Genomic DNA, 129162 nt, shown 5'->3' with positions numbered 1-129162 from the left:
TTTTTGACAGGGCAAATTATATATTAAGTACAAATTCCTTGATTCTACAGGAAGTATTATTTTCATAAAACAACACCAGAGGCTCTGTTCTCATTTTAAATGTATGGGGTGGAGGTGCTGGTTGTTCGTTGGGGAGGGGAGGGCATTCGGTGCCTTCGTGTGGAGGGGCGAATGTCATTCTCTTAAATGTTACGTTGGGTACATACTGTCTCTCAGAAATTGCTCTTGTGCATAATATTTGTTCATGGGAACCTTTTGTTATTTCCCCTGTGTAACACCATCCTTTATTTACAGTGAAACACGAAACAGAAAGGGGACAGCGGTTATGTGGGGCCTGGTAGAGTGTCTCTCTTAGCGAATCTAAATTTATCATCCTACAAAGTCAATTACGCTATCAACCTGAATGTTTACACTTGAAAAGAGAACCAACAGAGTCAAAGCTTAGGACGACCATAGGAGACCCCAAACCCCAAGTAGCCCATCCCCAACTGGAAGGAAAATTCTGATTGGAGGATCATGTTTATCTACTCATCAAAGCTTCTTATTACTGGCTGACATTTTCAGAACCTCCTCTCTCACATGCTGGGCGATCACGTGAGAGAACGAACTCCACACTGGGTGACTCCCTGCTATTCCTGCATTTTATATAGTATATTCAGCAATCCCCCTAGACTGAGGAGAAGCTAAGTACTGACTGCAAGGACTGTGAAAACAGCTCCATCTAGTGGTTAGAACAGAGGAGATGAAAACAATTGCTGTGTTCAAACAGCTAACTATTGTATATTCCATAGGCTCAACTGTCAGACTGGCATAAAGCAATATATGCCAATATAGTGATTGAATATTATTGGCACATGAACAAGGGGCTGCACTGAATGATACTCTGGGACTTTTTTGACTAAGGTGAAAAATTGTACCAAATGTTGTGCAGACAGCAAAACAATACTTGTACATAGTGTGCACTAAGCACTCTAGAGAAGTACAGAGGAAACTATACACGACTGGCTTAAATCAAATGATCAAGTTAAACACAAGTCTGTCTTTTTTAGCCTTTCATTTTCTATAAGCCCACACTGCTGAAAACTATTTCTTCATTATAATTACTTTATTATTTAACAATTTGTATGCAAGACATGTCATTGCATTTTGATGTCTACTTACCATTTCCTAAAAAAAACTGAACATTCACTATAAAGAATATATGCGGTTTTATGTGCTGAAAACAGCACACAACAGTGTGGGAGCTATTTCTGTCAATCAGTGTCTATGTGTGAGGGAGTGGGAGTTTTGGGAGACCAACCGCGACTGAACAGGGGGTTCTTTAAGCTATTAACCAGAGGTAAAATAGCCACAAAGTCTCAAGAGACAAGGGAAAGGAAAACAATACTCCTTAGGGAGAGTATCCCAAAGAATAGCTCTACACAACCCACGTACTGGGTAAAAAAAACTAAAGCTTAAGGAGTATGAAAATAAAACAAAACCGCCGGAGCAGAAAACGGGGCAACTCAAAGAAAACAGACCTCGAACCGAGGCTGAAAAAGTAAAACCCTAAAGAAAGAATACTGAGATTAGATTGTGGCACTAACTTGTTGCCAACAATCTAAAAAAGCTAAAGACTGTTGTGCTAATTTTATAGCCACAACAATCCAATATCGCAACTCAATCCTTTACCTTTACCTTTACCTTTACCTTTACCTTTACCTTTACCTTTACCTTTACCTTTACCTTTACCTTTACCTTTACCTTTACCTTTACCTTTACCTTTACCTTTACCTTTACCTCGCTTGACAGAATACCGGCTCCCGTGCAACATAAGTGACACTGAAGCAAAGCTTATCGGCTTGCTCAGGGTTTAAATAGAACGCCAACAGGTGCAAATTGTAAAAAGAAATTTGCACGTGTATAATTTAATCAACTCAATGGCCGTAATAACTGAAGAAAAGGCGCATGAAAAAACCAATGGCCGTAATAACTGAAGAAAAGGCGTAGAGGAAAAGAAATGGTGGTATCAGCCAAAACCATGACACTATGCTTAATTAGTGGCAATTGATGTAGATTACTGGGCAGTGCTATTGGTCTGACAAGAAAGTTCTACCAACCTCTTGATTGAGGCATGACTGAATTGTAGGTGAGAAAACTACCCTATATGAACTGGTGTTAAACTGCATGTCACCATTGGTTTATTAGCCAGCTAATCTGTTAGTGATACATAACATTTTTTAGAAGCATTAGCAACACTGTAAGTCTAAGGGTGAACCTGGCTAACACTATTTAATTTGAATCTATTCTATCCATTCAAAACGTTGATTGGCAGAGATTGGTAGGAATAGAGAGTCAAAGAAATATCTAACCTAGAATGATAAAAAGCCAGCCATCACCACAAACGTGCAAATGGTGCTACACACTTCCGCCAGAACCTCTCGGAATATCTGTCTTCTCTTGGGAAAGGTGCTCCTACCATCCTGCCAAAATGAGGGTTTTCCCCATTGTAAATTCAAAGCTGTTTTAAAGAGGAAAAGACAGAGGATTTTGTTTGCCGCAATCCAGTCACACCTTCTCCACGCCTGCGTACACAGGTGAAAAAGTAATGTAATCAGTCATAAATGTTTACAATTATATGTAAATATGGGTGCCCCCCCTCCAACCCCCCCCACCCCACAATATGCTCATGCTGCTCTGTATCCCTGTGATTAACCACAACATTGGCTTTGTCATAACAGAGCACTCAGTGATCTGGGTAGAATATTAAAAAATGTGTTTCCACGCATCTATTTTTATTCCCTCTTTTGCTAAAGGCTGATACTCAAATCAAAGAAAGAAGCAGTGTGCATTTTATAAATGAGTCATATTATTTTGCTTCTGGCGGCTGTTTCTTCAGAAATTGATTTTAATTATGTGGCAGTCACGCTGAAATAAGCAGATTATTCTGCAGATAATGTACTGGATGGCAGCACTTGTGCTGGAGAAAGAATACTAAAAGTCTTCCCACTTTCTCCATAGATCAGAAAACAGCAATGGATTTTTACAAAACAAATGTGTAATTGAATTGTTTTTTTGTTTTTTTTCGACTCATGATAATGCCAAAATTCTCTCTTCAACACATACATACTTTATAAAGTAATCTGGATTATCAACATTGATGGCCATTTTTAAAATAAGACAGGACTTGAATAGTTATTCTGTGCCAGAACTGAGCAGTTCTACTTGATGAAGAGTCCATGAAAATACTAAGCTGAATTTGAACTGAATCTGATCGCAAGGCAAATGGAAATTTGTAACTTCTTGTAATTCACACAATATAATCAGTGCAGTTTTGCTGATATATCTTCTGTGATGTGCACAGAAGTAATACACTGCCATGTTAGAGGTGGAGCTCTCAAGTCTTCGGACAGTAAGCAGTAGGTGCATTTGCACAGAAGCATACCCTAATAGCACACAGGTTTCACTGAAAAGATAGATGTACACCCAGTGAATATGCCACTCAGAAAACCGACATGTATACAATGTAAAATGCAACATTTATTGGACAATATGATGCTAATTTAACTGTTATACATATTAAGATCCATGAGGCCTACAGGCCACAGGTAGAGAAATACTGTGATAGACACAAGGAAATATGAAAGGAAGAACAGCAGGCGATGGGTGATTCTGAAAAGCTGGCAGGCTTATTAATCACAAATCAGATTTGAGGCCATGGTCAGTTTTTAAAGGTGAGTTCTCTGCCTCCTTGTTTCATTTGCTGCTGCCACTGTCCGCAGAATACGCTCATTAATACGGACAGCTCCATTTTCTCAATGTTCTCTCAGGTTCGGGCAAACAGTATGGAGGTGACATTGCTGTTAACTGGCTGATGCTTTGGTCTTCCCCATTTCTTTACCACAAATAGCTTTGGACTTTCCCATTCACTGGGTCCTGACATCTCCTGGCCAAGGTTTCAGCTCTGCATATTTTCACCTCATAAAACATTGTATCATTTCACTTTTTTCTTCCAAAAATCGGGAAATAAATCCACACCTCTCAAATTCCCATTTATGCCCACGCCTGCATGTCAGTAGCACTGTAGTTTAATCGTGAGCCCGTGGCTGTTTTACCCACTTAACCACCGCAAAGTGCTACAGGAGAGCTAGCAGTGATTGGTAAGGAGCTGTGTCTCTCACATGCATAAAATTGTAGCTCATAGGTATACTCCATGTAGTTGGGAGATTCTCCTTCAGCAGTAATCCTGGCTGAATTAAATCCACGATAAATTGCAATGATTGCGATTCACCTGATTTAAATGTGATTTCTATGCTGGAGGGCCCAGCCTGCCAAGTAAGTTACATACAATTTAAAAAAACATTAAATTAAAGATATTGCTGATGATGGATTTAAACCAGTCAAATATTGTCAGTCAAATATTATACTATATATATTATATTATATTATATTATACAGTCAAATATTATACTAACCCACACGTTGAGACAAGTGCAGAAAAACAACATTTTTTGTGTAGTACTGTAGGTGGCGTAGAAGGGCTGGATACTTCAGACGTTGTCCTGAAAGAATCTGTATGTCTGACTCACTGCGGCCAAATGGGAGGCGAAGGGGAGTTGATTATCTTGGGCTACTCCTCTGCTTCTTACAGCTGAGGTGCAACACCAAGACTGAGGGGGGAGTCTTGCTGTGGCGATGACTTTGGAAGGCCTGAAAATGTTATCAGTGGACTGACGATACTTGACTGGTTTAAATCCATCATCAGCGATATCTTTAATTTAATGTTTTTTTAAATTGTATGTAACTTACTTGGCTTATAATGAATCAGATATGTCCACAATTGTTTACAGATTCATATTTTTATATCCTGTTCATGTCCTTGGCCTCTGCAATTACTCCTTGCAACAATTTATGAAGTTCTTGCAGTTGCCATAAACTACCACCTGGGGGCAGATTCAGACTAGACAATATTTTTCAAAAATCATCAATGAATGTTCATTTTGGCCAGTAAGATAACATGTATCTGCATAAATGCCAAGAATGCTATACATCATTTAATGTTTATATGCAAATTTCTATCACACAGTCAATTATATAAGCCATTGGTGCAAATATGACTTAGCTTCATTTAAAATTATGAGTTTAATGTGCAGAATTTAACACAACCACTAGGGGGCAATGCTTGCACGCTGCATGTGAAAATCAACAGCCGTCCTGTCAATGAGAGGCATTTCATGCAATTTTATCTCAGTTTTCAAAGTGATTGTGTGAATCACTCCATTTGACAATATGTCTTTGGGAATCTTAAAACCATAATAAAATCTTCTTGAATGATGTCATTTTTGTGAAGCAAAAATCTGGCCATTATAGTGTCCTTTTCTGCTGTAGGTGAATGTTAGATTAAACTAAACAAAGATCATGGACCTGCTTGCTTGCCAGTTGCTGTAGGCTACGCATTATTGCAAATCCAATATGCGTTATGCCTGACTTCAATCTGAGCATACATACCATGTCAGATTAATTCAGAGTTGCCACTGCTCTAAATCTAAATAGATTTGCTCTCTTTTCTATTTGCCTCTCCGTGATGTGATCTATGATAAACGATTTCCCTGTAGTCAGTGGCTGTGCTTCTGTGGGGGTGACCAGTGCATTAATAAAGGGGGCTGCTCTGAGCTGTAATTAGAGAGGTGCCGGTCAGGACCAGGGCTTTTGTTTGGGGCATTTATTGGGCAGGTGTGGGGGCGGATGTGGCTGATCCCCCCGTTTGTCTGCGGAACACACCCCTGACGTCTGGGAGTGACCCCCTCTGTCCCTGCGGGGGCTTCCCTGATCAATGGATCACTCCTCTGCCTGGCCACGACTAATAACTCACTGGCACGAATCTGCTGTGTCACTTTCACGCCCTATATGTGTGTACAATGGTGAGTGTGTGTATGTGTGTGTGTGTGTATGTGTTAGTGTGAGTGTGTGTGTCTGTGAGTGTATGTGTGGGGGTGTGTGTGTGTGTGTGTGTTAGTGTGAGTGTGTGTGCGTCTGTGAGTGTATGTGTGGGGGTGTGTGTGTATGTGTGGGTGTGTGTGTGTTAGTGTGAGTGTGTGTGCGTCTGTGAGTGTATGTGTGGGGGTGTGTGTGTATGTGTGTGTGTGTGTATGAGTGTATATGTGTGTGTGTATGAGTGTGTGTATGGATGTGTATGAGCATGTGTGTGTGTGTATGAGTGTACGTGAGTGTGTGTATGAGTGTGGGTGTGTATGTATGAGTGCATATGAGTGTGTGTGTGTGTATGAGTGTCTATAAGTGTGTGTGCTTGTGTCTGGGATGGGCCATTTTCAGCAGTTCCATAAAGCACCCTGCCCTTGGGTGACCCGCTGTCAGGGGGTGCAGACTCACCCCTCCATATCCCTGACGGGACGGGTCTCAGCTGCGGAGACAAGCGGGGCAGCCATATGGCCCCCTGAAGTAAAATACGGGGCCTCTGACACCCCTCTTAACAGGGGGCGGTCACGGGCGCACAGGGGGCTGAAAGCTACGTCCATGAAAGTGCAGCCCCACAGATGCGCAGCCCGGCACTGGAGCACTGTGAGACAATAACAGAGACAGTGCCGCCAAAATCGCCATGGTGCGCCAAAGCGCTAGATGTCCCAGTGTATTCTTCTTCTGTGTTTTTTTCCTGAGAATGTTAATTTTCTTGAGTGGGTGTGCTTTTGCACCACTCTATGTCGCTGGAAAAGGCATTCAAAAGCTGTGAGAACAACGCCCTCGGATTGATTCTATTTCATCGTGATATTTTCCAATATCAAACAACCCAAGCTTCAGATGCAGGGCGTCTAATCAGCCTTGGATTAATTACATTATGCGCAAAACAACTGAAATGGACCAGAGTGCTGCATTTACAGTGTATGTTTACTTCATAGTACTTGCCTGGTGAAAGCATTTCTGTGGCCACAGAGGGACCCTGAAGTGGTGGCAGAAAACATGATGGCTCCCCTACTGATATTTCTGGAATGGCAAACTGGCTTGTATTCTCACTTAACCATTAAATCCCTTAGATCCCTAATTACATTATTTTGCGGTTGTGCCAAACCCCGGAAAATGTGCAAGCGCTCCTATTTATTTCCCATAATCCGGCACTTTCTCTCTTTCCCCGTTGGGTCATGAAGCACCGTGCTTTTTGCTCATGGCCTAACTTTCATTCCGCGCACGTGCCCGCGCTCCAAACGAAACGGCTTCATTAAAACGGCATCACACATGGAGTAGCGCTAATTCCGTCTCAGCCGCCCGTGCCGGTAATCAGCGAGCGGCCCGCCCGCGCCGCGGCGAACTCGCCGGATGTTTTTCTGTACCGTTTACCGACGAAGCGGAGCGCGGAACAGACAGCCCTCCTCTCTGCCAGCAGCAAGAGGTGGAGCGAGCACGCAAAACTAATTTTTCCCTCAGTAGTAAATTTTGAACAGCTAATTTATTTCGGTGTATTCACAAATAACCCCGAATGGGTGAGACTTACGAAGCACTGGCAGGTAAAAGCGGAGAGGAAGAGTGCAAATTGCAGTGCAAATGTAATTCCATGGCAGTCATAAAATGAGTTCGGTGCAGGTTCAGGGGGACGCGTGATGATCGTGGATTTGCGTGTGAAGTGAGAGCTAACCTCATTAAAGCCTCATTGCCCAGATTCAAAATGCAGGAACAGATGTGCTAGCAGTTCTCATGTAGAACGAGGCTCGTGTACGGTAGGCCTCCTAAAACATCAGGGAGAATCAGCTGGTGTGTGGGGAGCAGGGAGGGCAGCAAGCACGAAGGGAAGGATTTACTAGATGCATTTGATTATCCCAAAATATATCAAAATCATCCAACTGGCTTTCTCACTTATTTCAAAGACTTACTTCATGCTGCCATTTTAAATTTCCATCGTAATTGACTTCAAAATCCACCATTTTTGGTGGAAACCATACACAGTGGCAACCCTGTGCTAGGAAGCTAACCATGGCTAGTCCAAGAATCCTGGGATTCTGGGGCTAGGGTCAAAGGGAAGCTTCCCAGGTGGCAGGTGAGGTCCTGGCCTGGGAGGACCTCCGTGCATACAAGATTTGTCTCCGTGCAGCTGGTGATTGGATGCTTTAAACAGGACCGCTTTTTTGAGTGGCCAGAGTCACTGGATGACTGACCAACCAGAAACGTGAGACCACGCTGCTTTGTCAGACCTGTTTTTGCAATAGTCACACAGAGGCCATGAGAAATTGATTTTTCATGTATTAAAAAAAACAAAAAAAAAAAACAGAATAGCATTCCTGTGGGGTATTGCTTCTGTTATTTTAAGAATGAAGACTGCAGATAAAGCCAGAATGGCTTAGCTCAGCAGATTGAATTTGACTCTTGGAAGCAGTTATTGTTACTCTGCTGCTCCCTCGAAGAAAGCCAGAGAAACACATCTCCATTAGATAACTTCTGAGTCCAAAGAATTAGGGTCTGTCAGCATTTTTTTGTGCTTTTCTGTTGGTAGTCAGTACTTTCTCTGAATTAATGTAAGGCTTGCAGTGCAAAAAATGTATTTGGTTGTTCATAAGTGCAGACTATTGCTTCTTCAAAATGAAATTTCTGATACCGTCTTGGAAACTGCTATAACTTTTGGTTTATCGAATTACCTTTATAGGTCTGTGTTGGGTGACCTGCAGTGGTTGTACCAGTTGTAGATTGAGTAATTAAAGTTTTGGCCATTTTGTCTATACTGACTTTCCCTTATAGAGCCTTGGCTGAAGCAAATGAGTGATGTGGAATCATACTATTCATGATTCCAACAAAATACTAGAAAAAACTTGCTAATACTATAAAAAAATAATGATATAAATATGTTTTGCCCACCCGTCATATCAACATTAGACTTACAAGGTTTTATAAAATTCTAGTGGCACATCTACAGAATTATAAATGTTGTGGCAATTCAATAAATAGCACAGACACATGCAGTAGTACTCATCTGAACGTTCCCATGACTGAAAGAATGTTCACATGCAAGTAAAGGATCCAGAATGTGCAGGATCTAAGAAGATGATAAAAAAGAGAAAGATTACAATAAAGTGCATTCATAGAAATCCGGTGTAACCTAAAGAGAATTTGGAAACGAATGTAAACTAAGGTCTTAAAAGAGTTCAGAGTTTGAAGATGAATCCAGAGTGTCCCTTGCTTTGTAAAACTATTGGTCTCTCTTAAGACAAAAGAAGGATGGAAAATAGGTCTAGAAGGCTAGTTTCGTCCTGTCTTGATATTACGCTTTGGTTTGTGGAGATTCTGAAGCACAGAATGTAACAGTTTTGTCACTATGAGCAGTTTTATACAGCATGAAAATAGGACCATTTCCATTCTTCCATTTTTTCCCTTCTGACAAGCAAAGAGATGTCAACTACGATTGCAATGAATGCCTGGGACAGCTAACCTCTCCCATGGCCGAGATGGCATTTTCTAGGCTCAGTAATCGGTTTATAACGTGTGAAAAGCAAACGGAAATATTCGCCAAAAGTTTTCCTCCACAGCACGAATCTGATACGTTGAAAAAAGGCTACGAAAGGACTTCGGAAGCAAAGCGTTAAATCCCACCCAGCAGCGAAAGATAAACAGAAAAACATTTCTGTGGACAAAATTTACCGTGGAGTGCGCGAGAAAGCTCCGGTAAATCCCTGCTCTACAATTATGAGAATGAAACGTTAAACCGGGCCAATCCAGAGCGACGAGTTGATGCTGTCACCCCTGGGCCACAGAACGAGACGGCAATCTCCGACCCTGTTCCCCCCACCCATCCGCCACTTATCTGAACTAGCCACCTGTTGGGATTAATAGAGGAAGAAACCCAATCTTTGTGAAATGACAGAACGGCTCCGTGCACTTATCACCCTATTCAAATCTATATGCCTTTAATGCTACACTGCAGAGAGGTAATCTCACGCGCGCAAATCGTCTCCCTCCCTCTCTCTTTAAGTGTGTGTGGCTGTTGGAGAATGCGCTCCATCACTGTCTGCAGATATGTATTCCCAGAACATAATGCTGTCTGAAACACCGTTCTTAGACACGGTAATGAGCCCATTTTCAGACAATTGATTGGCTTGCTTGCATAAGGGCTACTGTTTTTTAAATTAAAATTTAGCTTATTAAATGAATTTCTGTGCAGGTCATAATAACAGCGAAATATAATTACACTCCCCGGCAACATGTTAGGTTTTTATTTCTCAGATCAATACTTAATATACAAAGCCTGCTCAATAGTTATTTAAAAATATTACCGTTTTAGGTCAAATTGAACATGTATTTACATAAATAATAGTTTTAAAAACGGCTTAAGGGGATTATAAGGGTTTCCAATGTGAATGTATATTCACTTTTGATATGTTAGCCTTATTCCTGTCTTAACAGAGCAAATAATATAATCTCAATACATAATTAATTTTAAGTACTCATTTATTAATGTTAACTAATCATAAACTATGGTTTTAATCATTAATAGTGCTGTTACAAACAATTTATAGAGCTTTTATAACTGTACATGTTAGATTTCTTCTCACAGAAGTCAGATCGCACAAGTCATGGATGTAATAATTATATTCATTTCCCAATCCTATTTGCTAAAATAGGATCTACTTTGCCGGTCATCAAGAACCTGTAGGTTTCTGTAGATTTTGCCATCAGATTTTGCAACCTGTAAGTCCGATCAAATCAGGTGTGTGTTTCTGTGTAGCTACTCTTGGTGAATACAAAGTACCTGTGGTTACACAATGATTAATTAGCCAGGGAAAACAGTGGTCGCAATGAGTTGCTGCATTCTAACAAATTATCACATTAGCGTAGCCAATTAGACAATATAGATTTTTAGGGGAACGAGTAGAAACAAAACAATAGCCAAAGCAAACACAAGTCCTCTGGGGGATTGATGATTATGCAATTTGTGGGCAAAAAACGGTAGTGCAGGCCCATCGTAGCACTGCCTTATTCTCCATGAATTCAGGAGGGTGAGCACCAGCACATGTATCTCCCAAACATTTCAGTAAAATTGTAATGCGTTCACCAATCTCACTTCTGTATGCGGTAATTGCTATTAATGATTCTAGATATGTACCTTCTACTCCATATTATGACAAAACATAGCAAATTCTACTTTTGTTTCTAGAAAGATGTTATTGTTTTCAAGGAATAATTCTGAAACCTGGCTTGTACATAAACAATATGAATAATGAATAATTCACAAGTATTCATAACAAGAAAAACATTCTTCGCTTTGAAAGTATTGTACTAGACTGCTTGATTCTGTAATAGTGAATAATGTGTTTTATTGCCTAGCCATTTAGAAAAAATATGAAGTTTACTGTAACATGGGAACGAATATGATTTTGATTACACACAAATGATTACCATAAATACCGAACATATGTCATTTGAGCACTTGCAAAAAAAAGCAGGCAATTGCAGAAAATGTTTTGCTTAGCAAATCCTTATCATGCAGTTAGTGTATGAACATGGTTGCACATGCCAAATTATATCCTTTCCTACTAATATCCAAAGCAGCCAAATGGTCAAAGGCGTCACAAAACTGATACTATTTATTTTCTTTTTAAGCAAGAAAGCATAATCCCTCATCAACATCGTCCGCATTCAGCTGGTCAGTATGTTTTCTGCATTCGCTTTCGGTTTGCGGAAAGTACTATTGATTATTCAGCCTTGGGTAATGAAGGTGCTTTCAGGATGTCGCCCTTTCAGCTCTGAATCAGCTCTCTGTCTGCTCCTCTCTTTCTTTCCCTCCCCTCTTCACCTCATCAGTCACCACCCCTGCCCCCCCCCCCCCCCCCCCCCCCCCCCCCCTTAGCAGGCTCCTCGCTTTCTTTACCCTGTGCTTCGGTTGTGTGCATTCATTATTAAGAGCTCGCAAATGACACCAGAAAGGCGCTTGCAAGGTCACCCCTCGCGTCGTTTTGCATAGCGACGCTCCAGCCCGGCTCGCGAGCTCGCGGGCGCTTCCGTTCCTCAAGGATACCAGGAGTGATTACTCAGAATAATCTCACCTGCGTCTGATGTATGGTGACAATTTAGACCCAGCCGCTCTCGTAATGAAGGCTGAACATCGGCCCTCCCCCCCCTGCACCTGTGACATCAGACTCGGCAGGCAGGAGGAATAACCAGTTTGAAAAAAGAGGCTGAATTTGTTTTTAAGTGGTTTTTGCTAAGGTTTATCGCCACACGTTTTCTTGTTTACACCGTGATTTCGACTACGCCGCAAAACCTGTCGCGGCCTCCGGTGAAAAGACTGTCGCCTGGGGTTTAAAAGACACAATATCACACCACGGTAATTAACGGCAGAGCGTCGCCGGTGAGCGCCGCGGATGCGATTATGGAAGTGGAAACATAATGGATGCGCTGTTGGGGCGGCTGCGTGTGGGGTCCATGTAAAGAAATGACGCTTTGTCATAATGCATTGCTTCAGCGGGAGAGGAAACGCCATGGAAGAGGGAGCAGCGCTATCATCTGTTGCTGATCTGGCCGCCGCGTGGTATTGAATTCAAATGACCTGCGGTTGGCTGGCCGTGCGAGCTGGTGAGCGCCGGGTCAATAAATAAGAGAGTCCTTGAGGGGGATTGAAGGTGCTTTGCTGTTGGGGTGGGGGGGGGGGGGTGGGTTTGGGAGGCGAAATGTTAAAGCCTATTGTACCTGCAACTCACGGATGTGGGGGTGGGGGGGAGGGGGGGGGGGGCAGGCCATTTCTCTTCCGTGACAGCTAATCAGTGCCCTCCAAATGAAGCCATCTCCTTGTCAGCGTTGCTGGGACATTATTAAATTATCATCATTTTAAAGGAGGAACAAAGGGGCACAGGTACCCCTGGTACATGGGCCTCCTGGCAACCACGGAGACAAAACAGGCCCTCCCCCGGTCCGACGCTCCTGTGTTCGGAGAACGCCTCTTCCTTTTGTCGCGTTGCCGCTGATAAGGAGGAATGCCACAAAGCCTCGGGAAAAAAGGAAGGGTCTCAGCTTAGCGGTGCCGCCATTGTGTTTCTACAAAAGAACAAGAGTTTACCACAGAAGGGGTGTACAGGACCTCACCACAGATTCTGTCACATGGATCTGTTTTTTTTTTTTGAAAAACATCACGGAAAACAATAGCAAGCATCACAATAGCAATGGCATTGCAAAAAAAAAGGGAGAAAGAAAAAGAAAGAGAACAAGCTTAATACGATCATATTTTGAACATAACTGAACACACATCTTTTGAGAGATTTAAGACTTCACGTTGTATAGCCTCATTGTGTGCAGATGTAGCAGTGAGAGAAAGGACTCGGAGAGAACAGAGAGAATAAAAGAACAAGCACACGCTTTGCTACTGAGTTCAGAGTGCTCGTCTCAATAACCTAATACATCTGAAAATGCCCTAGCTGGTCTATGAATAAGCAGCATATCATTTCGCTTCTAGTAACCTAATTGTATTAAAATTATAAACGTTTGAGTAACTATGGTGAGCAGTAAACAATGGTCTTAATGAGAACTAATTGATAATGAGAGAAGCAAAATAATAATAATACTAATGTGTGTATTTGCTGTTCATTACAAGAAATGACTTCCTGACTTTTTAAGTTGAATTATTTAATTTTATGTTGAAAGGTTGTGTTGCTTTTGAGAAGGTAAGAAACGCCTTTTTGAGACTGCACTCATAACATCAGTGTTGTAAAGGTCTGTATTCATGGTTTCCCATTCCTGGCAATTTCGCATATCCTACACAAATGCCCATGGTCTCTAGTGAACTAAAAAAAAAATCATTTTTTTAACTACAACAGGAGAGAGTAAACTGTGGTGTCACTTCTGACGGCAACCAAAAAAAAATGTGATGTTGTCAAAGTGGTTCCATTAGAGAGGGGAAAGAAAAGAAAATTGCCTGTGTCTGCGAGCTGGTACCTGAGACCTCCTCTGAGGTGAAATGAAGTGGCGGCCATTTTGCGAGCAGCTGGAGACGGGCAACGACGGCGGCCTGGGCAATCTCTGCCGACGGCGTCTGAGTTCCCTGCTCCTGGCTAACCTTTCATTACCGGAGATGAAGCTGTTCCCTCTCACGGCTCAAATTGGGCCGCAGTCCGGGTGGTGAAATCGCCCAGAACTGAAGCCGCCTCTCAGCCGGACCCCGACTAAAACCTTCTTTTTTGTTGTTAATTTAACAGGAAATGTACTTTTCCCCGCCACTAATATCCCCAAAGAGGAGTGTTTTATTGACATTTGTATTTTTGAAAGAGAAGAAATAGGCTTCCATAAAAGAAAACAATTCTCGCTCATACAAAATCAGTAAAATGTAAAAACTGATTCTGATTCTAAAATTGTCTAAGATTGAACTAATATGCCAGTGCAATACAAAGCTTGGCAGCTACTGTGATAGTCTACATAAGTTTTATTTTTTTATTTTTTGGAGAAAATGGAATTCAGCAAGCCTTATGGTCATGTTTAAAAATACCATCTCAAACAAACAGTCACAAATTTCAGATGGCACAACCAACGAAAATCTAATAGTCGGCTGACTCACTGTTCTATTTCAAATGCAGAGAAACTGAAAAAAAAGAAAAGAACGTAACAGAGGTGACTGCATGGAAGTGGCACATATGGTTATGGAAATGCATAATCAGGTTAGGGGAGAGAGGGTAGACTCCCAGAAGTCCACAGTCATCTTGCCCGCAGGTTGGCACCGTGCTGTTGCCTCATTAGGTCTGCAGCCGGGCCTGTGTGACAGTGACCGGGGGGGGGGGGGGGGGGGGGGGCAGGGGGGGGGGAGCACTGGACCAGAGCACAGCCAGCTTTGAGGAGAGCCACACACTCCAGACACAGAGCGAGAGCAAAAAAATCTATGAATCACGGAGTGAGATGCAGGAGAATGAAAACACAAGCACTGCTTTGACTTCAGATAATTTTCCACTTCTTGTGGAAAAACGTCAGGAAGCTTCAGTTGCACATGCCCAGTGAAGCATTAACAGCTGCATTATTAGTCCAAAATTAATAGGTTTTTGTAAATCTAGCATTTCGGTCTGGGTTGCCTGGTTTAGAAAATTCCGTGCACAGTGTGGAACGTAGCAACAGTTCAAATTCCGACCTGTGTGAATCTCTCATTTACATTTGAGCATTTTACTATGATTAATGTTTCATATCAGATATTCATTCACACATACACGCCTAGTGACAGGAATCATGCGCATATACAGGAATGTATACGTTTACTGACATTTACAGAATTCTGCTGAATTCAGCCGCTGAATTCAGCCGCTGAATTTTCTCAGTCTATTTGGAGCAAAATCAGATCGACTGGTTGATTGATAATGAATCCAGTGATGGAGGTCAGAATGTGCCGCTGGAGTGTCCAATCTTGGGGTGTGGGTGCCATTTTTTGTTATAGCCCAGCACTAAGACACCTGATTCTACTCATCAAGGTCTAGATTGAAGACCGTGATTAGTTATTTAGTTAAATCAGGTGTTGTAGTGATGGGCTAAAAACACAAAAACCTGAACCCACACTGGCCCTTTTCAGATAAGATTGGACACCCCTGTACCAGAGTACATTTGATTAGAAGGTTTGATGAGGGATTACATACATAGCTTGGGAATATATTCTTCCACACAGTTCAGTACACGAGCAGCACGTGCGATACGTCCCATGTCTAAATAAACTGTCAACAGCACTTTCCTTTATGAGGCTCGGAGGTAGAAGCAGAGCCGTCGTATCAGCCAATATTATTTCAGTGCCTCTCAGCATAAATAAATAAATAAATAAATAATAACATGAAACAAGGGGGGAAAAAAGGCGGTCTCTCTCCGAGCGAAACATCAATTCTCCTTTGTGTCTCTGACCTTGCGAGGCTGGCAGGATGGCTTTTATCATTGGAAATGGACAGACCGCAATAAAGGAAATGGTTTGAGATTAAAGAGTTTCTCCCCACACCACCCCACCCCCACCCCCCACCCCCACCTCCACCTCGCAACAACAATTTCATTTACTACTGAGTAGCGCTTTGTCACAGGGGTCTCAGTTATGATTTGGCGGTTGGCTCGGTGCAGGGAAAGCATTGTTCGAAAGGGCTAGGGCGTTAGCCTTAGCCTGTTCCGCTGAAATATTGCGACGTTGCGGTACGGGGGAAGGGTGCGAGGCGCGGGCGGGCGGGGGTGGGACGAGAGGGGCGTGGGCGTGTAGGCGTGTCACATCCTGTGCGAAGGGCGCATGCCACCCAAAGAGCTGATTGATGTTGCGTTGCTGTGCTAGTGGGAGTGCGCCATGCACTGGGAAGCAAACGTTTAGGGGTTTGCACTTGTTTGCATCAGAAAAGCACAAGTTATCCTGTCTCGTATTTCATCTTGATCTCATGGCCTCGGTGTCACTATGATTAGATGTCAGTCACCCTGAAAGCCTTGCAATTAGGTTTACAATATGCGTGATTATTAAACTGAAAACGTTATATTTTTGTCAGCACTCATATTCACATTATTATTACATTATTATCTACTTAATTATTTTGAAGTAGATTTTGATTTAGATGTTTTTTGGGAGATGGTCATCTTGTGGATATTGTCACTGTGAAACTGATAAAAAAACAGCCAGACACTTGCCCCTCCATTACTAGGTTGATGTCTACCCACAGTGATACCAGGAGCACAAGGCCTGGCTGTGTAGTCTCAAGTCAGAACAGTGCACCTCAGTTACCGTACTTCTTACACTTCCTGGTGCATTCCACAGCTCTGCTACATGATGGTGTACCTATATAAGGACACAGGATGGATGACCTCACAAACTGTTTGCTGTTAGCATGGGGATCATTCATAAACCTCCATCACTTAAGAGCTATAAGCACAAATCCCAGCCAAATACAGAGCGAGGCCAGCTGGAAAGCAGGGGAAGCAGGCTCAAATGACCCACATTTGACTGATGGGTCTCATTTAGTCTGTTATCCACTATCCGTTTTGGCCCAACAGCTGACTTACTAAGCTGTAAGGATAATGGCCAACGGTCGGTTGTTTGCCAGCATATCTGCGATCTCAAAAAGGGGCTCATAGCATAATTTCAGTGAGAAGCGATTATGATCCTTCAACAAAGGACCACTGAGACCATTTTGGGTGAATATCAAATAATATTATTCTGTGATAGGTTTTTTTTCTGGACATTAAATTGCATTATTATATGATCAAACTGCAGGCACAATGATAAAGAATTTTTGGTTTGTAAAAGCCAGTTCAGCTTTCCCTTATTAGTGCAGTGGGCTAGTAAACAAGATGATGAGATACTCAATTGCTGGTTCTGACTGTAAATCAGTATGGTGTGGTACACAATAGTACACACAAAGAAAAATAAGTAATTTTGTAGAGAATGTTGATCGATCTTTGGAGTGCCTCCCTGTATAATGATTGTTGAGACCAGTGTGCGTAATGAGTGTAATTAGCTAGAGAAGAGAACAATGCATCATCCCCCAAACATTTTTATGCTGCAAAAATAAATAAAAATACATTTCTGTGACAACATACTAACCATAATCTTATCCTCTAACCCTAACGCTATGTAGCCGAACCTTCCAACAGGGGCCATATGTACTCTGTAGGAGTTGATTTAACACTGAACATTTTACTCTTTCTCTCTCTCTGTATGTGTGTGTGTGTGTGTGCTGCCTAAAACTAGGCTAAGGTCCTTATTCATAAGCTTAGGGGTTACATTATTAGTATGTGCAATGCTTTACAGGGGTCAATATCTGAAAGTTTTAGAAGTGCAGAGCATTGGTGTTGTTTGTTTATATTTCTTACTGCCACTGTTTACTAATTACGGAAGATATGAACTGAACTGAATTCAAAATGAATTAAATGAATTTATATGAAAATATATATTTGGCATTCAGAGGATAGCACAGCATTTAAAATGGAACGCCGAGCATGATGGGAAGAACGAATTCAGCTAACGATCAGAAGCCATTAGCGTGACGGGGACAGTCACTGACACGCAGTCTTATGTCTCAGGGTGCTATTTTACTTTCCCATAATGCCTTTGGTCTCCCGCAGTCCAAACTGATAAAACATAAAAATACTCACACATCACTGGGCTGTCACTCTCCCTGTATTTATGCTCAAACAGTGATATTGAGGGAGATGCATGAACTGCATGTGTCCTGATGATATCTGAGAATAATTCCAACGGCTGGAAGAAAAATCAAATAGCCAACACCAACTAACATAAGTGCTTGTTTGAATTTCTGTGTCATTTGGCACATTTGCAGACAACATGAACTACAGTGAACGGACATTAACTCCGGGCTCAACGAAACAATAATTTGAAAGGGGGGATGGTACTAAACAATTGAAAGAAATTCATCATAATATTTTGACCCGTTTTTCAAAAATAAAATTCAATAAAACCAGCTGAAGCAAGGACAACAAGTTGGCAGGCAGCATCATTGTTCACGTACTGGCATTCAAAATGGTATTTAATAATAAATGAATGCATTATGCATAAGCATGCACAAAAACACTCTGAGCGAGCATTACCGTCTGAATTATTGTTCTTTCTTATTGAAAAGACAAGCTATAACAGATGATTTAGCCTTCTTTCTGTAAGTGAAAGGAACACGAAAATCAGTACACTGAGTTGTAATCAATATTTGATTGATATTTGAAGTGTTTGGATGTCAATTCCAAAGTATCGGAATTCACACTGATCACAAACGCGAGTTGTTACCCCTCAGGAAGACCGACCGGTAGAGATTGTGAAATTGTTGTTTGTTGTTGCTTCTCTGAAGAGATCAGATCCCTTCAAGTGTCCTTGGAGCTCCTCCATTAAAACCCGCTCGCCGTTAGTCTCCCCGGTACCGCAGAAAGAAACAGCTCGATAAAGCGAAGGGCCGCTTTAAAATGCGGTCCATTCATTCTCCTGCCACGCTGACACCGCTCTCTCCGCACCGCAGGGGCCTGCGAGGGGAAATTCTGTGCGAAATTCACTTTGCCTTTTTTTTGGAAGGGGAGGAGAGCTGAGAAAGTGTGAATGGGATGATTGGATGTTTTAATTGAATCCCAGGGGTAGAAGTAGTGTGTGTGTGTGTGTGTGTGTGTGCATGTGTGTGAGTATTTTAGATGTTTTTAGAGTGGGTTTTTGAGAACCCTTTGACTGGATCACACATGGCATTAAGGTAAATCCCACTGAAGTTTAACTGGGGATTTCTATGCAGGCATTATTCCAGATAGTTTTTTCTCAACATTGTAAATCTCCCCCACCCCACCCCACACACATACACAGCCTGTAATTTGTCATTCTTGTCCAAAATATTAATTAGGTAGATGCTAGATGATTGCATAATCAATATGACTCTTGAGAGACCATACTGTTCAGGTGTGTGTGTGCGCATGTGCAGACACACACACACACACGCCCACACACAAATGCTTGTGACTTTATCTGTAGTTTGAGGCGGCTGTTGGAACACGGCGTAGCAGCCACACCTGACCTTTGGTGGAGACAACAAGCTCTCGGCTGTTTTTATGACCTCTCCTGGGTTTATCGCTTCAGACCTGGTCTGAGTCCTGCTGTTGTAGCTTTTAGCACAATCTTTACATGGGCTCAGCTGCATCGTTGCTCTATATGGAATGGGAGAGTTGTGGTACTAGTAGTAAATCATGGAAAAGGACATTGTCAATGTGTCTGGTATATGTGAATGTCTAAAACCCCAGATAACATATTATTATTATTATTATTATTATTATTATATGACCACCATGTCCATTAGTATTCTGAGATTAATCTCTTTAGACTATACCTTGACTAACTAACTATCACCACTCTGCAGGGCACTCCCAATCAGGGACCAGTTTTATCACTTAAATCCGTCAACTTTGTTCCTATAGCACTTAAATGTTACACATCTACCTCCTGTGCATCTTTCTTGTTACATGTACCTCCATCCAGCACTTATATTGTACTTTGTATAGCATAAGCTAGGTCAGAGAGTAATGTTTACAGTTTGAACTGGACTTAATGTGTTAATGGCTATGGATAACTGTTACATAATGAGTATTGTACCTTATCTGACCTGTGTTTTGTAGCTGTTCCAGTGATCTTCGGCTTGCACTTATTGTATGTCACTTTGGATAAAAGCGTCTGCCAAATAAATGTAATGTAATGTGTTTTTCTAATAAACATTCACGGGCTGTAATGCTGTGAATTCGCACAAATAACCAAATTCATAAATCAACACAGCAACCCTAAAAAACTATTTCCTGAAAATGGCATGGTTGTTTACTGTAGTTAAATGTGACAAAAAAAAATTCATTAACACATTTTAATTGAATTTTACTGAATCATGTTCCAGCTCACATGGTATATTTGCTTTCATCTAATGTGAAGAGATAAAGTTTTAGAGTGGTTTATTGAGCAGGACTGAGAGTGTCAGTATATACGGTGTTTGTAATGAACACATTTAGGTCATTAGGCCACGATGTGATGATGAGTCAATAGAGCAGGAAGTGACAGGACCCCCCCACCCTCCCCCCCCCCCCCCCCCCACCCCCCCGTGGTGAACAGTGTGTACTCCCCTGCAATGTGGGGAATGATTATTACCCCTACTGACCTAGAGACAGTAGGGGCAATGTGGGGTAATGTCATTACCCTGCTGACCCAGACACAGAGATTACTGTGCATAATATTAATTATGGATGTTTAATTGGGCGAGATTCACCTGGTGACCTGAAACTGCATTCTCTGCTGCGTGCTCTGCAGGGTATTATTCATATTTTATGGCTGTACCTTACTAAATATAGTACATGTTGGCATAACATCCGTGATTGTGCAAAATATTATGCTTGACTTCTTTTCAAGGACCGATCAGCATTATTCAATCTACTGCTGGTCTTCGTTCAGGCACAGTCCAGGGGCAAAACAGGTGAGGGAAGCTTTTAACCGAGCAGAACAATCTGTGACTCATCACAAATCATTCTCAAACCTCTGCTCAGTCATCAGGAAGACATGAGCGGGTTTGCTGCTGTACCAGGACTGGTTCTGGTCCAAACTCCTCCATCCACGGAACTGTTAAAGGTCCTCAGTTCCTCATCCACTGACTGGCTGCACGTCTTCAAACACATCACATTACCTTACAGGCATTTAGCAGACGCTCTCATCCAGAGTGACTTACACAACATTTTACATAACGTTTACATTGCATCCATTTATACAGTTGGATATATACGGAAGCACTGCAGGTTAAGTACCTTGCTCAAGGGCACAACAGCAGTGTCCTACATGGGAATCAAACCTGTGACTCGGTTTCTTACCCATTGTACTACATTGCCGCCCACCAAAAACACCACCCATGGTTTTGAGTGAGAAGCTTTCTGAGGCACGCTCTTTCCCGACCGCTGTGATAATGTCCTTGTCCAGTGGGTATGGTCGCTAGCTTTCCCTTACTTCTCTTCTGCCGTCCTGTAATTCCATCCACAAACACCGAGAGGTGGGTACAAACCATGTGTTGAGCAATTAACACACTGTGCCACCTTAATCATTTCAATCAATCACCCGCTTTCCATATGGGCATCCAATCTCGTTCGAGAAGGGCGTGCGTGAGGGTCAGCACAAATTAAGTAATCATGGTTTTCAATTAAGACCTTGATGAGTCGATGTTCTAGTACTGGGCTGGAACAGAGACATGCTCCTCCATTGGTCATTTTCGGTTGGACGTCGCTAGATTAGAGAGGAAAAACCTCTGCAGTTGGTCCTTAATTGTGTAATTATTGTTGTATTTTTGAGTGCCTACCACTGTTTACTGCAGTTAAAGTCCCTGCAGTGGTGCCTTGCGCATAAAGACTAGAATGTTTCCCAGGCTATAAGTGCAGAACAAACTCATTGACTTTCCAAAGGCTGTCCATGCTGGTTTCATGCAAACCCATTTATCATTCCTTTTTTATGTAGGTTAGCCCATTAAGTATACATAAACCCATGCATTTAATATACAGGAATTTATATGCATTTGGATATTCCCTTCTTCATAAGGAACCCATAAACATAAAATCAGAAATAGGCAATCTCTGTGGACTGAAGAGGGGCTCGTTCATTTCATATGCTTGTGGCATTCTTTCTTTGGCATAATATTAACTTCATAATTGTTCATGGATTATTTACCAATAAGTGGCTATTACCGTTTTTTTTATTATTCTTGAACAAACATACAATTTAATATGCTGTACAGGGTACCTCACCCTTATTTAAGCAGACATAATATCCACTAATTAGCTTAAAAGAAAAGAGTAAACATCCAAATTAACCCTACCTGACATGCATTAACACGACCAGCACACAGCAGCTAAAAAGCTGCCATCCAGCAGTGAGGATGGAATTAATAACAGGTATCAAGAAAGCAGACTCCACGAGTCGGAGTGTCGTAGAGGTTGTGGTGAGGATTAAGTGAAATAGCTCAATATCACAACTTGCATGCAGTGGACAGATAATGAGCGGTTTTAGCAGTTCACAGCACAGGCCACCAACTCTTCAACGTTGTGTGGGGTTGCGGGTCAGTGTTTTTCCTTCAGTTTCATTGGTCCTGTGTAAAAGGCCAGGGGTCCCCAAACAAGGTCATCTCCAGGCCATACAAAATGGCCGCCCTGTAGCAGTGGACTCCTGGTACAATAGCATTGTTAACATTTCACTTTATCCAATGCCGACCGTACGAGTACACGATGGCATGCCTAAACCATGATGTCTTTAAATGTCAGCTCTCTGTAAGGCATGCATCAATACACATGTTTAATAATGATGTCAGTATTAACAAGGATGTATAAACCAGACCAGGTTTATTCCATCTCAAAGTGTAAAACATACCATTAAATAAATATGTAAATGCAAGTAAATTACTCCTACAAGGGAAAATATTTTCCTTTTTGATTAGGTCCCTAAACCCCTAAAGTTTAAGAAAGTTTACTCAGTTCTAGCACTGGTGTCACACAAGCATCCTTTGGAATGGCAGAGTTAAAAAATGTGAAAAATGGAAGGACTTATCCTACTGTGTTGTACTGAGGCAGAGGGAAACTGAGGTCTATATCCAAGGAGACCTTCCCGTTTGACTGGAATGCCAGACAGAAGTTTGACTCAGACATTCTTGCTGCTTGGTGTCTGTCTTTAATCGCAGGTGAAAAGAACTTCTCTGAGTGGGACGGGCTATTCAGCCCATGAGAGGCTCATCATTTTGAAGTTTGAGGGGAGCGCTGCCGACGGTTTTTATTTTACTTAACCTGAGCCTCTGAGTCGCAGGCACACAAATGAGCTCATCTATTCAATCTCGCTGTGCTTTGTCCTCAAGCTGAATATCAGACTTCAAAGTTACGGATAAAGCACAAGACATTTTCTCTATTTAAGGCACAGTGCAGCCGCACATTGTTTCTGTGCAACATACTATCCCATCATGCTTTGCTGGTGAGCCCTCTCAAAGTAAGGCTCAGAGATTTATGAATTGGTAGTGCAGTGGGTGCTTAAATTTATTGAAGGAGTCTTCAGGAGCATTAATGTATGTGGATCAAGAACTCTTAAAAACCTGATATGGCCCTTTAGTTTATGGGGAACACCTACAAAGAGGTTACAAGGCCTCGAAAAGCACCCCCCCCCCTACCCCCCCCCGCCCCGGCTATCGGTGTAGGAAGCAAACCAGTTGGGAGCTGTGCCCCAGATCCCCACAGATGTCAGGGAAGAAGACAGCAGGAGGTAGCGGTCAGCTGTGTGAAAAGCTACTGAGAGTTCATGGGGGATTAAAATGGAGGAGATAGCGGCTCCCTCTGCAGAGGAGGGCTGACCCTGAGGAGCAGCCGACTCTGAAGCCAGACTGGAGGACTGCTCTGAGCGAGAAAAGGTGCAAATTGGTTAAACGCAGCCAGGCTGGTAACTGTGGGTGACTGAGGGGACGACAGTGCATTCGATAAGTGAGGGGTGAAGGGAGCCTGTCTTCAGACTGCAGGGACACATCTGGTAAACTGAGTCACATTCACGTGGGAAGAGGTTGGTGGGAGGATACAAGGAGAGATGGGCTGGAGGAGGGTGCGAGGATGGGATCCGGGGAGGTGGGAGTCAGGCAGGGGGATTAGAGGAGTCGAGAGAGGTCAGCATGTGTAAGAGGTGAGAGTGCTGAGAGAGAGGGTAGGGCTAGTGAGTAATGAGGGCTGCCTGGGGAGAGGATTAACTGAGGTGTTGGAGGACATCTCAGAGGACTTAAAAAGCGCTATACAAATAAAATTGAATTGAACTGAATTGAATTGAACTGAGTAGGGGATTTCGGTAACCTTTCCATCAAAGAAGGTGGCAAAGTCATCTACAGTGAGGGTTGAATGAGGGTGGGGAAGATCATGCTCTAGCAGTGATGAGAAAGTGGAAGACGGTTTGTGTGGGCTTGAGGACGACTTCTCACTTCCAGGCTGATTAAATGTAACCTCGGCTGGACTGAGAGAGGACGGAGGTGCAGACAGGAGGGAGTGGTGGCTGGACAGATCAGCAGGGTCACTCGATTTATGCCATTTCCTCCCTGCTGCTCGCAATGAGGTCCCGTTAGCTGAGAGGGTGTCAGATAGCCTTGGGCTAGGAGAGGTTAGCCTTGCATTACCGGTGACCAGAAGGACAGAGGGAATCGAGTGTTGAAGAGAGAAAGAAGAGAGGGCTGTGGAAGCAGCAGTATCAGCAGCTCACCGGGAGAAAGATTCAAGAGACGGGAGGGGTGTGGTGATACTGGAGGAGAAGGTGCAGGCAGATAGGCGACCGGGAACTCCAGGTGGATGTTGCAATCAAACGGGCAGAACCAATGAAATCCCATCCTCTGGTAATGAGGTCAGCAACGCGTCCAGCTTGGTAGGAAAGTTAGCCAGGGGGCCTGGTGGATGGTAGAGAACTACAACAAACAGTTTACTGGGATTAGTAACAGTCTCAGTGTGGAATTCAAAAGAAGAGATTGGGTTGTGGGTTGAAGGGGGAGAACAGAAAATGTCCAGGAGGAAGAAACGAGCAGACCCGTTCCACCGCCCCTCCCAGACAGCTGGGGAGTATGGAGGAAGGCTGGCTGAGGGGAGGGCCGCTGCGGTTCCAGGGTTGTCTGGGGCGATACATCACAGCATCATAACAATAAAAGCTGTTTTTCACCATCAAACAGTGCACTAAAAATAACAGGGAAATCATAAAAAAAGCGGGAGCAACTGTCCATAATGAGACCAAAACCTATAACAATGCATCATCAAACGTGAACAGATCAGATCCGATAATGAACAAATCAAGTGTGTAACTTCTCCCATTTATCATTCACAGTGGTAAAACGACTGCAATTGGGCCAAAAAAACGACAATTGGCAGATAATGCTCAGGAGGGAAATGGAGAACAACTGCATGCACACTAAAACACAATTAATGGCTGACTAGCCCAACCCATTTGCCATTTTGACTTATGTTTAAACATTTAAATTACAGCGCAATGAAATTACCAAACAACAATCAACAGGCTATTCTGTCCGCCGTTAAAACACAAACGAATTATATACTTTTAGCAAAGTACCAAACGAATAGCTGAGTATTAGGGTGGAAATGTTTGTATTGTTTAAAGAGCATTAGAATGGGCATAATCAACAGCCTTTTTGTGTTCCATTGTCTGAACGCTACAGTCCTGATGACGTTGTAATTATCTGTAATTACCGGGGTATTTTTAGAAAAATAGCTGTCGGTAGCTGTAGCATACCTATACCTTTCAGACTAGGGTTATATTACCTCAAGGGCTACGTGATTGGCAACACTCCTCTCACTTTCAAACTCTTTCCTTTGTTTCTTTTTTTTTGTTTCTATACGCATTATTAAACATAACAAGCCCACTATGTCAGTTTGAAAACTAATATCGTTTTGTAGACTTGGCACAGACTTTTATTTGAAACTTTTAGATGAAATACTGTTTCATAGAGGGTGGACTACAGGTCTGTGCCAAACAAACTGTAAAAAAAAATGTAAAAGCGTTCCAGTGCATCTAAATTATATTTAATGCATTCGGTGTATTGTGCTCAGATGCATTAACTATACTCCTTTATCATTCCTATATATCAGAAATCACCAAAAATGTGGTCTTCATTAAGGAAAATACAGTCGTTTTTTTTGGCAAACAACCCGTAAATTATATGAAATACCATAGTGGAACGCATAATGAAATATAACGCAACATTTTGCTTTGTGGACCATTCATGGAAAGCAAACTCGGCCACCCGGCATGGTTATGGAAATATGTTTTCTAGTCGTTGTTCAGGGTAAAGGTGAGTGTACAGCAGCTGCTATAGCTGAGCTTGTGTCTCACCGTCAGCACAGTGCGAGTGGGAGTTGTACTGTACTGAGTGTGTCTCACAGTACAGCCACACACTGCACACCGAGACAGCACCGCCCACACGTCTCTCTTAGCTGCCATCTGAAGTAATGTGTGTTTTTCTCTGCCTTAGAGCCTGGTTATAATGGGAATCCTGCTTGGGAGGGGTGTTTGCTTAGCTTAGCTTAGCTTAGAAGATGGGGGAGAGAAGGGGTGGAGTTAGAGGATTACTGGGCATGTGCATTGCAGTAGTGATGGAGAGATGAAGGATTTTAGACAAGCGGAGGCAGTAGCAGAGTCAGGCCAGGGGTTGGTGTACAGGGGCTGCTGATTTGGGCCAGAGGACGGTGAGTTTAGGAGAGGGGGCACTCTCGGGGGCGGGGGAGTCAGCTATGCAGGAGTGGACAGCAGAGCTGTGGCTGGTGGGGCTGCTTCATTTTCTTCCTGGTTTGAAAGCCCTGATTAGTACGAGAATCCAACATCCTGATCTCTCATGCAGATTTACAACTAATGACTCTGAAATTGTTCTAGCAGGGCTGGGGGTATTGGGAGGGTGGGGTGGGATCGGGGGGGGGGGGGCGTATTGGAAGGGTTGCCTTAATCTGGCTTTCCCCTTCAGAACACAAAGAAACAGCTTTAAGAACCAAAGCATCAGTACGAGATATTGGGTCTCAGGGGTTCAAGGCAAGCAAGGAATTTAGCGCTGAGTCTCAGTGGTGTCCCGTGTTTCAGAGAAAGATTACATCTCTATGCAACGGCGAAAGAGTAGAAAATGGAAATCTGCCACAAACCGACCTGCACGCACGCCTTGCGATGAACATATGCAGTCTGTGTGACCTCCAATTTCCCCCTGTCTGTATAAAACTAGATTGAGGTGCTTCGGTGAATGCAAGAAAACCTCAGGGAAAAGGTTTGGTTGGACACACCACTTGCTCTTTGCTCCATGTTTCAAAAAACACGCATTTCTGATTCATTGTATGAAATGAGATTTTTCTTTTCTAGATTTTTGTGCCGCTCAACTGGGTTTTGTAAATGCGTTGCCTGACAGGACAGGTTGATAAATCTACTCTTATTGAATGCTGAGAGTGAGGTATGAGGACAACCAAAGCAAAACACTTGGAAATGTATCCTTGAGACATGACAATTTAAGATATAACTTTGAAAAATTTACGATACCAAAGTTGTGTTTTTGATGACTCTAAACCTAGCTGAAAACCCTGGTGTTTGAGAAATGTCCATGCTGAGTAGTGACACTAACAACAACCAAAAAGAAGTGAAAATGCACATTTATGCACAGCTGGAGTACCTGAACATACAAGGCTCTTCCATGACTGGCTAAAATACATACACACATGCGTTGTATATGTCCTCTTTCCGTACACCAGTGCTTTCAGTGTCACTGGATATTGTGCAATCGTGGTTGGTGAGTCAGTGAGTCAGTGAGTCAGTGAGTCAGTGTTATTGAACTCACTGCTTCCAGGCTCCTCAGTGCACGGTCCATCCATACGTTTGGTGCCTTCCCAGCACAGGACACTGAACGAAAAGGGTGAGGTTCCCGCCGCCGAAGCTCCTTTCTTTGCGGCGTGATCGTGACCGCCCTGTCGATCGCGTTCCCGCCGTTCTGCCCACGATTTCCTCCCTGGAAGGGCTACGGTCCCCGGTGAGAGATTCAGACTTAAAAGACGTAAAAAAAAAACCCCACAGCGCTGAGGAAAACAGCTGGCGTGCGGATCCCACTGCTTTTGCACTCAAATAGCGAGCTTTCTCCTCATAATTATACATATCATTAGCATACATTATTCCCCCTGTCAATTATTTAGCGACAAAAATGGCTCATGTCATCATCAATGCCAAATATTCAGGCCTAGAGCGGTGCTGCTTCTTCTGAACGTGTTCCTGTAGCTTAACTGCGCTCTGTGCTCAGTCAAAGAGGCGCTGTGCCCAGTACGTGACCGCGGCGGGAAGGCGTAATTCGACACCGCTGTTTACTTCTCCTGGTCAGCTCTCCTGGCTTTGATCCTTCTTCCTGATATTTAGTGGGGCTGACCTTTGAACTCCGCGCCGTCTACCTGCTGTTGCCCGGAACGGAACAGGTGTGGTGGATACAGCACACACAATTCACACATCAGTTTGCCGTTAAAGGACTCATTGTTCTCTTAACGCACAATACTCACTGTGCCTTCACCTGTAGTGTCCCGTTTGTCCTGTTGTATTCAAGACGTATTGGATTTTAGATGAAAGATTTTTCTCTTCAATTATGAAATTGTTTGTGCAAACAATGGTAAAAAAAAAACTTGGTAGCATTGGCATCTAGCAGTACTGATTAGGGAATCATTTCTGAGTGTTGATAATTATAAAATGGATAGATTCTGGTGATGTCTTGGACCCCTGTAAAAAAGAACATCTGCCCCATGTCCCATCATCCATCAGATGTTCTAAATGCTGTCTCGGTTTGTTGTGTAAAGATTTTCAGCTGTCACAGTAACCACCAAAGCACAATGCAGAACTGCGTTCAGACACTTAGCCTAATTTGAAAGCCACGTTTCTATTTCCCCGAGGAGACCCAAGTCTTATGTCTCAAGCGCTCTGTCATTTCCCGATGTCACTGCCTGTCCCAGCATGTGCTAGTGGTGCGATAAATGAAAGGACAGGGATGCAGTGACTGGTCAGCACACCCCCCCAACCCCCAACCCCCCGCCCCCCAGCCAAAAGGAGCCCTGGAATTAAAGAGAAACCCGAGCTGGAGGACCAGAAACCCGAGGAGACATTAAAGTGAGAACCAGGGCCACAGCCCCTCTCCTCGAGCCGCGGTTACCGGGACGTGAGTGTGGGAAAGCAGGGCAGGAAGCCAGCGAGTCAGGGCGGGGGGTCCGGAGAGGGGGGTCCAGACAGGGAGCTCAGGGAGGGGGGTCCGGAGAGGGCAGGAGGGCACGAAACACAGCGACTAGAGAGCACAGCAGCGAAACAGAGGCTCGGCACCAAGGCCCACCAACCCTAACCCTAACCTAACCGCGAACCGTCCGACTCTGTGATGGAGTACATGCCTTGAGGTCACAGTATAGCGCTGCTGTTCGTCCAGTGTGGTGCTGTACTTTATGTTACCTTGTGGGAAATATATCAAGAATGTGGGAAACCACAGTACTTTTTCACTGCATTTTTTTTTGTTACAATTACTGATCAGAGCTATTGGAGTACTCATTTGAGTCCTTGTACTATGGAATCATTTTTTTTTTGTGCTAAAAAATTGATTATTTGTAGTAGGTTTGTTTATTCATAGTCGGTTTGTTGCTTATCTGCACAGCGGGAAATGTCTAACCTCGTTGCGCATTGTGCAGAATCACCTATCCTGTGTGCATCCATGTGTTTCTTCTTGTAAATTTGAAAGTTCTCTCCTTGCATTTCCCTTGCCTTGTATATATTATTTTAATTTGTACTCCACAATGTTGCAAAGCACACCTTGTTATTTCTGGAAAGAAACAGAACAGAAATAATGAGTGTGGCCTTGTCTCTCATATTATAAAATCTGCATATCAAAAAAACGAAATGGTATCAACAAGAGACACTTTTCAGTTTCACAGTATTAGACTGGTCACTGTATCCATTAATTAACAGTTCTACAAAAATCGCAGTGGTAGACTGTGCAAGTCAAATATAGTAAGAAGAATAAATTGTAATACGATGTCCAAAACTAAATGAGTAACTTATTTGGTATAATAAACATTACAGTACCATACTCCAGTGGTCAAAATACAGTAAAAAATCAAGCCGCACAGTAACTTCCTGGAAACTCTGCTGCCATGAACTTACTGTACCTTCTACAGAGATTCTTTTTTTACTTAGCCCTTACCTTAACTTGGAGTGAATGAGTGAATCAGGCCAAAACAACAGGACTCTAATGGGATTCTTTGCTGCATCCAAGAGCCAGGGCTAAAATTTTGGTGCCTTCCCAAATGTCCTTTTTGTACGCGGAGAGAGAGTTGAGTGTTACTGTAGATGACGTGAAGAAAATAGACAAATGTGCAAAGTGCCAAAAGAGTCTGGATGAAGAAGAGCTTTGATAAGTCTGAATGTCTTGGTTCCTGCAAAGGCCACAGACCCTTTGCGCAATTTCCATTAGGAGCCGGTCGACACTCTTTCAGTATAAAAGACACCCCCAAGAGGCGCACGGCTGCATCAGTCTGGCTTCTCTGTCATTATTTACCCACAATTCAGTGTGAGTATGTTTCCACACGGCCTCTCGCAGCTGTGAGATTCTCACCCCCTCCAGCCAGATCTTATTCTGGTGAAGGAGTGTTATTTTTGCCTCTGGAATAAATTGTTGCGTGTGTGATTGTGTGTGTGTGCTTGCCTGTGTGAGCGTGTGTGTGTGCATGTGTGTGAATGTGCGTGTGTGTATGAGTGTGCTTGTGTGTGTGCAGTGTGTGTATGATGTGTATGAGTGTGCATGTGTGTGTGTGTTCATGTGTGTGTGTATGAGTGTGCATTGTGTGTGTGTGTGTGTATGAGTGTGTGAGTGTGCCTGTGTGTGTCTGTGTGAGTGTGTGTGTGAGTGTGCCTGTGTGTGTGTGTTGGTACGGTGGGAGGATTAAGGAGGTCACAGAAGGATGCTTTAGCTGTCCACTGGGAATGGGAAAAAAGCTCCTCTGTCAGCGAAGAGTGTGGTTGCCATGCAACTCAAAAATTTTCCCCAAAAATGATAACAAACTCGTGTTGAATAGTGTCAACTTTTATAGAGAAAATGATATAAGCACAGCACTATAGACCTGTTTATTGCTTTTTCATGAGATATGGTATATTATTACCATGGAAAGGGTCTTGTGTGCAATTTATCAGATTCCCCGTAAATGAAACCCTTGGACCCAGCAAAGCATTATGAGAAAAGGTATAATATCATCTCATGTGAGATTGTGGTGTTTTCTTGGTAACACTGATATGCAGCAGTTTGCAGAAGAGGTAGGATAGCCATCGGGGGTCTTAGGCAGGAAGGTTTGCCAAAAATATCTGGCACGATTTCAGAAAGCTCATGGACCCCACTGCCTGCGCAAGGCAATGAGCTACAGGTTCAGAGAAGTTTCTATCTACAGGTAGTTATGTGTGACGGAGGTGGTCCACACCGTGGAGGTGGAGGGAGGAATGAAACCGAGTGCCTGACTCACTGCGGCCAATTAAGATTCCATGACACTCACCTCAAAGATAAGGGGGTCCCCAGCCCGTCTGTACTCGGGTGACCTCATAATCATCCCCTGATCTAATTGGCTTATGCATTCCTTCCCTCTCTACCTCAGCTTGCGAGAATTCTGAGAGTAAAATGGCAGCAGTCTGACAGATTCTGCTCCAAGCACTAATCCCGAAACAGTTCCAGCATTTTTTTTTATTTTTATAAACACTAATCTGTTGAGCTGAGCCTGGATCAGTTTGGAAGCGCATTGTGCTGATGGCCAAATGCAAGTGCAATATCCAATTTACTGTCCAAACGTAATACATGCTTTCACTGCGAGCTTGCCAGCGCTGCAGTGGGATGCTGAGAGAGCCATCCATGGTGTTATTGCAGAGAAGCCACTGGTGTTATTCTTTGTCCCTGTGAAAGTGCGGGATCTAAAATTGCCTCTATGCCAGATTGGCCGTCCACACAGGGTCTTTTTGAAAGCTTGGGTCGTAATTGCTGCCATCTCCCCACTTGGATCTGACTGTGAGGGTGGATGAAGTCTTTTCATCTCCGAGCCGACACACACACACACACACGCGCGCGCGAAAATGATGGCACGACCATTTTTTATCAGGAGAAGTTCAAGGAGGAAAAGAATGGGAAGCACATCATTAATGTAGACCTGCAGAATTTGCAAGTGACAGTCGCACTAGAATAACCTTCATATCTGTCAAAAAGAAGAAAAAAAAAAACCTGAAGGTGGTCATCAAAGGCATCAGCCAAAACCAGTCCTTAGAATCAGCATGTAGACAACACACCCATTATGGAATATCCTACAATAATTATCTTTCTTTGTTCCATCATTGTTTTTGGGGGGGAGGGCAGTCAGTTCATTATTTCCATAACAAAAGGATACTTTCATTTGTGTTGGCCCTCTAAGGAGTGTGTGGACACCCTAGGAAAGCCCGGTAATATTAAGTAATTAGCAGCGAAAGCTAGCTCCCTTTGTTCCCCGCGAATGGGCTCAACCTTTTGTCAGGAAAAGGGGTTAATTTCACCCGCCTGTCTTATCTACATATTTGTGTGGAAAACAGAAAGCGGAATATCGGGCTCTCGTGCGCACCCCCCCAATTTTCAGACCCATTTAGAGGTGCGAAGAGAAAAACAGAGGGGTCCCTGGGTTCACAGCCCCCCAATTATGCAGCGTCCCCTCAGAAAACGAGGGTAGACAAAGCGCAGAAAGACAGGAGCGGGGAAGAGAAAAAGAAAAGAGGAGTGTTCAAGTGAAACAGGAAATTTGCCCACCCCCCCTGTGAGCCTGTGTCCCCTTTCTCCCTGGAAGGGATGCGTTGCAGGGTTGCAGTGAATCTCATTTCCAGGCAGATCAATGAGGAGATAGATTGCCAGTATCCCCCAACCCACACGCCACCTGCTTAATCAATTAATCTAAAACAAAGCGTATGCACCCTCTTAAAGGGACGGTACCCCCTAGAGCAAGAAGGACTCGTGAACAGACAGTTTTGTCCTATAATTACTGCATTCTAATTGGAATCCTTTGATAGTGAATGTTTTCAAAAAATCCACTAAAAACTATAAACCAACCATTAGTGTACATACAAACAAATATAATGGTGACAGTGATATCAGCATGCTATTTCAGTAATTCTGTTAATGATGCAATATTCCATTAACAGTAGTAACCATACTGTAGTTACACAGTTGCCATCAGTCTGGAAACAGTGGTTGATGAGTTCCAGTTAATTGTCACTTGGTTAAAATTCATATGTATAAATTTCATTTCACTCAACTTTTGAGGGAATTAATTGCTAGGCATACTAGTAAGCCTAGCAATTAATTCCTAAGAAAATATCGGGGTGACATGTCTCTCTGTCTGATGGAACTCCCTGAATCTGACTGAAGATGAATAAAATCAAGCAATACTGAATGGCTGTGAGTGCAACGTTCCTGTATTGTAGACCTTGTATCAGGACGCATGTTGAATCTTCACTCCCTTACTGACCATGCTTAGAACACACCAGGTGGTCCCGAGCAGTTCAGCTCATAGAAAAGCTGCCAAGGAGAAGGTCTGGGCCACAGAACTGTGTTTTGGAAGAGTTGGTAATGCACTTGCTCTTTTGGGAAGTCAGCTCCATTCTCCTAACAAATGGCAAGCCAAATGTCAAAAATAATATCGTCCCTTACTGTACGGAAGCCTGGAAAGGCCAAATAATTTTCTCCCCCAAGAACAAAATAAGTTTGTTTTCCGCCTCCCCAATTTATGAGGAAAAAAATGTACAGGATGTATAGGCCCGCGCGTCACTGCAACGTCCTCCAGCAGGGAAGTGGGTGATTTCCCCAGCATGCCCTGCCAATCGCCTGCGCTCTGGGAAAGCGGGCCAGACAGGCGCTAATGACAACCGCGCTAACCAGCGGGAAGTAAATCTAACTGTGCCACTGACTACATTAAAAGAACCTCTGCTTCGGCATAAGTAATCCGCATGTCACTCCCATGCTTTTATTGCAAATGCATTGGAAGGCAACTGCGTGTAATCGCATGACAATTTATAGGAGCTCACGCTCAGGGTGACTTACTACCAAAAGCAGCTGTGGAAGCTGGTTCAAATGGTGGAGAGAGAAGGCTTTCCTTTAACCTAATCCTTTACATTCTGCGGTTCCATCACAGTTTGACCAGGTCCATTTTAACTGGCTCATTTTGCAAATGTTTATGTATTTTACGTAACTTTTTTGGGATTTTTTCCCCCTCTTTCATCTCATTTCCTGGTCTACAGTACGACAATGAGGAAATGGCAGGATAATTTGCACTTGCTAATACTGCTGAGATATCAGAGATCACCGGGTCAGAAATAATGCAGCAAGGGGACCTCCCCTGACACCAAACGTCACTCATAATGGATCTGACGGTTTGTCGAGGCGACGTGGCATTATGCTTCACGCCATTAAAACTCCAATTTATCAGCTCTGTAATCAAGTTACATGCGCATGAGAACGAACAACAGGAGCACGCATAAGACAGGCAGCTGGACTTCCTGCCACAAGCACTACAATAAGTGCATGCTCCCCAGTTGTGTAAAAAGTAATTTAACACCCTGCTCTGTCTATATGAAATAAAACACGGGAGAAAGGATGTGCCCTCACTGCAATGCGACTGCACTGAATCATACAGTACCCAGTGCAATACAACACAGCACTTTATTCAACCTACAAGGGCAAAACTGATACATACAGTATACACTGAGATATCAAACCTCACGCTCATTAACTTTTATACACATGATATTGACATTTAGTATGCAGCATTCAGTTACAGTATGACAGTATTTGGATTAGGTTGTCTCGCACAACTCCCAGTTGCACTGAAGTGTCACAGAAGTGATTGACTGAGCACTTTAGGGTGTATTCAGCAAAGGACCCAGGAACCCTCCGTGGCATAACACAGATGTATAACTGTGTTTCAGATGTGCGGTCATTGTTGCCTTGATTATTATTTGGTTCTGTCACATTAACATTTCTGGACCGCTTGCATTTTGCCCGTATCATGCTGCTTGCGTCTCTGCTGAGTTTGCCAGGGCGTCATTCTGCTGACTCATTCCTCGAGTGCAATAACATTTCCCCTCTGATCAGACGAGGAGTAGCCAAGCGGCTTTTATTTTAATGAAATCCTTTCCACTCAAACGTCTCCCTGTTTTGAAATCACGGCCGCACGATAACTCGGACACTACGCAGCGCATCTAGCACGCAAGGAAAGGCATGACTTATGCAGCACCTGCAATAAATGCACAAAATCGTAATCTGGAAAGGACATAGGCTACTGTTTTGTAGCAGGTGCGCTGATGTTGAGAGGACGTGACCCAATGCGAATGCATTGTGCTGATAAACATTGCACTGATCAAAATCGGGTCTGCAGTGCAATTTGCAGCTTAATAGCACGCGCAGCCACCAGTGGGACGCTCGTAAGCTGGATACATGTGACACATGCATTGCGCCAGGTTGCAGACGCTGAATATGCACGCGCCCGTTCTCTGGTTTTGAACCACACGTAATCCCAGCTCGTCTGTAATGTCCTTGCCCCCATTCATAATAAAGTTTAGGGAGCACACACACACACTTTCACACATGGTGTATATGTGCATGTGTGTGTGTTCTATGGGAATGTTGCATCGTCAGGATGAGTCCACAGGAATGGCAATCCAAGCTTCAGACTTGCATCCCAGGACTTCAGCCAGCTTGCCACCGCCCAGAACTGGTGGAGTCGCTATAGCAACCAGACCGGCCCAGATCACCACACTTGCCACGCTTTTAAACGGCCCCCATGTTCGCCCACAGGGAGCTAGTATGCTAATGCCATTTACTGTGCATTGATTAAGTGCAGTTGAAAGAGAAGAAAGTCCTATGTTTGCTAGTATTTGTATGTTTGCTGTCTTTATACATGATGTAGATTCAGATACGTGTGAGTTACACTTAGCTAAGTGCTGACTGAGGCCAGTAACAGAGCTCTGCATGGCAGTCACTCTATCAGCGGATCTGTGATGTTAGCATATAATTCTGTACGTCTAGGGTTTTACTCATTGACAGTAATCTGGGTGATGCCCTTTAAAACTGATATTCTTCGCTTCAAAATTACTTGAGTCCATTGCATCCTAGTACAGCTGCAGTACTACTGACACTCTCACTTTGTTTCTCCGGTGACCACTGGGGACCAGCGTAACGATGTGGTCAACTGGCCTGCAAACCACAACCACAGCTACTGCCTCCTAGCAACCACATTTTTCATGATTCAGAGACATGATAGTGATCATGGAGAAAGCAAATGTGGTGCAAACTAGCCAAGGTACACACACACACACACGCACACACATACACACACAAAACGCACACACATACACACACACGCACACATACACACTGCTTTGATTAGACTCACCATATCACAGAGCAAATTTTCTTGATAGACAGGGAATGCTAGTTCATCATGTATTTTTGTCTTTATTTATACTAAATTTGATATTCACTCATATAAATCTTCTCATCACCTACATAGTCACCCCTGCCTAATGAGGCACTTAAGCACCCATCAAAGTCACTCCAATAAATATGAGCAATTAACAACTCATCAAATTGACAACTGAAACCATTTAATGAAGACCCACATTTATTTTTCCATTTTTCTGAAAGCATACCTGCAAAAATAGGTCCAAATTATTTGGATTCTAACGACAACTCCATTGATATATTTTCCACTGATAATATGCTGTATATTCTCAAAAGTGGTATAACCAGGGCATTGTTGAGTTCCTCAAAGAAGGAGGGCCATTGATCTGAGGTACACAAGTTGATGTGGTCTTGTATCATTTTCTGGAGGAGTAGGGAACACTTGAACAGAAACATAATCCAAAGAAAAATGTCTGTACCACCTGTAATGTATTGTATCTACAGCAGATAAAATGTATATCGTGGCTACAGAAATGTACACTCCTCCGATACACTCACACATGAGCCACATATTTTCACACTCAAGTCACAAAGGAGATGTAAAACTATATCACTCATGTAGTTACCTGATAACTAACTAGTGGACAATTATGCAAAAGACAAATTCATATATTAAAACTGTTGTTTTGCAGATACAGAGTATAAATACTGGATAAAGCCTACTCGAATTAGCTACTCCTAAATGGGTTAAATGTAAATAAGAGGCAAAAATATTTGCCCTTTTGCTGACTTGTTTTCACACTAGCTTGTTAATTTGGTAACAATAGCTTAATGAGCTCATGAGAAACTCTGTAAAATAATGCCAATCGCCAGATAGTACTAAAATGTAGTAAAATTCAAATAAGCAACATTTAGAAAACAGTCTCTTACTGAATATCAATGGATTTGTGATCGAATGAATACAATAGCAAGCAGGTGTTCTCAGCTGGACAGCCATCAAATAAATATACGTCTGTAGTCTTAATTGCTTTCAAAGCAGTGCATATCGGGCTCTCAAATGCAAAACGCAGAAACTCTGTCCTGAAGTGAAACACACAAACATACTGAACGCCACGCCACCTTTCTATTTTATATGTTGCGCTTGTGCCTCAGTCGCACTAGTTCATGTGTGTTTGCATGTTGCACTCCGGGGCCTCTGATTATTCTTTTCTTGTTGCATGTTTGCGTTTTGCGCTTCAGGTTGTTTTTGAATGTGCTTCTGACTTGATATTTCTTATTTTTTAAGTCATTGCAACTAGTGAAATGTAACTGAAAATGAAAATGAAAACAGAGGAATATCAGTAGTAAAAACTGCCGCTCTGCACTACAGGTTCTCCGTGCATCAAACCACTGTCTCTTTAAAAAACCAATGCTTGCTCTGGCAAAGGCAATCAGGGGGTGGGCTTTATGATCTGGTGCTATTGACGCTCGTGAGTGGGGTCTCGTGGCGATGTTCATTCAAATCAGGAACGATCGAACGGGCGAGCGAGAGTACGGAGGCCGAAAGTCAACCCAATTCACTCACTCGCAATCTCTGCTCGGATATGTAGTGTCAATTCAACATCCAAGACTGCAACGAATGCCTACAACTCATCTAGATCAGCAGAAAATATTTGAAGCGCAGTACGAGCCGACTACTTTGATTTCATGTTAATAAAGTACGAGGGGAATATGCGACCAAAAGGAAATGCATTTGTAGGATGTCTATGCGTGCTGCACGTTTGGAGCCGATGTGATTCTGGGACTCTATGCCTCCGAAACTGACTCGATGTTTTGGAGTTTCCAAAGTTCGGCTGTGTGGGTTTGTGTATAAAAATGATCATAGCTTTAGGTGTGAATAGTTCTATGGCTATCTCTTCCTACTAAATCTGGATTTTATTTTTTCCACGTAAGTTGGATAAAAAAGACGAAAGACATTTTTGGGAATTCAAAGTATTCATCAGAAAACAAAACACTCCAAAACCAAGAGCATACAATGAGACTCATACTCACCTCCAGTGCCATACCTGTTGTTTGTGCACTCATCTACTCTGCTTTCGGTAAGTTCAACTGATACGAAAGATGCTGCGTATGACGCCAAACCGCATGATTCTATTTTCTTTAGTTTGGAAAATGCATCACTGCATCCAACTAATATTTATGGCAGCAAGACGTTGCACTTAAGTTTATATACAAGCGCAGAAATGAAAGACTGGAAGTTATATACATGGATGTTTATTTGTTTTTGTTCCACAGTGTGAGATGACTTTTAACTATGCGTTTAATTGAGAGCATTTGTGGCCCGGTTAGGTTTATTTAAATTGCTGAAAGGAAATGTCATATCATCCACAGTCGGTTCGGGTTATATTCTCAAAGCAGACGGGTGCCATATGGGAATTAATTAAATTGACAGTACGGCACATGCCAGGTCACGCTTCCTGCGATTTCATATTAGAAACTGTTTAAAAATTTTCGGTGGCTTAAATATGCTGAAAGAACGCTTCACTTTACACAACACTGTCGAGTTTTATATTTCAATAATACACGAACAGGCTGTGCAGAAATAACTGGAGAAGAATGTTTGGTCGCATACCGCGGATACTGTTATAGAGCGAAGGGCTGTCTAAATTCCTAGCATCGAGAGTATTGGTAAACTCTGTTTTAAAATGAGTATTAACTTCAGGTTTAAGTGTACAGTGTGCTATGCCCCTTTAGCATAGTTTATTGGACCATAATTTCGATCACAGGAATGGGACATCTGCTGTCAAATCGCACGCAAATGTCGCGGATGGGTTCGCTTTGCAAAGATATAGTATTTTCAGAGAGGAAAACCTGAATGATACGTATAGCCTAGGCTACACCTATCGGGAAGACCCCATCGTTAAAAAAAACATGAAAAAGGGATAACGTGTTCACTTAATTGTGAACAAATCATAGTTTAGACTATGACATGATTGAGTGATGCGAGCATAACTTGTTTTTTGCGACATGAACGTGGAAACGCAGGTCCGTTGCTTTACTTGGAAGCGACAGACCTTGGTCGTTTTCTGTGTTGAGTGCGATGCTTGAGTAAGCGAGAACTGAAAGCGACCACTGATACGAAGTTTTAAGTCAATGTAGTGAAACACTCCGTCAGCCTACTTCAGATGTCGTCGGTGCCACGCAATGCAAGACAGCATCCGATTATTAGCCATTAAATCTTACACATTCATTAAAATGCAGCAAATGCTATCTGCGCACTCACCCCTTTCCAAATATTCATTCATTGTTTTTCCTTCTTATGAGAACAGTTTAAACCACCACAAGTACAAACAAGTGCTCGCGCGCATGCACACAATAGTACGGCAGTTGACGCCGGGATTGTCTACCACACTGGTGCGCTGACTGGATGTTTTTGACAGGGCTTCGACCTTTCCTATAGGCTGAGGTTCCGCAACGGTTCTTGGGAGTCAACTGTAGATACGTGAATCGCGACACCCAGATATACTATCTGAGAGGCTCCTTTCTTGTTTACAGTTCTGGGAATCGTGTGTCAATTTCAGGATTCACTAATCTTGTCTGGGTATAATACATAGTGAAGAACATATGGTAACAGCTGTCCTGATAATCATCATTTTCATGTTATCTCGGTTAATACTCGTCGTCCAGTTGTCTAAGATGTTTTGACAATGCAGTACTTTGTAAAGCACCATATGTTTGGAGTAAAAAAATTCTTGTCGTGCCAAATTGATCGGACAGCAACCAAAACAGGGATCCTCAATCTTGACCTGAAAGGTGCCGCTGTGGGTGCAGGCTTTCGTTCCAATCAAACAGTTAAGCACCAGAATCTACCAATCAACCACTAGAGTCTTTGCTAAGCATCTTGATTAGTAGAATTAGATGTGTTACTGCTTGGTTGAAACAAAAGCCTGCACCCACACAACCCTGTAGTTTACACAAGAGAGGTTCACATTTGACCAGATTGATTTTTATTTCAGTGCGAGAAGCAGTGTATAACTGCGGTAGGCTCTGGACCACAGACCTCGCTCTCCACACTGCATATCGAGAAATACTGTATCTTGCTGATCTTGTTGGTTGAAGATAGTATCGTCACCTTCGGCAGTGCTTGCATGTTCCTGTTACTGAACTAGAGTAGCCTACTGTCGCTGATGTTGGATGGGTAGGGATACTATGTAGTGGTATACTGTATACTGTAGAGGTCACTTTTGAAAGACTGGATCTTGAGGTGGACTGTGTCTGTAGCTCGCTAAAAGATAGCTTGACTAGCTTTATTTTAAATGGCCATAAATAATGCTTTCAGTTTTCTCTTATTTGCCTTCAAGAAGAAATGTCACAGGAGCTATGTTTCAATCAAAGTCAAGCATACTTTCATCCTAATAATTTAGATTTATACACATTCTGTATGCATTCAAGAATAGATGATGAATGCTTCCATGGAAAATAGATACTGCTGAATTGTTTTGTTGTTTTAATGAGTCATAAACATGCCGTTCAAACCTCTGCTGTCAAAAATACATTCTCTTGGAAGATTTGAGATTTTGTTTGAGGAAGTCTGGTATCTGTTTTTGTTTTTTTTAAACAAAAACTATTGCACTAATTATTTTGTGCTTGGAATCACTGGAATGTCTTGGGGCTTCTCACGGCCATGATTGCAATCCACACGGGCATGCTATTACTTAAAAAGCAGTTTTTAACCGTGGATCTTTAGCCATGGAATGGTGATGTCACAGAGGTGACTCAGTGAAACATTCAGTCCATGTCACATCCTGATATGCTTATGAATGTGGGTCAGTTTAGAGCTAGTTAATAGCAATGACGTGATCATATCTCATGCCAATGGAGTCTTCACTTCATGGCCCAGGTCTAAAATCTCATAATTTCTCAAAGACGGAGTGTAAAAGTTGCAAATGGTTCCTTGCATTTGGACTGTCAGTGATGCAAGCGTCCTCTACACATGCCTCTACACATCTCCACCTTTTGGTTTACCTTTTATCTTTGATTTAAATCGTTTTCTGGATACTCAGTTATATTTATCAGCTTGCCTGTTCACTGTGAGATCCTCTGTCAGTTCAAGAGAACACAGGCTAGCACGTGCCCCCCTGTCTAAAGCTAGTTCTACCAGCCACTGCTTCTCTCCAAACTGAAGTCGAGCTGTGAGGTCATTGTGCTAGAGGAGGGTGCTTAATGCACAGTTGGCACAAGCCAACTGCCGGTGCCCAGTGGAACAGAGGGGTCTCTGGTGGATTATGAAAATGGGGACAACCCTGCTGACTTATATTCTCCCTCCCTGGGTAACGATTTATTATGTACCTCCCTTCAGGGCTGCTAGCATTGTCCAGATTTTATTCCTCACCGAGGAAATAAAGCTCAATTAAATCCTAAACAGTTTTATCTAAAGTTACACAGCCGTAGAACCTCCAAAATAATTCTGTTAGATATTCAGCCATTTCCATATGTGAGAACTCTGTGGTAGCATGTTTGCCACCGACCTTTGAATTCTGGTGAGCACAGTGGTTTTAAATTGAGCTCCTTTCTTCCAGTGGGCCTATTGATGGCTATTTGAATATATGCCCGGTTAATTTTTTATTTTTGCACTGAGAGCCTCTTCATTATGTCATTTTTGAATAGAAGTGGATTTGTGCTCTCGGTCTACCTCCACATACAGTAGGACTCCACCATGGTTACTGTTGCTAGGGTAAGTTTGCCCAACATGAAAAGAATATAAGTGGCAAAACAGAGAGGCCCATTTAGTCTAATTTTTCCCAGATTGTGTGTCAGCAGGCTATCTAGTTCTTGCTCAAAATGAGTGAATGTATTGAAATGGCTACCATGAAATCGAAGTCATCAGAAGTGAGGCTGTAACCTCTGTGGTTAATGTAGCATGCTAAGCTGTGCTTACAATGGGAAAATAGCTTGGTTATTATTAATTTGGGGTCAGGAATGTGCTTGTGTTGTCGTAATTAATGTTTTTTTTTTCCTTATAGACATTGTCCACCTGTAAATTTCATATCCGCTGTATTTCAGTGATAATATGCCTTACTTTAGTGAGCCAATTAAAACTGTGAAAATCGTTCTTGGCAGAAGATGCCCCCGGTGACAACTGTCCTCATGTTTCTCAGGCATGGCTGTCACTTTGTTAGAAGGACTTTCAAGAGATGTGTCCTGCCCGCTACGTGATTGGTCAATTGATGTTCCCAGGCTAAGATGGAACGTCTACGGCATGGTGTAATTTAAAATCTCCTTTTAACTGTCAGCATGCTGTGTTAAAAAAAATGAAATAAAAAAACTGTGGAAGTAAGACTATTATTATTTTTTGGTGTGCTAATATATACTGTGCACCAAAAAAGTAATGTGTGCTTCAAACCCTACATCTGCTTTTTCTTTTCCTAGCAAAAGTGCCCTTACCTTTGTACTTATTTTTTATGGTTATTGTCCTTTTGGCATATTATCTTTCCAGCTTTCCAATGGCAGCCAATTTGTAGAGTGGCCTCCTTTCTGATATAGCAGCGGCCAGGAGAAGTTTATCACCCCTGCCCCACCCTCCGCCAGTGAGATGTGGCTGTTTGAGGTGAAAGGGGCCCTCACAATGCCAGGGCCATTAATCTGTGGGGCTGCTGGATGGGCCCTCTGGCTGCAGACAGCTTAATGGCCCCGCGTTAGTTCCGCTGGGGTTTTAAGGGTTCGGCTGTCCCCCATGACAGGAGGCTCCCAGCAAAGGCACAGGTTCAGCCGGTCGCTCCCTCCCCAACCCCATTCTTGTGGGGGGTCAACTTGGATAAACTTCCTCCATGGAACTGGAGCTAAGGAATATTTTTTTATCGCAATGTCAGCAAATTATTTTGTACTTTAATGGATACATTGATACCATGGGTAGAGTAGCCAAAGAATACGGCATGCCATGCCACCTCATCATGGTTCTGTATTCAGTCAGGAGGTTATGGTTTGGGTTACGGTTGAAGCTTCTTGCTTGTGACCAATGGCAGAAGTAAGCGGACGAGGAAGTAAACATTTTCTTTGAGTATGACTTCCTGTCCTTTTGTCATAGCACATAGCCTACAGTATACGGCCTTCGGAAACTAATGAAAGCCTCTGAGTTGGCACTGCTCCTCTCTCACCAGATGTCTCTGCAGTAGTCTGAAGACAGCAGTTAACTCTGAAATTTAAAACTGTGCTGACCATGCACATTCAGAAGCAGAAGCTCTGTTTAAAGATTTCTTATATATATATATATATATATATATATATATAAGGTCAAAATTCAGCATTGTCACCTCACAGCAAGAAGGTTCTGGGTTTGAATCTTGGCCTGGTTTTTTTGTGTGGAGTTGATATTTTCTCCCCATGTCTGTGTGGGTTTCCTCCGGGTACTCTGGTTTCCTCCCATGTTCCAAAGACAGGCTAATTGGAGACTAAAAGTAGGCTAATTGGAGACCCTAAATTGCCCATTAGTGTATGAAATGGCCCTGCGATAGATTGGCAACCTGTTTAGGATGTATTCCTGCTTCTCGCCCAATGAATTCTGGGATAGGCTTTAGCAACCCCCCGCGATCCTGACCAGGAATAACCATGTATAGATAATGGATGGATGGATGTTCAAAATGCTGGATGCTCATTTTTTCCAACTGAGCTTTTAAAATTCATTTTCAAGACTCATAGCTCCACTGCAAATCCTGTCCATTGGAAGTTGAGTGGAAACAGCTCTGCCTAGCAGGCTTTAGGAGAGACATGTTAGTCATCCAAGCTGGAAGCCAAAAACATCACGGCAATGTCTGTACATGCGATATGCAGCCATTAGCCCTTATTCTCTGCATGAGTGCATCAGCGTGTATCTGGGCTGCTTTCCCTGCACTGGACCTGCAAGCATGCTCTCATGCGTCTGTCGGGAAAAGTTCAAATTCCAGCAGCAATGCCTTGCACGCATTCCTTATTAAAGGCTGTGAATTTGACAACTTCTGTTTATTATTGACTGGCTTCTCCTCCCGTTACCTAAGTGAGGTAAACAGATCCACACTTTGTGCTTCTTCCGCTCAAGTCAAAGTGCTTGGGGGCATGATTTCTTGTTAGTCTTATTTAAAAGCTCATTGAACACTTAGGAAATAAGCATGCTCCCTTCTGAGGAAAAACACAAAAGGGTAAAAAAAAAAAAAGTACTGGAAACAGTGTAGAGATGGCAATAAGCTTGCATACAAATTGCATGTGAGATGAAAAGATAATAATCACTGCGTTAAAATGAAACACAAAAGCGCTGTCATCTCTTAAAGCCTGATCTTGAATCTTCTAATTCTCACGTTATACTAGAGGTGTGTGTTCTATTAACTATCTGACAGTTATCGTGAGCAAAAGAAAATCTAACGACTTCGAAAACTGCTTCTCTTTCACCGGCCCTGTCCCTGGTTTACAGGATGGTGTGGGTGCCCCATTGGTATGCAAATGAGCTCCACGTCTCACGTAAGCCAAATGAACAAACGTATTTAGTGGATATGGTTGCTAGGTTGCACACTGTACTTCTCAGCAGCCTAAGTGGTGAGGAGCCTGATCAACCACTAAATGATGTCCACCATGGAAGTAGCCTTGCCACGTCCGGAACAAGTCAGAAAATAGCGGTGTGCTGCTGCTAGTGTCGTTACAATACCTTACGGTATGTAGCATGGGGAATGAAAAGACATTCCCCGCTTTTGAAAGAATAAATTCCACATTTATATATCCCCCTTTCCAATGACAGACGAAAGTCAAGTTGCCTGAAACTGCCTGCTGGTCAGCCGATCAAAGGATAGAACATTTTGGAAAGGATTTTACCCAGGAGCTCATGCGGAGTTGTAGTTAATATTTCTTTGGGATAATGCCGTGGCTGTCAGTACCCCAGAGATGCGTATCATTGCAAGTTCTTGTTTTTGCTAAACCTTAGCTTTAATGAATTTATCATTTGAAATGGTAGAATACAATTTGTGTTTTAGCTATAGAATGGGTGCATGAATGTGTGTGTCTACTTGTATGCGTGCTCATGTGTGTAAGCATGCTTGTGTTAGGTTGATGTCCTTCTGTGTGTGTGTGTGAAAGTATGAGCTTTTCAGAATCTTTCTCTCTCCATTATAATGATGGACAGAGATCTGAGGGATGAGGAGTATTAGCATTCCCTGCATCCATGTTCATTCTCATCCATCATCACAGTATATATTACAACCAACAACCAACTTTACTTGTCTCAATAAACGCCCAAGCTAAACTATTGTTTTGTCCACCATTAATGTCATACAAGTTTGGTTATCTTTTATTCTTGCTGTTCTTGCTTTGGAGGGGTTGGTGAAGAGGCTGCACCAAGAAAACTTTCCAATCAGTTGCATTTTTCAATGTGTTCTCTTGAACTGACAGAGGACCTCACAGTGAACAGACAAGCTGATAAATATAACTGAGTATCCAGAAAACGATTTAAATCAAAGATAAAAAGGTAAACCAAAAGGTGGAGATGTGTAGAGGCATGTGTAGAGGACGCTTGCATCACTGACAGTCCAAATGCAAGGAACCATTTTAATTATTTAAAATTTAAACTTCTATCATAATGGTTTTTAATTATCAAAACTAATTAAGATTTATGTTCTTTTCCATTTTCATCTTATCCATCGTTTTCCGTTAGCCTAATTGATATTATTTTCCTGGAAGGTACAAGTAAGTGAAGAACTCTTTCTAGTGTGAGCCAGTGTTTACAGTGAACGTGTGGTCCATGGAGGAAGTTTTTTGCTCGCAGAATAAATATGTTACGTTATTGCCATTCGGTCTTTGTTAGCCAGATAATATTAAAATATTAATCTATCCAAAATATAATATGTATATATCAGTGGCTCCTAATCACTCTAAATTTCCTTAAGGACCTGTTATCTTGAAGACAGTGTCTGATTTTGTAAATGGAATTAATCAGTCATCATTTGTCACCTCCTCCCAGTGGATCATGTTGTTGAGATTATGTAGGCTGTTATTGGTGGACAAAATTAATAGGCCATTTGTCATACAGATTTATCCTGGTGACGACGAGTGCAAATTAAAGATGAATTAAAATGAATGCACATTATGTCTGCCTTTGTGGAAACACAGAGTATGAAATATGGAAGTATAGATTATATGCTCTATGCCTCCAGGCTTGATTTCCATTTTTATATTGTCAAATGCAATGGGTTCAAGGTCTTTTTTCAAGTGCCCCAACACCCCCCCCCCCTTCCTCCCCCCATGTACATGCCAATGACAGTAAGGCAAAGAATCTATTTATAATTGATATTACGTTTTAGACAAATGTCTTTTAGTCTTTATTTTACGGAATAGTCCCCCAACGCTGCAGGAGGCGTGCTTCCCAAAGCAGGTTTAAAAATGTGTTATTAATGGACATCAGCACAGCGCTCTGATAATGTGGGACGTCTCTTCTCCTTTCACCGTGTACCCTCATGCAGCAGCCTAGCTCCTTCAGGCGTGTTCATTGGTTCCCCTTTTCTGTTGCTGAGCCACGCCCTCTAACAGGCTCTGCAGGGGTCTGCAGTCAGTGTGGATGCTGACCTCAAAGGACTGATCTAAGCATGTGTGTGTGCATATGTGTGTGCGTGTGTATGAGTGGTCAATCACGTTTGCCTGTGCGTGTGTGTGTGTGTGTGTGTGTGTGTGTGCATGTGTTTCCCTAATCTGCTCCGCCCATTCGCTGCATGCTGTGACCCTGCTGCAGGTGTGCAGATGCTGCCGTCCAGCTGCGCTGCAGTGAGCAACATGGCCGCCGTTTTCCCCTCTCTCTTCCCCGAAGCCCCTCGCGGTAACATCCGCAGTGGCAGTGCGTCGCAGAGGCAGCGGCTTAGGCTCCTGTTCCACCACTGCAGTATCTCTCTCTGTTAAACTGCTTCCCCAAATGGCCTGCCGCATGAAAGGATGCTGTACGGACTGTGAGCTTGTAGGTCTCTGTGGGCGAGGCCATTGTCCGCTGATCCATTAAGTAATAACCTGATGGCTGAATTCAGAGTGTATATTTTTTTTTTTTCTTCCACAGATGGCATCCTTCAAATTGCAGTTTTTATGAGGGAGGATGGAGGTGGGATCTTGCTTCGCTTTCATTCGAGCGTGATTCACGGTGTTGTTGAAATAGCCTAAGTGGAGCGGTGCTGGTAAACACGCTGTACTTTTGACCCTCCAAAGCACAACAGAGTCCCGCCGAGCGTGGAAATCTGCGCTAATGCTACATAAAGTAATATCGGGCGGGCCGACCGCCGGTTGGGGCATATAAACGGCTTTTCTGTCTCTCTGGCTGATGGCTTCCCTTTTTTCGGCCGGTTGTTTGAGCTGCATCCAAAGTGCTTACCCGCAGCATGACAGGATATCCTGTCTGAGGGGCTTATGGGTCTTTAATTCCGCGACGCCCTCTCCCCGGCCGCGGCGCGGCGCGGCTTTTTCGCGGTGCGGAGCCCGCGGACGGCGAAAGGAACTGCCCAGCGACCGATTTGAACGTGCTGAGCCATTCAAAAAAAATGCTCTCGCCCTTCTCCTGCGGCCCTCACTTTTTGAAGGGAAAATCGATACTGTTCACATGGAGCCACTGGCTTTGGAGCCACACAGCTGGCTTGTTTGAAGACCTGTTTGTGTTGTCTCGACAGTAGGGACGTAGATGCTCTTGTCTTTTATTTGACGATAATGAGGTGGATGTTTATGACACAGCACGGAGGGATCAGCCTTTTGGGGTTAGGTCTGCCTGGCCAAAGGGCCATTAGGCCAACAGTATGCACTTCATCTCTAATCCTTTGAAAACTGCATAAGTTCCCTGTTCTTCTGTCTTGTTATTTACATGAGTGCGTTCAAATTTAAAGCGCTTTTGACACATTCCAGTCTTTCCTTTTTTATGGAGAAAATAATTGTCTCTAGCTTCTCTCTTTGTCATATCAGGACAGTTTTTGAGGGCGAACGGGCTGTAATCTTTTACAGAATGTTGTGGCGGTAATGTTACGCCGGCGAATGCGCTTCCCGCTAACTGCAGTGACGATAAGCGGTTTCCTCTCCCATAAACGCGGTTGTAAAAACCTGACTGAGCGCTCCGGAGTGTGCCGCACGCTGTGCTGTTGCCTAATTTCCATGCGCAGATGTGGTCCGAATTCACCAAAAGCTGCTTTATGAGCCACGGGCGTCGGTGTTATGTTTGGAGCCGCAGAATGTGGCGGTTGACTGATTTCGTTAATCCGTTGAAAGGACCCATTCCTTTCTCCCTAGTCACACAGACCTCCAGCGAAGAAACGGGCAAAAAGGAGCTGTCTGATAATTATTTGTTCATAAATAGTGGGCATCTCTTTTCCTCAGAGCAGCCATAAATGCTTTATTGCTTTATGGCCTTGAGTTTCTCTCTTGCCTTGCAAGTACCCCTTTGTTGTCAGCGATGGCAGGCAATAGGACTGGGTAGCGCTGAGACATCCAACCTTTATTTTTTTACTCCCCAATTAAACTTGGAGAAAGTAAGGTCACATTTGCAAATCAATTCCCAGGGACCAGCAAATGAGGGGAGGAGACAGGTCTGAAAAGCACTGACTAGGGTTAGGCTGGGACAGAGGTGATAAACTGGGCCTCTGATCTGCCCTTCACTGCTAACCACCGGGCATTAGCAGAATTAGCATGAGCAGAAAAGGATTGAGAAAACTTTCTAATTAAGTTCCGGCTCACGCAGACGCCTGGCCCTTCAGGTGGCTCAGTGCCCCTGGGTAAGAGGTTCATTAATAATTGCAGGTGAAGGATAAAAATGAAAGGGAACTGGCATTTTCCGATATTTTTTTATTTGTCGTTTGTGGCTGCGGTGTCTCGCGCGCTCGTTCCTCACTCCCCCTCTTCTCCTTCCCTCTCTCCACCATTTCCTCTTTTGTTTACCCGCAGATCGATTCTGAAGCTCTGCCAATAAAAAAATGCACCCCGGGGCTCGCTGTTGACCATCGCTGTTCTACAGTAGCACATTAGATTTTGTACTGTTTGGCCAAAGGCATCAACTAAATGATGACTAATTTACTGCATTGTAAATAGTAATTTGGTAGATGCCTTTAGCCAAAGGCAGCTTTCGGAAGTGCTCTGCGCAAGGCAAGCGCACACCACTAGAACTAGAGCAGAAGTCATATAAGTTCCACCATCCACATGCAGTGCCCGAAGACCTGGAAAATAAAGGGAGATTGAATGCCTCAAAAAAAAACTATACCTGTACTGTGTTCCATAAAAATAGCATTTAACTGATCCATAGCCTCTTCAAGGATCTTGGCACCTGTTGCTGTGGAAATTATGAATGATTTAACTCTGACACTTGACCCCTAGATCACCACACCAGGGAAAAAGGACAAGGTCAAAGACAGTCAGCCATTATCCAGATATGATGAGGAGCATTTGGCTTTATTCCACATAGCATCAGGTATTCATCCGATCTGCAAAATAGCAAAGCACAGCTGCACCCGGTTAGTAGTTAGCTAGATGGCTGCCATTTGTACCAAAGCACCAAAGTCACATTTATAAAAATAAAATAAAAACGTGTACTGTCACAGTCCTGTGCACCAGGTGAATCTTTATTTACAGTAATGTCCACATTGGGATTTGCGCCTCTTGCTCCTGTAAGGGTGAAAGACTCATGCAGGGTGGAGTTGGTGGTGAACATGAGCTTGTCTGTGTAAAGCGGATGACCTAACCTAACGGCTAGCAGGTGGACGGATGCTGTGGTCTATTTCCAGGAAACAAGTTCTCCTCGCTCCTGACTAGTATATCTATTGATTGCTGGTCATTGAGCGTGACGTACATTACGCGAATGCGGTACATGACACTAAAGCCATGTTTGTGTTTTCTCTGAAATGGATATGAGTCTAGAAGGTTAGAAGGTAAAAGCCTGCTGTTGCAGCTCTTTGTGGCAGAAGTATCGAGGGTTACTGTCATTCCTGGGGTTCGCCCAGGCTGGGGGTGTAGGCCCCCCCCCACCTCCCCCCTCCCCCCTCCCCGACCCCACTCTGACTCAGTGAGTGAGTGCGGTGTGATGTAATGCTTCTTCAGCACTGGTTCTTTATCATGCTGGGTTATTTAAACCTGCTCTTCTGTCTTCATTTCAGGCAGGCGTGGATGTGTAGAATGCAGAGATTTTTAACAGACATTCAAAAGAGGTTTTTTAACATAAAAAAGAAAAGTTAAAATGGAAAGGAGTAAATTGAGAGAGAGAGCCATTGTCAGTACTGTCCTCGCCAAAGATTTTATTGCTTATTTTTAGTTCCTACTTACAAAGGCTCCTGCCCCCAGCATGCGCACACACACACACACACACACGCACACACACATGCCCACACACACACACGCACACACACACACGCCCACAAGCACACACACACACACACACACACGCACACACACATGCCCACACACACACACACACACACACACACACACACACACGCACGCCCACAGGCACACACACACACACACACACACACACACGTCACACACACACTCCATACACACACAAACTCACAAGCCCACACTTCAGCACCATTGTGCTTCTGTTTGTGTTGTTCCTGACTATTAGTTTGTCTCTCAGAGGTGGGATTATTGCATTCTGTCCCTCACTGGTTGGTTCTCTCCCAGACTCTGTGTAATTTCTCGCCACTGCGGACATCTGTTCCGCTCGTATTTCATCACCGTTATAGAGCTTAATTCCGAAGCAGATCCCGGCCGCAGCCCAGAGGAAGGACTGCTCATACCGGCTCAGTTTTTAAATTCCGTCCCTAGTCTTCCCTGGAAGGCTTTAACGCATCCAGTCACACATTTTACAGTCCGTTAAGGTTGAAATAAAATAACGTTACCAATTCTCCGCCTTCTGTTCGTGGCAGTATCTTTTTTTTCCTCTCGTCCGTCTCTCCCCTATGGCAGCTGTAGAGTGCCGAGGTTATTTTCAGAGTGACTGCAGAGCCAGTCTGGGTCTTGTTGGGTCGGTTTGGATGTCCCCGCGTTGAATATGAGGCTTGGGGGGCCTGCGTGTCCTTGAGGAGGATCAGCGGGCCGGTCTCAGGAGAGTCAGCACTATCTCAGTACCTGCGGCTGCAGATGGCCAGAGCAGATGCGCTGTACACCACCAGGTCCCCACAATGCCTGCTGAGGCACATCCTCTCAGCTTAGACTACAGTCTGTGTTTCCAGCACCACTTACATTCTCCAGCCACAGTCCATCATTACTACTGTAATAATAATGATACTACTATCTACTACTACTAATACTGCTAATAATAATAATAATAGTGTTGTCATCATCATCATCATCATCATAATTGTATAGGTTTTTTACTATGGATGTATGTATGACAATATATTTATTACAGTATAACTTTTTGCATATACAAAATGCTTTGTGTCATAGACTCAAGCACTGCATCTTGGGTCTTATTTGACCCTCTACTATGTTTTAGCATCCCTTTATGCTGGCATAGATACACTTTGTGATGTACAGGATTTTTTTCCCTTTCACTGAAAGCAATGCAGCCTTTGTCATCGAGTCCGCTGGCAGTGCATTGTCGGCCATTTCAGAGTGTTAGGTAATGTTCAGAAATTAAACTCTGGCAGGATTTCACACCTCCACCAAGCTTCACTGCAGATTTTTGCAGTTTAGTGTATTTGCTAATTTCCCCATGTGCCATAGTAACTGGTCTGTGCTTTTCTTCAATTGTATTTACTGTTACTAGATTTTGTTACAAAATGAACTGAGAGTATCAGGATTACTTTGCAGGAGCCACAGCCAATTGTTGTTTTACAGCACCAAGTATAAGGTTACTCATCTATGCTGGCTAGTCACCTCTCATACACTAGGTACCCCAGTCAGCAGGGTTACTTATTAACAAAAACACCCTTTCCTTGTCATTCTTTCTACAGATCTTCTAAATGCTTGTGAGATTTATTTTGTATTGTTGACCAGCAGGATATGATTTATTTTCCTCGGGAGGAGGTTTGTGTTGAGTAAGCCGATAATGAATGATGCAGGCTCACGTATATCTCAAGAACAGCCCGATAATTTCATCCGCAGTTAATTTTGGAACCGGCTGACTTTCCTTTATTTTGATCGGACAGGAAGCAGGAAGCAGGGTGACCTCTGACCTTAGTCTCTCCTCCTCCTCTTCCTCCCCCCGCCCCCCCGGCCCCCCCGCCCCGCAGGGTCCCGCCCCCGACTGGAGGATGCGCCCCCCCGGATCGTGGAGCACCCCTCCGACCTGATCGTGTCCAAGGGGGAGCCGGCCACCCTCAACTGCAAGGCGGAGGGTCGCCCCAGCCCCACGGTGGAGTGGTACAAGGACGGGGAGCGGGTGGAGACGGACCGGGAGGACCCCCGCTCCCACCGCATGCTCCTCCCCAGCGGCTCCCTCTTCTTCCTGCGCATCGTCCACGGGAGGCGGAGCAAGCCCGACGAGGGCGTCTACGTCTGCGTCGCCCGCAACTACCTGGGGGAGGCGGTCAGCCGCAATGCCTCGCTGGAAGTGGCCAGTAAGTCCCGTCCCTCGCCATGGCGACTCCGCCAAACCGCCCCCTTGTCGCCTTGCCGCGGTTTGTGCCTCTCCTTCGAGAAAACCGGTCCAGGCAACACGTAAATAAATAAATAAATAAGCCTCAGGCCTGTCAGGCCCAGATTGAGTTAGGAAATGAGATCATTGTTGTTACGAGAGTGGGTAGCTAATCCGGTTGTGCCCATTAACTGGGAAAGGCGCGGCCTCGTCGGCACGGTAACCGCCGCAGGAGCAGTGTGCTGAACGCCTCTGCTAGTGGTGCCCAGGTGGCGCGTGTTCAGCTGAACACCCCGCCGTTTCCGAGCGCTTACGCTGGATCAGATCCAGGTTCAGGCAGCAGGGTAATTGATAACCGGCGCAGTAAATATCATTAAACTGAATTTTTTGTCTTCGTTTGTTGGAAAGTTGCTTTTGGAATCAAATTACATTTTTTTGGTGTGCTCCCATCTGTCAGTGATTTGATTGAGTAATATTGTGAAGAAGAAGTTTAGCCTTTAAAAACATGGAATAAAAAATCTAAAGGTGGTTGGGTAACAGTTTCTGTTCCTGTCGTGTAGGGTGTGACATGTTCTTTCTCACGTTTGCTATTTTTTTTTGCACATGATGCCACAATATGGGTTCCACCATCTTCAATATACAAAAATTAGCCAGAGTGCTAGCCATTGTCGGTACTAACCTTTTCTCTCAAACAGGGGGAAGGCCTCCTCCACTCTGATTGGCTGTTTCCAGGGGCCTTGGGCTTTACGTTTAAGGTGTTCAGTTCTTCAGTCTTGCCCTTTCTGTATGTGACAAACTCTCTGTTGCAATATGTGTAACCTGATTGGAATTGCCCACACGTTGCAGCTGAAAGTATCACATACAGATAGGGCAAGCCCCAGGAACTGCACACCTCAAACTTAAAGCCCAAGACCACTGAAAGCAGCTGAATCAATGCAGAGGAGGCCTACACCTGTCTAAGAGAAAAGGTTAGCGTTGACAATCTTTAAACCTGAGAATACATACGGTGCTCTGTCGTAATGTTTCTCCGAGCTCCGTATGTAGTCCAAGGTTAAAAACATGCTTGTACGGACAAAGTGAGTATACAGCAAAACATACCCTTTTTGCTGTATTAAAAGTCAGTTTATCAACACAAGCAATTCATAAACCTTGGAATATGTAAGAGGCTCTTGATGCTCAAGAAGAAATATATCTACATTTATGGAGAGTATTCATACATCTACACAATGCTGACATGCTGAATTATGGGAGAGTGTTGTGTAATGGTGAGGGAACCAGGCTTCTGTCTGAGGGGTCATGCCTCTTGCATTCTCTGCTGGTGCAATGCCATTGTACCCTTGAGCGAGGTACTTAGCCTCAATTGCTTCAGTAAATATCCAGCCCTATAAATGGATTTTATGTAAAAAAAAAAAAGAAAAAAAAAAGAAGTAATCTGTTTAAGTCCCTCTGGATGAGAGCTCCTGCTACTTGCCGAAATGCAGTGTACACTAATGCACACAATTTATATTGCCTATGAAGCGACCTTGTGCATTATAACCTTACGCTCGTTTTACATGCACAATATGTAGTTTACACAAGAAAAGGAAGACCTTGGATTGTGAACTGTTGCTCATTGTCGCAAGACGGGCTGTTTCCTTAGACGTAAAATATGTCGATGTGTTGCTAGGTGCACATATCAGACCTGAGTCAAATACGTATTTGCTTTGGATTCAAATACTTTTCTGTGCTCTATTGATCTGGCCTGGTGTAATTAATTGCCAGTATGACCAGAAAGCAGGCTTTGCACTTTTTGAGAGTATTTCATTGGTTCTAGTACACCAGAAAAGATCAGTAAAGCATAGAAAAGTATTTGAATCCAAAACAAATAGGCATTTGACCTAGGTCATACCCACAGTCATATCTGTTTTGGCGTTGCCGGGGTTTGGAAGCGTTCAGCGTGTCCTTGATCCCCGACAGCGCGGGTTCGAGAGCGCCGCGGCTTCCACCGCCTCCCCGTCGCTCAGCCACAGAGGTCCGGCAGCGTTTGGGCACATGGCGTTCCCGGATCGATCGCCTCTCGCTCAGCACAGCCCCAACCCGTTCGAGACTCCGTGAGGTCTGCATCGTTTTGAGTCGGTGGCTATCCGGTGCCGCTGGATGCTGTATTGAGTACTCGCCCACCCCCCCCGCCCCCCACCACGTCCCCCGTCCTGTGGCACTGACCCTTGAGCCCATGGTGAGTTCCTCACCGCGGGCGCTGGTGTATGAGATATCGATTTCCCTCAGAGGGTCAGTTTCCCCTGTGGAGGGCTGGATTGGGTGAGCGGAAGGCACAGCTTGTTCTGTTACCGGCGGGGCGGAGAGCACAAAGCCAGTCTCTCTCTGCAGGGCCCAGTCCCACCTACCCCTGCCTCTCACCCTCTCACTCCACCCTGTAGAGAGAGAAGGCCATTCACTCGCTCACTCACTCCACCCTACAGAGAGAGAAGGCCATTCACTCACTCACTCTCTCTCTCTCTCGCAGAGAGAAGGACTCTCGCTCGCTCTCTAACTCCACCCTCAGAGAGAGAAGGCCACTCGCTCGCTCGCTCACTCCACCCCTCAGAGAGAGAAGGCCACTCGCTTGCTCGCTCACTCCACCCCTCAGAGAGAGAAGGCCACTCGCTCCCTCGCTCGCTCGCTCACTCCACCCCTCAGAGAGAGAAGGCCACTCGCTCACTCTCTCTCTCGCAGAGAGAAGGACTCTCGCTCGCTCTCTAACTCCACCCCTCAGAGAGAGAAGGCCACTCGCTCACTCTCTCTCTCGCAGAGAGAAGGACTCTCGCTCGCTCTCTAACTCCACCCTCAGAGAGAGAAGGCCACTCGCTTGCTCGCTCACTCCACCCCTCAGAGAGAGAAGGCCACTCGCTCCCTCGCTCGCTTGCTCACTCCACCCCTTAGAGAGAGAAGGCCACTCGCTTGCTCGCTCACTCCACCCCTCAGAGAGAGAAGGACACTCGCTCGCTCTCTAACTTAAGGCCACTTTCTCTGGCTGCTGTCCTGTGGCCCAGCGAGCCTCCCATCCTGTGAAATTCAGGCTTACAAGAGCCCTTTGACAGGGCTGGTGCCCTTCTCCAGCTGGGAGGGGCAGTTCTGCTGTATGGAAGAGACTAGGCCGGTGCCCCTCTCCAGCTGGGAGGGGCAGTTCTGCCTTGTGTGGAGGAGACAGCTAGTGCCCCTCTCCAGCTGGGAGGGGCAGTTCTGCCTCGTGTGGAGGAGACGGCTGGTGCCCCTCTCCAGCTGGGCGGGGTGGTTAAGTGTTTTACGGTTGGCTGGGCTGTAGGGTCGGGCCGTGTCTGTGGAGAGGCTGAGACACGCGAGCGACACAGAGTGCCAGAGCCGCAGCGTGTGGACACATTCACCTGCAGGGTGCTGAGGGGCTGGGGTAGAGCTGCTGCAGTCTGGGGGTAAGGGTGGGAAATGAAGCATCTGCTGCTGCCCCCATGCCAGGTTCGTGGCAGATTACTCGTGCTTTGGGGGGCAGCTTAAGATGGTGGGCAAAGACTGATTACATCAGCATCCTGGAGCTTTCCCTCCCACCCTGCCCTTGCTGTGTGTGTGTGTGTGTGTGTGTGTCTGTGTGTCTGTGTGTCTGTGTGTGTGCGTGCATGCATACATGTGTGCTTGTGTGTGTACGTGTGTGTGTGTGTTTGTGTGTGTGTGAGAGAGTGTGTATGAGAGAGAATGTGTGTGTGATTGTGTGTGCATGCACGCTTGTGTAAGAGAGAATGAGAGTGTATTTGTGATGTATGTGTGTGTGAGAGAGAGAGGAAGGGAGGGAGGGAGGGAGAGAGAGAGAGTATGTGTGTGTGTGTTTGTGTGAAATGTTCTCTTGCTGCTGTGTAGGTGCATGTTAGTGTTTGTCTGTAAGGCTTGGAGAGGGTAGCAAGATTATATTTCAAAGTTAAAAGAAGTGACAGATGTGATAAGATTGGGCTTTTCTGTTTGGCAGCTGTGGAACAGGCTTCAAAATTATGGATGGTGTGGAGGAAATTGATACACTGTCATCCTTGCCTGATATACTGTAATATAGCCAAACTGTAATTTGTGTGATGTCAGAACTAATCATCACCTCTGCTCCCCTTAGTCATGTCACCAGTTATTTAAATTTTTTCAGGCCACACTCATATAAGAAATAATCAATGGAAGGCACTGATTCATTCCCAGTGAAGTTTATAACACATTTAGACTTACCCTTTTACAGCTGCAGTGTCTCCTGGGTCCTCAGATGCTGAGAACCTTGCATTCAGAGGCTTGTATTTAACATACATGTACTGTACTGTATTTATGTAACTGGATCTTTATTGAAGCTCTGCATGTTAAATATCATGGACATGCACAAGGTGTAATGGCTGTGCCCCAAATGAAAATTAACCCACTTCAGCTCCCTAATTACTACATCACATCACACGACTGCACACATTTCGTTGTGGACGTCAGTTTAATTGCGTTGTCATGCTATGTCTGTGATAATGATGTCATGGTATGTTATTTGTCTAATAAAAAGCATGTTGTGTTTAGTTTTCTGTGATAATGATGTCATGTCATGTTATCTGTGTGATAATTACAAAGCCATTGCCGTATGTCTAAAAACCAACCAATGAAATAGGGGCACTTTGAGTCATGACGGTTCGACAAAACCTCCTCAGGTCTTTTTGAGGTCGAGTTCTGGTTACAAGGGGGCACATGTGAAACTATGGTATCAGCTATCCTAGGGACTCTTTGGAATGAAGAGATGGAAGGAAAATGTGGCACAGTCCTCCTCAGGTGTGTGTGTGTGTGTCTGTGTGTGTGTGCCTGTGAGTGTGTGTGTTTGTGCGCGTGTGTGTATGTGTGCGGGTACGTGTGCATGTTTGCATGTGTGTGTATGCATGTGTGTGTGTGTGAGCACTCATGTCTGGGGGGGTTCCATTTCTGGAGCGGAGAGACAGCAAAGCGCATGGAAAATTGATTTTGGAAGGTTGTTTTTTGGATTAGGAAGGGAAGGGGGGGGGAGCCACAGCAGGTAAGGAAGCCCAAAGTTTCCTCCCTTAAAACAGGGCGGCTGCGTATCGGCTCGCCTCTCCCCGGGCGGCGGCCGGCACGGCGGCGGCTCCGTGCCTCCGTGCCTCATTACTATAACCCCCCTGGTTGGGCTTCAGAGCGGTCTCTGCGCGGCGGCCTGGCTAATAGCGTTCCGGGCAGCGCGCACGTGTCGCCGGGCAGAGACAGGTGACAGGAGAAAGAGCCGCGCCGAGACGCTTTTTGTTCCCGGAGCCGGCTGCGTCCCGGATTTGCACATTCACGTCGATTGAATTATCTCTCCGGATCCCCCCTGCAAAAAAAAAAAAGGGGCTTTCAACAATGCGGGCTAAGCCGCACAATGCACATAAATCAGCTTTAGCGTAGCCTGACAACGCGGCGGCGGCGGCGGCGGCTGCAATCCCCAGCCCGTTCCGTAGTAATCCACCGCGGGGGAAATTATGAGGAATTACCATAAGGGCTAGGGCTGGGATCAATGTAATGATGGCTGAAATAGTTATGTGGGAAGTAGAAAAGTCCCAAAATGAATGCCTTTCGAGGTACGTCACCCAGCCGTGGCTCTCTTGGTGGCTGAGCTCAGCGAATGCGATGGGTGTGCTCTGGGACTGTGTGAGCCGATGGGGGTTAGAGGACGGATTGGGGGGCGGATGGGGGGGGGGGGGGTTGCGCCCGTCTGTCCTGTGGTCGTATATCCTGCCCGCCAGGCAAGCTTGCCCTCTGTGTCCTGACCTCGTTGTGATTAATGAATTCATTAGACCTGACTGGGGGCTAATGAGAAGGTTGGGCTGCCCTGGTGGCCAGCGGACGGCTCGAGGGGTGTTTTGCGGTGCGGGGGTCGAGGTTTGGGGCGGGGGGGGGGGGGGGGGGGGGGTAACCATCTAGATGGCAACAGGTGGTGGAAAGAAGAGCTTTAAAAAAGTCGCCCCTTCGGGGTTAATGAGCGCGATTGCATCTGTGTGGCTTCACCGCACTGAGTTTGCAGCTCGAACAATACACAGCCATTGGCCCTAATCGTGTTACACTAACACCCCAGATCTTTGCCTGCACGCGCTGGATGTTGAGCGATGGTAACAGCATTACTTCAAAACATTCCTAGTTTCCATAGAGCTCTAGTAATACTGCTGGTAGCTGTAATAGTGTTTTCATCCTTATTTGTTTTTCCCATTTCTTCTGTGCTTGTAAATTTGTTCCACAAATTTTAATTTTTGTTTAGTCTTTTATTGTGTTCTGGGAATTATTCTGTTTAGGGAATTGGCCTGCTGTAAGCAAAAATATAAGATAATATGACCATGTTTAATTGTTGCTTGAAAAAAAGTTTACTTATATGGCAAGCTAATATATATATATATATACTGCATGGCCAAAAGTATGTAGACACCCCTTCTAATTAGTGGGTTCGTCTATTTCAGCCACACCCATTGCTAACATACAGGGGCATAAAATCACATATACAGCCATGCAATCTCCATTAACAAACATTGGCAGTAGAATGGGTCGTACTGAAGAGCTCAGTGACTTTCAATGTGGGACTGTAGTAGGATGCCACCTTTCCAACAAGTCAGTTTGTCAAATTCCTGCCCTGCCAGAGCTGCCCCCGTCGACTGTAAGTGCTGTCGTTGTGAAGCGGGAAAGTACCGGAGCAAAACCAGCTCAGTTCCCAGGACAGGACCCCCGCGTGCTGAAGCACACAGCACGTAAACATCGTCTGTCCTCGGCTGCAGCGCTCGCTCCCGACTTCACGGCTGCCCCTGCAAGCCACGTCAAAACGAGGAGGACTGTCGGGAGCTTCGTGAAGTGGGTTTCCCCGGCCAGGCAGCCGCCCGGAAGCCTAAGATCACCGTGCGCAATGCCCAGTGTCGACCGGAGTGGTGTAAAGCACACCGCCGTTGCACTCTGACAGGCGTGACAGGTGGATCTGAGTTTGGCGAATGCCAGGAGAACGCGACCTGCCCGAGCGCATGGTGCAGACTGTGAAGTTTGGCGGAGGAGAAATAATTGTCTGGGGCTGTTTTTATGGTGTGTGGCTCGGCTCCGTGGTGCCAGCGAAGGGAAATTGTAATGCTTCCGTCTACAATGACATTCTAGATAATTGTATTGTTCCAACTTTATGGCAGCGGAGAAGGCCCTTTCCTGTTTCACCATGACAATGCCCCCATGCACAAAGCGACATCCATGAAGAAGTGGTTCGCCGAGTTTGGTGTGAAAGAACTTGACTGGTCTGCACAGAACCCTGACCTCAGCCCCATCTAACACCTTTTGGATGTATTGGAATGCTGACTGTGAGCCTGGCCTAACCGCCCAATCAGTGATCAACCTCTGAATGGAAGTGAATCAACGCAGCCATGCTCCAAAATCTATTGGAAAGCCTTCCCAGAAGAACGGAGGCTGTTACAGCAGCAAAGGGGGGTCCAGCTCCATATTAATGCCCATGGTTTTGGAATGAGATGTTCAACCAGCACATATGGGTGGGATGTTCGGGGTGTCCATATACTTTTGGCCATGTGGTGAATTTGAAACTTTCAGCCGTAGTTTTGAGTGTGTATGACTAACAGATCAACAGCTGCTGTAGTTTTGATTTTTAAACACTGGGATACATCCAGCCAAATGTTTTAGTTTGTCCCAGTCTGTGTGCAATATTTAAAGCACAGATTTTTCTGTAATTCTGGCCAAATTCTGTAAATGTGTGCTTTACTTGCCAAGTCAGCTGACCATTTGGGAACGTCCCTCTGTCTGCCCCTCAGTCCTCTGGGTGGGGGGAATGTTGTGGGTTTTTGTGCTGTTCAGGGGGATTAAAGGAGATTTCTGTTCTCTTCCATCTGTTTTTGCCTCCCAACAGCCACCATGAACACTGGGGAAACAAAAAATATTTTTTGTCCTTCCTTCCCAAGCAGGTGTCAAATTTTAACATTTGCCCAATATTTGTTTTGTAAAATCATTGAAGTAGTGTGGCGCTGGGGTGCTAAGGTATTGCCAGGGGACAGTCTAAATCTCAGTCATAGGTGCGCATATGAACACGGTAATATAAAGGACTGAGAAGACATTGCAGTGTGTAGCATTCAGTCTGGGAGAAACGGGTTTGTCTCGGAAGCGCAGACTGGTGGAGAGAGCACACGCACCTGGGCTGCGTTAACTAACCAGCCCAGGTGCTTAAAGGCGTGTTCCTCTCCGCAGTTTGGAGTCGTGACCGGGAGCTCACACCGAGAGAGCGCGAGTTTGCTTTGAGTGTCTTTGCTTGTTTCTCAGAGCACAGAAAGGAAGAAAATGGCTGCTGAAAAGCAGGAGGAGCTGGTTTGCTGAAAAGCAAACAAGAAACGAGCTGCAAAGTCATCGCCCAGTTTGGCGTACTTTTGTCTTTTTTGTTTTAGTTTGTTGTTTGAGTTTATTGCTTTCGCCCGAAACCCACGAGGGGTGAAGGTGTTTGTTTATTCGATTTTGTGTTGGTGTGGGTGCGCTCTCTGTCTCTTCAGGCGGCAGACACCGGTGCATGCCCAGAACTGCCTCATCTCCCTCCCAGGGGTGCTATAGATCTGATAACAAATATATTTATTAAAAAATGAAAGGAAAAATAATTGTCGAATAAGTATCAGTTATTTCAGAAATGTGTTGCATGGAGACATACAGTACAGTACTTTGATGTGAAGTTATGGATGTGAAAAGCTTTTGAATTTTTAATCTCAGGTTGTGAAACAGACTTCTGAGCAAACACACAAATGTGTCGGTAGCAATCTGATTGGGTCATGGGTTCATCCCTGGACGAATCCCAGCCTTTTACACACATCCGGAGTGTTTCTTTATAGTCTTGCTGGCTGTCAGTAATAAAAAAATGAAATGAAATAAAAGGCGTCTCTGTATAAACTGCAGAGGAGTAAACACACAAATCACTCAGATGTGTGTGCGGTGGAGAGAGCTAGCAGGGCAGGGAAAGTGTGTGTGTGTGTGTCTATGTGTGTGCGCGTGTGTGCGCGTGTGTGTTGGCAAGAGAAAGAAACACAAATTGTATAGCAGCTTATCTGCATTGTATATGTTTTTGTCAAGCTTTGGAAACACACATTGAAATGTGTCCTACCAATAAAGAATTTGAAATTAAATTGAATTGAAATTGTGAGAAACAGTCAGAGAGAGAGAGAGAGAGAGAGAGATAGTAGGAGAGAGAGAGGGAGAGACTGAGAGAGTGAAAGAGAGAGAGAGAGAGAGCGAGAGAGAGAGAGAGAAACAGAGTGATGCATATTCCTGGCTGCTCTGAATAAGTGTTTGTCAGCCTCACGCATGTGCTCAGTTTGGCACCGTGGCGGTGGGGGGCGGGTGGGATGTGGGAGGGGGGGAATCTGTTTGTGCCAGGGCGGTGTAGCTACGCCCAGGCCTCGTCGTGCCAGGGCGGCGCGCCAGCGTGCCAGTCCGCCTCGCCGCCGCGCCCTCCGCCTCGGCCCTGTGTTCCACAGCCGGCCTTTAACCCGTTCCCTCACCGGCCCCGTCCGCCTCGCGCTACGCTACGCTAGCGACCAGCGGCGCCCGCGCCAGCCCGCGGCGCCCGCGTCTCCGCCCCGCGGCCGAGAGCCGTTTATAGCGCTTAAGAGACGGCAGCTTCCTATTGGACGAGACTCGCCCGGGACGCGGGAGAGGAGCTGGAGCCGGAGCTTCTTATTCGGCGGAACGCTGACGCAAGGCCCTGGCGCCGGTCCCGCCGTAGCGGCGGCGCGAGGGAGGACCGGAGTCCCGAAATAGCAGCGGGCGCACGAAGCGCCACAGCGCCGGAGCGGCTAACGCTCGCGCTATCACCTGCGTGCGTCACTGCAGCCCAACTGCGATGGCAGTGAAACAGACGGAGCCCTCCGCCCGGCTGTGCAGCATTTACCTGATTGGGAGAGGCTCCTGCGGGGAGAACGTTACACGGACGTGCCCTTTTTACAGCGCTATCAGTCCATATTTATGGAAATCGGGTGAAGCACTTCGCTCGAGCTTGCATCAGTAGAGCACTCTAATCTGTCCTTCTAAGGACGCAGGCATTTGCCAGCGTGCCACCCAACAAAACACCCTTCACTGTGGATGTCAAAATCTTTGAGCGTACTTAAAATCCTTGTGTGTGATGATTTTACGCCTGTGGCAATGGTTTCCTGTCATGTCCTGTTTGTCATAATGGCATCATGTCGTGTCGGTTCATGTTTATGGCACCGATGTTATGTTTGACATAATGTGATGATGTAATATAATTATGTAATTTTATTTCTGTGGTTACTGAATCTGAATTGCTTAGCGCTCTGTAAAAGCTGAAGGCTTTAAATTTATGCACATTTTTTGTGTGTATGTATGTGTGTGCGCATGTGTGTGTGTGCGTGCGTGCATGCGTGTGTGTGTGTGTATGTGTGTGTCTGTGTGCACGCTAGGGAGGTTGGCACACGAAATGCATATCTGGTGGGATACAGGTACGACCTGATTCGTCTCATTTCATCAGACACTGAGACAGACCTGTTCTTCTTGCTGCCACAGCAACAGCAGGACAGAGCAGCAGTGAGACAGAGCAGCAGGGACACAGAGAGACAGGGAGACAGACAGACAGAGACAGAGATGCAGGGAGACAGTGAGACAGAGAGACAGAGACAGGGAGACAGACAGACAGAGAGGCAGAGATGCAGGGAGACAGAGAGACAGAGAGGCAGAGAGACAGGGAGACAGATACAGTGAGACAGAGAGACAGACAGTGAGATGGAGAGACAGGGAGACAGAGAGACAGAGAGGCAGAGAAGCAGTGTGACTCAGAGACAGACAGACAGACCTTCCCTTCCTCCTTAGCTCCTTGCTCATAGAGGCCACTGATACAGCAGGGCTGGGCATCCTAGCTGCCCGTTAGGTGTTTGCCTGAGAGTGAGACTGTGGTCCATTCAAAGCCGCACGACCACTATCAGTCTCAGCACTGGGGATTAGCACCAAGCGTGACAAACGCAGAATACAAATATGACTCATTTTTTAAGAAAAGAAAGAAAGAAGATGTCTGCACAAGATACCATGTCCATTTCTGGGCAGAGATAATTCAGAGGAGTCTAATGCAGGGCTTTGATACCTTTGGTTGCTTGCTCTTGGCAGATAAAATTATGCCATTCCAGCCCTCATTACCTCTGCTTTACCACTGTGAAGTGCACAGATAAGTCTCCGGGTTAACAGGAACTCAGGCCTGTCACACAGCAGTATTAACAGCATAACATTTGCATGATTTTATCATCTTTCGATGATAGGAATGTGTCCAGTTTCCTAAATTGCATTAGGGTCCTTGTAGTTTTGAATGTGAGTGTATCTGCTACAACGGCACATTAATACAGGTAGTATTTTACTCATTTTGCCTTTTGGCAGTTGGACAGACCAAACAGGTATTTAAAATAAGATGTATGCTGTATACTTTATGCATGTACTCATTTTTATAGCTCTTAAAATTCCTTTACAGGGCTGAACACGCATTGAGAGGCTTGCAGTATATTCAGTGGTAATGATTTATAAAACATGGTAAAACTTAGCTGTTTAATTTAACACTGAGCAGATTGGACTTATCATAAATAACATTTAACCAGATGATAATGGCGCAGCCTGTAGGTCTCAACCCATATTAAGACCCCCCCCCCCCCAGTACTGCAGAGTGCTCGATTCTCTGTTATGAAGCTTTCTGTAATCCCAGCTCCATCTGTAACCCTCTGTGCATTTTCCCTGTGAATACGGTGAACAGGGCTTAAGCATAAATGCTGGTTTAATTATTATTTTAAGGCTAGTTGCGGGGAGCTTCAGGGGAACGATATTTGGCTGTTGCCCTTTTTACGTTTGGCCACACAGATTCGTGACCGGGTACTGCACCTTAACCGTGTTGCATGTAAACCAGAGCCAGATTAGATTAATCCCCCTTGTTCCACAGACCTCGTCTCGGCTATCTTCAGCAGTGCTTGGCCACAGGCGGCAGATTACACCGCCTCTGTAACGGGCTTATTGTTGTTCCACTCGGAGCTGGAGTGAACAAAAGCAAGGGCACTGACCGCCCCCCGGCCCTGCCGTTAGTGCTGGGGGGAGGGGGGAGGGGGGAGGCACAGGTTGCCCCCGCCCCTGTCCGCCCCCCACTTCTTTGTTCCCCATCGATCTGTTTTGGACTGCCGCGGGGGCGCCCGACGTCTCCCCACAAATCGGCAAGCGAAGGTGCGGAGGCGCACCACACAGAAACGCACCCACCCCAACACCGCTGCTCTCCGTTTCCCTCCAAAACGCTCGGGGAACTCTCTACGCCATCTCCTCTTACCAACCAGCTTTTTTAAAACTTAAGGTATTGCACTCTCTGTCATCTGTGTCAGCCATTTCCTACGGTGCTCACGGTTTTTTTAAAACACGGAAAGCAAAAGAAGGTGCCGTTTTCTCACCCTGATATCATTGTGTTTCTATTTTAATGCTGGCCCATTGACGTCGTAGTAGTACTTGAAGAAGTGCAACCCAACACCTGACCATATGGAGCCCTTCAATTTGACCAGATGTGTCCTTGGAGTTGGGCTAAAAGTCTTATTATTTATAGGTCAGATCCATGCACAACACACACACACACACACACACACACACACACACACGCACGCACTGGCATTGGACAGATGGAAGGACATTTTGCTTTATTGCTCCTCGGCATATTGCGGGATTACTCTTTGGTGCGCGCTGGCGTTTGCAGGCAGCTGACTGCATGTGTATGCGGGCTGCGTTTTAATCTTCTGCGTCCCCGCTTGCGGGGTGCGTCCCGTTCGGCTCCTCCAACGAGGCTGTCACAGCGGCGGGGGGGAACGAGCGAGGCGGAGCGGTAGAGAAGAGGGGGAGGGAGAGAGAGTAAGAGCGAGAGAAACAGAGGAAGAGGGAAGAGGTTCCTGAGTGACTTGGAGCGTAGACGCCAGCCAGGCAGCTTGTTAGCGCTCACCGGCGTCTTCCTGCAGGGAGCCGTCGGACCCGAATGTGATTCAGGAAGGTGGGTGTGGTCATGTGACTGTCTCCCTTCCGCAGAGGAGAGCTACCAGTGGCAGGGAAGGCGCGGGGATTAAGCAAGGCCTGGCACTGACCAGGACTGCCCTAATGAGGATGTTTGGGTAATTGTTTCTGACAGGTCGTCGGGGGCGTGGCGTTCGGGGTAGGCGCGCGCTCCTGAATGGAGGAGTGGGAGGAGCCCGTGCCAGCGTGGTGGGCCCGTGCCAGCGTGGTGGGCCCGTGCCAGGGCGGGCGCTATCTGCCCGCGCGGCGGCTTAGCGGTTTAGCATGTCAAAGCCTGGCTGTGGGAGGGAGCCGGTGCGTGGGGGGAATACTGACAGCCCGGCTCCCCGTGTTTTTCCCTTTTGTTTAAACTCTGACACCGTGCTGCTTTTGAAGTACGAGAGCCTTTCGCGGGGGGGGTGTGGGGGTGTGGGGGGGAGGTAGTGTGAAGCAGGTGCGCAACCAGGGAGTAGCTGGCGGGGCAGGGCTTCAAGCAGGGGGGCATATGGGGTTCAGACAACCCTCCCTTAAGCTTCTGGTTGCTGGGCCGGTTGCCAAGGAGCCCAGAGGCGGACAGCCCCCCCCCCCAACCTATCGCACAGGCGCACCCACCCGCGGCTCGTCAGGGGCGGTTAACGAGGCCAAACCCCGTCCCCCGCACGTGAGCCTGGTCCCGTCAGGCGAGGGGAGTAATTTATTACTTTCAATCAGCCTCCCTGCCAAACGCCTGGTTCTTCCCTGCCGGCGGGGCGCGGGACGCCGCGCAGATGGGACGTTTACGAGCCGCGAAAGGCCTTGAGATGACGCACCTCGACGACGCGGGAGCCATCGCTCTCTCCGGCGCTAACGAGGCGCGCGGCGAGGACGCTCGCGGTCGTCACGGGCCTCCGCCGGGCCACGGTTACGCCGCGCGGTTCCGTTTGGTTTCACCGCCAGATCCGCGCGGGGAACCTGCTGCAGCGGGTCAGGCGGAGGGGAGGGTAATGGCCTGTCTTCGGAAGCTGGAAAGAGCACGACTGTATGTCCCGGATTGCCTGGAGCGATCGGCGACTCTCAGAGAGAAATTATTCATGCTCTACCCTCAGTTCTTCTTCTGCGTGTCATGTGACTGTCTGTATCAAGGGTTAACTTATACAACTGACACAAGTGCTTATACAAGTGCATTGTAAGTACTTATGTGGCAATGTGATGAATATTCCTGAGTAATCTTACGATTTTTTAAATAGAAACCGATAGCAACCGAACATTTTGCCCGAGGGCAGCCTTAATGGTGCTGGGTCAGTACGTGCGGTCTGCCAGCCACACCCTCTGGGACATTATTTCTTCAGGCACTGTCATCATAATGTTTGAGCCAGATGCCCTCCATCCTCCAGACATTAAAGGCTGTCTGTGACTCCACAGTTAGTCTGTGGGCAGAAGAGGCATCCCCAGCTGTCCTGACTGGGCCCAGGTGAAGTCCAAATGAGACAGACAGGAGATATAATGAGCACCCAACAAAGACAAATGCAGGCACACGCACACACACACACACACGCACATACACACACCCACACTCACACATGTACACACACACACAGACACGCATGCACATGCACACACACATACGCACACGCACACACACACACTCACACACACACACACACACACACACCCACGCACACACACACACACGCACACACACACACACAGACACACACACACACACACACACACACACGTACACACAGGGGAGGAGTAAAGAGGCATTAATTCAGAGAGGTGGGCGGGGCTTGAGTCCCTGCGGCAGCAGCCGTTGGGCCGGGTGACCCTGTGCTGCCAGCCCAGCTCGGCTCTCATTATTCACACTGGGGCCTCTGATGCTGGAAGGTTCCGGAGACGATGAGACAATGATGATGGGGGAGATTTTAGAGCGGGACAGATGTCCAGCCTCTGTGTTGCTCCAAGCATCTTTCCCACCTCCTCTTTGTTGGGAGGGGTCCTAATGTGGGGGCCCGTCCCCCACAACAGCTGTGCTTAGTAGCACCTTGGCAGGCAGAACTGAACTGGGATCAGCGACTTTCTCTGTGCTCAGTAACGCCAGGGCAGGCTCGGCTGAACTGGGATCAGCTACTGTTCGTGAGCTCAACAGCTCCAGAACAGACGCCACTGAATCAGGATCAGCTACCGTCCTTGAGCTCTGTTTCTCTGGGACAGCTATCGCTGGTCTGAGAACAGCTGTCCCTGTACACACCACTGCAGTTACACCACATCGTGTGGAGAGGATGGAGAAGATGCTACCCCAGCTTCACACCTAGGGTCCGCACACCCAAAGGGCATGCTACCATTTCACACTTACCACTTATTAATGGTCAATCTAGAGCTTGCGGGTTACTCTGAATAATGGGAAGCTGTTGATTTTCTCTCTGTCATTGCTGACAGTGAAGTCACGTACAATGAAGAATTTAATTGGCTTCCATACAGATTTTGAAATCGCTGCTGTCAATCCGAATGGCGAGCCTTTCACTCAATAAGACCGATGGTATCGATCCCAGGTTTGATTGAACACGAACGCTGAATGTCCTGTTGAAGTGCGGTCGTTCTGTACGTGTCTGTCACGGTGAGGGTCAGGGGGAAGGCACACTGGTCCAAGCGAGGGGTCAGGGACGGGGAGGAATGTGGGGAACAGCCAGTGCTGGGAAACGCGACGCCTTGAGAACACGCTGCAGCAAGAAACAGCGGAGCGACAGACCGAAAATAAAGCCCAGAGCAGAACCTCCTTACTTCACGGTCACGTCCTTTTTCATTAAAAATGATACAACTCCCTAAATCCCACAAAAGCGCATTATTCGCAATTAAATCAACCATGGGTGTGTAGGAGAAGCTGTTAATCAAATACAATATGCCAGCCTCCCATACAGCGAGCACACGATTTCATATTTCTCTAATTATCAGCCTACGACAATCAGCAGAGAGTTATGTTGGTGCTTCGTGCCGAGGCGAGTTCCCTCTCCAGTCTGAAGTGCTTAGAACTACTGACATGTGTTTTAAAAATGCTGTTCGTTCTCAGTGTCGAATTATGATACGGAAGTCCACAGGACAAACACTGACATGGTCAATACATCCAATAGTACCGTGCTCAATGTACAGCCCTCTTCCGTGGCCCCATGGTCGTGCGAGAGGTTCTCAGCAGGCTGCCGGGCTGCTGACTGTCGGCCTGCAGGAGGCTCTGTGCCTGTGCGTGGGCACATTGGCTGGCGTGTGGGAATGGCTGGACGCGATTCGCTACAGGAGGGCCCTTTTTTTTTTAACGGGGGCGGGGTGTGGTGGCGCGAAACGCGACGGGGGCGAAGCGTGTCCATGTGGCCGCCGGGGCGGGCCCGGGGGGGGGGGGGGGGGGGGGGGGGGGCGGTCCATCTGTCCTCCCCGCTAAACGCCCGGGCGACGAGGAGGAGGCGGGATCGATCGGCAGCCGGCCCCTCTCAGCGCCTGCTCGTGTTCCCCTCTAACCTGCGCGTCCGTCTGCCTGCGGACGGGCGTCCGCCTGTCCGTCCGTCCGTCCGTCTGTCGGTCCGGAGGGAGGCCGAACTGCTTCAGGCCGAGCCGAGGAACGGAGGAAGTCGGGGAGAAGCTTTCTTGGAATACCCGCGAAGCCAGGCTGTAGCGCGCTAACCGAGCTCCCTGTGTCTCGGTCCGGCTAGGCTAGGCTGTGCCTGAGCTAAGGTTGCCAGATTTGTTACTTCTGAAAAGCAGGCATGCTCAGTCTGTGCTCGTCATTGTGAGTGCTGTCTGTTACCATGTTACAAGAAACGCTGGTTGGGTGGCCAGTGCGTTTCAGTTTAACGTTAATATCGACGAGCGGCGGGTTAAAATGGAAAGGACGATCGGATGGTGCCGTAACATTGTCATTCGTTGTTTAGGGGGGTGAAATAAGACGGAAAGCCTGAAAATGGCTGAAGGGATGAGATTACTGCGTTTGCGTTTGCTTTCGCGGGAGCAGCCCGGCTCGCACGTTTTCCGCGAGCCCGTGACAGATTGCCTCACGCGGGGGGGAGGGGGGAAGGGGGAGAGATGGGAAACAGACAGATTGACAGATGACTGCCGCGAATCCCAACAAGAGATCCGAAACATAAACCTTTCAGCGAGAACGCCGGCGCCATTTGTCATAGTCGGGTGGGGGGGGGGGGGGGGCAGATCTGAATATTTATGCGCGGGGCGCTGGAAATTACCGCCGTCGTCGGGGAGGGGGAGAGGGACGGTCTGCGAGTTTTTAGCGCGATAGCGGCGGGAAGATGCCCGTCCGTAATTAAATACCAGCCTCCGCCCGGCGCTGAATATTTATTTAGAATTAAAAGCGCAAATGATGCGTTAGCGAGGGCCCGGGAGGGGGGGACTCCCCAGATCGAGAGACGGATGACCACGGCGAGCGGGACGCCCGGAAAAAAAAAACGCGCATTAGAAGGCGTGTAACTTCATTTACGCGCTTAATACAAATTGGCCGACGGGTTTATTGGGTTTGGGAGCGCTTCGGTTTGTGAAGAATAGCGCGCGAGTCCCCGCTCATAACAGATCAAATTAATTCTGCGTCTGGCTGCTGATGTATGGCGCGGGCGTCTCGGAACTGAGCGGACGTAGCAACCCTGCAGCGGGCTGATGTTCTGATTGGCTGAGGCCGACGGAGAGGGCTACATGCAGATGGATGCTTTTCGGGATTGTTTACTCTGTAAATGACCCCGTTGAAACTTTAATGATGATACGGGATGCGGAATTGATTTTTTTTTTTTTTTTTTTTCCGCCTTGGGGAGAAGAACGAGCCGGGGATTGTGGGATTTTCTTTTCGAATGCCCCTCGGAGCCGGCCAATGGGAGCGAAGCGGGCCTCCTAATTGAAGTGGACTGCTGGCCTTGTGAGGGGATTGCATATGCTTTGTGCTGGCCTGCGCTCACTATCCCCCAGGCGATGGCCAGGGGGGGTTGGGAGGATGGGGATGGGGGGGGGGGAGGGGGGCTTAATCTGCCAATCATCCCCGGGGCATTGTGGGTAACTGCCAAAGCCTAATCACTCTCCTCGCACCTCCATCCGTTTCCAGTGGGAGGGGTGAACAGGAGGTGGGGGCGTGGCCCGCTGTGGCATGGGGAATGGTGGGACCCAGCAGTCTGAGGGTCTGCTTGCAGCATTCATGCCTGTGCGTGTGCTGTCGAGACTCCACTCCTCATTTATCCCTTCTGCTATAATCCTGTGGGGGAACTGGAGCTGGTCTAGCCCCTCTGCATTGGCGGGAGTTTGGACGTGGTGCAGTTAAAGGAGAGGGCCTGGGAGATTGTGTGTTTCTATAATTGGAGTCCAGGGACTGGACCCCCCCCCCCCCACCCCCTCCACACACATACACACTCCCTCCACCACCGCACCACCCTACCCCCACCTTGGGGATTGGAATCCACGGGCAGTAAACGATGTGGACGGAGGATTGGTCGGTGTCCGTAATGTACTGTAGCGGCGCAGGGCCTAATGGAAGATATTCAGGCTGTTCTGTCAGCGCGAAACTTCTCAATCTCTGCTCGATTGTAACAGGGGAGTTTAGTTTTGTTAGCGCTGAAGCTGTCGCTCACCGCGGCTCAGTCAGCCGTCCGGCAGGAGCGAGGCTCAAATCGGCTTCATCCGTTTCTTCTGTCAGGAATTATTGAGACGCAATAAATGGCTAAAAACCCAGCTTCACGATACGGCAGGCTGCTCCAGCAATTTGAGCACAGCCTTGTCCATTAAGCATAGTGTGTGAGTGTGTGCGTGTGTGTGCGTGTGTATGTGTGTATATGTGTGTGTGTGTGTGTTTGCATGTGTGTGTGTGTGTGTGTACGTGTGTGTGTGTGTGTGTACGTGTGTGTGTGTATGTGTGTGTACATGTGTACGTGTGTCTTTATAGGAGCGACAGCAAAGCAGCAGGAGTGAGTCAACATCACACTGCTCTGACATTTTGAGAAATGTCATGAGATGAGGGTGGTGACAGGCATCCATTAAAAATGAGAGTGATCTCTGGCCAGCCGGGCTGTGGCCCCAGGACGCTGCAGCTCTCTGCCAGTGCTGCGTCTGCAGAGGGGCTCGCTGGCTGTCTTCCTCTTTATTAGACGAGCGTGACACATTAATCAGACCACCCCCCCTACTGGGGTGACGAGCTGGTGGACATTAGCTCCTAATGTCCGTACAGCCTCCCAGCACGCACACACACAGGGAGATACACAAACACGCACACACACAGGGAGATACACACACGCACACACACAGGGAGATACACACACGCACACACACAGGGAGATACACACACGCACACACACAGGGAGATACACACACACACACACACACAAGGAGATACACACACATACACACACACACACAAGGAGATACACACACGCACACACACAGGGAGATACACAAACACGCACACACACAGGGACATACACACACACACACACACAGGGACATACACACACACACACACACAGGGAGATACACAAACACGCACACACACAGGGAGATACACACACGCACACACACAGGGAGATACACACACGCACACACACAGGGAGATACACACACGCACACACACAGGGAGATACACAAACACGCACACACACAGGGAGATACACACACGCACACACACAGGGAGATACACAAACACGCACACACACAGGGAGATACACACACGCACACACACAGGGAGATACACACACACACACACACACACAAGGAGATACACACACATACACACACACACACAAGGAGATACACACACGCACACACACAGGGAGATACACACACACACACACACACACACACACGCAAGGAGATACACGCACACACACACGCACACAGACACACATGGAGATACACAAACGCACACACACACACAAGGAGATACACGCACACACGCACAGATGCTGGCTCACTCTCGCTTGTTCTCTCTCTCTCCCTCTCTCTCTCTCTCTCTCTCTCTCCCTCTCTCTCTCTCTCTCTCTCTCTCCCTCCCTCTCTCTCTCTCTGGGCTGTTGAAAAGAGCCGTGGGCGTGTGATGTGGTGTGGTTAAGTGTAGGTGTGGTGTAAGTGTGTCGACTATGATTGTGGGGGTGGGGGAGCTTTTATTTATGTATTGTTCTGTGTCTTGGGCAGGCGTTTGTAGGCGACATGTTTTATTAAAGGATGTCAACAGTCAAAGTCTTTCTCTCTCTCTCTCTCCTCATATTATGTCCTTTCCACATGGTCTCAGCCAAGATGGGTCATTCGGTCTCTTTACTGTTATTAAAATGGCGGTGGCCCACAAGCCTACTTCCATAACCATTATGCTGCTCTGCTTCCCAGTAAGAATCTGACGAATCGCAATGAAGCAGAAAAATGGCGTTTGAGTGCTGTGTTAACAGGACCAAGAAGGTTTGTGGAGACATGGGGGGGGGGGGGTATGTGAGAGGGGAGAGGACATTTGCGTCCGTTTAAGGCATTTGCGTCTTCGGAGACTCTGTGTGTAAGAGGCGTGCACACTTACTGCGATCGTGTGTTTCGCTCAATTATTCATGGCCCTCGTGTTGGATTGGAAGGTGTTAAAAATGCATGGAGCCTCGCAGGTGAAATCACACAGACAGGCTAGTAAACTGAGGAAATGACTTAATTGACACCGTAGGGAGGAGTTGTAAGGGGGGGAGAGTGGGCAGGTGGGGGCTTAGAGGAGAAATTAAAAATTGAACAATGACAGACTTTTGAAAGGTTTTCTTTTCCTTGGGGCATTTTTTGGAAAACCAGAGATGTAAACAAATTGCAGATGAAGCACACAATATTCTGCGTTTATAGCTGGAAGCGTATAAAGGTGGCTAAGGAAAGTTCATGTGGATAAAACTGAGTCACAGTGCTCGGGTGTCTCTTTAAACGGATGAAGCTGAATGTGTCTATTGGTCGGTTGCGTGGTTGTTTAAGTGGATGAAGCTGAACGTGTCTATTGGTCGGTTGCGTGTCTGTTTAAGCGGATGAACCTGGAGCCTGGAAGCCCCTTAACGGCGGCCGCGCCCCCTCTCTCGCCCCTCTCCAGTTCTCCGGGACGATTTCCGGCAGGCCCCCAGCGACGTGGTGGTGGCGGCGGGAGAGCCGGCGGTCATGGAGTGCATCCCCCCTCGCGGTCACCCCGAGCCCACCATCTCCTGGAAGAGGAACAACGTGCGCGTCAACGACAAGGACGACAGAATTACCGTGAGCCGCCGCCCGCCCCCCCCCCCCCTCTGTTTACCGCAGCGGGGGCTCCCAGCAGTGTGACTCATCGTCCCGCGCCGGCTGATTTGTGTGAACGCCGTCACAATCTTCCCCCCTTCAGCCCCTTCTGTAGCTTTTCAGTCCTCCGCGTGGCTGTTTTTTTTATTTATTTATTTTTTTTGTAGAACACATAAAAGGTTATGAGGGTTGTTAATCAGGCTTCGGACACTTAGCCCGATATGTCCGAGTTATATTTTTCGTGGTTCCAAAAACGACACGGCAACAGACGATGGCGCGTTTCCCTCGGCCATTGCCGTCGCGGGGCAGGTAACGAGCCGGACCGCTTCGAGCGCGTCTCATTAAGGGTGTGAGACGGAGCTCGCGTTCGGCTCACAGGGGCTCCTGCAGAAAAGGGCTCCGGAGTTCGACTCTTACTTCCTGTCTTTGGCCTCCGTTTTCAGACGCGGGGCGGGAAGCTGATGATCTCCAACACCAGGAAGAGCGACGCGGGGATGTACGTGTGCGTGGGCACCAACATGGTGGGGGAGAGGGACAGCGACCCCGCCGAGCTGGTGGTGTTCGGTGAGCTCCTGAGCCGCGGGCCTGTGGGCCCTCCTGGGTCTGGGTGTCCTCCATTTTGACCGCGACCGTGCGACCGTGCCCCCGTCTGACGCTGCGCTCTCCCCCCTCCAGAGAGACCGATGTTCACACGGAGGCCGCTGAACCAGGTGGTGCTGGTGGACGACACGGTGGACTTCCTGTGCGAGGCGCACGGAGACCCCGCCCCCACCGTGCGCTGGCGCAGGGAGGAGGGGGAGCTGCCCAGGGGGAGGTGAGGCCGACCGACTGAGTGACCGACTGACTGATTAACCGATGTGAGTGACCGGCTGCCATGGCTGACTGACTGACTCACTGGCGCTTTGAGGCACAGTGTAGTGTTGACTGACTGATCGCATTGTTTTCTCTCTTCCAGAAAAAAATGTATCTCAGTGACAGTGTTTTTATTGTATGTGCTTTCATATCCACTACAACTGAAAGCTGTTTTTATAAAGGATTTAACATCTTATGTATAACCCCCTTTTTAACATAAACCTCAAAATGACATACCCAAAATAAGTGGTTACTGTTCTCGAACCCTTTTGATTCCAGGCATAATCCTGGTCTCTTCTGAAAGGTAACCCTTTGGGTGTTTCTTTTTCTAAAAGAAATACTCTAAATATTACTAAAACAAAGTAACAGAAGCTCAAACACAGTGGAAGTGGATTTTTTTTTCTCAACTAAAAGATATTTTTTAGAATGGATGCAGATGCTTGGTCTGGTTGGCAGAGTCTGGTGGTCTTAGAAACACAATGCAGACCCAGCCACAATGCTGGACACATTCTGGTTCAAATTTGTTGACAATACCACCAAAATAATTCTGCATTGTTTTTTACTGAGCTATGTCTGGGCAGGTTTCCAAAAAAGCCAGTTGGGGACTTCAAAAGGACACTTGGTAACCAAATTATATTATGGGTTATTTGAGGTGTAAAATCCCATAGTATATGCTTGTGTAAATGCTTGCTTTCCCCCCGCCTGTTACGCTACCCCTCCCACTCCCTCTGATTGAACGTGCCCTCTGCTGAGGAGTCAAAGCTGTTTTCACTGTCGTCCTCAGAAGAGTGACTTCTTCCAAGACCTCTAAACGCTGAGTCTTCTGTTTAGACTTAGCCATTGCAAAATATATTTTGTTGTAAAACAATCTTTATTGGCATAAAGTTTCAAGAACGCTGAGACTTATTTGTAATGTTTTCAGCATGCACTCAAAAAAATATATGATTTGTTTATACAGGAGAAACAATGTGTGTCCATTTATGCAAGCCTAACAACTGATACATCTTTAGAAACGCAATTTTAGCAGAGGTTATACTGCACATGTTGAGTCATTGTATGTCCCATTGTCTATATTGAGGGTCTGCTTGGCCAGTACTGGTCAGAGAAGCTTATAGTTCAGCTCATTTTGTTCCAAAGAATCTATACAAACACGAGATAACATTATTTTGTACCAATATTCAGCATTTATGCAATGGTGAAATGGACAACAATGATAATTCCTAGAGATAATTTTTAAGTAAACAATGGACATTCTATTGCGGTTTCTCTGAGTTAGCATGTTTCTGGGACTAAACGTGACTATGGATTTTGTTTGCTGGATTCTTGCCGTGACAAACATACTGATTTTATCGTGATCCATGTCGTCTGTGGTTTTCTAAAACACAAAGAGGATTCCCAAGCTTGTTTCGCCACCCCACATGTTACAAAATAAGGATCTGTTGTCACTAAAACACTGGCATTGTAAAATATTTCTTTTATTGATACAGAACCAGTGTATCGTGTTACCAGATTGATAAAAATCTCACCCTAAATAAACAGAATGAATGCAAATGTACCCACTTGGGTTGGTGTGACTTAAGGGGTTAAGTTTATTTAAAATTTTTTCTGATGAGTCAGTTTAATATTTATTAAATTTCTACAAAGGACGTACAATGGCACAGCCGGGGAGATATAATTTGTTGGCGTGTTGCCGCAGTGACAGTAAAACTTGTTGTTTTATGCTGTGATGCGCAATTGGGATTTATGAGCAGATAATATAACTGGATTTCAGTACAGCGCCGTGAGAATATTTCACACTTACACATCATTTCTGCTGAATTTATTATCAGCCTAGGTTTTAATCTGCTCGGTCTGAATGTAGACCCAAGCTATCAGTCAGAATAATTTGTTCATTAACGAGTCAATAACGAGTCGATAAATGACTCTAAGGCGCTGATCCAGTCAGCATTTATTCTTTACTTGGGCTCGTAATGAAACGAAACAGCTTGATGAGTTTGGCAAACCGTCAAAATGAACGCAACACTTGCATTTATTTGTAAGTCAAAGGGCAAATGTTGATTGAATTCAGAATTAAGTCTCAGCCCATATGGTGTAGCTTATCCCCTGGCCTGAAATTAAACTTGCATTCAATCTCCCATAAGAAACACAAGCCTTTACTGTTCTAATGGGCCCAGGGATCTTTATGGGCTTTCTGTAGTCAGTAAAAAAATGTTTTAGAATGGGTTCATGTGAACACAATCAGGAAATGGGGGTGGCAGGGGGGTAAAATATGTGCCTTTTGTAATAATCCCTGGGTTCCATTTGTAACTCTAATAGTACCCAGACCAACATCAAGCTCATCCTCAATCACAGATCAGGACCTAGTCCCAGACAACACACCAGAACACCAAAATCCATACGCAAACCTTGACCAGAACCCAGACACAGACCATAACACAAACCCAAATCCAAACTCTAACCTTGACCAGAACCCAGAACCCAGGCACAGACCATAACACAAACCCAAATCCAAACTTGAACCTTGACCAGAACCTAGACCCAGACACACCCCAAAACACCAAAATTCAAATCCAAATTCAAACCTTTACCAGAACCCAGACACAGACACAGACCATAACATGAACCCAAATCCAAACTCTGACCTTGACCAGTACCTAGACCCAGAACCCAGACCCAGACCATATCACAAAGCCAAATCCATACTCTAACCTTAACCAGTACCTAGACCCAGAACCCAGACCATATCACAAAGCCAAATCCATACTCTAACCTTGACCAGAACCCAGAACCCAGACCCAGACCATAGGAGGAACAGAACCCAAACTCAAGCCCAGACTCTGCTGACTGGACGCCCCTCTGCTCCTCTGTGCCTCCCCTCAGGTCAGAGATCCGGAGCGACAGCACCCTGCGCCTGTTCCAGGTGCGCGCCGAGGACGAGGGCACCTACACCTGCGTGTCGGAGAACAGCGTGGGCAAAGCGGAGGCCTCCGGAACCCTGCAGGTCCGCGGTAAGGCCCCGCCTCCGCTTCAACAAACGCAAACGAACAGCTCGATCAGTCCACACGTTCAACAGCGGACCCCGCAACATATTATTTTCGCATTCACGTAATTCACTTTTTTTCAATTCTGATTATATGTTTTAAAAAAAGAAATAGATTAAATAAATCCTTTTATTAATTTCGCATCTTCAGCCTTGCGGATTTCAGTGCGAATGTGTGGTCGTTGCAATTTGCGTATAGCAGTCAAACGCGACGGAAAATCACAAGTGCGCAGCAACCGTGCCTTGTGCTGTATTGTACTGCATGTGTGCAGCCCGATATTCACACCCCCCTCGCAGGAGCTTACGGTAAACCGCGGGGATTAGTCCCTCGGACAGCTGCTGGGGGAGATGATTTTAGTTTAACAAACTGGCGGCGCAGTTCCAGCAGTAATGCACGTCAGCGCTAGGACGGAGTGAGCTGAATGTGATCTGGCTGCCACGTATTCCCGCCCCAGGGATACAGCTGGAAAGGCTTCTGTTTGAATTTGTCGCCTTCAGAGTTTATTTGCCTTTTTATTTATTTATTTATTTATTTATTTTTCCCCCGTCTGAATTGAGGGGTAAATAAAAAGGCTCTTCCGTTTTGCCCGCCGTGTTTTTATTTGGTTTGTCGAGCTCCATGCTGAATCCCCTAAGCTGAGGGGCACTTGTGATTGCACTGCTTGTTTTATTATTAATTTGATTTTGATTTTCTTTTTGGGCCAGCCCATCTCATACATATTAATTCCCCCCCCCCCCCCCCCCTTTTCCATTCTCGCATTTTCTTTCCCATTATAGTCGGCCCATTCCGTAAGTAACCATTTCATCTCATCTCTCTGCACGGTGGTGGGGGATGGTTTGGTTTTTGGGAGAAGCCGGTCGGTCGGTGTGGAAAAGGCCAGCGTCTCTGGATTGTGGGTAATGAAGTGCTTACCGCATGCTGTGATTTATTGTCCGTGAGAGGCAGAGATCCATACGCTTTGAAAATGTGTCACAGCTTGTTATTTGGCTTGCAGTTCAACGGGCAGGCACATGATCCGAATGCAGTTCGGTCAGAGTGTGCGTTTGTTTGTTTGTTTGTTTCGTCATTTCGGTTCACGAAGTGCTCATGGGCGAAAGGACGTAAACGCTTGGTAATGGAGAAGTGTGCGCCCCTCGACCTATCACCACAACAGGCGCTGACACCGCGGACCAATGGCATTTAAATTTATTCACCTTTTATTGGATTAAATGTGGTTGCGATGTTGTTGCCTGTCCTTGAGTGGCATACTGAATTACAATAGGCTCCATATCTGCACCGGAGCAGGAGTGACCCTGGGTATTCACCGGTGACCCCAGACGACACCCCTGATCATTTTGAAAAGTGGCTGGGGTGCGAGGTGGGGGGGGATGTGTCAATGGCTCACAGGTCTTATGCCCCAAACCGCCGCCAGCCCCCCCCCCCCCCCCCCCCCCCCCCCCACCTCCCCACCTTGCAACCCACACCACACATGAAGAACAATTCACTTTGAATTTTTTTTGCGTAGGCATTTCTGCAATACCAAAAAGTTAGACGAGTCTCAACCCAGTCAGGCAAAACTGACGAAAGCGTTTGGCGGCAAACAATAGCTCACTCATGCCGACTCTGTTGGCTGCAATAAAGAACTTTCATTTCAGCTTTTTTTTTCATTTTTCTCCATTCTGTTTATTGAAGCTGGAGGTCGTAAAGATATTACAGCGAAAAAGTGAGCAGTTAATCATCCAGGGCTCCCGCTGCATGTGTGTTCTTCAAAATATATGAGCTCGCCTTGAAACGGGTAAGTCTGCGGATTTGCAAGTGTTCCCAGTCGAGTGTTTGAAGATCCGTTTAGATCAACAGCTGGGAAATACACCCAACTGAGGCACTGGGAGAAGCCGCTTCTGAGGGATGGATACGGTCACATATGGGTTTCAGGAGAAGCTGCTATTGTGTAAAATCCTCTTGCAATTAAAATTTTGAGGGAGGGCGTATTATGTTGGAGGGAAGACACAGAAGTGTGGGCGGATACATTCAATTCTGAACTGAAGAGGAAATTCTTGTTATCTGCTCAGCGGCTTGCTGTATAATTGCCTGTTTTTTTAAATTGTCCTCTTTGTTAGTGCGTCTAAATGCTGGAAGAATAGGTTTATGGTAAAACCCGGTAACATATATTATCTCAAGGCTTAAAGCAATGACTCTTGCTGGTGGAATATCTCAGAGCAAGTATTGATGGTCACTAAGCTCTTTTTCTATGTTTACTAATGTGCCACACACCACGATGCTAAAGATGCTAACCAATGTCCTTGCCATTTGGATAAAATTATCATTCTACCTGGAGTTAAAAACATCAGCAATCATATCACGTTCATTCACGTTCCGTGAAGTGTGTCATTGGCCACGTTCGTAGCGGGACATGGACTGACAGTCCCTCTCTGTAAATTTAAGTGGTGGATGTCGAAGGGACGGGGAAATTAAAATTCAGATCAAGCTTCGTGTGCTTTTCAAATGCGCTTCACAGAATGTTTGTGCTTACACGACTCGCTCCTTACTTAATTTATTCCTCGACGCTCAAATTAATTGCACGTTGAGCGCTTGATGTCTCTGTGCACGTATGTCCACCTCAGTACTCCACATGCTCCACATCTCTGGCTGTGACGGCTACTTGTTACTTCGGTCCTGTCAGCTTGAGCTAGCGAACGTGTGAGAGGGTGCTGTCGATGGGCATGCAAGCAGGCTTGGAAAAGCGCTGTCATTCTTTCAAAGAGAACGTGTAGACATGAGCTGGGGGATTGGGGTTTCTGGTTGCTTTTTGGGGATTTTGGGATTTTTCTGTGGGATTTTTGCTTGTATTTTCTGTGTGAGTGCTGAGAGTTAGTTGAAGCGATAAGAGTTTGATGACTGAAGGGGTGAGGCAAATGTATTTGCTCTAACTGGCTTGCAGCATAATCCATGTGCGTGTGTATGTGTGTACGAGGGAATGGGGCATGTTAGCCTAAAATGAAAACAAATGTAATCTGACCATCCATACCACTTTCCCTGTCTGACAAACCCACTGTCTGACTATTAGTATCCCAGCATGCCTTACTCACTCATCTGCCTAGAAACAGAGTGAGGCTTTAGGTTAAAGGAGATAAAACTATTTAATCTTGAAGTAATTCGAATTTTGCATGCCTTACATTATTTAACTTATTTTCAAAGGTGGTTTTTGTGGAGTGATGTTGCAGACGACTTCTCAGAATTAAGTTCCCAAATCATCCAGTGGGTATCAAATATTATATCTCTTTCAGTTATGCTGTTTAAATGAGGATCGCCTCATTATCTCTTATGTCTCCAAAGAATCAAAAAGAAACACATACTGTAATCTAAATTAACATGCTTTAAAAATGTACTGTTTTGTAATAATTTTGTCTTCCCTTGAATGTTGAGAATCAGTTATCTCCTCACTGAGTTTATACTGCTTATACCTGTAAGTAGGGTGAGCCTAGCACTCTGTAGCGTAGACTGTGTGCCAGTATGGTCCGTTTGCTGTTTACAGTGACTGGCCGCATTGTTATTCAGTTCTGATTTTGTAGCTGAAGGTGGCTGTTAGGCCAGTACATGCCCTGCATACACAGTGGATGTTATGGGCAGTTTCTGCAACATTTCATTTCTTGCATCAGCACAGCAGGAACGGTGCTGAGATCAATAGGGGTACACCCTGGAGGCCTCTGTTGAGGATATCAGGAAGTGAGATCAACAGAGGTCCAGGTTGTTTTTAGCCTTTTTGCCAGCGGGTCAAAGTTTGGACCCAGGGGATGTGTCTCCATGGTGACCTCGTAAGCCTGGGACTAGGTCGACCATCTTGACCTTGGCGACATTCGTGACCCCCCTGCCAGTGTTTGCTCAACAATGATTTATTTGGATTTTTTTCATGAGTGAATAATATGAACTGGGTGATATGGCCATGGCCCTGCCACTCCTGGAGATCATGAGCTCCCCACATAGCTGCTCACTGACTCACACTCACTCATGTAGATCATATTCCCCACATAGCTCACTCACTGACTCACACTCACTCATGTAGATCATATTCCCCACATAGCTCACTCACTGACTCACACTCACTCATGTAGATCATATTCCCCACATAGCTCACTCACTGACTCACACTCACTCATGTAGATCATATTCCCCACATAGCTAACTCACTGACTCACACTCACTCATATAGATCATGCTCCCCACATAGCTAACTCACTGACTCACACTCACTCATGTAGATCATATTCCCCACATAGCTCACTCACTGACTCACACTCACTCATGTAGATCATGCTCCCCACATAGATAACTCACTGACTCACACTCACTCATGTAGATCATATTCCCCACATAGCTCACTCACTGACTCACACTCACTCATATAGATCATGCTCCCCACATAGATAACTCACTGACTCACACTCACTCATGTAGATCATATTCCCCACATAGCTAACTCACTGACTCACACTCACTCATGTAGATCATGTTCCCCACATAGCTGCTTGCTAACTCACATTCACTCATGTTGATCATGTTCCCCACATAGCTGCTTGCTGACTCACACTCATTCATGTTGATCATGTTCCCCACATAGCTAACTCACTGACTCACACTCACTCATGTAGATCATGTTCCCCACATAGCTAACTCACTGACTCACACTCACTCATGTGGATCATGTTCCCCACATTGCTAACTCACTGACTCTCACTCACTCATGTAGATCATGTTCCCCATGTAGATGCTCACTGACTCACTCACTCATGTAGATCATGTTCCCCACGTAGCTTTTCCCCAACTGCTTTTCTCCACTCCTTTCAATGAGTATTTCTATCCTAAGGTTTTCACCATAAATTCTGTCCTGTGTTCACGCTTTTATAGTGATGAATTTCTAAAAATGACTTTACTACCCTAATAGGCAATATTATTATTTTTTATTTGCAAGACCTATAAAAAATGACGTGTCATATCCCAATTGATTTATTTTTTATTTTAAAGTATTTTGAAGTGAGAAAATATTGTCATTTTTATAACCCAATAACCATTTAAATTAGACAGTGGAATCTAATAATAATCATTTTAATGAGACTGAACAGGAAACGGGGTTAAGCCTTGCATGTAAGCAGAAATAAATCAAAATGCATGTCCTGTTTGCATTCACTTGTACATTCCCTTTACAGCCTTGGCTATAAAGCTTGCACAGTATTGTAATAGGCACAGGTTAATAGATCTGCCACTTGTGTTAATAGATCTGCTCTTTGGTCATTGCTTTTAGTGAGGTGGCAATGTGAATACATTGTTCCGTAGTTATCACTGACCGAATGAGAAAAAAAAAAACTTGGTGATGAAATTTTAAAAGGATGGGTGACAAATTGAGGAGTGTTAACCATGGGGACTCACATGTAATCTCCCTGCTGCTCTGCTTCAGAAGTGGTGCCAGATCATATGGACATACTTAATGCAAAAATTTTATAAATTTAATTTCAGGAGAGCATTTCAAGCATTCTGTGGGCATAACTGCACATTATACAGCATTATTTCCTGTGTATTCAATTTAAAAATAATAGAATCAGCTAAGCCCTCGCATATTTTGCTTACCCGCTGTAGATTATCCTTAATGTGCCAGTAGTGTCTGTGTGAGGCAGTGGACACCTGTCTGGATGTGTTCTTGCTTTAATTAAAAGCGAGAGTGAGAAGATATTCGACAGCAAGAACGGGGGGGGGGGGGGGGGAGAGAGGAGAGATAAATCAATTTGCCATTGCAGGTTAAAGGTGACATCATTACGCATTCACATTCCTACAAAAAAACAGGGTGATCAATAGTAATCAGGCCATTGCGAGGGAAAACGGGGGGTGTAATGGATTTTGGGGGTGCGAAGTGAGGGTTGAGGGTGGTTTCTATTGCTGATGCGGGCTCCTCTTAAAAAATGGGGGCTGGAACCTTCTTTGTAGATCACAGGAGCAGCACTTAAACCTTAAATCCTGGTTATCCCTGCTCTGACGGGCACAGCATTCGCGCCCGTTTGGCGGGACGGGGGTACCGGCGGTCCCGGGGGGGTTATTTTATACAAAGCCGCCAGGAGGGGAATTAAGCCGCTGAGATTAACATCTATCAGTCCACATCATTGATCGCAATCACCGGCAGGACAAAGGCCACTGAGCATCCACTGAGCCCAGGCTAATGAGGGCTCTTTAAAGAGCCCGGTTTCCATCCGGCTCCGCCCAATCAGGTCCAGACTCCTGGAGAATCCCGTCCAATCAGCCGACGGAGACCCTCAGGGACCGGGCCTTCCCAGCCAGTGGGTTTGTCTCGGTCCGCCTCTGCGAGCCGGGGTCGTTTTCCGCGGCTCGCTTCGCCGTCGCTCGTCCCCCGAGCGGGGCGGTGCGGTGCGGTAGCCGGGCGGGACTCTCAGATCCGCCGCACGCCGTAGCCAGGGCGTAAAGCGGCGAAGCAGATGGCGGCGGCGGCGGAGGCGAGCGAGCGCGTCGGGGCTCTTTGAGGTGATTAATTGGTGCGCGGGGCGGATGAAAGGCCACCTGTGGAGCGCTCTCAGAGCACGCCGAGCGGCGCTCTCTCTGCCATGTGCGGGAGCCACGCCCCGCTCCTTCAGTCTCGAGCTTTAAAGTCGCTGCGAAATCGCATTTCGCTTCTCGTTTTTTTAATGTCAATTCTAAAAGTGCAACGTTCCAAAAAAAGAATAAAACTTGAATGCTTGTGTATTTTCACTCAAAAAGCTTTCATCCTCCACTTCCTGGAAACCCATTTTAATTAGGATTTTACGTCATCGGGCAGCGGCGTGTCGATCAAATGACTGTCAATTTCCTCTTCCCCTCTAATCAATGTCCTTTCACGCAGTCGACGCGCATCCTTCCCTCTCCTCGTTTGACGTCAATCAAATTGACTCCCTGCCCTTCAGAAATTTCCCCCCGAAAGATTCGTTTTTGCTCGCGTGTTCGTCAGCTAGTGCCGCTGAAACTTCTCTTTCGCCGTGACTTGAAGTGCTCAGAAGCGATCGGCTAGCTGCAGGACCCGATCCAGCGAGGCCCGCGACGGTACCCTGCATAAAATATTACATAACGCCACATCGTCAAAGCAACGAGGACTGTGCTACACAGGGGAGAGCGCATGAATATTTACTCAGCCCTCGGGCTAGAGGAGAGCCGTGGAGGAGAGCTGTGCAGGCCTCTGCGCGAGTCTGAATCGGGCCTTTTCTGCCCGCTCAAACTAGCACGATGCAGCGCGGTGAGGAAACCTCCCAGCCTCCCAGAATGCCGGAGATGTTTTAGGGTTTTTTTTCTTAATCAAATCAATTCAAATCTATTTTATTTGTGTGGTGCTTTTTATAGAGAGCTGTCACAAAGACTCTTTAGAAAGTACAGTAACAGAAGGAAAACTGGGCAAAAAACCAGACCTGAACCCCCAGAAAGAAAGCAGTGGGGAGACAAAAACAGTGAAGCGTGGGTGAGGAAAAAAAAACCCCGATGGGAAGAAATCTCGAGAGGAAACCAGCCATAGAGGGGGAGCCCCTCTTCTGCTGGCTGGCCTGGTGTTAAAGTAGAGGCAGAATGGATGCAACAGAAATGGAAAAAGGGATCTATCACAGCAAATAGCCAAATGGGTTGAGCAGGTTACAGATGAGGTATTAAACTAGCAGTTAAAGTAGAAATGAAGCGATATGTAATATGCAGTTCAGAGGGGCGGGGTGTTGCATTTTGGGCTCCAGTTTGTATCAAGGCCAGGGCTTGAACCAGGGGAGGGACAGGGCTGGAGCGGTCCACAAACTCAGGGTGAGGGACAGGGCTGGAGGGCTAACACCTGAACCTAAAATCTGAAATGGAAACGATGTACCAAAATAATTACAGGTGACCATTGTCCCTCAGGAATTTTTGAGATTGTGGCAACGCATCAGCATTTCTGACACGGGCAATTTTGCACCCAAAGTGAATTCAGCAGCAGTCTTTGAAGGAAGCAGAGAGGCTGCAAATAGCAAATCACAAGCAGAGTGTGTATTCCTGGCCCTGACTGGTGACGCTGGACATCCAGCAGGAGCTGAGAATGAAAAGATGTCTACAGAAAGAACATTTTTCTGAGTTTGAAAGCATTAGCATTTCACAAAAACAAAAACATTCGCATTCATTTATGTGACGTCCCAAACGCCTGAAATGCTTTTCCAATTTTAACCTGCTTGAGTGAAATTGCATTACCACGAGCGGTCTAATAGCACTTAAATGAAATGCCATTAGCAAGTGTGTTCTAATAGACGTTTTATCTTTGTTGTGCTGTTTTTTTTTGCTCGGGCGGGCCTGTTATAGCATCCGGAGGATCTCTTAAATGACGTGAATGTGTCCCCTACCCCCCCTCCCCTCTTCTCAGTTCCCCCCCAGATCGTTATTCGTCCGCGGGATCAGATTTCAGCCCAGGGGCGAACCGTCACCTTCCTGTGCGGGACCAAGGGCAACCCCCCACCCGCCGTCTTCTGGCAGAAGGAAGGAAGTCAGGTGAGAGAGCGAGGAGAGGAAACGCACACCCCCCTGTATTACATTTCTCGTCTCTTCCACCGCTATGTAAAGCTGCCCTTTTTTTGCTTTTGTGTCTGGAAGCCCGGCAGCCATCGCTCTTATCTGGTGGAGAACTTCTGCCGTGTTCTTACCGGGCTTCACATCAGATATCTTTCACTCTGTTGTCTCTCGGTGACTCACGAATGATCTCACAGCTCTGGAAGAAGGCGGACGAGGAACGGCGGTGTGGATGAGGGGGACGTTCTTTCTCTCTGCTCTGATGGAAGTGGGTGTAGAGTAGGTGAACCTTGGCTCTGATGTAGGCAGCGAGTCGGCCATTGTTCTCATCTGTCGATGAGGTGGGGAAAAAGTTGGAAAAGAAGAGAGAGAAAGAGAGAGGGAGAGAGAGGGAGAGGGAGAGAGAGAGAGAGGAAGAGAGAGGGAGAGGGAGAGAGCGAGAGAGAGAGAGTGAGAGAGAGGGAGAGAGAGGGAGAGGGAGGGTTTTGCTTTGCGTATGTGTCAGATGTGTTAGAGGCAAAGGGAGGAAGACACTCCCGTATAGAAAGACGCAAACACTGAAAGGCATGATGGGATTGCGTGGGAGCAGCCCACAGTTAGAGAGTGGGGAGCACGCAGGTGACTCAGTTTTGCAAGGCCAGCGCCATCGGGGCATTGGGGGGGGGGGTTTGAGCATTGTAATGCAGTGCTTTTAAGTACCTTAGGGTCTATATTAGCGTCTATAGGGTCTATACCTCAGGGTTTATATTATAGATGGATTTGGCCAAACAGCTTTGGGGAAGCAGACCTATTCCCTCTGAGTAGCTGACATATTCCCTCTTGTTCTGAGATTAACAAGAGCACAGAATCAGAAAGCTTTGCAAGTACAATTCAGCCAGAGGCACAAAAGGGACTTGACACCATTTCATCGTCCTTGTATTTCGTGCATGTGTGTGTGTGTGTGTGTGTGTGGGGGGGGGGGGGGGGGGGGGGGTTTCGGTTATCTTTTGGGGTATTCACCCTCCAGTTATTCATTTCTTAGCCTTTTTGAAGGAGCTCTTTTGGACAGTGTACACCCACCCAACCCCTCTCCACCCCCTGTACCTCATCCCAGCCCTCGCCCCACGGCCCAGCTCCGCCTGACAGCTGTAACAATGCAGAGGCTGTCAGTGCATCAGCTCGCATTGTGTTTAAATGCCACCCCGAGGCTGGTGCCTCTGTCTCCATCCACATCTCCCACCTGGACCCCTATAGCAGGGAGCAAAGGTGTGCAGAGACAGCCGTAACTGTATCTCTACCTGTTCAGCGGACAGAAATGATCTATGTCTGTATTTGGAACGAGGGGGCTCGTGAGCTGTCGACCGGGATGGAGAGGGAGATTCTGTTCCCCCGCATATTATTGGTCAGCTTCAGAAAGAAAAGAAATCTGATGGAAAAGAAGGCATTACCTGTGCATTTCCAAATATGGTATTCAGGTTTGAACGCATTCCTGGTGTACAGGATTGCTGTACAAGTTACTAACAGCACCCCAAAAAAGTTGCCTGAAAGAGGTTGAAGAAATGTTCTCTTCCTGTACATCAGTGGGTTACCCAGCTTCACTAAAGAGGTTTTGAAGACATTGTAAACAGTTACCTACAGGGAAGTGGAACCTTTTTGACAATAGTTTCCACATGCGAAGAGAATAGGCTAAACAAAGCAAAATATTTAGTTACATCATTTCACCAAGTTATACTTGCTTATTTATTTCACTCATTCAAGATGGAGTCCCTTACATTTGGTAAGCATTTGCATATGAGCGGATGCCCCTGTCCGTGACAGTGAGACTGTAATGGGTGCAGTGCTTTCACTCTCCCGTTCTGATTGGTTCAGTGACTATCCGTGTGCCAATCGGAGCTGGAGCCCTGTCTCTCCTCTTGGTCCCGCAGGTCCTGCTGTTCCCCAGTCAGCCCCCCTCGCAGTCCGGCCGCTTCTCCGTCTCCCTGAGCGGTGAGCTCACCATCAGCGACGTCCACGCCGAGGATTCTGGGTACTACATCTGCCAGGCCATCAGCGTGGCTGGGAGCATCCTGACCAAAGCCCTCCTGGAGGTGGAGGATGGTGAGCGGGGTTGGGGTGGGGAGGGTGGGGTTTAAGGGGTAGTTAGGGTGCGGTGGGGAATGGTAGGGTAGAGTGGTGTGGGGTGGGATGGTGAAGAGTAAATGAGGGACCAATGGGAGGTGAGGTGCTAGATGGTGAGGGGTAAGTTCATTATCTGTGCAGAAACTAATGAAAAACTACCATTCCTTTCATAGATATTCTGCATCACCCCTATGGATGAAAAGCAACATATATTTACAGCAGATTTCTTCAATCAGACCAAACAAATGTAATACAGCTCTTTCTATATGTACTAGTGAAAAAACAGGCATGTACAAACAACCCGGCTTCTCTTGGGTAAGGTTCATATTGGCGTGTATTATTATTATTGATACAAAGGTCAGAATGCTTGCAGTGAGCTGACTTTTTTCTGGCTTCCAATTCACAAGAGGAGAATTTCAAAAGGAAAGAAGAAGAGGTGGAAGAAGAGGGGGAATAACACATTAGATTCAAAATTAGCATTCCATAACCTCCTAAATTAGAATTTCTCAGGCTCAAATGAACGCACTGCAGGCAACTGGAGAGACATAATCAAAAAGGACAGAGTTAGAATTCCAACCATATGGCCCCTCCCTCTCATGTCTCCGATAATGAGATAAACTGTTTATGCATCTGCTACCTTATAGCATTTATGCACTCATTGGCTACTGTGAGCTTTCAAAATAATGCACGATGCTTAATAGTTGTACATGGAATTTACTATTTTAACAGAGCAAGCTAGTGAAAAAGACTGATTGAACTGCATGAGATTTCAATTTCTCTGAAGAGGAATTTCAGATAAGCATTTGAAAATATTTGACGACGATAATAGATTTTACATTTTCCCAACTGCCTAAGAGACAGAAAATCTATTACTGTGACAAACCTGCTCTTGAACATCTCATTGGTATCTTCTTCTAATCCATACCCTTGTTAAACATGTTGAAAACTATGGAAAAAATCATCAGTGGAACGTGTAACTTCGCCTGACCATTTTCTGCCTTGCCACATTGTTCTGCCGACAGAACTCAACCAGAAATAACTTCCGTAATCCACACGTCTATTTTAAAATGTTAAAAAAAGAACGGGCAAAGAGTTTGGGTAGGCAATGCAAGCCTGGATATATCAAGCTATTTATGAGTTGCGTCCATGCTTGGTAAATTCAGAAAACAATTTTATATTTTTTTAGAATTACACTGATATTTTAAAGCACGCAGGCGAACTTGTCATACTTGTGTCTCTCCCTGCCTTTGGCTATTATGACATCAAACTGACATCACCCAGGGGGTGATCTTGTGCATGGCCTGTCGGATGAATTCAGAAAGAAGGGAGAAATTATGGGATGTAGTTTTACGCAAGAGTACGTGGGCTGCAATGCTTACACATAGATGTTTGTGTGGTCCTGTCTTTTGTCTGGTTCACACGATTTTGGGTCATTTTTGATTATCAACCGTGTAAAAATGCCAGATTGCAGTGTGCTTCACAATGGTTCAGTTCCGAACTTGAAAAGACCGGGAGACTTTTAATTGCTTGCCACCTGCTAATAATATGTTACAAATGCACAAATTAGCGGTTTATATTCTGTAAAATGTAACGTGTAATGAGTCATTTTCTGAAACATTCCCAGTTTATGTGACTCTCGCTGACATTTCAGGTGGCAAAGCAAGTTATTTATTAATGTTTTTCTCTTTTCCGTACTGAGGTAAATAGAGGGACCGGGTTTCAATACCCATGAATTATTCATAACGCGCTGAGAATTTAAACCGTTCTCTCTCTCTCTCTGTTATGGCTCGCTGCTTGGGAGACGAGCTCAAAGACTTCTTAAACGTTGAATTGAATGTATAGCCGCATCGCATGCAGGGGATGGTGTGCATGGACCAGCCAACAAAAGTGGCTCATTAAAATGGTGCCAGTTGGATAAATAACACAGTGGGGGAATAGAGCTAATTAAAACAAGGCCATTTCTGGCACATTTATGTTTCTTTTAAGCCCTTCTGAAGCGTCACTGTGTATTTGAGTAATCAATTAAGCCCCCATCTCCTCTTCCCCGCAATTGCCTTCTCACTCAAGGCTAATCATTAGCCATTGTCTTCAGTCTCCACAAACTCCACCGGTTGGCCATGCCTTGAGAGTGCTCCTTGCTATCGATTAGCAGGGAAATCAGCCGAGACTGAGAGCTAGCAGGCTAGTCATTTACGTTGCAGGCATTTCAACACGCTGCTTCTCCGCAATTGTCGGCAAATTAACATATAAAAAAAAAAAAAAAAAGCTGTAGGTTTTTGGTCTTGCTTTTCAGCCGTTCATTTTCGTCTCTCTTTCTGATGCATATAGTTTGTAAAATTGTTGTTACATACTCAGGTATTCTCCTAAACCAGCTAGTTTTCTGTCCTTTAGTATTCGTTCCTCAGTCTGAGGTAACACCCCCAGCCCTCGCGGTACAGATACCAAAGCCACAAACCACTTTCTCATGTCAAATATCTTCTGTTCTTCAGCACCTTCAGACCGGATCCCCCCAATCATCCGTCAGGGGCCAGCCAATCAGACGCTAGCCCAGGGGGCCACTGCACAGCTTCAGTGTCATGTGATGGGCAACCCTTCACCCAGCATCCAATGGGAGAAGGATGGCCAGAGGATTCTTGGGAATGATGCTCGCATCAGCCTAATGGAAAATGGAACGTTACAGATCGCAGTCCTGCAGGTAGAATCGAGAGCTTAGCGATGTTTCTTTTTTATGGAAATGCCATTTGGTTTATTGTCGGAAATAGTTCTAAAGAATTTCAATTTGTCCATGTTACACTAGTGTACTGAGTTCTGTATTTTATTGGGAGAGTGCATGATCCTTCTTTGCTCGCCCCAACTTCACAATTTCCCCATTACTTTTTTGGACATACGAGTTGATGCACTCACTGTGTACTGCAGCCAAATTACTGTTTAAAAATCTGAATGCCCTGCTTCATAACAGGGTCAAAAAATACTGCAATGGGCCCACTGACAGACAAGTAATGATACCAGATACTTTTATAGTTTGTTCAATTATTCAAATTCAGGCTAGCAAAATGCAGTGAAGCGTGTAAAATGACACACAATTAAAATCCCCAGGAGGGAGCGTGGTTGTCAATGCTAACGAGTGTCGCTTTAATGAAACTCTGCTCCGTTGGCCCTTTTTGTCAACCGGGCCTCACCTGAGGTCGCGGCGCTGTGACGGTGAGAGGCGGACGCGTTCGTCTTTTACGACCGGGGATGATTAACCGTCCCGGAGACTTTAATTAAATTCCCTTCGGCGCGGCGACTGAGAGAGAGCGAGAGAGAGAGAGAGAGCGAGAGCGAGCGGGGAGTGTTGGCAAGTGCTCTCCTCGGCAACGGCCGCGCGGTAATCTGCTCTCTCCGCGCCTGTCGTATTCAACCCATTAATTTCAGCCCTTCGCCAAAAACCCCCACCTCCACCCTCTACCGCCCCCCAACCCCCCGCCTCCGCCCGGCCCCCTCCCAATCCGCTGTTCAACCGCGATCGAACGCCGAACCGTAGCCTGTGAGCCGAACGGGCTAAACTTATTTCGCCACCTGCGCGTGCGCCCAAGAGACGATCGTTTTAAGCGTGGTTTTTCCCGATGCGTTTCCCTCTGATTCCCTCACTCCGCTCAGCCCCATTAAAAAGAGAACTCTCTGAGGGTGCAGTTTCAGAGACTCCGCCCGGTTTCCCCCCGGCCCGTCCCTGCCGCAGCTCATCCCCGCACCCCTCGGGTTCCCGCCGCTACACGACAGAGGGCTGTAGTTTTGGACAGAGAGCGCGCGAGCCAGCATTTCGCATGAGCAATGCGACGCTAGCGCCCTCTGAGCGGAGCTAGCGATGAATCTGTTTGGTGCATCGCAGCAAGGGGATGTGAGAGGGAGAGCAGAAAACACGGGGAAAAAAATCGACCAGAACTAAAAAAAGGACGAGATATTTATCTTGCTGCCAGCTCCCCCTCCCCAGCGCTGCCAGGCGTGATTAATGCACAGGTGCCCACCAGTTTACCCCGCCGAGCATGCTCGTGCGGCCAGCCCACCAATCAGGTTCCTCTGCCAAACCCAGAGATTGGATTGGCCTGTCAGTGGTCTCGAGTAATTTTGAGCAGGGAATTGGGGAATGTGTGTTATCCCCTTGAATTTAGTTTCTTAAAAAACCCTTTTCTTTATACAGCCGTTTTCAACAGAACGGCTTGTTTGTATTCACAGTGAGGCAGTGCGTTAACCCACAAAATATCTTCAACGGGGGGGTGCTGTCACACCGGAATTTTCATTATTTTATCTGTGCCGAGTGCAAGACATCCGTTCTAAGCTGTTTCGGGGTTAACAAAATGTTTACTGCTCTGCGAAATGAATCCTAGCTGTGTTGGTGGTTCTAAAACATCAAGATGAAAGAGGGAAAACTGTCCAAGGTCACCACAGATTGTAAATTAAAGTGTGCTTCTTGCACAGAGAAAAGCTGAAGGGAAAAAAACAAGTTTGTTGAACCTCTGTGTGTATTTCTGAAACCTACGGGCCACACCCAGGAGCTGTTAAACCCATTCCAGCTCTGCCACCGGTAATCCCAGCATGCTCCGCTGCTGTTGGCGACTACAGACACCATTGTGAAATAAAAATTTAATTGGCCCTATTCCTACATCTTTTTTCTTGCAGACCTCTGTTTCTGCAAATTCCCCAGCTAAATAAGACAGCCAAGGCTGTTGGATTGCAGTGCACATATAATTTAACCTGTATGCAAGCCTTCTCCCATTGTTTCAGTGCATTCATATGGCAGTGTGCATGGAGAATAAAAATGGAAAATATTGCAAATACCCCGGAGGGTTAAACTACAGTATCAGCAGATGGTGGTCAGCTGCTTGCTGGTTGTAAAAATAATAAATTCTATCACAACATTGATCAAAATAACCCAGTTAAAAATCTACAGTACCATAGGAATGCTTATAACACAGTTGATTTGTTTTATACTCTATCTGTTCGCAGTGATCTGATTTCTCTCTCCTGCCCCACATGAATCATGTATTTATTGATTTGCTTTTGTTATTACTGTTTTGCTTTAGTTGTTTCCCCCCTTTTTATGTGATTTGCATGGTCTGCATCTCTGTATTCTACAGAGCAGGAAAAGCACTCACAAATAAGAATATGAATTACTATTATAACTTCCAAAGGAGGGATCGACTGATAAATTAATGTCACAGTGCATCCTACTTCATCCGCTCAAAGAATGCAAAAGAGATAAGCAAACTAGGCAGCTTGATAATAGATATTCTGTGTGTAACATGCTCGTCTTGCTTTGACTCCTCTGTATCTGTCCTGGAGTGATTGATGTGCCGTTTTCTGTTGCTTAGGAAACGGACTCAGGGGTGTATACTTGCATTGCCTCCAGTTCCAGTGGGGAGTCCAGCTGGAGTGGAACAGTGACAGTCAGAGGTACTTACAGGCGCTGCATCCTGGGTAACAGGCGTAGCCCAAATTCACGGGCCGGTGCGGACGGCCTCGTTGGACCTGTCTCCGTTCAGTGATTAAAGAGCCCATTTAAGGTTTATGGAAGTATAAATGCCAGGGAATAGCTTATGGTTGAATGTGACTGAATTTGATGTGTTTGCTCCAAAAAAGAGCTTGTGAATTTGTAACTACACATTTTCATTGAAAGATTTTTTTTCAGAATATCTTATATTAATTACATATAAAAGTAAATATTGAATTATATATATAAAGTAACCTGCCCATCGTTTTTCAGTTTCAAGAGTCCTGTTGAACATATATTTTCAATTAATATGCAGTCTTCAGTGCATCTGCTGTTTAATTCAAAGACCAGGTCATGTGACAGGCATTTTGGGCGGTGCTCTTTATTGCTGCTTCGCCCCCTTGTGTCTGCTGCAGAAAGCGGAACCCCCACCGTCGCCCTGGCCTCTGTACCGCTCCAGCTCCCCGGACCCCCCCACAAGCCCATAGTGACGGACGTGACCCTCAACAGCGTCACGTTGACATGGCAACCCAACGCCCACGAGGGCGGGGCCGCAGTCACTTCCTACATCATCGAGGCCTTCAGGTACTGCCCTCTTGAGCCACGCCCCTTTTCAGCATTAGATATGTACCTCTCAGGCCTGTGACCAAAGCCTTCCTCTTGGAGATGTAACTAGGCATGCTTTATAGCCTAGAACAGTGTACTGCATCATTTGCATTTGCTTTCCTTGATGGTCTATGGTAAGACAGAAACAAATGCGGGGTTTCAGAAGTCAACACTTTGTGATTTGTTTGGTTCTCTATAGTCAAGTGGCAAGCGTGGATCTTGGCTCATTGGTCTAGGTTAGGCCCCATGGGAATAGGTTATGTTCTTGTGATGACAGCGCACCCATAAATTACACGTGCTGGGGAAGACAAATGAGAATGTAAAGTAACAGTTGGCCGAGGTATTGATTTTGCAACCACGCCAGAATGTGTTTTTAATTGCGGCCCACAGTGTTCCCTTGAAATTTATTTTAAATTGGAGGCTTAAGTCAATTAATCCCTAACTTCACCCTGTTAAAATGCCACCGTATGGATGATATATGTCTTCTGTTGGTCCTGGTGCTGAGACAGACATTCTCTCATGTGCATACACCTTATCTGGCTCTCTATTGCTTTCCCTCTCAAGCACACACATATTCTCGCTCATACACACACGGACGCAGACACACACTGGGTTGTAACCCCAGACACCTTACTTGACACTTGTCTAACGCTCTCTGGCAGTGCACCAGAACCAGGCATTTTCATTTTTTATTTATATGAAATAAAATTGTCAGTTTTCACCACTGGTGGTCAGGCTTGACTGACGGGGCCATGCATATATTGACTGTCACATTCAAATAAGGACTTAGCAGTGCAGGTGTAACCTCTGCTTGTGGGAAAGAACAATTTTAACAACTGCGGTTCTTTGAGACCAGCTTGTACGCAGCAGGGAGGGTGCAACCGTGAAAAAGGTAATGAATTCAAATGCGGTCTACGCAGACAGAGTCCTCGGGCTGTTGTAGATAGAAAACATTCTCAATGCTCGCGCCCCCTGGGGAGGAGTTAGCATCATGCCGATTCCCCAAAATTGATTCTTTATAGCGAGCCGGGGGCTTAATAATATTTCCACAACAACATTTCCCTGCCCAAAGAGCCGAGGAAGACGAGGATGTCGGGGGGCTGTGTCGTTTTTACGGGGTAACCAGCGGTGCAGGTCGTTATTTAGCGAGAGTCTGACACCTTGTTATGAGAAAGATCCAATTTATTGCGCTGCGTTTTCTGCTTGGCGGAGGTGACTCGCGCATGTTTTTATTTCATTTTTGGAGACACGTGGTCGGGAAATAGAGAGAGAATTTCCTCTTAGTTGATGGAGAAAGTGACCTTGGATTTATTTGCTGGCGTTTGGGGGTTCGCGATAGGGATATTTACGATGCACGCAACATTTATTGCCCCGGCTTAATTGCGCAGGTCGGCTGTAAAAGTCACTCGCGACTCACAGCCAGAGGAATATAAAGTAACATGAAAGTGTGTGCGAAACGACGGCGGACCTTAGAAACAAAACAAGGACGGCAGGGCGAGAGGCAGTGAATATTTCCCTGCTTAATGCAAGAAACACTCATTTGCTTTTAGGCTAGCCTTAAGTTTGTTTACAATCCAAAATTATTCATGGGAAAGAAAAAAAAAACCCTGCATATTATACAACTGATTGCCTTTTGCACTCGGTTGGAATGAGATTAAATAGTGCTTAATGTTTTTGCAATTCAGCTGTGCAGCCAACTCGTTCCTTTATAGCTGTGGGTTGGGTCCCGTTGCCTGATTTGTGATGGATAAAAATAGGCTTGTTATTGCCGGCATCTGTAAGACACCGTCAGGAAACCAGCAAGACGCCTTGCTGCTCCAAGACCTCACTGAACACAAACATTTAATTACAGAAACAAAGTATTGCTGAATGGCTGCAGCCTTGTTTCCTAGTGTCAGACAAAAAATGTTCAAAAAACCAACAGACATCCAAACTAACTTTCAATATGCTGCAGCTGTCTAGACTTCAGCTGTTGATTTTTTAAAAATGTATTTTTGTGTGGTTTTTCTCTTCTGCCGACTGTTGTTCGGTATGAAAACAAAGACATGTACTCAGGTTGCATGCTGCTCTGTTCCTCTCTGACGATGAGATAACAAGAAAAAAAAAAAAAAGAACTACTGTAAAATATTCTGTCTGTCCTTAAAAAAGATGCTCAGTTACTGAGACTAGTTTTAAGATTGTGTGTGTGCGTGTGTGTGCGTGTGCCTATGTGCGTGTGTGTGTGCCGTTTTGTGTGGGTGTTCTTTCCCTTTAATGAGATCATGCCTGATCAGGGATACATTGGCTAACAGTGCTTTCGACACTCTTGTTCCAGCCAATCAGCAGGTAGCACCTGGCAGACTGTGGCTGACCTGGTCAGGGTGGAGAAGCACACGGTCAGTGGCCTCTTCCCCAACACTGTCTACCTGTTCATTGTGAGAGCGGTCAATGCCTACGGCCTGAGTGACCCCAGCCCCATCTCTGAGCCCGTCCGCACTCAAGGTTTGTATAGCCAGGTCTGAGCACAATCGCTCTGACTGTGAACTGTGTCCTTTGTGTATGGAGGTGTCCCCCATCTTTGGGCTGCTGTGTGTTGCTCAGATGCAAGACGTTCTCTGATTGGCAGATGTCGTTGGTTCGTCAGAGCCATTGTTTTTCTGAATGTTGTGTGCCATTCCGGTGGTGTGCTATTGTGATGGTAGTGAGTTGTGTGCCACTCGAATACTGTGCTGATGTGACTGGGTGTGTGTGTTCCACGATTGTAGTTCTGTTCTAATGTGTGTGAAAGGTGTTGTTCAAATGTAATCCTGTTGTCAGTTGGGTTGTGAGATGTAGTGCTGTGGTGACAGGTGTGAGCTGTTAGCTGTTTAGTTGTAGTTCTGTTGAGTCTGCTGTAAGTGGTTTGCTTAATGGTTGTGGTTGTGGTACTGTGGTACTGTTGTGACTGGTGTGAGTTGTGTTTTATTCAAATGTAGTGCTGTTGTGATGGGTGTGAGTTGTTTGTTAATCAGTTGTAGTGCTGTTGTGATGGGTGTTAGTTGTGTGTTAATCAGGTGTAGTGGTGTTGTGAGGGGTGTGAGTTGGGATGTTATTCAGATGCAGTGCTGTTGTGCCCAATGTTGGTTGTGCCTCCCCAGATGTGAGCCCCACAGGACAAGGCGTGGACCACAGGCAGGTGCAAAGGGAGCTGGGGGAGGTGGCGGTCCAGCTGCAGAAGTCCGTGGTCCTGTCTGCCACCAGCGTCAAGATCTCCTGGACAGTGAGTACAGGAGAGCAGGCCAGGCATATGAAAGCGCCATGTGCTGTTTTTATTCAGCTGCTCTGTCGCCTGTTCTTTTAATACTGTAATAATTATGAATAATCATTTACATATGTCCCATATAAGGACATTTGGACAAAATGAAAATAAAATAAATATGAAGCTATTTTCTTGTCTAGGGATATTACATTACATTACAGGCATTTAGCCTACGCGACTTACACAACTTTTAAACAGCATTTACATTGCATCCATTTACGCAGCTGGATGTATACTGAAGCAATGCAGATTAAGTACCTTGGTCAATGGTACAATGGCAGTGTTCTACTGGGGAATCGAACCTACAACCTTTAGGTTACAAGACCTTACCCATTATACTACACTGCTGCCACTGAAAATCATTTGCTGGGTGGGGGCCTGAGTCACTTCAATGTAACATCTACCTGTAACAGTACCTGTAGAAGAGAAGCCCCTCACAGTGATGTATATGAAGGAGGATAAGCCAGGTGACCCGTGCATGCAGTTTGATTGGCCCGGGTCGTTTTATCTCTCAGGTGGACCGGCAGTCCCAGTACATCCAGGGTTACCGGGTCCTGTACCGGCCCTCGGGCGGGGCCTGGCTGGTTCAGGACGCCAAGGCCGCTCCCGAGCGCAGCGCCGTCCTGTCCAGCCTGCGCAAGGGCACCGAGTACGAGATCAAGATCCGCCCCTACTTCAACGAGCTGCAGGGATTGGACAGCCCGCTGCTGCTGGTCCGCACGCCGGAGGAGGGTGAGACCCCGCCCCCCGCCCCCGCGCCGAGCCCCGCCCTGTCCTCTCCGCTGCCCGTGAGCCGGCGGGCCGCGAGCTAACCGCGACTCTGTGATGAGCTGTATTAGGAACTACAGTATATCTGTGGTAAAACTTGTGGGTGGGGCGGAGTTTTGATGACGCGCCACACTGCATATATGGGGGTATTCACCATTTTGTCGCTCTCTTATTCCTGTTCAAGTTATCTAACGGTGCCTAACCTGCATTGATTGCTTGAGAATAATAAACAGCACAATTGTGCACCGTGAACCATTACTCTCTGTACTTTCATTATCGTCACCTGTCTTACTATAACTTACTTATCTCGGTGACAGAGCTCCAACAAAAAGTCTGTTACAACTCGTTCTTAGCTGCCTTTTGGTGTCGCTGCTTTATTTTGATGTGAAAATGCGCGTCGATGTTATTTCGGATGATAATGAATTGTAACTGCCTCAGTGAAAGATCAGCACTTGGCAGCCGGCACTAAAAGCTGGAAACTGAAGTAATGAAATACTGCCCCATTATGCCGATGAAGGCTGATTCAATGCGCTTGAATCCTTAGCCTCAGAAAGGTTTGGGTTATCAATATAGTGACAAAAAATTGCAGTAGAAAATTATGTGTGTGTGTGTGTGCTTGTATGTGTGTGTGTATATGTGTGTGTGGGTGTGTGTGTGTGTGTGTGTGTGTGTGTCTGTGCCTGTGTGTGTGTCTGTGTATATGCATATATGTATTTTTTGCATTTATCGGTTTTTAATCACAAAGTATCCTTTATTCGTCCCCTCCCAGTCCCTAGTGCCCCCCCGCAAGCGGTAACAGTGAAGACGGTCCAGCAGGGCAACGTCTCCAGCGTCAGCGTGTCCTGGGAGCCCCCCCCTGCCGAGGCGCAGAATGGATTAATCCAGGAGTACAGGGTGAGATGCTAAAGTAATCCAGGAGTACAGGGTGAGATGCTAAAGTAGTCCAGGAGTACAGCAGAGATGCTAAAGTAATCCAGGAGTACAGGGTGAGAAGCTAAAGTAATCCAGGAGTACAGGGTGAGATGCTGAAGTAATCCAGGAGTACAGGGTGAGATGCTGAAGTAATCCAGGAGTACAGGGTGAGATGCTGAAGTAATCCAGGAGTACAGGGTGAGATGCTGAAGTAATCCAGGAGTACAGGGTGAGATGCTAAAGTAATCCAGGAGTACAGGGTGAGATGCTAAAGTAATCCAGGAGTACAGGGTGAGATGCTAAAGTAATCCAGGAGTACAGGGAGAGATGCTGTGGCTGTAGGTCTACTAAAGGTTTCCAGACGTGGTCCTTACCAATTGCAGTGCACAACAAAATATCAAAGGTCAAAGGTCCTCAGCTAAGTGAACTAAATACCATTATTATCAGAACTGCATAACTACTAATACCATTATTATCATAACTGCATAACTACTAATACCATTATTATCAGAACTGCATAACTACTAATACCATTATTATCATAACTGCATAGCTACTAATACCATTATTATCATAACTGCATAGCTACTAATACCATTATTATCATAACTGCATAACTACTAATACCATTATTATCAGAACTGCATAGCTACTAATACCATAACTGACACCGTAGCGGACGGAGTAAAACACGTCCTCCGTAACACAGCTGCCCTGGAACGAGTCTCACTCCGTCTCCCTCCGTCTCACTCCGTCTCACTCCGTCTCCCTCCTCAGATCTGGTGCTTGGGAAACGACACGCAGGCCATAAACCAGACGGTTGGCGGGATGGCGTCGTCCGCCACCCTGAGCGGGCTGCAGCCCTCCGTCCTGTACCAGGTGGAGGTGGCGGCCGTGACCGGCGCCGGCGTCGGCGCTCGCAGTCAGCCAATCGCGGTCCTCATACGTAAGTCCCGCCTCCATCGATCACCCAATCTACGCTAAGCATCTCCGTACATTTAATCCTGATGGACTGCCTTTAATCCCCATGGATTTAATCCCCTCCAGACTCACGTGAACCCCGTTGGAGTTCACTTAACAGTGAAAACTTTTCTAGTCTGGAGGTGCGACCCAAATTACGGCGTTGCCTTTTCTCTGGAACGCTTTGCACTCTGATTAATACATTTAAGCGAATGTTAAATCGTTTAGAACTTCTAATTCTTTTTGAAGACAGCCGAAAGATTTACTTTAAAGAGAAGAAGGGGAAAGGAGGCTAGAGCGATTAATTATTTATGTCACGTATTTGTTCATCAGCATAGTTGATTCTAGCGCTTCTCATTATATTGTTGCTGACTACAAGAGTGCTCATTATCGCTCAGTGTAGCTGCTCTTATTGACCTATGCAAATGCGTTTATGTACCTCCCTTGTACATTATTCCGTATGAGCGTCTGTTGAAGGAAAGTGATGTACCATCATTGCTGAAAGGTGAGGACGAAGCACATTGTGTTTGGACCGAACAGAGACTCTAATACAATACGCTACATTTCCAAAAGTATGTGGACGCCCCTTCTAATGAGTGGTTTTGGCTGTTTCAGCAACGCCCATTGCTAGCAGGTGCTAGCAATAATCGCACTTCACTATCTGGCAGTTGGCGAAATGCATAGCGCCAACTGTACTGGCCCGAATAGTGTCAACTGTAAAGTTTGGTGGTTTTGGAATGAGCAAAAGCACGTATGGGTGTGATGTTCAGGTGACCACGTACTGTTGGAAATACAGTGTAGATTAGTGTGTTGTTAGCTCTAGCGCCCCCTCTGGTCTGTGAGTGGGGTGAATAGCCGGGTTGCCAGACGTGACCCCGGGGTCTCCGTTCCCCTCAGCGCCCCCCGCGGAGCAGCCGGCCCCGCCCGCCGCGCCCGAGGACAGCGTCAGCCTGGCGGAGCAGATCTCGGGCGTGGTGAAGCAGCCGGCCTTCATCGCCGGCATCGGCGGGGCATGCTGGGTAATCCTCATGGGCTTCAGCGTGTGGATCTACTGCCGCCGCAAGAAGAGGAAGGAGCTGAGCCACTACACCGCCTCCTTCGCCTACACCCCTGCAGGTACCCCCCAAAAATCCTCAGGGAGGGTGTATGCTGTACGTCCCTTACCAACACCCCTTCCGGTCCCCTAAAAGCCACTCAACACAGTTACAAACTGAACACCCTATAAGTACTCCCCTGCAGGTACAGAACCCCTTAAATAAGTCTATATGCTGTGCATTCCTTACCTACTGCATGCTGGGACTTATGGCCGCTGTGCAGAGCTGGCGAAGCAGTGCGGTCACATGATGCCCTGACCTCTTTAAAGGCTATGAAGAGAAGAGATACAGAGCACTGAGCTTTCTGCTGCACTGTGCTGACTTGCAGTGATTTACTTATTTTTCTGCAGTGGGATTTTCTCAGGGTGAAGGACTGGGTCTCATCAACGGAAGGTAAGTGTGATGGATGTGTACAGAGTAAGGCTGGACCGCTCTTTCTGGCACATTTAAAAAAGTAAAATGCTGAGATCTGCCATTGCCTTCTCACTTTCTCACGCACTCCCTTCCAGACCCGGCATCCTGGGCACCAACATGGGCAACTACCCCTGGCTGGCAGACTCCTGGCCCACCACCAACCTGGTCCACGGCGGCAAGGACTCCATGAACTGCTGCACCGCCAAGCACGACTCTACCGAGAGATACTACAACGGTGAGAGGCTGCCGCCGCCTCGCGCAGACCTAGCGCGCCCAGCCCAGGCTCTCCAGACGGCCCCCGCGCTTCCGCCGTTCTATTTTAACCAGCTAGCGCTAGCGCTTATAAAAGGAAAGTGCGGGCTGCTGCCGGATGACTCATGCAGCTCCAGGGCGAGGAGGACGAGCCCCGCGGCCCGGTGCACAGTCCGGGCCGTGTCGGTGCCCGCTGGGGCTGGCAGCCCCGCGGGGCTAATCGTAAGCGGTGGCGGCGTCTCCCGGGGTTAGGGAGAGTTCAGCCCGCGGCCCGGTTGCTACTGAAGCTACGCACAAAATGTCTTCGACTTTGTGCGCTAGTTTGGATTGTGGAGATGAAGCGGCTGGTGACATCATGAGTTCAGAGGAGATCGTGTAGAGTCTATACTTGTCTACACTCTCCTGCACTGGCTGGGGAGTCTGCATCACAAGCATAGCTTTGTACGACTGTGCGTTCCGAATTAGAGAGGAGAAGCTTAAAAAAAAAGTATTTTTATTTCACTTTTCAAGTTCTTTACTGATCTGAAATATGTCGACAAATCTCAGACAAATGATTGATGTTTTATGGAAGGAAAGAAGAGTAGAATAAGCTATGCTATTTGTATTAATGGCAGAAAATTTTGTCTGCACCACATGATTATGCCATATGCTCATACGCCTGGTATGAGTCTCCTTATATGACCTGATATTACTTAAGATTTCATCACTTTTCCCTCAGAAGTGGGAATCTCCAATTATCTGAGTCAAACGGAGAAGTACAGTCAGGGGTCTACGGAGGGCCCCATCTACAGCACCATCGACCCGGCGTGTGAGGACGTGCACCCCTTCAGCTCACCCTACGCCCAGCACGCCGCCCCCTACGCCGGCGCCCCGGGGATGCCCTTCCCCGGCCTGGCACCCGCCAGCCCCGATATGGAGGGCGAGCGCTGGACCATCCAGCCCGGCCCGTCCGGGGTCCAGTACGCCCAGCCGGACCGCTCCCGGACCGAGAACGGTAAGGCCCGGGCTCGACCCGATCGCCGGTCGCCCACTGAGGAAGGGTCACGGTATAGCCAGGGTTGTTCACGTCTGATCACGATTACTCTTGTGAAGCAGTATGGCCTGCTTTGAAGGACAGCTTGTATCAGTTTGCACCTTCCTGAACTGGCTTGGTAGTAATAACATAAGCTTTACTGAGCAACTGGGCGTTCCATATTGAGAGAAAATAAAAACCTGGAGAAAATAAAAATGTTGAGGTGATGAACCTAGGTCTCATCAACGGAAGGTAAGGGTGATGGTTGTGTCCAGATAAAAACTTCTAAATAGTTAAAAAATTAAAAAATAATAACAATTTGCAATACTGGAATCACACTTGTGAATTTCCATACGTACTTACTATGACAAAGCACATAGAATACAGAAAGATTGCAGCATTTCATGTAATTACACACCTACATTATGTCCATTGGTCAGACATGACACTGACATAGGTAATTGGATGAATACAAAGTGACTACAGTACAAATTAAGGAGCAAATGCATATTCATTTCATAAAACTGCAGGTCTCCCCCAATTCAGTGCATGTTTCTGGGTAGAAAGGCATCTGATTGGATGTGGAACTAGAGTGGTCTCTGATGTCACTTCCTGAATGTTCACCGATGGCACGTGTCTGCTGTTGCTGCAGGGAAGCTGTCCAAGCAGAAGTCGATGGGGAAGGCGGTGAAGACGCCATCGCTGAATTGGGAGGAGGCTCTGACCCCGCCCCTTGCCCCCCTGGGAACTGACTATCGCTGCGAGGAAGTGGGGGACGAGGGCGATATGAGGTGAGAGACCACCTCAAATTCTCTTCCAGGGCCCCTCCCAAAACACACAAGCAACGTGACCTAATGCAGAAGACAATGTATTTTATTTTACTTTTGTATGTGGAGGCAAAGAAAATATATATGTATAAACACATATGTATTTGCTTGGATTTCCACCTTCCTGTGTGTTGTTTCATTCAGGGACGCAGGCCCAAACATTTTGTTTGTCAGTAACTGTCAGTAGGCAGTGCATTTTGTTCCTACGTTTGAGTCTCAGTGGAAGTTATATCTGTTTCTCATATTTCTTCATTTTTCACTGCACGGACAACACCCCCCCCCCCCACCACCACCATCCAAACCCTCTTTCCCCCACCCACTGATCCCTGTCCTAGAAGTATCCACCATCAATAATTTTTTTTTTAATCAGGTGCCATTAACACCTTATTTTACTCACATTGTCGAGATAACTAGAATTGATTGAGCTGCTTGGACATAGTTTCCCGTGCTGCCGTGTGTACGTCTTTATGGCATTAGATCAGGGGTGCACAACAAGAACCGATCCGTTTCAGGATTTTGTGCCAAATCCTGCTCTTAATTAATATTATGGAACTCAATCTTATCTTTATCTGACATTTATAACTACAACTACAACCATAGACTGCAAGTGCATCCTAGTTCATAGAGCTGTCATAAAAGTAAAAGAAAGGTAATCGATTGGAACAAAAACCAGCGCACGGACTTACCCACCAGGACCGGAGTTGCGCACCCCTGCCTTGGATGATGTCAGGACAGTGCTCTCCCATGAACCCGTCCAGAAAAATAAGAAGCAGAGACTTGCTGCTAAGCAGCCTGTCATGCTAAGCCGACGGCGCCAGGAATTTGATTCGCCGTCGCCAAGCCGACATTGTGGCTCTAGATGGTGATTGACTTTGGATAACCGCGCTGAAAGTCATGCCTCCCCTTTAGCTTTTTGCGGTTCATGATGAGCCCGTTCCCTGCTGTCGGATGGCATCTGGCTCTCTGTTTGCCCGTCTTCCTCTGTATATCATCTGCAGCGTTCTGTGTCTTATGCATGTGTATGTGGTATAAATTTACATTTCAGTTGAATATGCATGTGAAGTATGCGTGTTAAACAATCCTGGACGGGTAAACCAGGCTTTAAAACACAGTTCAGAAAATGCGCTGAAATTCAGTTAGTGAGTGAATAATGTTGCGTGAGTATTCTTCAATTGATGAATTGAATTTCATTTCTTGAATTGACTAAATTTAAATGGAGTTGAACCCGACTCTGGAGCGTGTGTACGTATAAAACATGGCCTGCAAATTTTCCTTTTGTGTTTTATTGGCAAAGCAACGTGACGCACCGTGCACCTTGTGTGGGATTGAGTGGGCTGTGTTTTCCAGCAATTGTCGGCATCCCTCATTTCCATGTCCCAGACACGCTCTGTTCCTCCCCTAAATCTGACGCTCCGCTGGCTGCCACGTCTGTAGTTCTGCTCCGAGGGGGAAATCAATAGCGCGTCTGCCAATATTAATGACCCTTTGACTTAAAGAAATTGAGGAATCATTATCACCACATTATAATGGATGCATCAGCCACTGAAATGAAATAAGGCAATCAGATGCAGAAGCTCTAAAAATCAATCGGCTTTTTAAAAGAAAAAAAAAAAGACTTTCAGACTTGCATTTTCTGACATGTGACATGGTAACAGCAGCATAGCATAAAGGGGCCATCTCAGTCATTCAATGTCATTTTCAACTGCAAGTTGTCTCTCTCTCAATCTTTCTTTCTTTCTCTCTCTCTCTCTCTCTCTCCATCTGTCTACCTCACACCTCGGACAGAGAGGAGGAGTGGTGTCCGCCCCTGCCGGAGAGGACCTACCTCATCGACGGCACCCTGGAGGAGATTCGAGGAGGGGGGTCGTCCCCCGCCACCTCCTACAGCCACCAGTCCACGGCCACGCTCACGCCTTCGCCCCGCGAGGAGGGGCGGGGCCCCGGGGGCACGCCACACCCCCACCACCTCGACACGTCCCAGCTGACACGGTACACCCCGCCTCTGCCCCCCCCCCCCCCCCCCCCGCCTAATTAATTAACTTCTCATCGTGCTTCAAAACAATTTATTTCATTGCTCACGTTTTTCCACCGTGTGAAAAATAGTTAGGAAAACACAAACACACTTGTTGCTGTGATGGATTAAGTCTTTATATTTACACAATGTGTGATGTGTGATTAGCCTTTATGTGCCTCTGTTCAACAGGAGAGGGCCCTGTATACCTGTCACTGTGCAAGGGGTCCCCGGCCCCCCCTTCGCCCAAACCGACCCCAGCCTGTCAACCAATAGCAGCACCCCCGAGACTGGCACACCGCTCCACTCCTGCCATCGCCAGGACGCCAGCCAGGGGGCGTCACTGAGCATAGAAAACGTGAGCGCCTGTGGGCCAGGTGAGTCTCGCGTTCGTGTGCGGTCACCGACGTTACCCTGGGATCCTCTCGGATGACCAGCAGTTTTAAAACTCACACAAAAATTTTATGTTTTTTCAACAAAAAAGATTTCATGTATAATTCTCATGTGAAAATCAGTGAAAACTTAAACCAGGTGTCCCCACATCTGGTCCGAAATGAAATTGCTTTACTGTGGCTGTTCAGGGTTGGCGACCCTTGGCTTAGATGAGTAGTTATTCATTTTTTATTATTATGTAAAAAAAAAAAACACAAAAAAAAAAACATGGCGGGTGATTTGACACCAGCAGGCAATCGGCTCCTCCTTGGCTGATGCAGGGCAGGCAGTCAGAGCTAATTTCATCAACAGGAGTCACATTGAATATGTAAGTCTGAGGCTCTGACCGTGTGCCCCCCCCCCCCCCATCCCCCTTCTCCAGGCCGATCCCGCCACCTCCCGTCTGAAGGACCCCACACGCCTCAGGGTCACAAGTCCAGGGCCAAAAAGAAGAGCTCCAAGGGCAGCCAGTACCGACGGGACCAGCTGACCCAAGGAGGTGAGCACGTGCCTTTGCGCTCTCCGGTTGCACTGTTGGCTACATGGCTATTATTTTTTTTATTTTATTCTTATGGTGATCCTGTTGCTCTTACTAACCTTGAATACTGTTAATACATCATGTTTGGATGCACTCTGAATCAGCGCGAATAAGGCTAAGTGAAGCTGTGTGTAATGTTATTCCATTGGATGGTGCAGTCGACAAATGCTATAGACGCAAGAGCAGACAGGTCCCTGTAGGCTGAACATTGCAGTGTTGAGCCCTGACTGTGTCATTAGCTTAACTGTCAGCGACAGGACACAACTGCAGATTTGAGTCAGTCAGCAGTCCTTCAGGTTACTGCCGCGAAAATCAAATAAAAGCTAATGGGTGGATATACAAGCAGTGCTGCAGGAGAATGAAAGATCCGTATTGGCCTTCGCAGACCTGCCCCCTCCCCCGGTGCCCCCCCCTGCTGACGAGCGGCTCCTGGAGGACGTCCTGAACTGCGGGCAGACGACGCTGGACAGGGAGAGGACTTCGCTGTCGTCCATGGAGAGGAGAGGGGAGAACAGCACCCCCTACAGGAAGGGACAGGCGCAGCGGCACAAAGAGGGTGAGAGCTCTGGCGGCGCTAACGCTACACACCTGCCCACGCTCACACACGCGTGCAACGCAAACTTTACACACTCTCACTTTACACACTCTCACTGCACACAGACATACCTGCACTGGTACAGTGCAGTGCCCTTCATAACGTTTGGGACAAAGACATGTTTTTTCTTGATTTGGCTCTGTAGAACAATCGTTGCACGTAAAGGATTCGCAACAAATTACTAAACATGACTACTTTCATTTACGTAACTTTAATATGTCCCAAACATTATGGTGCCCTTCAGTGGTTGCGCTATGTATGAAAAGGGCTGTAATTTCTACATGGCGAAACTGTAAATGTATAAAAATACCCTTTAATAAAAGCAGAGAATCTGCGCTTTAACAACGCGTGAATTGTTTGATTGCAAATCTAAAATTGTGGAGTACAGAGCTAAATCAATAAAAAAATATGTCTTTGTCTCAAACATTATGGAGGTCACTGTGTGTGTACACATCTTCACACAACCACACACAAGTGCAGAATAACAGACAATCGCACACACATGCCCACTTGTGTAAGTAATGTTTCGTCGCATACACACCCAAAAGCATGTCACCATACATCCATGCGTCTACATGCGCACATTCATGAATGGCTGTGCATGCACTCAAATACAGACAGCAGCACGCTAAGCTAAATTACAGTAGTTCCACACATACTGTATGCGTTTATTCACAAGGAGAAGAACACAGCACCTCGTCCCACAGACCATCTGAGGTGGGAAATGCGATTGGTCACCGAGACGAGAAATAATCGAGTTCAGTCTGTCGCTCGGATCCAGACTCCCTGCACGGAGCTGCGGGCTGTTCTTGAGTGACTCTTTCCCCCCCGTTTCTCTTTTTTACGCTTTTCGTCTGAAGACGAAGACGTAATCCCGTACTGCAAACCCGGCTTCCTCTCCAGGGGCCCGATGCCGAGCAGCTGCTCCACGACAGGAAGTCTGTCATCGCGCGGCTCCGCAGGGTCAGGCAGGAAGCGAAGCGAGGTGAGGCATCTCCACGGTGCGCTATCTCTAAACACGTGACTCCTCTTTATCTGGGCCCCGGTCTTTATCTCAAACCGTGACAGTTTTCGTGCCGTCAGTCCCACGCCTCAGCCCTCCCGTTGTACGCTGGAGAGCTGAGAGATTGTGTCAGGTGGCTAGAGCGGCAGGCTTTGAACTGGTCCCTAACGCGTTTGTTTTATGAGGTATCGTGTTGCGCTCCTTCCGACGCCGTTGGGAGAGCGAGGCCCATAAGGGCCTCTCACCGTAGGTGCGCAGTCAGCCAGCTGACGCAGTCGGGCTCACACACATGAAAGGACAGGTAATCTAACCGCAGAACGGGCCCGGAGGGCTTCGGTAACAGGTGTGTGCTTGACGTGCCAGGTGAGGAGAGGGGACCAAATCAATCACTCATTGTCCATTTGAAGTCCTGTCTCTCTCGGTTGGACGTGCAAATGAGTGAACCTGCAATTCCAAGTCTCTCTCTCTCTCTCTCAACCTGTCTCTCCTTTCACTCTTCCATTATGTGACATGTGACATGGTAGCAGTAGCATAGCATTAAGGGAACGGCTCAGTCATTCAGTGTCAGCTGCTAGTTATCTCTCTCTCTGTCTCTGGCGCTCTCTCTCGTTCTCTCTCTGTCTCTCTTTTTCCACTCTGTTTCCCTTTCTCTCTCTCTCTGTTTCTCTGTCTCTGAACACAATTATTTACTATATAGCCTCTTGGCCTTAAAGAAAAGTTATTTACAGTGTGTCAACTGGATCCAAAGAAAAAAGAAAAATCGTTTTTGCCTTGTTACATGAGCTGCTTGGCAGGGATCTTTCATGAAACGCAAACAACCGAACCATTTTACATGAAAGAGTAGGACTCAGCAGCCCTTCGCAACAAATATTCTGTGCTCACTGAACTCTAACAGAGTTAATTTAGCTGTTAACATAATCCATGTAAGTCCAGTAGGGATGTGAAGTACTTTCTCAGAGTTCAGTGAAGGCTGAGGATTTTGCTGTGTGAATGAGCTTCCACTGAGTACAGGGGGTGATTGATATTGAAACAGAGCAGTGGGTTCTTGGTGCCAAACAACAGAATAAACAACTCTTCCCCTTTTACCAAATGAAAGTTGTATGGCTGATTATATTGTACGAGAAGCTCTATTAGATTGCTGAAACTTGCTGATGTAAGCCTCATGCTGTAGGTTGGCCATTTGTGTGTGACGATCTGTGAGACTTCAGAAGTAACTAGATCTCGTGGGCAAGCTCACTTTTTCCCATGGAAATCAGGGAATTTTGTGCTTCAATTACCGAGACCCCCCCCCCACCCCCCCAGGTCAACTTTCCCCCATGGAGATTTTAGAATCCTCTGATGTATGTGACCTCTCAATTTTCTACTGCCCCGTAAAAGCGAGCAGTGTGTTCCGTAGGGACGGAGTTTCAGGTTGCACTGTCTCTCTTGGACGCAGACCTCAGTTCATTGATACGGACAGACACAGAATTGAGGCTAGTGTTGGTGTGAAGGGGTATAGGGGGTGCAGGTTCTCTCCATGGACATTTTGCTTTCATCCACTGTAACTATTATAACTTTTAATACAACCAAAAGATATACCATGACTCCACATACATTGGTCTTCTTTTTTAAAAGAGCTCCTTACGGACAAAAAACAAACTAAAAAGACAGAGAACAAGCCTGTCCTAGCTTTATTTAGTCCTAGGTCAATAATACCATATAATACCTTAATAATACCAAATATATAATCATAACCCAGCTTTACTGCGTTATGAAAGTTCGTTTTTGAAAGTCATGGATTTCAGTTCTGTTCAGGTCAATAAAATGCTGCATAGAAATACTGTGGGACCTCGTGCCATGTACTGTAACATTGATTCACATTTGTCAGGCTAATGTTAATATAACTGAGCCCTGTCCAGTTGTAAGATGAAGCTCTGTATGAGATGACCAATAAGAAACACAGTCAGATTCTGCCTTTAGCGGCCATTGTGCAACGTTCCTTAGCTTTCTAGTGGAAGTACTGTGTTACAGGGACTTAAATTGCACGCACCTGTGTTGTTTAACCCTTCTAATTCAGTTCCGCCCGTGTTTACTTTCAGGAAATGAGATAAGTGGAAGCGGCTGCTCAGTCAATGCTCCGAACCATTCTGTGTAGTATCTTTTTTTTTTTTTTTTTACTTCTGGCTTTCTGTGGCTGAAGACGTAAAGACGAGAAGACGAGTGTACGGGATCGTCGTCTGCCTGTCAAGCCCGAGTGATGGACTGAGAGGATTTTTAAATCGTTATTTGTGTACATACGCTCTCCTACCTCCATGTGTACATAGCCATCTTTATACGTTTTTATGTGGATTCTGTGTGCCGCAGAAGAAAGAGAATATATTGTATTTATATGAAAGAAAGTAAAAAAAATAAAATGTCAGAAAATTGTGAGATATTACAAAGTACCTGATTGAATGTGCCAATTTTCTGTCAAAACGTATACCTTTAAGAACCATGAATACAATTGCACTTTTGTGAGATGAATGACAACAACAAATAAGCACAATCTGTATTAACCAGCCTGTCAGAAAACATTACTCCTTCACCTTCCTCCATTGTTGTCATTGGATCGTATCTGTGGTCCAATGAGAATGTTGCTTCTTGTGATGTTTTTGTTTTTCTTATTTTTAGAGAAAGCTTTGTGATCGGATGGCCGTCTGGAAGAAGCTGTCATTTTGAAGAAGTGTGTCTGATTTGTGCAAAAAAATGTGATGTGTTCTGTTCAAACTCCAAAAATGATCCTTTCTGTTGACTGAATTTTGGTATTCGTATTGTTTTGTAAAAATGCAATAAAATATGTTTGTTAAACAATCTGCCCTGGCACATATTGATACTTGGACATGTCATTTGTCCCTGAAAGCGTCTCATCAAATTCCCTTATAAAGCATACACACTTTACATTTGGTTTTAACATACTGGGTATTTGTACAGCGGGACTAACTGAAGCAGTTCTGATGAGGTGTTTTGCTCAAGGGTATAATGGCAGTGCATCGGCTGGGGTTGAATCCTGCAACCCCAGAGTAACACGCTCCATGCCACAACCACTAACCTATCTGCCCTCTCCATATACCCCACACTTGTGATATTAATGCGCATTAAGATATGCTGTATGGATTTATGCATTCAAGGGACATCAATAAGAAAATACCGTTGTGAACTGCCACGTTGACAAAGCATTGTTGTCAATGGGCGCATTTAGTAAATAAGAGGACCCCCTCCAGTTAAAATGGTAATGAAAAGGGAATGAGGGAACGGTATGCTGCTAAAGACGTCCTAACTGTTAAAGGAGTTTTAATGGCTCCAGCGATTTTCATTTACCAAGATAGTAAAGCCAATACAACAAGAGGCTGTTTTTTTTTTTTTTTTTTTTTTAATGTCTTGGACTGTTTGCTGCAGATTAGCCCTGGCTGACTCTGCAGCAAAGAGCATGAAATTGCCTCTTGCTGCATTGCAGAAAGTTGAGGGGGCGAGAGATGGCTAAAGCTTTCACGAGCCAACCTGAAACACTCTCTCTTTTTGGGTCTGGGATTCCTATTCACTGTGAAAGAGGAAAGTGCCAAGCCATGCGCAGACCGTGATGTATGGGCGATATTAGCGCCTGGTGTTCCAAATAAGGAGCGGACCATGCGAGGTCAAGTCTTGCCCAAAAAAAGGCCTTTGACAAGAGCAAGCTATGAAAGAGTGATGAAAAGTTATGAACGAGTGATGAACAGCTATGAAAGAGTGATGAAAAGTTATGAACGAGTGATGATCAGCTATAAAAGAGTGATGAAAGGTTATGAAAGAGTGATGCAGTTAAAAAGAAAATGGTGTAGCTGTACCTCACAATTACATTATTATTCTGTTTCTTAATTAATGAATTTAACCCCCAAATACTGAACCCAAAATAATAGAATAAAGTAGACATAATATTAGACAATATTTTCACTTCTTATTCCTGCATGAATTACACTGAAATACGTGAGATGTGTTTTGAAGTTACCATTTTATTATACTCATCATTAATTCTGAATTTGCAGTTATGCTGTTGTATCGTTTCATATTTTGAAAGCGTCTTTCATTCATCACTGATGCAAAGCATTTGGCAACTGACTAAAAATTCTGTCTCAGATTATTTATGTCAATTTATTCATAGAGCCCCCCACCCCCCTCCTAAACTCAAAATAAGAAACAAATTACACCATTAATAATGATTGCATATAATAATGGCTTCACGTGTTTGGGGGATATTTCCAATTCATGCTACCGCCCCAACCCGCGACCCACCCCCTTCCCTTTTCCCCCCACCGCCACCTGGGTATCTCCCAGACGCTCTGGGGTATGGTGATAGTCCTGAGACTGGCTCTCCAAACTGCCAGGGGTGTTTGTCTGCAGCTCCTATGAAAAGAGCCCCCCCCCCCCTCCCTCCCCATAAATCACTGCCTCATTCATTAGGGTAGAGTCTGCAGCCAAACACCTGAGATGCATTGTTCAGAGCATTCATTAATAATCATCACCAACTGGTCACACTGGCCAAATAGATCCAAAATATGTTACATTTTAACATTATCAATCATAAAACTGGGATCAGAACAGAGCACCTGCCTTATAGCGGCCTTTCAGCATCTTCAAATCCGTCCTGCCGTCTGGCTTCGTATTCTAATGGAAGCTACTGGCGTATGTCTGGAAACAATCCTTTATCGAACGGTGGCTATGACAACATAATGTCTTACAGGTTGAAGCCGACATTAAGATATAGCGATGTCTTGATAGCCTTGAGTCAGTCTAGCTGAGGTCCATTTGTCAAAATGGGGGCTTTATGAGGTGAAGTTCACATTAAATCAATCAATCGATCATTACTTCAATCGATTCTTTGCTTAATATGGCGCTCCAGCATGAATTTTTCAGAGAGCACAATGTCTCACGGAGCACATAGCAGTGAAATAATGCACATTCTGAAACACGCAATGAAATTCAAAGGAAAAGAGATGGGCAATGCTGCAGCAGCAAACGGGTCACAAATAGTGACAGTGATAGCATTAGCAGCAGCTGAGCTGGATTGTAAACATGAAAGAAATGCCCTGGTGCATTTCCTTATAAGGTATTGGTACTGTACCACTTTTTCCATAATATTTCTTTAGAGATTGAGACTATAAAAAATCCCTCGTGGTGTTGTATTTGAGGTGTTAACTGACAGTGCTTGAAAGACTTATATTCTGGCATCACCATTCTGTCGTCCAATGAATAATTCGGCAGCCCAAAGAAGGGGCAGTTAGGCTTGCGTCTCGGGGTCTCTGCTGCCATGGAAACACAGGGGCCGCTCCATTTAAACCCCTAAACCAGCGGGATTGGGCTGTCAGTCATTAAGAGCCCAGCAGAGGGCGGGTCTCCCACTGGCCCCTCCCATCAGCCCCGGCACTTTCCAATCACGCGCCATTCACTGCCACTGCCGCCGACAGGCCCGAAGCCTGAGGCCTGCATGGAACATGCTGGGAGTTTTTTCTTTCTTCTTTCTTAATCTTTGGTCACATTCAACCAATTCAAAAGGTAATTGTGACACTGTGGAAGTAACACGTCTATATTTACCTTTCAGTTCACATTTTGGTTTACGTTTTCTTTTTTGATCATGCTTTGCTAGTCCATCCATCCATTCATTGCCTGTACCCACTTATTCTTGTCAGGGTCGTGGGGGGTGCTGGAGCCTATCCCAGCATACATTGGGCGAGAGGCAGGAACACACCCTGGACAGTTCACCAGTCCATCGCTGGGCACACACAGCATTCATTCTCACACTCATACCTATGGGCAATTTAGAGTCTCCAATGAACCTACCTGCATGTCTTTGGACTGTGGGAGGAAACCGGAGTACCCGGAGGAAACCCATGCGGATACAAGGAGGACATGCTGCTTTGCTAATGATGGTACAAGATACTAATTGCGATTATAAAGCTGTGTAACACTACGTCTGCGTTCATCCTGTGACTAGCTATTGTCTGCATTCTCAAAGGGGACCAATTCTAGGCTCTATGCTATTCACAGGATTTTCCGAAATGACAAAATTTGCACTTAGCTACACTATCTACGTAGAGTAGAAGATCGTCGCTATTATTTCATTTTGCCTGCCTTTTTATCCAGAGTGATTTACAGGGCCATCAAGGAATAATGCGTAAGTGCACAGTAAGAGCAGTGATAAATGTGTGTACAGACTAGAGACAAACACAAGGAGTGAAGCATCAGCTATGCTGAGACTGTACTGTAGGCAGGCTATGCAGTTAGATAAGCATGTATGTATTATTGGAGAACCTTTGCTAATAGCCTTGGTAAGCGATAAGTCAAACATTTCAAAGCCTTAAATCAAAACTGATCTGTAAAAACAGTCTGGCCCTGTTGGACCAGCCTGAGTGCGTTCCTCATTTCATTCATTCATTACTGTGCGAATCTTATTTAGATCAGGGCGTAGCAATAGTTTCACAGAAAAGTCCCCTCAATGAGTCATTCAGATATTGTTCACCTCTCAAAATGCAAATGTCAAACGCTGACCTGAAAAGGATTTGAAACAGGGGGGGACAGAATTGCGCGCGCTTCCTTTATATATAATCTGCACGGGCGACAGCCAGCCGCGGCATTAAAAATGAAGTAAATAAAAGCATGGAGCGGGTAGCCGCGTTACTCTCGCTTGATGAAATGGGTCAGTGGATTATAAAAATAGCTATAAAAAGCGCGCTTTAGGACGCGGTTTTAAGCATTGGTGCTTAAAACGGGGCGCGGCTCGAGCGGTGCAGAGGGAAGAGCTTTCAGCGACGAGCGTATGGCCGCGGGGAGCGACGGCGACTTGGGGATAATCCTTCAGAATCTGAGCCGTATACTCGGGGCGGGAGGGGGGGGGCGAGGAGGTCGCTGTACCCGCTAAGTGATTTCTGTTTGTGCACGGGCTGGATATGGGGGGGCGGAGTTACGATTGTCCTAGCATCAACTGTCGGGCTCGGAACCTACGGTGGAAGACAGAGAGCATCTAGGGTCAAGACGATCTCAAATCCCCTTCAGTCAAAAATGAGCCAAACTGTAACTTAGGGGTCAAAGGTCAGCATATCTCAAGAGGGCATCGCATCTCAGGGCAATCATGGATTGTTAGAATGAATTTTGAGCATACATTTCCCATCCCGGACCTCTGACCTTCTCCTGTTGCCTTAGTGATGACCCCAGGCTTCCGGTGCTTGTGAACCTCCCGGGTTGGCTCTGACTGCATTGGAAGAGACATGGGAAGCATACCCATGTCATCATCCATTCAGTGGTCTGACACCATATGAAAACCTACAATAACAAAGAAATCCAAATTTCATATTCTGAGTGAACATGTTTAATATGTAGTTACAGTTTATTTTATTGTGATTTAATTCAACAAACAATGGTGAAAAGAACCATAAACTGGTTTCAAAGATTTGATCTGAAGAAAAACACGCTTTCACATGCAGGCACATGCACACACACACACACACACACACACACACACACATATACACACAGACACACGCACCCACACACATGCACACACACACAGACGCACACATACATACACACATGCACGCACGCACACACATGGTCAGACAAAACCATTTATACACATTGCTCAGTCCATAACAGAGGTGTATATTGAGATATTGTTGAGGCCCTCCCAGTTTCTGTGCAATAACCCTGAACACACAACAGAACGGAAGCCAGTGACAAACACCTCGCCACACACGGATCTGACCTATAAAAACACAAAGGGTCACTCCTCTTGTGTAGCTGCCAGAGACGGAAAACAAGATGGAGACCCCGTGAGATTAGTCACACTTCTGCAGCCAGCTGAGAGTGTTGGAGAAGCGAGGGGCCATTGAAAATAATAATAATAATAATAATACTGACAATACTGCTGTTTGGAAAGCACAAAGTGCTGCAGAAGTACTTAAAGCCATCTATAACAACGAATGATGAATTTAAGGCTAGACTGCCAATTAACCCCATTGGATTGTAGGTGACCTTTTACTATTATAATTATTCTGTCCTTAAGTTCATGTGCTGTATGCATGTATTATGTGTGCAAATGAGTGAATTAACTAAGTTCTTGCAAATTGGTCTAAAATAAGCTTGTTTTCATTATCATCAGTTTCATTAACAAATAACAGCAATACAAATCTTGAGTTATTATAATGATCGTGATGATGATGCTTATGCTGATGATGATGGTAATGAGGATAATGAGGATTTCTCTTCTTGTACATTAAATTTCATTATAAATAATTGAACCACTGTTATTATTGTTGTTGTTGTTGTTGTTGTTGTTGTTATTATTAGTAGTAGTAGCAGCAGCAGTAATAGTAATAGTAGTTGTATTAGTACGTTTTAGTAAATTGTTACAGTCTATATAATCATTGTATTATGAATCATGTTTATGCATGTAGCATTCGCAATATAAAACGGGATGTGGACTGATCGAACACTTTGGAGGTATTGCATAAATATTTCTGGTCACCAGATGCCATCTAGTGGCAGTAAGGCAAATTTCTTTAAAGATCGGATAGTGAATGGAAGATAAATAGCATACAAAAACCTGAAAACTACTTTATAGGTAGGTAGTCACCCTCTTGTGTTAACAACCTAATTTGGGCTAGGTGTATTCCATTTCCTTTAGAGATCACATTGAATACATTTACAAGGGCCACCTATGTCGATTTGAATCCACCTGTGTTCAACTGCATGAATGGAGAATAAATACAATCAAGTCTAAATGTGAGAGGTCTCACAATAAAGTTATTAGGTCAACAAACGAAAAGCTGGGGATGGTTATAAAAAGACTGGCAAAGGCTTGACTATTGTAGGAATACCATTCAGTCCATTATAAGAAAATGGGAAAAATAACATAGGAACAACCCAGATGAGGACATCAAAAAGGGCAACTGGACGAGAAGGGAATTTGTCAGAAACATGACCAGGCAGCCTGCTAAACGTGCAACTGTTGAGCTCATTTGCTTTTTAACATGCACTTTTTTAAAGGTGCGCAAACGCAAATCGTTTATAGATTTAGATCATTTTATAAGCATTTCAAGACACATTCTTCATTGTGTATCGCAGCAAATCGGCTGAAGCAAGAATTATAAGAAAGCATACAAACATGAACAAAAATATATGGCTGATAAGCAAAGTATTTCCCTCTTTGCTTTCTACCTGTGTGAGTAAAGAAAACAGTAGACTATCTCTTCAACATAATAACAACAACAAAAACTAATAATAAATCATAATAACAAAGTAAATAGCAGAACAGCAAGCTCACCAACATGCCTGGCATGGGAATATCCCAACGACTATATGGGGACACTCCTAAAATCATATTGTACATAAAAATGAAATTATTTGATAGGATGCAGCTGCTGAAAGGTACCCGGCTTGAACCCATTTCAGATCAGGTCATATTTGAACATACGACTATGAGGTTTATAATAAATCAATAGAATCCTCACCGCACTGAGGTGACTGCAAAGCAAATAAATAATGCAATATTAAAGGAAAAAGTCTGTTCTCTGTCTTTCTCCAGATTCAGAGAGGAGCTTTGCTGCATATGAGACTGAGCCTGCAGTTTCTCCTTTAATATAAACACAGGATTCCTTCCAAATCTCTATGAAAATCTTTAATATCTTCCCTTATATTGCTGGATGCGATGCAGAAATTGAGTTGCCAAAAGTTTTATTGATCTAAATCCTCAGGTGAATATATAAGGTACCCCGTTCACTCACTGGAATATGACAGACAATAGTCTGTATTATTTTTTTCTCCAGTACAGCATTGCACTCAGTATCGGAAGTTGTTCCATGGGGGAGAAAAACCTAGGGAGCTGAAGTATTCTTGATAATGTGAATTGGCACAACTGGTTAAAACACTGAATTATTTGGAGGACACCAACAGGTCAGGAGTTTGCAACTCTTGGTCCAGTGTCCTGCATCACAAAGCAGGATTACTGAGTCAGCTGTATAACTGCACTGAGTAAAACCCAGATAACTATTTTTTTACAGTCCATGTTTCGTATTTGGGAGGTGCTTTGGGTTTTACACAGCGCAGTTATCCAGTGATGCAGGACTCAGGAGGACTGTGGCCTATACTGGATGCCACTGTTACTCAGCTCATTAAGGCTGTTGATTACTAACCCACTTCACCTGATATTGTGTGAAAAGTTGTTGCTAATTTAAAAAAATTAAAACAGAAAGACCACGCCAGATCCAGAGATGCAATAAACTATCCTGACAATGCTTAATTGCCAACACCTATCCAATTAGTAGTACTATCAGCAGTACTAGTACCAGTTGTACCTTATTAAATCGAAAGCTTCATCTCAGAGATTAAATGAGGTAATTTATTAGATTTGTGTTTAGGCGTATTAAGCTAACTAATTAAATAATACTAATTATAGTAGTGGCCTCTCTCAGGTGGATGAATAATTGTGAGTAGATGTTTAATTCCCCAAGGTAATGCTCTTCTGATAAATGTTGGCAGATTCCAGCACATTTGGACCTTTTTTATGTTATTGTGTGAGGGAAATGGCTTCTGGCGGATTCAGTTTTGAAATCTGGCAAGACTGCTTCGGAGAAAGTCCTGTTTGTGAAAAGTTATTTAGGCTTTCCACCTGCTGCAATGACTGATTCTACCAACCTTGGCTTCTCCACCAAATTGGCTTTACTCTTTGGACTTAAAAAAAAGCTACATTATATTTGGGCTTTTTTCTTGAAATCCCCTAATTCTTTTCAAATGAGTTTAATCCATTCCCGTTCCTAGGCAGAAATGCCCATAGTTGTTATCTTTGTATCTAGCCTGTTTTCAGAACACAGCTGTTTATTTTCTATTTTTGAATTTGCCAGAATTAATAGGTTTGGATGTGTTGGCTTTTGGTCATGCAATGGCATGTTTTTCTTCTTCTTAGATATTAGAATTATTCTGGCTGGGGTTTCAAAATTTGTCTGCCAACCCTCTGATAAATTGGTGGAGGCTTTGAGAAATGCTTTTAGCTAGTAAGCAGATTAAGTCTGTATTTTATCATGTGCTATTATTTATGTTATGAATAATTTAATGTCAATCATAATGATTGTTTGACATTAAGGCTTGTGGTGTTGCAGGTCGCATGATTCCACATCACATTAGACAAGACTAGATTCATAGTTCCAAAGTCAAACTGTTCATTATATTCCAAGATATCTACAAGTATTATGTACAATGCTCTCCAAAACCTGTGGCATAATTTCTATTACCATGACAACAGGATAAAATATTATTCAATACAACCCTTGTCTCCCTTTAATATGTTTTGAATTGCTGGACTTTGTCACCTGGTAAGATTATTCCCCCAGTTTTTTTATGTCAGGCATAAATGTGATTTTTCTAACCACCCTTTAATTCTGACAGCCTTGTCAGTATGAAGCTGCTAATACTAAATAATACACCAATTATTTATAAATGGATTCAGGTTGACAGCTTCCTGATAAACTTTGTGTGCTCAATTCACTGTGGAAATAGTCCAGGTACACTTAAGTATGCATAGATTTGATTTCTATATTTAGATTCAGATATTCAAAGTTTTCTCAATCATAAAACTATATTGTATATTCTTGACAGTGTATCATGAGGTCAATTTTGTCTTCCTTCAAAAGAACCATATTGTAATGTATGATGTCATAGTGGGTGGGTTGGGGGTGCGGGGGTGGATAACTCAGTCTTGTAACATCACTACCATTGCAATGACATCAAGTTGACATTTCAGGAGTTTACATTAAATAAAAAGTACAATTTCACTGGCATCGTTTTATGTTCTTTTGGATCTTTTGGATCTTTGAGACATATTATGGACATTTTGAATTAGGAAGACAACAGAAAAAAGCATAACGAATTGTAACTGTGCTTAATGTCATAGGAAACCCATTTTAAATGAATTAATACACAGAAACTATGATTATGGAATTATATGTCTGCCATTCAGAGTTTTAAAAAGCAAAAATAATAATACATAAAAATAGTCATTATTATAGATAGTATATAAAATGAATATAGTGTATTATCTAAATATAAACCAGTGCACAGTTGGAAATATATTTTTTCTGAATGTATGAATGATTAATAATTATTAAAACATTTAGCTGATGCCTTTACACAAAGCAACACCATTACAATTATTTATTTATTTTTATCATTAAAATGCATAGCACCTCATACATAATGCAAAACAATGCACACACTACACGTGAATACAATTGTGGAAACATAATATTGTTATGCACCTCACCAACAGTTAAGTCAAATCAGTGTGCTGAGAGGGAATACATATAGTTAAATTATACGTATCACCATTCAACTGAAAATGCAATGGTAAATTCCTTACAACTGCTGTGTTAACCTGCTGATAATATCACTGAGATGAAGCTAGCTTGCTGAGTAGCACGTCTCATGTGGTGCGGTTTGTTCATCAGGTGGATTATCTAGCTAGCTAGCCAGTGAGCTTACAATTCTCACAGTCTTGTATGTTTACAGGAAATAAAAGCCTTGCTCAGAACAAGACCAGCTCATTTTCAATGATTTATTACCTTTTTTATTCTTAGCACTGTATAAACTGTGGTATAATTGCAACCTCATTCTGCACAAACCTGAAATAATCATAGTACATTTTGTTCAAACCAACATATGATTATATACTATGCTGATGTTGCAAAACATTGTGATTACTAGGACTCAATCTATGGTGTAACCAAAAACATTGTCAGTTAAGGTAATAACCACACGTCCACCAGTAAAATTAGGCCCAGGGGTAACAAAGATAAGAACATGGTTATAGCCATAAACATAAAAACAATCATTAATTTAAAAAGATATTGGCAATATATTATTTAGTTATATTATATAAAACCTTTAATTTGATAAATGTGTATAGAAAAAGCAGATTATAGTGAGATCAAAGTTGACTTGCCAGTTTATAAAACCAATTTGCACTGCGCTGCAATATTAATATTAATGCATTGTGGTGAATGTGGATGTGCTTGGTCTGTTGTTTATTGTGTATGTGCGTGTGCGTGTGCGTATCTGTGTGTGTGTTTGTGTGAGATGCCCAGGGCATTGGCTTAACTGGCAGGTGCAGCTACTGGTGGATACTGCACACCTTACAGACGTGCAGGAAGCAGAAAATGACCTTTCTGCAGAGCTACCACTGACCTCTGCTCAGGGTTCCAGCAGAGAGATGCAAAGGAAGAGCAGGTAATGGACATTCCACATTGTAAATCTGTTCCAGTGAATTTTCTGTGTTGGGGATCTATGCCGTTCTGCCCAACCCTACTCCTGGAGACCTACCATCCTGTGGGTCTTCACTTAAACCCTAGCTAAGCACACCTCATTCAACAGCTAGAGATCTCTACAGCTGCTAATTTGTAGAACCAAGTGTACTAAATTAGGGGTGGAGTGAAAACCTCCAGGAACAGGTAAGGGCAGCCCTGGTTTACAGTACTGCCCTTAAAAAAAAATGTACCCCCTTACATTGCCCAAAGTGAGCTGTGAGCTCATTATATTTATATTTCTTGCATGGGAATATGCTGGTTGTGCTCTGTCACAAACCCAAGGTGATTCAAGCACAGTTCCTAAAGGCATTGCACATGTGCAAAGAGTCCCCGTGATTGTCTGAGTTGTAGAGAGAATCAGAGACTAAAGGGTTGTTGGCCTCTCTGGCCAGAATAACATTTACAGCCTCCGGTATAATGGAACCTTTCACCTTACAGGGCCTCATGCAAAGCCTCCCTCTTTAAAACTCCATCTGCGGAGTGCAGGGACGTCCTGCAGACTTAATCCAAATGAACAGCCCCAGGGCCAATACAGCCCTGGCTCTGTTGAGAAGGCACTTAAGAGCTCACAAAGAACCACCGCAGCATTATGTCTGCCTGCATATAAATGTGTTCTGCGCTTTTCAGCAATGAAATTCTTCTAACACTCAAACTATTGTACTGATGTGTAAGTTTTAAAAAGGTTTGTATGAGTTGAAGCGAGTTCGTGTCCCTATTATAACGGTGGGCAGGCACTCTCAGGAATATTCCAGCAGAAGCATTCTGTCCTGGCTGCCACGGTACCAGCAGACGGCCGGTATAGTTTTCTGAAAACTGTAGATGGCAGTAGAGAGGCGTTTTTGAAGGGCTTGTGAACTAAGCCATGCGATGTGTGACATTCCCCCTGAGCAGGCTGAGCGCGTGAAGTGGTGCAGAGGAAGGAGGGGAGGGATGGAGAGAGGGAGAGAGGGAGGGCAGGAGGCAGAGGAAAGGGAACCGTGTCGAACCTGGACTCCATCGCACCGGAGCTGATGATGGAGGTAAGATCACTACACATGCACGTAATGTATTCCAGAAAGAGCTCGCTGCGCTGGTCACTGCCCGGTCATACTCATCCGAGCGCAGGCGTCCGGTAAAAGCCTCTGTGAAAGCCAGCCATTTTTACAGCCCATTGCCCACACTCCAGGAAGGCATTGTTACAGCTTACAGTGCTGAGAGGTGGTGTCACAGCACGCAATAATGTGAGGTTCAGCCATGAACGCAAACAGCCTGACAGGAATTGACTAACGAACCCACACGCTAAGCATAAGAGGGGGTTAAACTTTGACCTCAGAAATGGAATTTTGAGCCGTGTACTCAAGTTCTGCTTGACAGGAACAGTACGTGTTCACACGTACACGGCTAAGCTGATGCATTCTAGCTTTTTAAAATTTATTTCAAGCTGTTGAGCCAGAATTATTTGAATTGGTCCTTTTTAAGAAAATTACATACATTTAACCTACTAAACTGAACATGAATTTGAATAAATCAGCCTGGAGGAGATTGGTATTGCTGAGGCCTTTGAGGTAGGCGAGCTCTGAATAAAAGCTGTTGATTGCCTGGTATATTTGTTTTTACAGGTTATTTTATTAATGTAAATAATCACTATTTATTTAGCGGATACCCTTATCCAGTACGACATCATGCATTTACGCAGCGGTGAATTTACAGAAGCAATTAAGGTCAAGTACCTTACTCAGCATCACATAAAAGCCCAATCCTAAACTGCCACAAAGCATTCTAATGCAATTTTAAAATTTTAACGAAAACAGTGATTTGAGCCCTGTAGAAAATTCCATCACAAAGCCAGCCTGAAGTAGTTTAGAATCCCAGCTGGTCTTAGCTGCAATTTTCAGCATGGTGGTCATACATCCCTTTCTGATGAGAGCTACAGTATGATGCCAGCAGGGGGTGGGTAGAGAGGGATTCTTCTCACCCCCCCCAACCCCAACCCCCCTTTCTGACTGCTATCTCCTGAAACCTGGAAGCCCTTTTGCAGATTGCAGCTCAAGCCCAACACTGCTTACATTCAATCCATTTATGCAGATAGATGTATCTTTATCAAGGGTACAATGACAGTGTCCCACCAGGGAATCGAACCGACACATTTTCAGTCACAAGCCCAGGTCCTGACCCTCATGCTACACCACGGTCATCGACGACTTTGGTTTTGTGCTTTCAGTTTCCATTACGCCTTCGATTTTCTGTTTCTGTTTTTTTTTTTTTTTTCTTCTCCCAAGGAAATATGGGAATAAAATGGCTTCACACCCACTTGCGGCTGCGGCGTGATAACCACACTCATCGCTGTGACAACAGAAATGTGATGTTATGCCCTCTGCGACTGCGCTTGAGTGGCACATATTCGAAATGGCGAAGGTTCAGGTTTACGGTCCGCAGCCCACAAACTGAAACGCGGAAGGCCGTGGACTGGAGGGTGTAATTTGGCCAAGATTAATCATTGCACACCGATTCCTGCAGTTTGGGAAATGTGCAGAGATGTCAGGGTTTGCTGAAAGACTCGCTGCAAAGTGTCTACAAGGCAAGCTGCAGCTTTCCCGCAGATAGCTGACAGGTTATTCATATACGGCACATACAGCTGATGAGAAGCTGTTTTTTGACAGTGAATCTGGAGCTTGTATATTACATGTTCACGGATTGTCTGTAGCATAATTACAGCTTATTATAGTTAGAATTTTTATGTTAAACGTGAGATCGTAGCACTCAGTAATCATTCAAATGCCTGTTGTTGACTTGTCAATCCAGCTGTGTGGTAATCATATAAATACTGTAGGTATATAACGTGCCGTAACACTGTCAATGTATCGCTGACAATATATTAAAACGAAAACGGTCGTCACTTTTGTCACACGCTGCGCACAATGTGAGCTGTGAAATCATTTTGGGTCCTGCTTTTTGCAGTGTGCTGACTGCACCTTCCTCTGATTACTGAAACTTTTTTTTTATATAACAGCATGAGTCTACATGAGAAAAAAATACCTATTTCTGGAAAAAGAAATAAACAAGAAATCCCCAGGAAGAGCAATGTCCTTGAAATGGAGGTGTAATGGCAAGCATTTAGTGAGCCCAGCAGTGCGGGTGATGTTCTGCCCTGGGGTTGTTCCCCTCTCCCTCACACAGTCTAGGCCTCGTCCTTATTCCGAAATGAAAAATCCCGGTTCAAAAGGAAGGAGCTGGAACTCATTAGTGAAATCAGTTGGCTGAATTTATTGGTGGAAGAAACACATGGCAGGACTTTTGCTGCCTGACCCCTGGACTTTCCTCCACTGTCCTAATTAGTGGGAGAGTTTTATGTCAAACGGTGCCAAAGTTCAGCATTTTGCATCCCGGCTCACTGTTTCTCGTTAAACCGACTTTGACCGCTCAAATGAGTTTACCACCAGTGCTGGCTCCGTAAAAAAAGTGAACGCGGTGGTGGGAGCTCTACTTTCACAAAGAGTCGGAAGCCTCTTCTTTCTTTTACTCCGTGAGTATCACATTTCAAAACAGCGCAGTCCGCAGCAGGGATTCAGAGCAGAGGAACTTCCTTTTAAGGCTTTTCCTGTTCTTGGGGGGCTGTCCAATCAGAGCTCCCTGCTTTCCCCGAGCCCCGCCCACTCTGGCCCTTGTGGTTGGTGAGTCAGGGATAGCGGGGCATGAGACTGCGATGATTTCAAGGGCCGGCCCGCTGCCAAGCCACATCGCAGCAGCTGTATCCGTCTTTCCCGGGAGGTCTGATTAAGCCTTTTCATTCACAAAGATTCGAAAGGCCTGCCTGAAGGGTGGAAATTTCACACGTGGTGTCATACCGACTGAGCAGTCACTGGAGGCGATACTTCTCAGTGCTAGCACTAGCTAGCTAGTTAAAACCTTTCTGTACGCATGCCACAGAGGTCACGTTAGCGACAGGAGCTAATGTTTCATACAGGAAACCAGTGTATTCAAAAAGACACAGCTTATCTGTAAGTGTCATTGGTCTCAATAGAGTGTGCAAAACCGGTTGATTGTCTAATTACTGAATAACGTGGGCTCCTTCCGTGGGCGTGGTTAGAGTGGACCTGCATTGGTGCCCCAGAGGAGTACAGTTCTAAACAACTCACACGACAGGTTCTGTATCAGATGAACAATGGCCGCTTCACATTTTTATTCAGCATTGCCTTTCCTGTTCCTTTACCCTCATTAATCTCAAAATAACTCAGAGACACAAGCATGGTTGCCATGGTTTCCCCAAAGGCTGGGAGACAGCAAGCTGAGCCGGCCGGGAGCAGGTAGGCGGACTGGCTTTACATACTGTAACTGCCGAACGGTCCAACCTTTCGCTTGTTTTCAAGCTTTTTTGTCGAGCCTCTTTGCATCTGAAGCAGAAATCAGTTGATTGTGCTTTCGTAATCAGCCGCAAATTCAGAGGTGGTTCATTTTAATGTGTTCTTCGGGGGTGATATCTACCAGCATTAAATCCTGAGAACATAATGTCACAGTTTGCTGCACAACAGACATGTATCCACTCAATAAAAATTGTAGTTATGAAGTAACAATTGTGCAAATTCCTGTGTATATGTATAGCACTTTAACTATACAAGCTGCCTCCACTGCACAGACGTAGTCTCTACCCAGGAGAAAGCATTAAGGGTACATAGCTTTTACACCTGTCGAACCATGGCAGTCTATGACTTCCTGTTTGTCATAACATACTGTTCCCATCCGAGTCAGCCGAGGTCCTGCAAGTGACAATGGCAACAAATGTATTGAGCAGTAGAACCAATACCAAATATCAAGCGGTGGATCATAAATTATAGTTATGGATCTCACACTGTATATAGTGCATTAAATATTGAATATAGTACAGAGAAAGTGGATCACTCAAGGGCCAAACTTGACGCTCAACAAACAAACAATAAATAAATAAATGAATAAATAAATAAATTTGAAAAGGGCAATATTTATTTTTTAGTACAACAGTTGTTCTGATGCATAACACCATAATTGTAAATGCGTGCTAGCATTTTAAGATATTTATAACCATGCAGCCACATACAGTTCAGGATATTTCATTATTACTGCCATTGCTGGTACTTTTGAATCCCAAGTCTTATCAGTACGGCTTGAGTTGCCTCTTTCCATATGTTTTTTTTTTTTCTTTACCTCAATCCTTTGTTAGTCATGTAACGTGGTCTCAAATGTGAAAGGAAGAGGAGAGTACTGGGAGCTTTAGTGACAGCTGCTATAGCCTGCCAGCACATATCCTGTCACAAGCACTGCTTAAACGTGAGAAAGATGGAGAAGCTCCTCTGGTAGGTTGAAAAGGGTCTTGGGGTGACTAGGAAGACTGGGAAGAATCTGTCAACTCATCACAGGGAAATGCAAGTGAGAGCAAAACACACAAACGCGTTTGAATATGTTCTGTACAGCACGTGCTATCGTGTGTCACATTTTTCACGAGGGCAGTGTAGATATAACCCCCCCCCCTTCCCCTATCCCCACTCCCCCATCCCCACTCTCCCCTGTAAATAGGCTGTCATTCTCCCACACTCACACAGCTGCTGACTAATCCAGGGACCGTGGAGCTGCATCGTCAGGTCTGGGGCATTTCCTGACTCCGAAACAGTAATCACCCCAAACACAACTCATCCCTTGGCCAGTCATGGTCCACGGCATGGGGAATTACACTGCTTACCTTTATTAAAAACCGAGTTAGAAAATTTCTGGAATTGTTCATTGAACGTCATTGATATGAGGATGGAGATACGCGTGCTTAGTCTTAGTTTATACAATTATTTTGTGAAAATTCCAACATTTGTTTCTGTACACAGGGTTGGCTCTTGTTATACTGCAAAGCTGTTGAGCATTTCAGGACTGAAAAGTGATTCAGTCTCTTAAATGCAACTCTGAGGAGGCTTTTTTCTGGCTGTATTACCTGCCACAAGAAATTACTTCCCTCATATCTTAAGATCGTTCTCCTGAATATGATATTGCAGTGGTTATAGATAAGAAGCGTGTCCTGTCAGTTTAAGCTGAAAAGTACTGTGTGGCTGCTGTGATGTACCATTGGTTTTCATTTTATTGCTGGGATAAAGTTGATCTGTTATACCCGTTGCTATTCGTATGTCTTTAATAAACCTTATGAATTTGTTCTTGGAAGCTTATAAATGTAGTCACATTGATTCATCAAGCTGTGTGACTGGAGACATTCTTCCAAATGACTAACATTTAATTACTGAATGACGAGTGCTGTTCATGTACGTGTATTGTTCAGTCACTTGTAATGGCAAAGTTGCATTTTTTAAATTATGACACACTTCACGTGTCCTGCTTAGCAAGAAATAACTTGTGGCCAATTACCTTTCTTCCTTTTTACGTGATTTTGGTGACACAATTACACATTGCAGCATCATCCTTGCATTTATACCACGAGGCCTTGAGATGTGTCACTGGGAGGAAACCCCTTATTCATCACCGCTTACAGTATGAGAGGTTTGCGTGCTCATTCTGGCAACCTGCAGGCAAAAGAAATTTCCCTTTTTCATTTGCAGAGCTGTGCACAGTTCTCTATCATCAAGTCTATGTACAGTAAAATCCTTAACTCATTGTCATTATAATGTATAAAATGACAGGTACCAAGATTAAGAACAGGCCAGGGTTCCAGGAAAGCTTTTTCCACATTCTGGCTTGTTGGTCCTTGAATAACCTTCAAAACACATTCCACTTTAAGAGCTTGATTTCATTAAAAGAAATTAGATCACGAGTTCAGAAGCTGTGCTGGGAGTATGCAATCGTTTTAAACTATTGGCATCCTTTGTTTTTATTGTATATGATTGATGTTTGTTATCTCATAATTCGTGTATTGTATTTTTATCTTCTGTGCACTTTTGAGCTGATGGGACACAGCCGGGAGGAGACGGGATGTTAGACATTGCAACGAAAAAGCAGCGCCTTTACTGGCTAGTGCAGAGGTAGGCAAGGAGGGCTGTATCTGCATCTGGATTTCTCTGCAAC

General features: G+C 45.4%; 1 protein-coding gene across 2 annotated transcripts; it reads left to right on the top strand.

Annotated features, from left to right (window-relative positions):
• Window positions 1-37692: 37692 nt before the first annotated feature.
• On the top strand, window positions 37693-111658 carry LOC118208890 (roundabout homolog 2-like). Of its 2 annotated transcripts, XM_035383855.1 has the most exons (27): window positions 37693-38470; window positions 52571-52897; window positions 73967-74124; window positions 74586-74706; window positions 74818-74956; window positions 77875-78002; window positions 86410-86534; window positions 88457-88628; window positions 91139-91344; window positions 93998-94079; window positions 94533-94701; window positions 97037-97203; window positions 97839-97960; window positions 98515-98731; window positions 99537-99661; window positions 100457-100625; window positions 101537-101755; window positions 102084-102126; window positions 102243-102382; window positions 103118-103393; window positions 104064-104202; window positions 106024-106227; window positions 106442-106626; window positions 107064-107180; window positions 107605-107775; window positions 108675-108799; window positions 110896-111658. In XM_035383855.1, exons 1-27 carry the CDS (start codon window positions 38407-38409, stop codon window positions 110905-110907), a joined length of 4122 nt encoding a protein of 1373 aa, XP_035239746.1. In that variant the 5' UTR covers window positions 37693-38406; the 3' UTR covers window positions 110908-111658. The 2 variants fall into 2 exon arrangements, with proteins under 2 accessions (XP_035239746.1, XP_035239747.1); XM_035383856.1 differs by lacking the exons at window positions 37693-38470; window positions 52571-52897 and adding an exon at window positions 72970-73317.
• Window positions 111659-129162: the final 17504 nt, after the last annotated feature.

The sequence above is a fragment of the Anguilla anguilla genome, chromosome 12, assembly GCF_013347855.1.
Source record: "Anguilla anguilla isolate fAngAng1 chromosome 12, fAngAng1.pri, whole genome shotgun sequence".
Taxonomy (NCBI): domain Eukaryota; kingdom Metazoa; phylum Chordata; class Actinopteri; order Anguilliformes; family Anguillidae; genus Anguilla; species Anguilla anguilla.
The sequence above is the reverse complement of the archived record's forward strand: the minus strand, read 5'-3'. Positions and strand labels throughout refer to the sequence as shown.

What these genes read in the sequence shown, in the direction of transcription:
- LOC118208890 (XM_035383855.1), top strand. Translation starts at nt 38,407, where the DNA reads ATGAGACTCATACTCACCTCCAGTGCCATACCTGTTGTTTGTGCACTC. An exon ending in TACCGAGAGATACTACAACG is followed by an intron (nt 102,383 to 103,117) that starts GTGAGAGGCTGC and finishes CTTTTCCCTCAG; the next exon opens with AAGTGGGAATCTCCAATTAT. An exon ending in GGACCAGCTGACCCAAGGAG is followed by an intron (nt 107,181 to 107,604) that starts GTGAGCACGTGC and finishes TGGCCTTCGCAG; the next exon opens with ACCTGCCCCCTCCCCCGGTG.